This window comes from Polypterus senegalus, chromosome 10 (assembly GCF_016835505.1).
Source record: "Polypterus senegalus isolate Bchr_013 chromosome 10, ASM1683550v1, whole genome shotgun sequence".
Classification (NCBI taxonomy): Eukaryota; Metazoa; Chordata; class Cladistia; order Polypteriformes; family Polypteridae; genus Polypterus; species Polypterus senegalus.
Window position 1 is genome coordinate 140,440,873 of NC_053163.1, and position 144,179 is coordinate 140,585,051.

General features: G+C 40.7%; 1 protein-coding gene across 8 annotated transcripts; it reads left to right on the plus strand.

The window, feature by feature from the left end:
* Positions 1–24,981: 24,981 nt before the first annotated feature.
* mier2 (mesoderm induction early response 1, family member 2) lies at positions 24,982–86,932 on the plus strand. Of its 8 annotated transcripts, none has more exons than XR_005635377.1 (13): positions 24,982–25,047; positions 59,843–59,982; positions 60,177–60,302; positions 60,397–60,520; positions 68,433–68,527; positions 71,946–72,015; positions 74,213–74,364; positions 74,435–74,516; positions 74,624–74,718; positions 75,694–75,821; positions 76,036–76,172; positions 84,673–86,619; positions 86,712–86,932. XR_005635377.1 is itself a non-coding variant. In XM_039766875.1 (13 exons), exons 2-12 carry the CDS (start codon positions 59,851–59,853, stop codon positions 76,652–76,654), a joined length of 1,224 nt encoding a protein of 407 aa, XP_039622809.1. In that variant the 5' UTR covers positions 24,982–25,047; positions 59,843–59,850; the 3' UTR covers positions 76,655–76,692; positions 84,673–84,755. The 8 variants fall into 8 exon arrangements, 5 of the variants coding, with proteins under 5 accessions (XP_039622809.1, XP_039622811.1, XP_039622810.1 ...); XR_005635378.1 differs by having other exon boundaries at positions 84,673–86,422; positions 86,508–86,932; XR_005635379.1 differs by having other exon boundaries at positions 84,673–85,679; positions 86,256–86,932.
* The last annotated feature ends 57,247 nt before the right edge of the window (positions 86,933–144,179 follow it).

Sequence of the window (144,179 nt, forward strand, 5' to 3'; positions counted from 1 at the left end):
GTTTAATTAAATACTTGGAAGGAAAGTGAGGAGAAAAAAGTGAAGGATTGAGTATTGCTCATCCATTTTAGACTTCAGATCATTTGGAAGATATCCTTAGAAAGGAAAAAAATCTAGGATATACGAATGACCTGACATGGCAGAGTTAAAGCACTAGCAAGCCATGAAATTGAATTATTGGGGAGCATTATTTTCTAATTAAGTCAATGGGTTGGAGCAAAAACCTGGAGCCACTTTGGCCCTCCAGGACTTTGATTGAGGACCCCTGGTCTAGAAGATGCAAATCTTGGTTTTGGTGGAGATGTTGGTTGTCTTCCACAGGCACCACTTGAGGGAAGCAAATGTAGAGGTTGCGTGGCCAATTTGGCTGTGGACCTCTGCTTTACATGCTACTTTTTTCTCTTATACCAACAAGCCCAGGTGCTTGAATTCTTGAAGGTGCTCAATTTGGGCAACGTTGAGTTGAACAACAGTTGGTGATCTGGATATCCACGACTGCATTCAATGGTGGATTGGTAGGCATAATCCCCTTGTGCTCTCCCTGACGGAAACCGAGATCCGTTTCTCTTCAACGTTGTTGAATATTAGATTAGATTAGATTAGATAGAACTTTATTTCCTCCCAGGGTGAAATCTGGCATTTTTACAAAAGTTCTTTAAATAAATAGATTAATAAATATGCACACACACACTATGGTCTAAACACACACCAGAATGAATGGAAAAGGAAGAAAATAAAAAAGAAATAAAACATCTGACTTGGCAGTCCCAGTCCCAGTGAGGCACTATATAGGTGTATAGCTGTTGGTATAAATGAGGCCCCATAGCGTTTCTGTACACACCTTTGCTGAATGACTCATTGGCTGAAAGTCCTGAGTGGTGTTGTGTCAGAGAGAGGATGGGTAGCATTGTTCACAATGGCACTCAGTTTTGTTTTCATTTTTTCCTTCGCTGCGACCTCCAGGGCACCAAAGTGTGTCCAATAACTGAGCCAGCCCTTTTGATTAGCTTGTTGTTTCTGAGAGCCTCTCTTGACGTGATGTTACAAGCCCAGAACACCACAATGTAGAAAATCGCCCTGGTCTTCATAGAGAGAAGATGTGAAGGGTGTCAATTCCCATTGACTCCTAATGAAGTAGAACCTCTTCAGCACTTTCTTATAGTTCCTATGTGCTCCAAGGTCAGTCCAACCTATCATTAATGCGGACTCCCAAGTACTTGTAGGAGTGGACCCACCTGTACATCCTGTCTTTGAATAGACACCGGACACAGAGGCTCTTAAGTGTGGCAAATATCAACAACTAGTTCTTTGGTTTTGCAGATGTTAAGATGAAGAAATTCTTTCTGCACTAAGAAACAAAAGTTCTCCCCCTGACTCCTCTCCTCTGTCTCATCCCCTTAATCAATAAACCCCATAAGTGCAGAGACATCTGAGAATTTCTGCAGGTGACGTGACCTGCTGTTATATTTACAGTCAGAGGTGTACAGAGTGAAGAGAAAAGGAGACAGGACTGTTCCTTGTGGTGCTCCAGATGCATATCCCAGACATAGTTCTGGAGTCACAAACTGCGGTCTGTCCGACAAGTAGTCTGTTATCAGGACACCATAGGCTCATCCATCTCCATATCTCTGAGTTCACCCTTTAACAGGGAAGGCTGGGTGATATTGAATGCACTGGAGAAATCAAAAAACATAACCCTCACAGTGCTGGCAGTTTTGTCCAGGTGAGAATAAGCTTTGTGGAGTAGATAGATAATTGCATCCTGCACTCCAATCTTTGTCTGATAGACAAACTGCAGTGGATCCAGGTGATCTACCACAGGAGGATCCATACAGTCCAGGTCACTGCTCCGTAATCATTCGCCTGCAGTCTTTTGGAACAAGAACATTGTAGGAGGTGAAATTGCAAAATGACCCTGCAACTTTGAAATTCACAATAGACTACTCAACTTGCAAGCAGTTTGGGTGAAGGACCAGGATGAAGAAGGCAGAGATATCGAATTGTTCTGGGAGTGGAGCATTTGTATTTTAATGGTGAACCACTTATCACTGATGTACAGCTGGGAAAATAAGTATTGAATGCATCAACGTTTTGCTCAGTAAATATATTTCTAATGGGGTCACTGACATGAAATTTTCACCAGATGTCAGTAACAACCCAAGTAATCCATAGATACAAAGAAATCAAAACAAATAGATCCATAAATTAAGTTATGCAAAACTTGCCAGACTTAAACATGTTCTAAAGTGCTGGTGGTATGGTTACTTTTGGCTCTGACTCTTACCTTTGACTAAATGTTTTGATCCTTAACACACTAACATTTTTGACTCTGCCATTTACACCTTGACAGCACAATCGCAAGCTGGTTCAACAAACATGACAGTTGCTTCAATGACAGGCACAGTCCTTAGATCCCAGATCAAAAGGAGTACCTTTGGGATGAGGTGGAATGAGAGTCTGCTGCAAAACAAATCTGCTGGAACTGTTTAATGCTAATCATTTTTTCATGGACCCGAATGCCTGAGGAATCTTTCCAGCATCTTCTTGAATCCTTCAAGGGACTGTTCAGGAGGCATCTGATACCCAGTGCAATACTAGACAGTAGTACATAATAAAGTGGCCAAAAGTGTAAGCAAAAGTTGAAAGACACGATTAAAATTCTTTGAAATGCCAACAAAGTACACACACACTTCTGTTATGAAATCAGCCGGTCCCTATAAACGCCATAATATGTTTTGATGGAAATTCTTTTGCTTTGTCTTGTGGCAGGGCATCAGTATACTGGCTGGATGAACCTCCACAATGGCCCGATTCCAACAGGTGTTACGGTAAGTGGGTAGAGATTTTGAGCAGCATCAGTTATTGTTTTGAGTGCAATGGCAGTAATGAGAACAGAACAGTAGGAAGCACTGAAATCATGTAAATAGTTTGTACAGGTGGTACACAATGTGAGGAGGCCCTTGCTTGTGCAATCTGTACAAGTGATGCCACATTGATACCATTTTTTAAGGCAGGAAATTACTTTTATTCAGTTTCAGAAGGTACTGATAACATGTAAGGCTTTTTAAACACAATAATGTTCTTTTTGAGTGGTTCAAAGTCTCTTCTATTTTAGAAAGTCCATCCATCCATTATCCAACCCTCTATATCCTAACTACAGGGTCACGGGGGTCTGCTGGAGCCAATCCCTGCCAACACAGGGCGCAAGGCAGGAAACAAGCCCTGGGCAGGACGCCAGCCCACCGCTGATTTTAAAAAGTCTAATTCCTTCTCTCTACAAGCTTGGTTCTACTTGATGCACATAGTGGTCTTAACAGCATTATAGGCCCCCGGTCAAAGCAGTGCACTGGGGCCCATACCTACATAGCCACTCACAGGATTAAAAATGTAAATGATATAATGGAATGATATAATTCAACATACAGTATATTTATTGTATTGGTATTTCCAACAAAATATATGTTTAAACATTAAAAAACCTGCTGTACAGCAAAGATTAATCAACACAAACGTTTGAACAATATAACATGAGCCTTGAAATGCACAAGCATTTCGTCATATAAATGATACTTAATTGGTAAACCATACAGCATGTGGTCCCTATGCTCGTGGGACCCTCAGGCAACTGCCCAGCTTGCCCATGCGTTAAGTGTAGTGGACCCTTTAATAGGCAGAGTTCCTCTTTTGGTTGCAGACAAATGCAAAAACTTTTCACTTCTGGCAGCTCCTTTTAAAGGCCGGAAGGGGAGGACCTGGACATGCGTTGTGCTGACCTCATGGGCCGTGTCCTCTCAGTTGTGGTCTTGACACTCCTGGGCATGGCCTGATTGCACCATATATAGGGGTGGGCAAAAGTAGGTTTACAGTCGTTCATATGTGGTGAGAAGTCAAGCAAAATGACATCTTTTATTGGCTAACTAGAAGGATTACAATATGCAAGCTTTCGAGGCAACTCGGGACCCTTCTTCAGGCAAGACATTTTGCTTAACTTCTCACTACATCCATAATGGCTAACATGGTATAACACCCTAGTACTACAGTTGTTCATATGGAAAAAGATATGCATGCAGGTTATGATTATTACAATAGCTTTATCAACTAGTTCAAAAGAGCACGTTCATTGAACAAGCTAACGTAACGTATTTGCAAGTGACGAACTTGAATGTGAGCTAGTTTCTGTTTTATGTGAGATTCTGGATCTGGTTTAGGTCCAGATTAAACATTTTGCCTTACCTTGTAATGTAGGAGTGGAGCCAAATCCGAATGCGGTATTCACCTAAGCACAAATAGTGGATTTTTTACGAATATTTAATTTGTACAAATTTTTTGCCATTTATTTTTATTCGAAAAAAAAAACGTCAAATCAAACAGGCACTGTCTGTGTCTGCATGCTGGTGTTTGAGCTGACACGAACACGCGGTAAAGCTCTGTGTTCGCTTTTAGGGAAACATTGTACTATGCAAGGCCACTTTATATTTTCCCCACTAGACTTGAAATATGTGATGTGAATTTTGACCGGCAGCGTAATCGGTTAGTTCACCTACATGCTGGTTCCACAGTCACCATTTGTGTCACACGGTTGGAAATTTATATGTATACTTACATCTATTTAATTTCTTTTTTGACCGGGAGGATATTAGGATATATGGTTATACGTGTTTGTTGCTGAGTATAACTCAATAAATGTATGTATTTAAATAAAAAAAGTCTTCATAATTATTGTATTTTATTCAAGAACACTGTAATAGCCTAATATAAGGCATGCAAAATTGAAAAAAGTAAACTCATGGGTCATTTATTCTCATGAACTAGTTCAAAATTGAAATGGTAAACTATGAACGTGAATTTATTTATTTTAATCTGTATGATCTGAACTTTGAGCTAGTTCTTGTGAGGTGTGAACTTGCACAACACTGAGCTTTATTAACTTAAAAGAATCCCTCTTCTCACACAGTTCAAAATTAGAAATAATTGAGATGTTACTAAAGAGACTTTAATTTAAGGATATGTGTTTACATTTTGGTCACACCATAAAGAAATGACAATACTTTTTATGCGTGGTTCCCCCATTCCCTTTTGATGGCTTCTGCAGGTTGTATAAACAAATGACTGATGTCCAACTCCATGTCTTTATTCCAGATTTGAGCCCCAGACTGGCACGGCTGAGTCATTCCAAAGAGCTGAACAGAAGCTTCAAAAATGACAGGTAGGACTTTAATCGAAGACTCCTCTGACTAGGAGTGGCCAATTCCACTGCTCTGGTGTGCACTCACTAGGAGCAGAAGGAATTTGTAGCAGAATAACTTGGTTAAACCGGATATTCTATATCTTTTGTCCACTTTTTTTTGGCATGTATCCCAGACCTTCTCCCATATGGGTGGTCAGCGAATCTGCGTTGAAAGCTGTGGCTAGTAACCGAGTGATTCAACTTGCCGAGGCTAAGCCTCCTAGTAGAGAATGGTTACCAGACCGGTCTGTCTATTCTGAGGTAAGTTTAATTTCATCTGTCCATTTCATCCATCTAATGGTGCACAGTTCACCAGTAGAAACAAGACACCGGTAGAAATGTGTCAACTGACAAATATATAATTTTCCCGTGGTTTAGTACATCAAGAAGATTCCTTTTTTACTTGCAAAATAGACACGTGTGGTGCGAGGTTGGTGTTCCATTACCTTCTAACAGGACACAACATATGGAAGTTCAACTGTGGAGATGGAAAAAGTTGGTGAAGAATGGGATTTCTTTGAAAAAATGGAACGACAAATGTAATGTGTTGCTTGACAATTCATGAGATGACTTTTACAAGAAACAAATACTGTATATGCTCGCAGATAAGTTCACCTGCAGATAAGTCGGCCTTGATTTTACCATCTAATTTCTGGTATTTTATAATGTCAGTCATATAAGTCGAATGGGGAAAACTCTTGCTATTGGTCCAAGAGATTATGATATGCTAACACCCACCTGAGAGAGTAACCATGGAGCACACAGACTTTTTTTTGCTCTGTATTGTGCCTATGTGACCACCGAACTATTCCATACACCTTTATCGTAAGAGCATCCCTTATCTACAATGGAACGTTTGATCAGAAGAAAATATGAAGCTGGTTTTAAGTTAAAAGACATTGAAGTGGCGAAAGAAATTGGTAACTGCGACATAATTTGACGTGTTTGAGAAACTGATGCAAAATTGGAGGAAGCAAGAAAATGTAAAAAAAAAAATGTATGTGTCATATTTTTTAACAGGCGTATAAGTCAGGGTCTGATTTTATGATCAATTTTTTCAGGTTTCAAGACCTGACTTATACGTGAGTATATATGGTTGTTTGATAAATGCTTTAATGAAATGCTGGCGCATATACTGAATCACACACAACAGGACATACTTCATGTTCCTACCCAGTTGTGAATATCCTTCAGGCAACTATACAATAATACGAGAAAAATATGACATACAATCACTCATATTTTTTCAGTGCATACGCTAATCTGAAAAGTAATGGTGCTTCAATAATTTCAGTTAGCTAAACTAAAGTATAGAAACTCGCCTGCAATTACATTGCCGTTTTTCACACTTGTAATACAAAGAATACCACCAACATCAATCTGACATGGAGAAAGGAGAACACACAAGGTGGCATATATTGGATGGAGCAACCTACATGTAAAAAAAGCATAGAGGTGGCTCACTGGCAGCGTTTCTGCAGACCCGATGATGTATGCAAGGGTGAGAAGTTCAAATTGCCTCTAAAAGTTCTAAAATAACTTTGATGTCTCCAAAAGGAATGAAAACCACAACAAACACCTTTGGTTTGCAAATACAAAACCAAAATAATTCTTATAAACCAAAACTAATTATTCAGAAATTGAAAGGTGAAACAAAATGCTCCAAAAGGAAAAAATGAGGCAAAATAAGTTGTCTAACCAGCAATCCAACGCTATCAAGTCCCAATACACAAATCCAATGAAGAATCCATAAACCAGAGTAGAATAAATTAAAAACAAAAAAACAGAGCGTCAAACAAGCTTTGACCTAAATAGCCAGAGGGAGGGCTCAGTAGTGGTGAGGTCAAGGTGGCCCGACCTCCTAGGGATCCACAAACAAAAAACATGGAACAAAAGTAGGTGTTAAGTGACAGTACCTGAATATCAACATAAGAGAAATTATGTGAAAATATAATACATAACAACTCAGAAACAATAAAATGCATAAAAACGTGCAATACCCAAACAGTAACAGGCACCAATAAGAAAGGCCCAGGTGAAACAATGGGCTAAAGAAAGAGTTAAGGGTTGAACCCCAGACAATCTGTGGCAGGCACCTGCCATTGTTGAAAAGCTGGGGCTTTATTAATAGCCGCCAGGTTGAATGCGAGTGGATCTGGACAGGAAACAGTTGGTATAAATCTATGATTTTTGGGTGTAAATTTGTCATTTTTATGTCTTTTCACAGGTGAGTGAGCAAGCAAAGCACTCGGTGCCCAGTGCACGAGTCCGGCAGCTGGCACAGCCAAAGATGAGGAAAGACCCGGAACAGCAGCCATCCCAAATGGATGGCAGCAGTTTCATCTCAGAGGCAACTTTAAAGGCAGTGGCTTCACCACGGGTTGAAGTTTTAGCAAGTAATAATTTGTTTGACAATGATTCCTTATTCTTCTGAGTAACATGTGCCCTCCTTGTGCCTTTTCCTATAAACCTTGTAGTAAGAGCCTCTGTGTGTGTCTGGAGGGGAGAGGGTTTGCTTTCAAGGTTCCTCTGGCCTACAGTGATGGGTTTCTTTCTTGCAGATCCAAAGGAAGAGCACCACTCTTTTCATCATGACCGACCTGTGATCTGGAAAGTGCCTGAAGCTTCACAGTGCATAGCAGTTACTGAGCACACCCTTAAACTCGCCACTCCTAAAGTTCGAAGAGCTTTGTTTGAAGGATACGATCCATATCACATATCTGAGGCTGCTAAGCGGGCCACTTCCTCGGCCAGAGTCACAGAACTTAGCACCCCATTGCCACGGAAGACACGGTCCAAGAAAGTCTAGGAGGAACAGAGAGTTTAGACCAGGAGTGTCAAACTCCAGTCCTGGAAGGCTGCAGTGGCTGCAGGTTTTCATTTTAACCATCTTTTTCATTAGTGACCAATTTCTGCTGCTAATTAACTTCTTTTGCTTTAGTTTTAATTAACTCCGGCCTCTTAGTTGTTTCGTTTTCCTTAATTAGCAGCCAGACAATAATGAGAAACAAAACGAGCCGCCACATGACCAGCTAACCACATTATCTGAATATAAAGAAAGGTGAAGGTCTTAGTAAGGTTGACCTCTCAGGTCACCAAAACATCTGTGAGGGTGTTCTTTAGAAAAAACAGAAAATCAACAGTTTTGGAAATGTCTGCTGTGGCAGAATGAGAGCAGCAACAAGCCATGGAATTAAATAATGGGTTTAATTAACAACAAGAATTGGCTACTCATTAGGAAATTGGTTGGAGTGAAATTGGTTGGAGTTGGAAGCCACAATTTAGATGGTCATCTCTTGACATCTCATTTCTGTTTGGATGCCATTTTGTGAAGAAAAGAATCAATTCAGAGGACTGAATCCTTAAAAAATGGGTTATTAAAATGATGGGACAAGAATTTACTTATCATTGGTCACTGATTAGGAAAAGGGTTAGAAAGAAAACTTGCAACCACTGCGGCCCTAAAACCTGGAGTTTGACGCCGCTGGTTTAGACATTGTCAGAAGATGGCAGACTTATTCCACTGTTGCTCAAACTGCCTTACCAGAACCAGAGAAGCAATTCCTAATGACCTGCTTTTCAGACTCTTGCCTAAGTTGGAAAATGAATGGCTGTTTATAGTCTCTTAAGATAATCTAGTTACAGGCTGCAAAATCAAAGCAGAGCATATAACAGAATCTAAATTGTTTCTGTTCTGTTTCAACTATTCATCTCTGGGCTGGAGCAGACAATATTCAATTATGAAATATGTATTTTTCATTTACCTCTGAATGTAACATTTTACACCAAACTGAGCTATGCTGGGCTGAAAAGCCATGTAATTGGATAATGAGATTTCAGTTAATTATTTCAGTTTATTAAGTGAGATTCATAATATGTAACTTGTGTTTTATTTTAGGATTAATTAGATTTAGCTTTTAATTGAATAAACTGTGTCCAAGACTTATAGCTACTGTATATTACAGCGGTCATAAGGGAAAACATTCATTGTGTGTTTTTAAGCAGGAGTTTAGTGTAAAGAACCTGACAGGCATAATGTCAGTGAGGAGACAAGAGCAGCTGCAGAGAATGACATCCCACATGAGACAGACAAGATGAACTTACAAAGGTTTTGAGGTAAAAGATATCGTCGACCAATTTCGAGAGTTTTTAAAAAAGGTCCATTATCTGTTCGTCTTTTAAACCACCAGCTAAAAAAATTTACCAGAATAACAATTTGTTGAAGAGAGGGTTAAATTCTAGGATGCATTAAAACCAGACAAAAACTCTGAGAAATATGTAAATCACACCTTAAGAACATGTGTTACAATCTATTCTAATGTGTATGTTTAAACTCCGATAAACTAACTAGAGTGTATATGCTTGTAAGAAGATGTGAAATAGGGCCTTCTAGGGGCCTTGTTCTTTAACTTGTAAGTCATAATTAGCTCAAAATAAATTCAGGTTAACAGAAGAGCAAGACCAAGGGAAATTCTCAATCATCTGATTTTCGACTGATATCACTTACAGTACTAACAACAGCCATCAAGACAAGATATAAAAGAAAGCTTCTCTATTTGCATAATGTAGATGCCATATAGCTTTTGGAAGAGGCAGACGACATATGGCTTTTGAAATGGAGGGAAGACACAGATTTTAATATGACAAAGCAGCGTTGGTGTGGGAGAGAGAGGGTGCTGGGCAGTTTTGAAGCCACACCGAAAGAGTATACTCTCTGAAGACGACAGAACAGCATCATCTACAAAATAAAAATGCACCCAGGAGATTAAAGCTGCGCCATGGTGGTGAATACTTTACTTGGATTAAGAATGGACTCTTTAAATTACATGGAAACCTCTTTGTTAGTTATACTGAAGTAATGCTTGCTGTATGGACATTGATCTGAACCATTCAGTTCTTCTTCTTTTGATTTCTAGTATTTAATGACTGGTTTCTCTCTAAATAAACATATGTAATGATTAAACTAAACTTTGAACATCACATTACTGAAACTTGCCTTTTTTATTAACATCATCTGCCCCAGTGTGCTTGTTTGTGTGACTTGTTATTTGTTTAGCTCTTTGCAAGGCAGCAACCAGAAAACCAAATAAAGGTAACATGGCAGGAGCACATCCTGGTCTCTGTTAGGAGTAACTGAGCAGCCCTTTCGGGAGTAACAATGAGATAGTCAGCCTCTGGCCCCTGCTAAGGAACTGAAGCTGAGGAAGCCAGCCTCAGCCATATTGCTAATGTGGTTGATTTGTACAGCCCTTTCAAAAGTAATTATTTTGGACGTCCGAGCAGGAGTGCAGCTCTTGGCCTTTGCTAAGGTAGTTTGTTATATGTAGTCTGTTATACCTTCATTGTTATCACTCTTTAATTTAATATTGTTCTTTATCAGTATGCTGCTGCTGGAGTAAGTGAATTTCCCCTTGGGATTAATAAAGTATCTATCTATCTATCTATCTATCTATCTATCTATCTATCTATCTATCTATCTATCTATTGTGACAGATTAGGGTTTTCTCGCACCCTTGCACCCTCAGACACCACGTCAGACACCAGATAAAAATCCAATAATTATTTATTATAATAATAATTGTGCACAAAGCACCACCTCTCCACAATTCTCCAATAACAATAAACCAATCCTCCACTCCCAGACGCTTAGCCACCCTGCCTCCCAACTCAGCTCATTGCCTGGGAGTTCCCACAGTCCTTTTATATTCCCTGACCCGGAAGTGTTCCCAATCCAACAGTCCATAAGTCCTTATTCCTTCCGGGTCAGGGTAAACCATTCTTTTCTCACCCCGGAAGCCCGTCGCTCTTCCTATGACGATACTTCCTGGTCATAGGGCACAAAGAATTCTTCAGTCCTCCCTGCAGCTCCTCTCGTGGCCCCATGGCATCCAGCAGGGCGGTGCATAAAAACTCCATTGTCCATGATGCCCTGCTGGTCTTCTGGGGACCTCCATGCTGCAAGGAGGGCTCCACCTGGCGGCTTGGGGGTATTGGCCGGGATAAACAGCCGGCCATCCTCCACACTATCTATCTATCTATCTATCTATCTATCTATCTATCTATCTATCTATCTATCTATCTATCTATCTATCTATCTATCTAATGTGTAGCTCTTTCAGGGGTAGCGAATCGGGCATCCTGACAGGAGTGCAATTCATGAGCATAGCAACCTCAGGCCCTTGCTAAGGTGTTGACCTTCAGGTTTGCTGCTTCAGTCCTTGTTGAGACGTATTGATGCTGAGGTAGCCAGCCTCAACCATTACCGCCTGTGATAAGAATGAGTGATAAGTGAATGTCACACAGGTAAGTATTGTGGGGTATACATATAAATCAAGGCTGATAATTTAGGCATTTCCAATCGGGGCCATCCTAATGTATGGGCACTGGCCTGGAGCCCCAGGGGCACAGGGGCCCACAATGTTTCTGATGCCTATGTATGTTTCTGTTTCACTATTGTGAATGCCAATGCAGACCCAGACAGGCCGGAGACAGGTGTTGCGCCCACGACACGGTTTATTTACAGTCATGTGCACAGTTTTTCAACACACAACACAATGCTCACAGCCCATCACAGTCCCTTCTTGCCGCCAGTCCTTCCGCCTCCACTCCTCTTCAGGCTTTGTCCTCTTCCTCCCGACTCTGGCCGTAGATTCGCTCCCTTTATAGGGCACCAAGAAGGACTCCAGGTACCCAACAAGCTTCTTCCGGCAGCACTTCCAGGTGTGGCAAAAAGTGCTGCCAAATAGGGTCCTGCAATAGTCCATGTGCCCCCTGGCGGTGACCACGGGCCCCAGTACGGTTGCGCTTCCATGCTCAAGACCTGTGGCCCCAATGGAAACCAAAGGAGCTGCCCTATGTCGGCCCAGGGGAGAAACTGTACTGAAAATACTCTTATCTCCCGGTCTTTCCATGGTCCGGGCGTCCTGGCCAGTTAAGGGCCCTGGCAGTCCGCCACACTATCAAAACAGGGGCCCAAGTGCACTACTTTGCCCGGGGGTCTATGATGCCATTAAGACAGCCCTGATTCCAATATTAAGTTGTCCACCATTATAAAAAATACCTTCAAGGTTAAAGTACCTTTCGTGAACACATCTAAATTATTCTTATATTCTTAACACATGGACTCCAACAGAAAAATAATTAATCTAGGGTCTATCCCTCTTAATAGAAGCCTATTAAAAGTACTCCCCTGCTTTTTGATATGTATTGTAGGTGCAGAATTCTTCAGTTAATCTTTTCTTTCAGCGCTCGTCTCAATTTTTTTCTCCAGCATATTATCAAAAAAGAAAAAATAAATTATTTGTTCGGTATACATATAGAGATGCACCTTTGATGGGCTTCTTGCCCCTCATGAATTCATGTTATTTTTTTCAGTACCTTTAGACAGCAGTGGAAATCCCAGCTGTGGATGTTTGTCTTCCACAGAGAATTTGTTTAGTCTTTTTTATTCTTGGCTCCAGTAGGACAAAACCCTAGGGAAGACCCTTCAGATGGTCTGACTTAAGTCTGCTTTAGCAACTGGTCTCACCTGGGCGCATAGTATAAACGCTTGGTAGGTGTTAATGACTGGCAATTACCTCTTTGCCCTTGTACTATGGTATGCAAGAGTTCTGTGATTTTCCTTTTTGTTTTTGAGATGTTCTTCCATTTGGATGTTTAATTTCACCTCTCTTTTCTGAAAGCACTAAGAAACAGACTGTTATTTCGATCTCAAGCATGTTTTTCAGCTTCTCTTTTGGTTTACAGGCTGAAATAAAGCTTATGTTGCTTTCCCTTACCTACTGCTGTGGCATCTCCCCATTTGTCTGCTTTCCAGGATCTGCATTCTGACATTGTCGCCAATGATAGCTGAACGTGACACGAAACTGGCAAGAATGGAGAAGAGAAAGATCAGTGGTATATATAGTATAACGGAGTGGGAGGAACACAAATGTCGAACTGACAAAAAGCCATGACAATATTTGGTGTGCTGAGGAGTAACAGACTAAGGTGGTTCAGGAATGTGAGCAAGAAGCAGTGAATAATTAGGTACTGATGAGAAAAACTAATGAATTTGTGAATGGAGGTGATGCCACCTGATATGAGAAGCACAGGTCCCACCCCCATAGGATGCCCAGGACCACCAACAGTGGAGGGAAAATATTTGAGGGGCAACCTGGGTACACCAAGAAAATGATGATGACAATGGAGACGATGCCTACCATGCATGAAGGGGCATTTCCCCACACTTTACAACTATCGCTTGGTTTCTTGAAGGTGGAAGTCAGTGTTGGAAGCAACAAACCATCAATGAAGTTCAAGTTTTATTGTCAGAAGACAGGAGAATTTACACTTGCATGCTTGACCAACATGTAACACATTATCACACTAGTCCAGTGGTTCCCAATCTCGGTTCTGGGGACCCACTGTAGCTGCAGGTTTTTCTTCCAACCAGACTCACAATCGGTGATAATAATCGATAACAACTGACCTCATTTAATTAGCTGGTCTTTATTTACTCTTCTCTTATTCTGCATTCAGAACAACACAACAGTATTGTTTTTACATTTATAAGACATTTAGAAACATTTCTATTTTTTCTAAACCTATAAATGTTTAACTATCTTTTGTTGTTTCCCTTTAATTTTCCATTTTTCCTATGTAGTTTGCTCCCTTCATTTAACCCTAATAGTGACAATTAACAGCCAGTATAGCAGACACCAAGGATGATGAAATCGGCAACAACAGACTCAATAAAATAACCAGAACACCCGGAAAAGCAGAATGAAAATTAGGCTGAAAATACTGTTAATGGCTTAAAAGAACTATCTCTACTACCTCATATAACTGCTTATTACATTTTAATAAAAATCTACCAAACTTAGTTTGAATTTTCTAAAGTGATTCCAAAACACTGCGGTGGGCTGGCACCCTGCCCGGGGTTTGTTTCTTGCCTTGCACCCTGTGTTGGCTGGGACTGGCCTCAGCAGAACCCCGTGACCCTGTAGTTATGATATAGTGGGTTGGATAATGGATGGATGGATGGATTCCAAAAATCAGAAACTGGAAAATATCATCTCATTTAATTGGGCTAAGAGTCCAATGAACAAAATCCTGCAGCCACAAGGGGTCCCCAGGTCCGAGTTTGGGAACCACTGCTGTAGTCAGATGTGAACATTACCTTAAAGTCCCCAACTCTGGTCCTGGAGGGCCGCAGTGGCTGCAGGTTTTCATTCTAACCCTTTTCCTAATTAGTGACCTGTTTTTGCTGCTAATTAACTTCTTCTGAAATAATTGTAATTGACTTGTTCTTGAAGACTCAGACCCCTCAATTGTTTCTTTTTCCTTAATTGGCAGCCAAAAATAATGAGAGATAAAATTAACCAAAACATGACCAGCAAACTGTGACCATCATACAATATCTGAAAATAAAGAAAGATGGAGGTCTCAGGAATGTTGATTTGCTCAGGTCCCCAAAACATTTTAACAGAGCTGCTCTTAGAAAAGAGAAAATCAACAATTTTGGAAATGTCTGCTATTGCACAATGAGAGCAGCAACAAGCCTTGGAATTAAAGAACGGGTTTAACTAACGGCAAGGATTAGAGCCTAATTAAGGAATTGGTTGGAGTGAAATTGGTTGGAGTTTGGGGCCCTGACTTAGTTATTCTGTTCTCTCACTTCACATTTCATTTCTGTTTGGGTGCCATTTAAGGAATGAAATAAAACAAATCAGAGGAACAATGAAAAAATTCAGGGAAACAAATCTTCAAAAACAAATCAATTCAAATTAATTCAAAAGAAGTTAAACAGGTCACTAATTAAGAAAAGGGTTAGAATGAAAACCTGCAGCCACTGCGACCCTCCAGGCCTGGAGTTTAAGAACCCTGCTTTAAAGCATAAGTTCAGTATTTTTCAACTGGAAATAATTTCTTCACAAACATTGCACATATACATTTGCCATGTAAAGTTGTGTTCTAAGCTTAAGAGTTTTCTGTATATATTTAAACATATGTTGCCTGTGCCGGCGTTTCATAATAGAGGCCATGGGGCATAAAGCACTACTAGAAAATAAAAGCCTAAAAACTTACTGAATACATCCACTTTGAAGCAGCAAAAATTCTATTCCATATTTCTGATATACAGGCATTATATATAATGCAAGAAGATATCTATCCAGCTTAGACTTTTTATTTGTCTTATTCCATCCCTCATGTGGCTGCAGTGTAAGTAATGCTGCATAGCAACAGAATGACTTGGGTGGGGTCAGGTGCAAATGGCATCAGAAAGGGGAAACAGCAGTGCAAACCAGACGCTGTCCTGATAATAAGGTGTCAGACTATAAACCACAAGGGTGTAGATTAGCTTTTACACCTGCCCTACAGCCTTACAAATCTGGAAAGAACTGCACTACATGGAAAAGACTCATTAGCTGCTTTGGATAAAAGAACTTATAATGTATTCTGAATGTACTTAGAGCACTTCACCTTCTGTACACTTTATTGTGCTGTAGATTTCATTTTAAATAGATAACTTTGCCATTTTTACCCCTGAATCGATACTCAATAACATGTTTAAGAAAGGTTTGCAGATTTATTAAAAATAAAAAAAATGAAATCTCTCATTCCTAACCATTCAGACTCTTTGCCATGACACTCCAAATCGTGGTCAGGAGCATTCTGCTAGCTTTCACTGTCCTGAGCTTAATTGGAGTCCACCTTTGGAAAACTGGACATCATTTAGAAAGGAACACGTGAATCTGTATATACATCCATTGATCCATTATCCAGCCTGCTATATCCTAACTACAGGGTTAAGGTCCATAATTTACACTGCATGTCAGAACAAAAACGAAGCCATGAAGTCCTTGGAATTTTTTGTACTGTAGACATGGACAATCAAACTGAAGTGAGACATAAGTCAGGGACAGGGGCAAAAAACTCTCTCTAAGGCTACGAGTGTTCCCAGCCTCCCACAGTCACTTCATTAATTGTGAAATGGAAGAAGTCTGAAACCACCAGGACTCTTCTTAGAGTTGGTTGGTTGGCCAAACTGGGCAAGAAAGGCCTTGATCAGGGAGGTGACCAAGAACTCAATGGTCACTCTGAGTTTCACAAGTCCCCTGTTGAGATTGGTGAACTTGTCAGAAGGATCACAATCACCTAAGCACTCCATCAATCCACTCTTGAGTAAAAGGCATATGACAGTTTACAATATTCTAAGAGATTGAGAGAAAAGATTACCCGGTCTGATGAGATAAAACTTGAACTCTTTGGGTAGAACTCTATGCTCCTCGTCTGGTATAATCCAAGCACTGTTCAACACCTGGCTAATATCATCCCTAAGGTGAAGCGTGATGGTGGCAGCATCATGCTGTGGTGTGCTTCTGAGCAGCAGGGGAAGGGAGACCGGTCAGAACTGAAGGGAGTATGAATACAGCCTTTAAAGGAAATCTGTTCCAGAGGGCACACAACTTTAGACTGGGGTGATGGTTCACCTTTCAGCATGACAATAACCTGAAGCAAACAGACAAGACAATGATGGAGTGGTTTCAGGACAAGTCTCTGAGTGTCCTTGAGTGGCCCAGTTAAAGCCCAGATTTTAGCCCCATAGAATATCTGTGGAGAGACCTGAAGATGGCAACTTATATAGACGTTTCCCATTCAATCTAATGGAGCCTGAGAGGATTTGTCAGGGATCAAGAATGGGATCAATTGCTCAAATCCAGGTGTGCAATGTTTGTAGAGACTTACCCAAGAAGTAGCTGTAAATGCTGCCAAAGGGGATTCAACAAAGTAGTGAATTATTGGTCTGAATACTTGTATAAATGAGAGATTTCAGTTTTTGATTTTTAATAAACTACTTTTGGACAACATGTTTCCATCCATCCATCCCACTATATCCTAACACAGGGTCACGGGTGTCTGCTGGAGCCAATCACAGCCAACACATCCTGGGAAAGGCACCAGCCCACACACACAACACCCACACTAGGAACAATTTAGGATCGCCAGTGCACCTAACCTGCATGTCTTTGGACTGTGGGAGGAAACCCACGCAGGCATGAGGAGAACATGCAGACTCCACGCAGGGAGGACCCAGGAAGCGAACCCAGATCTCCTAACTGTGAGGCAAGCAGCACTACCACTGCGCCACCATGCCGACCCGGACAACATGCTTTCACTTTATAATTATGTTTTACTAAGTGCAGGTTAATAGGCCAAAATGACAAATGTATTGATTTAAAAACACATCAATGACACAATAAAGTGTGCACAAAGTGAAGGGGTCTGAATACTTTCCGAATTCACTGTGAATGTAAACATTCACAATCACAATCACCAGAAATGGTTTACACGTTATTGAAATGCTCATACTCAACTCAAACCCAGAATAATTCCAAAGAAGTCAAAGTCTTAAACAAAATGTATTTATTAACAAATAAACAAGAGGAATGTATAAACAAATAGAAAATCAAGTTAACAATAATCCAGACAAAATAATAAATTCTTAATGCCTCCCTGGGCCTTTCTAAAATGGGTCCTCTGTCCCTGACTATTTATTGGATGGCTTGTCCTCTTGACCACATTTCCAGAAGTGCGAGTCATAAGTAAGCTTTAAAAAGGCAGGTGGGGGTCTGCTTTTTAAAGGGGGTCCAGTCAGTCCTGTCCAGTGCCAAGTTTGCTGACTCATAACATCCTCAAGGAAAAATAGCTCACTTCTATTACTTTATGTCCCTCATGCTGTTCTTGTAGATGTGTTAATGCCCCCCCAAACATGTAAGCCCCAGGTAATGTGCACGTTATTACACTGACATGGCAACTCCTGCTGCTATGGCCAGGGTTTGTACTACCAGAGCCTTGTGTAGCCCTTCCCATGCCACATGCCACCCCCAAAATGTCTGCTATTCTCACCCTGTCCAGGCACTTGGCTATAATATCTTTTGGATATTAAATGGAAACAGAATAAAGAAACTCATCCAATAATTTTATTCATAAGAAACACCAGTATCAAGTGTACATAGCACATTTACTAACATATTTTAACTGAAGCACTGGCCAAATATATAACAAACAATTTTTAACTTAGCTTGCAATTAGTAAATTAATTGAGTGGCGTACTGTATTATGCTTTTAATGCTTGGCTCAGCAGCAGAGTGACTGCAACTGTATCTTCAAGAATCTGTTAACCTGGGTTTGGATCCTGTGCCTGGTCATTTTCTGTGTGGTGTTAGCATATTCTCCTCATATATGCACGAGTCTTCCTCTGAGTACTGTTTATCATCCCACATCCCCAACATGTACAGCAGGGGTGCCCAACTTGAATCCTGGAGGTACAGGTTTTCATTCTAACCATTGTCTTAATTTAAAAATCAGTTTTTGCTGCTAATTTACTTCATTTACTTGATTTGCTATTTAAGACTCAGATTCTTTAAATCGGGGTAAACAACGTCAGTCCGCATTGGCTGCAGGTTTTTGCTCCAATCCAATTGTGCCACTAGAAGTCATTTATTGCTCATGAAGTGACATTGTTCTGCTTAATTTTATATTTTGAACCCTTCATTGTGGCAGCACGATGGCACAGTGGTAGTGCTGCTGCATCGCAGTAAGGAGAGCTGAGTTCGCTTCCCATGTCCTCCCTGTGTGGAATTTGCATGATCTCCCCGTGTCTGCTCCGGTTTCCTCCCACAGTCCAAAGACATGCAGGTTTGGTGCATTGGCGATCCTAAATTGTCCGTGGGGTGGCGCCCTGCCTGGGACTGGTTCCTGCCTTGCACCCTGTGATTGGCTCCAGCAGTCCCCCTGACCCTGTGTTAGGATATAGCATGTTGGACAATGACTGACTGACCCTTCATTGCTTATTTTAGTCTTAAACAGCTGCATTTACTGGTTTTAACTGCTTCTTATTAGCAATGAGCTGTGTAAGCCCATGCTGTAAAAAGCCTGGGGTCCTGGAAACTATTGAAATCGGAAGAACAAAAATTTAAATGTAGAGATGTCAGGTAATTGAAAGGAACTACTCTGGGCATCTCCCTTCTAGGAGGTTTCGTTTTGCTGATGTGCTTGCATCACTTGTGTATTAGCGGAGGGAGGAAAAGTAAAAAGGGGTACCATTTAGCTGATGTGCTTGCTTCATTTGTATATTAGCCGCTAAGTGAGTTTCTGTTTCCTCGGAGGTGGAGCCCTTATCTCAATTCCACTTCTCACTTCCGGGCCAGACAGACACACACACTTCCACGCGTAGACGTTTATATATAAGATAAGAGGCAAATGACAACGGTACCAGCGGTTCCTCTATCTAGCTTATGTCCATTTACCCCTGTGCGTATTCATCATGCACTATTTGATTTAATAAAATATTCAGGAGGAAACTGAAGAGAAACTAGAGAACTGAAAATGACTCATCTGTTTTAGGCTTCAACTCATTTGGAATGAAATCATGAGAAAGGAAAATATCTACAATTTAAGAATGACCTGACATTGCGGAGTTAAATCACTAACAAGTCATGATATTAAATCAAGCCTGTAATTAGCAAGGATTGTTCCTAATTAAGCAACTGGGTCAGAACAAAAACCTGCAGCCACTGCAACCCTCCAGGACCCCTTGATGTACAGGTGACGTGTCTGGCAGTCTAAATTAGCCCCCATGAGAGTCTCAGTTAACCCTGCAATGGTCTGGTGCCCAGTCACAGGCTGTTTCCTGCTTTGCACGCAGGCTTCAAACCCCTACAACTTTGAATTGGTATAATCATGTCTGAAAATGTTATTTTTTATTTGCTATTAAAAATAAGTTGGAGATTAAACAGCTCCTGTCTGAGTAAGTACTTCATATGAAATACAATGACCTTGGAAAGGCAGCAGTTAAGAAAGCACAACAGCTGCCCATCCAACCAACAGTATTATCTGTAAAACAAAAAAGGCAAATATACAACCAACAGGTGGTTGAGATAGAAAATATAACTGTAATAGGAAGAATGGACATGTACAGAGGAATGGTCAAGTCGTTATAGAGATATTTATTTGTACAACTGGACTGCAAGCAGATGAAATGACTTGCTCAGGTAATTAAGAGCAGAAAAGGCTAGAATTTCAACTTTTGGGTTTATGGCTTCTGGCCTCATAGATCAGCCACTACACCCTAATACTAACACAACATATACACAATTCAAAACTGTATTGTGATGTGAAGCGCACCCCTAGAATGGCAACCACGAGGCTGTTCACATACAAGTCAACTGAGCATTATACTGTATTGAACAACACAATAACTCACACTTGGATGAAACTGGTAGAAAAGTGGCTGACTCAGTAACAAACAGCAAAGTGTCTGACACCAACACCCACAATCACCTGAAACAGAGAGTATAGACACCAATGTATGCTTTCAGCACTGGTACATTGAGCTTATAAGATTTATTTCAAGGCTGGGCTGTCGGATCTAAGAAGAGCACAAATAAAAATATACAACAAAATAAATAACCTGGTATCCTGACAATATACAAATATTCAGACATTCATGTGCTAAACCTTGTCAGATACAGACACGCACACACACTATTGTGCACCTTAGCATTACGAATTTAAACAAACATACCCTGAAAGCAATCAGCTAGCATTGTAGTCCCACACAAACAGTTATTTACTGACCCCCAAAGGTCATGCAAAAAGACAATTTCCCATCGGGGTTAATAAAGTATATCATCATCATCATCATCTAGGACCTATGAAGACTTACGCGTGCTGCGATTTCAAACACATACAGACTTTGACATATGTCCATGGTAGAGCGATGGGCGCTGAGCAGGCTCCTGTCAATCATGGACAATCCACTGCATCCACTAAACAGTATAATCTCCAGACAGAGGAGCAGCTTCAGCAACAAACTGCTGTCACCGTCCTGCTCCACTGACAGACTGAGGAGATCATTCCTCCTTCACACTATTCGACTCTTCAATTCCACCCAGGGGGGTAAACGTTAACATTATACAAAGGTATTGTCTGTTATACCTGCATTTTTATCACTCTTTAATTCAATATTGTTTTTGTATCAGTATGCTGCTGCTGGAGTATGTGAATTTCCCCTTGGGATTAATAAAGTATCATCTATCTATCTATCTATCTATCTATCTATCTATCTATCTATCTATCTATCTATCTATCTATCTATCTATCTATCTATCTGTTATATATTACCTATCTATCTATCTATCTATCTATCTATCTATCTATCTATCTATCTATCTATCTATCTATCTATCTATCTATCTATCTATGTTCCCTACAGTGGCTTTATAAATGAAAGGAGGCTTGCTCTCTGTGCACAAGTAGCCATGCCAACTTGTGTAGAACTGGCACAGCACATTTATTAAGTCTCACCCATAGAATACAAATATAAACATGGTATTCCAGGTCAGAGTTCCACTCACACTGGCACACCAATCCTATGCAGACTTAGCACACTGCATTGTACAGCATTATCTTTACTATATACTTGCTTGACAGTGTTATTCAAAGTGACTCACAAGATCAGAATATACTGTAACTGGAATACATGACTTGGAAGGACAAGCATCTCAGCAGCACACAACAACAATTGGGGGTGATTGGCAGAGTTCCCAACTCCTGCTTGAAATTTGCCATAGGGCATTTAGCGGACTTTGAGAGCAAGAAGAAAAAGATATTTTAGTTTGATGAGGCAAAAATGTACCTCTTTCAGTAGAACTCCAAGTTCTATGTCTGCCGAAAACCAGGAACTACTCAATACCCGCCTAGTACCATCTCTATGGTGAAGTGTGGTGGTGGCAACATCATGCTATGGGGGTTCTTCTCGGCAATAGGACAGGTAGACTTTCAGAATTGAGGGAAGGATGAATGCAGCCAAATACAGAGAGGTCCTTCAAGAATACCTGCTCCAGAGTGTACTAAACCGCTGACTGGAATGATTGTTCACTTTTTAGCACGATAATGACCCGAAGCATACAGACTTAAACCCCACAGAGCATATGCAGAGAGATCTGAGGATGGCAGTTTACGCACGCTTCACAAATAACCTAACAGAGCTTGAGAAGATCTACCAGGAAAAATAGGATAAACTGCCCCAATCCAGGTGTTCATAGCTTGTAGAGACTTAAACCAGTGGTTCTCAACCTGCGGGGTGGCCCCCCTAGGGGGGCGCGAAATAACAAAAAGGGGGGAATGAAGATGTGAAAAAAAGAAAACAAGAATCAAAAATATGAAAAAAACATCTGTTGAAACCAAAACAAATTAACTTAAACTACATTCTGATGCTAGAACAATAAATATAGAGTTAGATAAATGTCGATAAAAGTTAAGTAGGTATAATAAAATATGCATCTACATTTCAAAAAAATGTTGGGGGCTTGATTAAAACTGTTATAAAAACTCAGGTCACAAATACTTAAAGGTTGAGAAACGCTGACTTAACCCATCAAGACTCGAAGCTAGGATTGCTGCCAAAGGAACTTTTACAAAGAACTGAATTAAGGATCTGGATTCTTCTATGTGAGAGATTTCAGGTTTTGATTTTTAATAAACTTGCAAACCTCTCTGAAAAATTAGATTAGATAAACTTTATTAATCCCAAGGGGAAATTCATGTTTTCACTTTGTCATTATGGAATATTGAGTGTTGATTGATGGGTAAAAATGTCAAATTTATCTATTTAAAAATAAATCTACAACACAATAAAGTGCAGAAAGTGATGGGGTCTATTTACTTTCTGATTTTACTATAAATACACATACATATATAATTTGTATAGCGTGGCCTTTTAAACTTTATGCTCGCATTGCATATACTGCTAGAGCAACCCTGGGAAGATTTAAACAGATATTTAAAGACATGCCAGGTCAGTATTAAAACATTAAGCAGGCCTATCCACGGTTTACCAGTAGATATGGCTTTCCCTTTGAAAAAGTACAGACTTATAGGCAAACCAGAAGCAATCTTCCGTACTCACTGCCATTAATGGTATTATGAGTTAGAAGGTAGCTATAGACCTACCTATAGCTCATAATCTGGCATTTAAATTCTATGCACATTTTCACACATACAAATTGGCACACAAACCTGCACACAGGTTGCCCATAACCCACAATTATTTTATACAGCATTCTTTCTACACTTTCGACACTAAATGGCAGTCCACTTATTCAAAAATACCTTTTGCTTGCATACTGTAGCTCCCCTGGGTCCAGACATGAGAGGGACACACTCCTCAGGTGGCTGAGACCTGTATGAGGGGGTGGAACCACCTAGTGAAGTAGTCATAAAAGCAGCTCCATACACATTTGGGCAGTGCAGACACAGCACAAAGACAGCACTTTGGACTTGTCTCCCATCTAATAGAGTTCATCAGCCCTTATGCACTAACTGCCAGAGAATTTTGGATTGGACCCTGGCTTTGGGTCAGTTCATGGAACTAAGGCAAAGAGTGATATATGGATTGCCTCTCCCCCCATAGGAGTGTGGTGTGGTGGAGTTAGGCAGTTGGGAATGCATAGAGTCATATAAAGCACTAGAGTAGTGTGGCAAAAGCAGCCAAAGAAGAAGCCAAAGGGGCTAAAGTGGCTAATTCCATTCATCATCTTCTCAAGTCCCGACCCCCCATACTTTACACTGGTGACAGTGGTTGGGAGAAGAACACAAGACTGAGAACTATTCTAGCACTAATACTGTCACATCCCTTGATCATGCTCACAAGCAGGGCACACCAATTCACCTCAAACACCTTGAATGCCTTGAACAGATGTAGTTTGTGTTACCTCCAGAACAAGGGTTTTGAAATGAGGGTAGTCCAGCATCTCTAGAAATAGATATGAGAGGGAGACGCTCCTCAACTTGCCGAGATATACTGGAGTGGCTAGAACCACCTGGAGAAGTCGGCATAAAAGCAGCTCTGCATTTGGAGGGTGGGGTTTGTGTCCGGGGTAGTCAGACACAACACTTACAAGACTCTTTGGACACATCTCCCAGATGCTAGAATCCATCAGCCCTGATATGTAACTGTATCCATTAGCCCTGATGTGTAACTGCCATAGAGTCTTGCATGTGGACCCTGGCCTTGGTTCAGCTCACAGTCGGAAGAAAGAGTGGCATACAGGCTGCCTCTGCTCCTGGATGAGCAGGGAGATGCAGAGACTGATTGGTGTTAAGGAAGCGGCCACAGAATAAGCCAAAGGAACTTTTTTTAAGCCAGTCACAGCAATCTGAGTAAAACGGCTAATTCTCTTCATCTGTCTCCTGTACTCCCGGATCGTTACATTCCTTTATTTTATTTATTTTTCTCAATAATCGGACCATGCATGCAGGTTACAGGATTTACTCAGGGTAATCTAGTGAGTCAGCTATGAACTGAACCAGCAACCACAGTGTTGTCCAGTGCTGCACAAAATGTATTTTTGAATTTCAGAACTTTTACAGTATGCAGCAAATATATATCTTACAAAATGCACCTACACTAGCATCTTGAATCCACGCTCACTTCACATTAAGTGTAGTGCCCGTACGTTAGCCGGACCTGCTCGGCGGAGCGACGGCCCGTAAAACCAGCATGGTCAGCGCGACCACCTAGGCAGAAGAGGCTCCCACATCCCCCCAGTTCACATGAGATGAGGCACGTGCCGGTCAGAGTGAACGAGACGCCTAGGCGGCTCCCTAGCTACCTGCCGCATGCACCTCCTCCGCGCCTGCGCGCTATTGGCCAGCTGCCACGCCCCGATCATTATACTATCAGTTATCAACCAATAAACCACAGCGCCTATTGTATCACTGGGCTGCATCCGGGCACTTCTCTTAGCCTGCGCAGAAACGGAATGGCGGAGGTGAGTGAGCCGAGAGGTAGGGGACGAACATATCGCGGCAAAACACTAACGGGAGCAGAGTGTTTCAGCTGGCACGACTAGTCGCGCTCGGCAGACTCTTTCTCACAGTGCCGTGGCTCCGAGAGTTTCGTGCTGGTGGATGGGAGTAGTGAGAGGCGCCGAAGGAGCCCGGGAAGGAGAGGGGGGAGGTGGCAGGCTCTTCTTCCATCGCAATCGCTCCGCTTTGCCACATAGTGCGCTATAGGCAGTAGCGGCCAGCTGTGCATAACTGCACAATAGTGTCCCAGGTGCGCTGCCCTGCCCCCTCTTAACGGTCCTCGGGGCTCAATGCGACTACAGGGGTGCCGAATTCAACTGCAGACGTGTTGTCGGCGATATACACCCCAGTACAGTTCGGCGCCCTCACTACTTACTGCTTAGCGTATGTTCATCGAGAACCCAAATAACTTGTTCAACTTGCGCCCTTTTCTTTGCTTCGATGTTTACAGTTCAATTTACATTGCTGGGAAAGTAATCTGGAGTCTCTCTGCAAACTTTGATCATACGTACTAAAGAAATGTCCCCAGCGGTTGCGACTTGAATCCGTCTTTAGCCCCATAATGACCCTTGCCGTTATTATATGCAGCATTTAGCACTGAAGTTTCGTCCTCGGTACCTATTTTTTTCACTACAATTTTACTAAGTGTTTGTCTTGAAAGCCCGTTGGAAATCTCACATAAAAGTGATATTCATACAACTAATGTATATTGTTTAATCGCAAGTTCAAGTTGACTGTATATAATCACTTTAGATGTAATGAAAACCAAGGTGGATGGGAAGCGTTTTCGTGTTAGCACTGCTGCTCTTTGCAGGATTGTTACTAGGATGAAATGTGGATCCATATGTTTGACTAAACAGGATAGATCTACATTAAAGGACAAAGTGAATTGACTCAGAACATTTAGAATTAATCATGCAGTTTTAAAACTTCGACAAACACAGTTGTTAGAGCACAGAATTTTAAATAATGTCTTGAGAGGCGGGTTTTTCAGTTCTTTTTGAACATTAGAGAGGGATTTGATTGTTTTCATCACAATTTCAAGGTTGTCTCATATGAACATTGAAAGTTAAGCGGACAAAACCTCTGGTGGTGGTATAAGATTTATATCTTTCTGACATCTGCTGCTGCTTTAGTTTTTAGGTTGGTTTTTTTTTTGTTGTTTTGATTTTTGCATTGTTACCCCATTTAGTTTGTAGAGGTGGCAGAGAAAATTTTTTAACTCGTGTTTTTGCGGAGAAAGGACAACGTTTCTAATAGGATGGGACCCAATACTTTAGAACAGTCTAAACCAGAACAGGACATTCAGTCCAACAAAGCTCACCAGTCCTATCCACTTTATTGTTCTTTATTAACTTTCACATCTTGACTTATGTTAATTTAAGTCCTACTGTCTACTACACTTCTTGGTAGCCTTGTCTTCTTGTCAATAGTTCTCTGTGTAAAGAAAAATCTTCTTTTAACTTTTGTACAAAGTTTACCCTTAGCAAGTTTCAAACTATGTCCCTGTGTTCTTGATGAACTCATTTTTAAAATATCAGTCTTGATCCACTGTACTTATTCCCTTCATAATTTTAAACACTTCAGTCGTGTCAACTCTTAATCTTGTTTTGCTTAAACTTAAAAGGCTCAGTACTTTTAATCTTTCTTCATAATTTATTCCCTGTATCGCAGGAATCTGCTTTGTTGCACTTCTCTGGACTTTTTTTTTTTTTTTTTAGCACTGCTGTGTCCTTTTTGTATCCTGGAGACCAAAACTGTACATAGTACTCCACATGAGGCCTCACAAATGCATTATAGATTTTGAGCATAACCGCCTTGGACTTGTACTGTATAACCTAACATTCTGGTAGCATTCTTGAGTCCTCTACAACTCCTAAATCTTCCTCATAAGGTGTACTTTCATTTTTTTTTTTTTTTTAAATACATCCCATTGTAAATGACAACAGCAGACAATTAATAAGTGGACATTTTTCATAAAAAAAAAAAAACTAATCATGTCCAACAATCCACATGTCCAGTGCTCACAATGTTCCGATTGCTTGTAAATGTGACTAAAATATTGTTCAACAAATAACTCTGGAAAAATGATAGTAACACACAAACAGGAAGGTCCTTCACACTTTTGAAATGAAGATCTGCCTCTCCTCTTCATTTGTCAAGAGTCCTGTTTTCAATTGAAAGCCTGTACATGTTTATTTGTTAGCCAGCAATGGTCACTGTTGATTTCCATCCTATCAGAAAATTTTCTTTTCTGCACAAAATCCTGCGATTAAAAGTTTTCTCAGTCACCACTAATAACTACATGTGCTATATAAATATATAATATATATTTTAAATGCAAGGGAGACAGAAAAAAAAGTTTAATTTAGGTATATTTAAACTTTTTTTTTTTTTTTTAAACCGTTTTTCCAGACATAATTGGTACAGTACCATTTCTGAGCAAAGTCACCTGAACACTGCACTTAGGATAAATGGGAGTAACTTGCAGACCATAGTATTATTTGTTAATTTTTTTTTTAATTTTGTGGGTTTTTGAAGATACAGCAAGAAAAAAACAGAGAAAATGAATAGTTCAATAGAAAACTGTGAGGTAGTATAATTTAAGATTGTTTTCATCTTATTTTATTAGGTATGTCTTGAGGGTCCAAAAGCAAGTAATGATAGCGTTTCTCACTGTGTATTTATTTGTTCAGAGGTTTCAGTAACCTTTCATTTGATTGTCCCACTAAGGATACATTTTGTGCTTATTTCATCAACTACTATAGTATTACATGGTGGAAGACGATGTTTGTAGCAGTGCACGAGTATGTTGTGTATATCCGTTCATTCCTGAGACCTTTTAAAGGACTGCAAGTTACTGACGCACCACAGAAGAGTCTCTACATACAGTATATTGTTACAAAAGAGGACCTCATCCTATTTGGCCATTTGGCTTTCCATGTTACAAGGCATGATCTTTCCATGACAAGTCATTTTCAGATTTTTTTTTTTTTTTGTTTTGTTCATCGTAATCATGGTATATATTTATCATATGAAATTGTGTTTTAAAGTTGTTTTTTTTTTGTTTGTTTTTTATAAATTAAAAAAATTATGTAACCTGTTTTGTTTTAAATTGGGTTGAGGTCCAAATGTGAAAACAAAAGCCTTAAAACGTACCAAGTAATTCTATTTTTTTTAAGCCTTGAGTGTCATCAAGTATTGATCTTCATCTTGAGATTACACATTTATTGCAAAACAGCTTGTCAATGTCATTGTGGGAAGGGTTAAAAAAAAAAAAGCAATTTTTATGAGGTTTAAGCATTTTAAAAGTAAACTCGCAGTGTACTTGACTTCATTGATCATCTACCTCCATGGCAATCTTTCAGCCTCGGGGTGTAGTTTCACCAAGAAAAGTCTTCTTCAAGCATTATTATTCATGTTGTTAAATGTTGATGCCCTGATGTGAATTTTTGTCTCAATTCTTTAGAAAACTAGGCAATAATCACTGGGAAAATGACACCCTTATGATAACTCACAATTATTCAATATGTGTGATTAAAAAATAATATATTTAAAATTGCTGTAAATCACAACTAAGAACTATGTTCTTATGTTCTGGGCTTAATCGACAGTCTACCGGAGAGAAACTGTAAAGCTTACTAATCATGTTTACTCACTCAAAAACGTTGTCCTTGGTTCTTTTATTGCCATATCCTCGGCAGGAGCCACACAGTATGTGCTATAACATTCAATAATTAGTTTGTGGTGCTTCAGTTTTTTTCATTGTGGTTTGGCTCTATCACAATCTGCCTTTTCCCATTTCCTCAATATATTAGGTGGTGTGTTTTTTTTATTTTGTGTGCATGCGGCATCCCACAAAGTGCCTAATACTTGGTGTTTGACACTTACCGACTTGCAGGTGGCCTTGACTCCTTCAAAAACCTGTGACATTTTGTAAAAAAAAAAAAAAAATCCAACACAGTGTAGTCAGTTCAGATTTATTTTTATGTGTACAAAGTACAATGAACATTTTGTGTATGTGTCACAAATGTACACCACGTGGTCACTAAATATGAATTTCACTCTGTATGCTATGGAAAAATAACACACAGTGTAACAGGTGAACAGCAGGCACAATTTAGAAAAAAAAAATCCTCAATGTTTGTGTGTACATGTGGTGTTAAACCTCTTTGTCTTTATGTGATTCAGTTAGTTTGCCGGCATTGCCTATAAAAAAAAAAATGATTTGAGTACACGTGTACTAGTAACAGCAGATGCATATTAAAAGCGGTTGATTTCAGGATGTAATGACAGCTTTGTCTCTACATTCGACATTGCGCACACTTTTGTGCAAAGAACCATTTGTTACAGGCCATAGCAGAATATAATCATTGAAAAAACAGAACTGCAGAGACAAATGTAGGTTAATATGCAGCATAAAGCTATGGAAAATTATTTGGAGGTGCCACTGTGGGGGGAAAAAAATCAAATATCCAACCATAATGGCTACTGTGAGCAGACAAGTAAATAGGAAATGTATCTACCTTTAAGAAAATAGAAACAATAATCTGATAAAATTATTATTTCCAGTTTCTTTTTATTATCACAAGCATACCCTAGAAATGTGGAAGTCAATTTTTCTTAAATCGAAACCTTTGCTGCTACAAGTTGGACATTTTTGGAAAGATTGATTTATGTTTTTACATTTGAACCCTGGCCACCTTCATTTTAAAAGAGCAGGGTAGTTATAAAAATTTTAAAAAGCTTTAGCATGTACTTTTATGTGGCAAATTAATATATACTATTTAAAAAAACAGCTTTTACTGGAAGAAATGCCAAACTTACCGTTTAAAATAGAAAGAGAGACAGGATTGTATGTGAAAAGTGATTCGGCTGCCAAAGGTTCTATAAACCATTACCCCTTTTATGAATTTCCTGGTGGTGTTTGAATCAGTCCCTCATTTACAGACAAATTTCAGTATTTTTCAGGTCAGTTATTTTTTTATAATTTTTTTTTCTTTCTTTACATACTGTGCTTGATCTTGTGGTTTTAAATTAGAGTCCATGGGGCACTGGTCCTTCAGTCCCGTTGACCGGTTTTGTTTAAATATATTTTGAAATGCGTCATGCTATTTCATACTGACAGAGATGAAGTCCTGATCAAAGATTAAACTTTTAATAAAGACTATTTTTTTCTTTTCTAAAATCAAATCTGTGGTTTTGTTAAAGTAAACATTGAAGACCCACATCTGCAGTGTTTTATTTTAAGATAGTTAATCAAAATATGCCCAATATTGTTGTGTTCAAAAGCATGAAGGTCAAATGATCTGCACTTCTCCCAAAAAAGTATTAAAAACGAAAAAAATAAAGCTAGTTAAGCTGTTATCAAATCCAAAATCTACTACATCAGATACTACCCAATATCAGTTTTTTTTTTTTTGCATAATGAACAGTTATGAAAGGGAATGTTGTACCGTGTTAGCCACTATGGATGTAGTGAGAAGTCAAGCAAAATGACACATTTTATTGGCTAGCTATAATGATTACACGATGCAGGTTTTTGAGTTAACTCGGGCCCTTTCTTCAGGCAAGGTGTAATTAAAACATTTTTTTACATCATGTCTGAAGACGGGACCTGAGTTACCTAGAAAGCTTGCATATTGTAATCTTTTTAGTTTGCCAACTAAAGGTGTCGGTTTGCTTGATTTCCCATTACAAAGTGAATGGGTGAAGACTTTTTTTAGCACTAAAGTTGACTTTTTTTTGTGGGGGGAAAAAAGTATGCAAAACATTAAGTGAAATGATGCATCTAATAAAGACACTTCATTGTTAGTTTATATTTAACTGTTAAAATGGCATAATATGATAACATAGGTCTGAAGAAAACTGACATGCCACACTATGGTGCAGATTAAACTGCAGTCCACAATGGCCTTCTATTGAACTTGTTTTTGACTGTAACGATCACAATAAGAAAGGTTGAACTATCTTGATTTTTTATTGGTAGAATATTAAATCTTTTCACACAGTATATTGAATGGCTGTTTTGCCTTCTAGTTTAAAGAAGGATGCAATTGCTGCTACATGGATTCAGATCATGTGCCCAATTGATGTCCATATTGTAGTTCTCTCCTCTGCTGGGTGGATGGATTTTCTCTTTGTCCTTTAGATTTCTTCCACATCCCAAAGATTTGCATGTTATGTTAATTAACAGTTCCAAATTTGCCTTATAGGTAGGGTAGTGTTGAAGTGGTACTCAAATTTTTGAGTTCACAACAATCCTGTCCAGTTCTGTGGAGTTAGTACACAAAATCTCTAATACCTTAACTGTCTCCAAGATTTCTTTTTGTAATTTAAACCAAACTATTGCGGTACCCCAGAATGTTTATTGTTTTTAAGTAGAAATTTGACACTTTTTTTTTTTTTAATTTATCATTAAATTGATTTAAAATTAGCACCAAGGTAGTATTTAGTGTGTATAATGGACATTACTGATTGAAATGACTGACTGGTTTTGAATGGTAGGCCCAATGTAGTAGTGGAATCTAAGTTTGGCTCCTGCTTTGTGTTGGATGCTGACAGGATAAGTTCCAGTCGTCCTGAAGCTCTGAAGATTAAATAGGTCTAAGAATGTTCTGTTATGTGTATTTATAGTTGACTAAGTAGATGAGTCAAAAAAAATAATGAAAGCCAGATTTCTCTGTACATTAATTCTGTTATTCATCTGTTTTGTTGTAGGACTTATTTATTATGTTGGGAGGATGGGAATAATCTGAATTATTTCTAGGAAAAAAGACACAATTGTGGTAGCATATTAGTACCCTGCATGTTAATCAAGTCATTTTCAGACTGGTTTGAGATGTCGCTGTTGTCTCCAAAGAACACTGCACTCGCATTAGTAGAGGCTCAAAATAAACATCCTCAACAGTCTTTATAACTTGGCCCTATTTTTTTTTTTTTTTTGCGTACTAGCAGGCAGTCAACTTTTAACTACTAGTAGTACTATGCATTATTTATCCTAAAGTAGCATTCCTGAAGATGCCAATGTAGGAGTGTCAAGTGCACTGCTTGTTTGGCTGTTTTTTTTCCCTATATAACTGTATTCACAAAAGGTGTACACACTCAAACGTTTTCACTTTTTTGACTTCAATATCATGAAAAGTAGAAATATTTAAAGCTAAATTACTGATGTGTAATTGAAACCATCCATTTGTGCATTATCTAAACCACTTATTGAGTTCAGGGTTATCAAAAATATATGGCTGTTCAAGCAAGGAGGGGACAAACCAAAATCAATCACATCTGTAGGTGGTGGTCTAAGACTGTTTAATGAATGTTTCTCAATAGCCTGTCAAGTTGTCTTCAATTAGGTGGTGTACTGGAAGGTGGGAAGAAGATAATTCACTCACTACCAGTGTACACAAGTAATTAAGAAGGATAATCGGATGTTGACACCACATACTATATAACCGAAGTACAAGTCAAAGAAGGCTATTTTGAGGCTGTTGAGTCTTCTGGTGAGACCTCATCTAGGATACTGTGTGCAGTTTTGGTCTTTGGTGCAATAGGGCTAAAGCATGTTCAGATAATAGTAGAGAGACTGATTTCAGATGTATGGATTGTGATCTGTAAGAATGGTAAATGGCCTGTATTTGATATAGCGCCTAACTAGAGTTCAAGAACCCCCCTAGGCGCTTTACAACACAACAGTCATTCACCCATTCACACACACATTCATACGCTGGTGATGATAAGCTACTATGTAGCCACAGCTGCCCTGGGGCACACTGACAGAAGTGAGGCTGCCGAAAAGAAAAGACAGAAAAAGCTAAATTATGCCAGTTAATTAGTAACATGACAGAAGTGTTTAGAAACATGAGAATGAGTATGACAAGTAAAATGTTTTATAAGAACCATTGGGCTCTAAATTTTTAAAGGTAAATTTCACACTAGGGTTCAAACGTTTTCTTCACACAGAGAACACTACATTCATTGAATAAATTACCAAGAAAGTGAAGCAGATATTGGTACTTTAGGCACCTTTTTCATGACAAGATGATATCTTTAAAAAGTTACCTGGACAATTCTGGTTTATCACTGTTGGGCTGGATGACATGTACTCATCAAAATTTTAGCCTTTTTGTGAGCATACAAACCAGTTTTCCTCATGCAGAACAACGTTTCAAAATTGATATTCTGGAGCCATACAACACAATATCAGCAATTAGGCAAAACCGACATAATATTTGCATAAATACAAAAAATGTCATTTGTTGAAAATCCAACAGCCATCTAAGCCTTCAGTAAAGAGATAGTTGTTGGGGTTGGGAGAGAGTCTTACAGTAATACTATTTTGTATACATTTGTTCTCACCTTTCCATTTCACCCCCTGAGCCAACTGAATTTTTTTTTTTCAATCTTGTACTTCTACTGTCAGGCAAAATGTACTGAATCTGGTAATAAGTTAAAAGCAAAAAAAAAAATATTTCTTTAAAAAACTATATTGAGAACATCCACACAAATAGTATTATCCAGCACTTTGAGTGCCCTTCACTAGCACAAACTACAGCACATGATAAGGTAGTTTGGAAAACAGGGAAAGTTAGATTGTTAGAAAGATGTATTATCGAGTGCCACGATGTGAGCGATTGTGTTTTTGTTAAAAAAAACCACAAAACAATGTATCATTTGAAAATAAAACTACTGCAATATATTTCATATCAATTTAATCCAGCAACAGGAACCTAAAACACTAGCAATGATGGGCCGAGTTAGCAAGACAACGTCAAACAGAGAAAAATGGCAGAAAGCACTGCTGTAGATCTGTGGTGTTTGAGGAAATTAACTTTGACTTAGTGCTAACAAATCATTTTATATAGCACTTTAAACACGTATTGTCAAAAAGCAGCTTTAAAAAAAATTATGTATGTAAAAAAGAACAAATGCTATATATAGCATACAGCGTGTCGGCGTTGTAACTACCAGTGAGAGCTGCAGCTGGTTAATCATGCTTTATAACCAGATATAATAACTTTATAACTAGCTGCCTGTGTACTTTGTGAAATGGTTGTGCAATATGTTTGAGCAGTTTAATTCCCTAGTTTTCATGTAGGTTTCTTCCCTGTCTGTCCTCTGACTGGCTTTGAATCTCTGCCTAGATTATGACTTTTCTAACAGATTACGATTTGGATTTGTCAGTTCTGAGTAAACAGTGTACAAGGGCGCCCTGTTTCCTTCCTGTTATTTCAGTTACCAGTTAGTTTTTGGTTGTTACTGATTTTTTTTTTTTTTGTTTTGTTTTGTTTTGTGTTTGTTTTATTACAGTTTCAAATAAGTTGGTTGTGTATACGGATATATTCTCAATGCTTGAAGTTGCTCACTGCTGTTCAGTCATTGCTGCTTTGTGTAGCGAGCATGGTCAGTGACATCGTCAAAATGAAGTCGCTCCGATCCCTCTAGGCTCAGTTGAAAAATGCAGGCATTGTGACTAAAGGCCGCCTCGTGCTTAGCAACAATGGCTGAAATGGAGGCAGAAGTAGTTTGTGTTTGTGATGATTTAGTGCCTAAAAAAGGTACAAATGTAACTTCTGTTGTTTGGGAATGGTTTGGCTTTAGACAGAATGCTACAGACCAAAAGACTGTTCTATACAAACTTTGCAAGAGAGAAGTAGGAACGAAAACCAGCAACATGTCAAACCCATTCAATCATTTGAAAACAAAACCCATTACAAAGTAAGAAGAATGTAATAATCTTTGCAAAGCGTCTGCCCAAAACACAACAAAGCATACTTCCGCAAAACAAACCACACTGACCACAACATTCTCTCATTGCATACTATATCAAAAGAGAACTCCAAATGGCAGTAAATAACAGCTGCCGTATCGTACGACATTGCAAAAGATATGGTTCCTATTGCTACTGTTAAAAAAACATGGATTTCAGAAACCACTGGGAGCGATCCCATGTATGACCTTCCCAGTCAGAAATGCTTTGCCGAAGAAGTACCTGTATGATGAGGTGAAGGAGAAAGTTTTGAATCGGCTTCAAAACATAAGTCACTTTTCCACCACATCCAATCTGTGGACTCTTTTTGCTAAGTGTAAGGGACGGCCGCTAGTTTATCCCGGCCAGGACACCCCAGTAATGGAAGGATGGGGGAAGGCGGCTTATCAAGGACACTGCCTCCCCAGGATGATAGATGGCAGCTTCCCTGGACTGCAGCTGTGCCCTGTATGCCCACAGGGCATTATGGAACTTGGAGCTCTAAAACAAAGCCCTGCCGGGTACCATGGGTGCAACCAGAAGACACTGCAGGGAGACTGGGTATTCCCTACTATTTACATAGCCCAGAAGTACTTCAAAGTCACGGGGACGGAAGCACAGAAGTATTTCCGGACTGAAGAAATTACAAGTTCTCCATCTGACCTGGAAGTGCTGACTAGTTGCGTGGATGGTAGGACAGAAGCACCTCTGGGTCAAGGACTATATAAAGGAGCCTGAGTCGGGCAGGGGTGGACAATGCTTGCTTGGAGGTGTGGATGAGAGCGAATATTGTGTTTATTATTGAGCATTGTGTTTATGGTGGCTGTGGTTATTTGGAGGCACTGTGCAGGAAAAAAATAATTAAAAAATATCTTCTTGGTGCTTTTACCCTGTGTCCTGTGTATGTGTCTGTTGGGTTTAAGGGGCAACAGCGATCCCTAGCGTCCACACAAGCAACCATACATGAGCCTAATGGTCCATTTTCTTGAGAACTGGGAGGTGAAGTGCATCTGTCTTCAGATGCATTATGTGTCAGATTACCATACCGGAGAAACGATTGCGCTTGGGCTCAGACATGTGTTTAAAGCATGGAAATTAGATGATGTGCATCAAGTTTGTATTACCACAGACATCGCTGCTGATGAGATTAAAGCCCTTGATCTAAACAAATGAAAGAGATTACAGTTCTTTGGTCTCCAGGTAAATCTAGTAATTGGTAAGGAGTTTGCGTGTGAAGTTACTTGAATGCTTGTTCTTGCCACGGTTTATTTATTTACAAAACATAGCTTAAAAAATTTTGCAATACAGTAAAACCTTGGATTACGAGTAACTTGGTCTGTGAGTATTTTGCAAGACAAGCTAAAATTGTTAATAAATTTTAACTTGATAAACGAGCGAGGTCTTGCAATACGAGTAGTACGTGTACGCTTTGTCTGCTGAGCATCACGTGATCACAACTGAGCTGATGGTGGCTCTCTCTCTCTCTCTCTCTCTCTCTCTGCAGGATTGTGAGTAATCGTCTCCCATGCTCGGTCTCAGTTGGCATGCCTCACTAATAGTCAACATCTGTACTAGCGTATACTGTTTACTATAGCATTGTGACCACGTGTGAGTCCCTGTCTTGCACCCCAAAACGCGAAACCGAGTCTCTGTACTTTAGCAACACCAGCTTTATTCGGCTTGAAACAGGAACAGCTTGGTTATTTATTGTAGCGGGATCTGCCACTCTCCTATACACAGACACAGCAGTCAGGCAGGATCATGGCCAGGTTAGTGGCCAAGTAATACTGTGCCCTGCACATTTTTAATGTTCCTTGTATCACCCACCCATGACAGGCGCTTATAGCATGTCCGTGACCTTTTTAGATTCGTTTTTACAGCGAACTGCTCTAACACTGGGAGCCTGCAGTTGCTTCGGGACACTCTTCCGCATGTCATCCTGTTGGGTGGAATCCCAAAAGAGTTTAGAAACCTTACAGTGCCTAAAGCATTTTATATTGTGTCCAAGTGTAGTGACTCTTCATGCAAAATCAACTGTCATTGAATAGGTTCCTTGTTAAAGTCGCAAAAAAAGAAGATTTCAATGCGCCAACAGATAACGGTGATTCCGTTAGTTAGAGTGAAAGTCGTCCTACACAATAACCCTCCTCTCTCTTGTCTCCCTCACACAAGCCATGATTCTTTTCACAGATAAAGTTCAGGTTGATTTGTTTTATGTATTTTTACTTTAGATTTTGTATTAATCATTTTAATATGAATAGTTTTGGGTTGTGGAACGAATCATCTGAGTTTCCATTATTTCTTATGGGGAAATTTGCTTTGATAAACGAGTGCTTTGGATTACAAGCACGTTTCCAGAATGGATAATGCTTGCAATCTAAGGTTCCACTGTATGCTCTTTTTAAGTTTATTTCATGGTAAATCTACTAAAGTAGTTAAAGCACCTACTCCTACACTACCTAAGTACAGTTGGGGGAAAAATATCCTTTATTAATTTTTATGTGCATTTCTTGTGATGTGTGTGTTTTTGTTTAGGGCTATGCTATTATAAAGTAAATCCTATAAATGTATTACTGTGCAATTAGATCCAAATAATTAAATATAAAAAAAATAACTGCATGACTTCTTTTTGAGTAAAATTTGATAGGAGAAAATATTGATGCATATCGTATATTGACATTTGGTCCAAAAATATTTTGATTTGAATTTTGAGTCCTATTGTCCAGCCCTATGCATACTGTGTGATGTTGCGTTTAAGGTGTGGTGTATTCATTGCCTCTAGATCGCATTGTTCTGCTGTCACTAGTCCATGAGACTTGTGAGTTAAGAGTTTTCATTATATTTCATATTGTCACAGGAGGCTGGGGGTCAGACCCAGACGAGATGCCTGGAATGACCGGGAGGTGGTCTATATGTCCCCCGGGCCACAAGGGGGGGACCACGGATAAGGAGCAAGGAGGCTCAAGCCCAGTGGAGCCCGTGGCCACCGCCAGGAGGCACCCCAAGCGTCATGAAGCCCGGGAGATTGGCACTTCCGCCATACCTGGGAATGTGAGGGGGGGAAGATCCTCCCAGCGAGACCCGGAGAGCTTCCGGGTACAAGGGCAACACTTCCGCCACACTAGGAACTGCTGCCGGAAGACTGCCATCAGGCACCTGGGGCCTCATGCATAGTGCTGTGCGTAGAATTCACACTATAACGTGACATAAGCACAAAAGCTGAAATGTGCTTATGCATAAAAAATTCCAGATGCAGGAATCTGCGTTCTTCCGCTACATAAATACCGGTCAGCGTGAAAAGTAACGCTTGTGCACGCGTCTGCTGTCCCGGCCCAACTCCTCCCAAAATTACGCCTCTTTGAATATGCACATCAATATAAATAGCCATTAAGATCCACCTTCTTTGAAAAGACACTGGGAAACTCACGGGGAACAATATAAAAATTTCAGCGAATGCCAAGTGTAGGCAAGGAACAACATACTATTTGTTGGTTTAAACAGTGGTATAATCAACAAAAGGAAGTCGATCGAGTAACATAGCGTGTCGGAGAAACTCGAAAGCTCACGTTCACAAACTCGCACAGTGCCCGAAGTTGTCAGATATCAAAGTCGCCGTGAAAAGGTGATTCATAGCCCACCGTATGAGTGTCATATGAATGCTTATTAGGGTACAGAGGAAAAAAAATAGGCACACAGTGAGAAAAAAGCACGAAATGTCAACTTTTAATTTCGAAATTTCCACTTTAATCGTAGTTTATTTTGTCATTAAAGTAGAACATCCATAAACTTCATCTTACAATTGTTTAATAGTTTCTCAAAAGTTAAATGCTTTGTTTTGTAATTGATCTTCTGTGTGCTTTATGTGTGTGAATCACTACACGCTTCTTAACACTAGAATTACCAGAGCCTACGAAAAAACTCGTAAATCCATCCCACCTTAAATCGCTTCTTAAAACCGTTCTCACCTCTCCGCCAGCGTCTTTTGTTAATCTAAATGTGCTGATAAAAGAAAAGCTGCAAGTAGCCGGCTATTCCATCCCCCCACCGACTTAGAATGTGCACAAACTTCTCCCAGCTCATGCCTTGATTGATTTTCTGGGAGTGAAGTGGAGTTTTAGAGTGGAAATAATAGATCGTTGTTTGGAACACACGCATTTCATGTCTGTTCCGTTTCTACAGTAATCTGTGTAAACACATTGTTAAAACAGAAACGCTTTTTAAATTCTAGTAGTAGATGACAAATTGTAGGCATAAACTATATAATGTATAAAGCCTCCGGCCTGGGGCCTCATGTATAAACGGTGCGTACGCACAGAAACGTTGCGTAAGAACTTTTCCACGTTCAAATCGCGATGTGTAAAACCTACATTTGGCGTAAATCTACGGACTTTTCCACGGTAACTCATACCTTGTCGTACGCAAGTTCTCCGCTCGGTTTTGCAGATTGGCAGCACCCAGCGTCAAAGCAGTGCTACTGTTCCTGTGTGGTTACATCTTATTTTCCTGACGCGGCTTTATAAATACACCGAAACTAACCGCATATTGTTTATTAGTGTAATGCATCTGATTGTAATTAACTTGTAACAATATAATGGTAGAGGGAACAGCCATAGTATTCCAAATACCATAGCTGCTTTAGCGTTGTTACTCTCACTTCTTCTTCTTCTTCTTCTTTCAGCTCCTCTTGTTAGGAGTTGCCACAGCGGATCATCTTTTCAATATTTCTCTCACTGCACCACTCAGAGTATTTATATCACTGTATCTGAGTGTGAATCACAGCAGCAGCTGATCGGAAAGGGAATTATCGGTATACAGCTTCAAGGACACGCTGTCTCACCCACTGCAAAATGTTTTAAAGCCTTTCCTGTACAGACCTTGCGGTTCAGAAACAGAAACGATATCATTTATAAGGTGAAATTCAGCAAAATATGTTTATTAAATTATACAGATAAAACTTTAACTTCATTTAAATAATCTATATTCTTCACTGGGAGTGTCGTTAAGGATAGAATAATTAAACATGTACTACGAAGATATTTCAATGTTCTTTAAACGTTTTGAAGAATCGGCGCTAAGCTTACAGATGGCTTAACGTCTATTACAGAGCTGATTGTATGGCGATCGGTTACTTGGGGAAAGAAAAGCACTGACTGCAGTGACAGCTACGCCAATATATATTGAATATAAAACAGAAAGAGAAAATAACACCGCTAAAAACACAGCACAAATTTCGCAAAAGTTAAATGCTTGTGTCATGAGCATGAGGCGGCTATGCAGTGTCCGCAACGGACGTAGCCATCCACTGTGCATAAGCTACCTTACTGACGGGCGGGAAGGAGCCACCGATTCTTCCTCTGCCCAGTGCCACCACAAGCCTAGAGCCGCCCCTGATTGTACTGCTGCAATAAATTATTTCATCGAAGTGAAACACATGTTTAATAACGTGCTTTAACTCCTATCATCATGAAAATATCACATATACATCTCAGTATTTTAGTTATTTAGAGAACTGTAATATTACGAATGTAATTGATTCTGTGTCCAGTTGGAGGAAGAGAGACGATTTAAAAGCAAGTAGTGATTCACACACACAGAGCACATAGAAGATCAAATACAAAACAAAGCATTTAACGTGCTACTTTAATTACGATGTGATTTGAGAAACTGGTTAATTAAACGATTTTAAGATGAAGTTTATGATGTTCTACTTTAATGACAAAATAAACTACGTGATTAAAGTGGAAATGTCGAGATTGAAGTTGACATTTCGTGCTTTTTCCTCACTGTGTGCCTTTTTTCTCTGTACCCTAATAAGCTTTCATATGACACTCAGACAGTGGGCTTACAACTCGGCTTTTCACGGCGACTTTGATATGTGACTTCTTTTTTTCCGCACTGTGCGATTTGTGAATGTGAGCTTTCAAGTTTCTCCAACACGCTATGTCACTTGATCAACTTCCTTTTGTTGATTATACCACGGTTTATTTGAACAAATAGTATGTTTTTCATTTGCCTCCACTTGGTATTCGCTGAAATTCTTATATTTTCCCCCGTGCTTTTCCCTTTTCACAGAAGGCTGCGCTTAAGGGCGATTTATATTGATTTGCATATTCAAATAGGCGTAATTCTGGGAGGATTTGGGGCGTTACATAATGTGCATGCACGAGCGTTAGTTTTCACGCTGATCGGGATTTATGTAGCGGAAGAACATGGAAGTTGGAGTACGCACAGATTCCTGCATCTGGATTTTTCTGTGCGTAAACACATTTCGGCTTTTGTGCTTACGCCATGTTATAGTGCGAGTTCTACGCACGGCGTTATACATGAGGCCCCAGGTCTTAGGTATTATGGGGCCCTAGGCAAAAGGGGGGTCCAGGGGCGGAGCCCCCCTGGAAGCTCTGCAAAATGCGTGAAAATTACACTCTCTCTGTGGGGGGCCTCAGCCTGGGCCTTCATTGCTCTTTATACTGCAACTACCACTGTTACCAGCACCAACTCTCACAAAATTGAGCAAAGCTCCTCTCTGAGACGCAATGAAAGCATCAGTATCGGCTTTTTTCTTTCGCTTAGCTGCTCCAGATTCGTATTTACGCTTCGAGGACATACTGACAGACAGGGGTTTCCTTAGTTCTCGCAACTCAGATTGAGGTTCTGCCTTCCCGCTCCCGTGCCACCTGCTGCCACTGATGAGGTGGAAGGATTTATGAGATCTTAACTTCTTCTTTCTTCTTCGACGAATGATGATGAGGGCTGATTCACTGATGTGAACTTTCGACCCATAGAGATCTTGACTCAAACTGCTCCGCTTTTATAGACAGCCGCCCACGCGGACACACCCCCGCTGGCCCATGTGATTTAAACATGCGAGGGGCGGGCTGGGGGCCCCCCAGATGCCGGGGCCCTAGGCGGTCGCCTACTTCGCCTATGCCTAAGGCCGGGCCTGGAAGCCTGAAGTCCAAATATCAAAAGAAATATAAGGTAAGGTAAGGTACAAATCTAACACAATTGTGCTTTTATTCAAAAAATATAACTGCAGAAACAAAAAGCCGCCTTAACATGCGACATTGACACTTGTTTATAATGACTGCCTCTGTGGCGCAATAGACTCGGCTGCCGACTGGGAATCAAAAGGTCGTGAGTTCGATCCTGCACCTCTCCATTTTGAGAAGTAAACAGCTCTTAGTCTTACTATTTTAGAATAAAAACATACATTTGATTTCAGTCTGTAACAGCCAGTGTAATTTATGATACTTGTAAAGGTTAGCTTTGTTTGTTTTGTTTTTTTTTTTTAGTCAGTTTTATTATCTCGGCCCCGTTCACGAGCCCAAACACACCCCACCCCAGCATCTGATACTGCTGTTTTCACATAGACACGCTGTAACAGAGGTAAACTCAGCTCCCTTCTACATCGGAGCAAAAATGCACATACCATTGCTTGCATACTAAAGTGTCACCAGGCACTTTTCGTGGCATTACACACATTTTTGCGCATGCCCTCTGCACATTACTTGTGACTTTAGGCTTTAGGAAGTAAGTAAATAAATAAAGGTAAATCGTGTCATAAAATGATTTCTTCAAAACGTCACATATTTGTCTCTTTCATTTTTTAAAATGTGCATTGATCACCGCCAGCATGTTGTAACATACAGCTTCTGGCCACCTGTATGTTCTTGCGTGCACTGAATAAGAGACAAATATACAGTCTGACTGAGAGAATCAGAATGAAAAAAAGCAAACATTTATAAATGCCATACTTTTACAGCTGATCGGACGCTGTTTGTTTTCAAATAATATTGCATTTGTGCGATGATGTTTTCACATACAGTCGGATGCAAAAGTTTGGGCAACCTTGTTAATAGTCATTATATTCCTGTATAAATCGTTGGTTGTTACGATAAAAAATGTCAGGTAAATATATCATATAGGAGACACTCACAGTGATAGTTTCCCTCCTCCTTTAATTTTCTCTGAAGAGTAGCAACATGGGGGTCACAAAACAACTCTCAAATGACCTGAAGACAAAGATTGTTCACCATCATAGTTTAAGGGAAGGATACAGAAAGCTGTCCTAGAGATTTAAGCTGCCTGTTTCCACAGTTAGGAACATATTGAGGAAATGGAAGACCACAGGCTCAGTTCAAGTTAAGGCTCGAAGTGGCAGACCAAGAAAGATTTCGGATAGACAGAAGCGACGAATGGTGAGAACAGTCAACCCACAGACCAGCACCAAAGACCTACAACATCATCTTGCAGCAGATGGAGTCACTGTGCATCGTTCAACCATTCGGCGCACTTTAAACAAGGAGATGCTGTATGCGAGAGTGATGCAGAGGAAGCCTTTTCTCCGCCCACAGCACAAACGGAGCCGCTTGAGGTATGCTTAAGCACATTTGGACAAGCCTGCTTCATTTTGGAATACGGTGCTGTGGACTGATGAAACTAAAATTGAGTTATTTGGGCATAACAAGGGGCGTTATGCATGGAGGAAAAAGAACACAGCATTTCAAGAAAAACAGCTGCTACCTACAGTAAAATATGGTGGTGGTTCAATCATGCTGTGGGGCTTTGTGGCCAGTGCAGGGACTGGGAATCTTGTCAAAGTTGAGGGACACATGGATTCCACTCAGTATCAGCAGATTCTGGAGACCAATGTCCAGGAATCAGTGACAAAACTAAAGCTGCGCCGGGGCTGGATCTTTCAACAAGACAACGACCCGAAACACTGCTCAAAATCCACTAAGGCATTCATGCATAGGAACAAGTACAACGTTCTGGAATGACCATCTCAGTCCCCAGACCTGAACATAATTGAAAATCTGTGGTGTGAGTTAAAGAGAACTGTCAATGCTCGGAAGCCATCAAACCTGAATGAACTAGAGATGTTTTGTAAAGAGGAATGGTCCAAAATACCTTCAACCACAATCCAGACTGTCATTGGAACCTACAGGAAGCGTTTAGAGGCTGTAATTTCTGCAAAAGGCGGATCTACTAAATATTGATTTGCACACTTTCTGTAAATCCAATAAACTTCATTTAACTTCTCAAATATCACTGTTTGTGTTTCCTATATGATATATTTAACTGACATTTATCGTAACAACCAACGATTTATACAGGAAAATGACTATTAACAAGGTTGCCCAAACTTTTGCATCCCACTGTATATTGTCTCTTTCTTTCAGGTGTGTAATAGAAACCACAGCATAGAGAGAAATGCAATATTATTTGAAAACGAACAGCGTTATTTATTTGGCACAGACCTGCTCAAAAAATACATGTGTAATGCCACCAAAAGTGCATGCAGACATGTCCGTGCCAAATAAATAACATTCAACGTTTTGAAGAAATCATTTTATGACACGATTTACCTTTTATTTATTTATTTATTTACTTACTTCCTAAAGTCACAAGTAGTGTGCAGAGGGCATGCTCAAAACTGTGTGTAATGCCACGAAAACTGCCTGCTGACACTTTTTAGTATGCAAGCAATGGTATGTGCATTCTTGCTCCGATGTAGAAGGGAGCTGAGTTTACCTCTGTTACAGCGCGTCTATGTGAAAAGATGCGGGGGTGTGGTGTGTTTGGGCTCGTGAATGCGGCTGAGATAATAAAACTGACTAAAAAAAAAAAAACAAAGCTAACCTTTACAAGTATTATAAATTACACCGGCTGTTACAGACTGAAATCAAATTCATGTTTTTATTCTAAAATAGTAAGACTAAGAGCAGTTTACTTCTCAAAACGGAGTGGTGCAGGATCGAACTCGCAACCTTTTGATTCCCAGTCGGTGGCTGATTCTATTGCGCTGCGGAGGCAGTCATAATAAACGAGTGTCAATGTCGCATGTTAAGGCTTAAAGTCCATTACATTCATAATATTACAACTCTCTGAATAATTAAAATACTGAGATGTATACGTGATATCATTTTCGTGATGATAGGAGTTAAGTCATGTTATTAAACATGGGAACACAGTGGTGCAGTAATTGTTCATGTCTCAGATGCTTGCTGCGCCATGCACGACCTTCGATGAAATGCTTTAGTACACAAGTACTGTCTCTTTCAAATGTGCTAACCCCCAATTCCTGTCCTTACTTTTCTTTCTCCAACTATCCAATTGCCACACAATCAGCTCTGTAATAGACGTTAAGCCATCTGAAAGCTTAGAATGCAGATTCTTCAAAACTTTTAAGGAACATAAAAAATATCTTCGTAGTTGCTGTTTTAATTATTCTATACATCTATCCTTTCAGTGTCCTGGCAGTCCCAGTAAGAATACAGCGCGAGGCAGGAACAATCCGTGAACTGAGCGCAAGCTAATAGCTAGTGCTGCGGTGTCCTGGCATGTTTAATTATTGACAATATAGATTATTTAAATGAAGTTAAAGTTTTATCTGTGTAATAAACATATTTTGCTGCATTTCCTCTTAAAAATATCATCCTCGTATGTAAATATGCGCTTTATGAAGTGCCTCAGGTTGTGCAATATTGTAACTGTAGTGCAAGTTTACAGTGAAGTAATTCTACATATATGTAGAAACGGTTCTACCACTTGATTGAGTGCGTTTATAGTTCTTGGGATGAAACTCTTTCTGAACCACAAGGTCCTTACAGGAAAGGCTTTGAAACTTTTGCCGTGTGAAAGCAGTTCAATAGACAGCATGGCTGAGGCAGCGTGTGCCTGATGCTGTATACCGATTTAATTCTCTTTCTCAGCTTCTGTAGATCTTTGATTCCCCACTCAGATAAGTGATATAAATACTCTGAGTGGTGCATTGAGAGTAATATGGATAAAGATGATGCGCTGTGGCAACCCCTAACTGGAGCAGCTGAAAGAAGGTTCAGTGAGAGTAACAACGCTAAAGCAGCTATTGCATTTAGAATAGTTTGACCATTCCGTGGACCATTATATTGTTACAAGTTAATTACAATCAGATGCATTAAACTAATAAACAATATACGGTTAATTTGAGTGTATTTATAAACCCACGTCAGGGATGTTGATCTAAAAAGAAAGGGTAACCACACAGGAACAGTAGCACTGGTTTGACGCTGGGTGCCGCCAGTCTACAAAACCGAGCACAGAACTTGCGTACGACAGGGTATGAGTTACCGTGGAAATGTGCGTGGCTTTACGCCAAGTTTAGGTTTTATACATCACGATTTGAATGTGGAAACGTTCATACACAACATTTCTTTGCGTATGTACCGTTTATACATGAGGCCCCGGAGCACCTCCGGGTGGGAATAAAAGGGGCCGTCTCACTACAATCATGGAGCTATAGTCTTGAGCAGGACGAAGCTCCCATGAGGAGAGGAAAGTTGGCCCACGGACATTTGGAAGAGAGACCCGTGGAGAGGATGATTGGTGCTGGGGGCACTGTGTGCTGTGTGGGACTTGTTTATTGCTTACACATATATGTATATATGTATATGTATATATATGTATATATATGTATATATATATATATATATATGTATATATATATATATATATATATATATATATATATATATATATATATATATATATATATATATATATATATATATATATATATATATATATATATATATATATATATATATATATATATATATATAAAATATAATATACACACACACACAGTCTTTGGGGTGCGAGCAACTGTTGCTGGGGGTGGCAGAATCCATCAAGGAAGAAAAATGAAAAACATTATTTGTACAAAATCTTTATCCATTCCTAAATAATTAAATGGGCAGGCTATTTCGTATCAGTGCAATACACTGTTTGTTAAAACGTATGACTCCCGCTCTTACGTGCAAGTCTGCGTGGATATTATGAACTATCGTATCTGTTCAAGTTCTATTTAAATTTTAAATAGAAGGAATTTTTATTTAGTCGACAGAAATATCTTTGGTAGGAATGTAAGTTAAATGTAGGCATCATTGCATAAATTTTTCTTCACCATACAAATGTAAAGAGTAAATTCCCCTTACATTCCAACCAAAGATATTTGTGTCGACTAAATCAGGGTGTCAAACTCAATTGCACAGGGGGCCAAAATCCAAAACACACTTTAGGTCGCGGGCCGACCAAGATAAACATTTATTGAACACACTAAAACTAAACTTTTTTAAAACTTTAAAACTTAACTTTTTTGAACATAAATATGAATAAAAACAGATAGGAATATTATTCTGGAATAAATCAACTCAAACCTTAAATAACTTTGCTCTCCATAAAAATATATCCTGTCTAAATTATACAAGTTAGAAATAAAGTAAACGTTAAAAGAACAAACATTCAAATTTCTTTACTCTTATGTAATTTTATATAAAAAATAAACTTAAATTTTAAATATCCCAAAAGATTTTGCTCTCCATAAAAATATATCCTGTCAAAATTATACAAATTCAAATATGAACATGGTGCATAACAAAACCTGGAAATATAAATAAAATTTGTTCTTTTCAGCAATAACAAATCAAATCATTCAGTTGTCTTTGCTCATATGTCATTTTATCAGAGCTGGACGCCTGGCATCTTTTTTTGGCAACAAGTTCGTTTATGTTTGGTGTGAGGTTCTGTGTTGTGGAGATTCTCAGGATGGACTGCAGGTGCTCATCAGTGAGGCGACTCCTGTGTGCTGTTTTGTTAGTCTTCATCACTGAGAAGAGCTTCTCACACAGATATGTGCTACCAAACATGCACAAGGTTCGAGCCGCATGTAGACGGAGCTGGAGCATTTTTGCGGGAATGGAGTGAATAAACTGTGCGGGCCTGCAGTATCATACTTTGCCTTCAGTGTGCCATTACACTGCAGCTCAATCACCTCCATCTGAATCTGCACAGGTGCAGTTTCCACATCGACGGCAAATGGGTTGCGAAACAACTCAAAATTCTTTTTTTGTTCTTCAAAGTCACCAAAGCGCCGCGAACTCAGTGCAGTGCGCTCAGTTTATCAGCAAAGTGCGTATTTGGGAACACCGTTGTGCCGACTTGGTTCAACATTACTTGGCAACAGGGAAAGTGGGGCAAGTTGCACTGGTGCATTTGTGTCTCCCATAAAAGTAGCTTCACTTGAAATCACTTTGTGATTTTGCACGGGTAAAACGTCTGCTGAAGTGTCAGATTCTTCTTTAACTCTTCTGCTTTCTGTATCTTGTGCATTGCATTCAGGTCTTTCAGGTTATCTTGATGTTTTGTCTCATAGTGCCGTCTTAGATTAAATTCTGTAATTACAGCCACATTAGCTCCACAAATGAGACACGCGGGTTTACCGGCAATGTCAGTAAACATATACTCAGCCTCCCATCGGTTTTTAAAGGCTCTATGTTCAGATTCACCTTTTCTCTTCGGCATCGTCTGGGCTAGCTTCGCAATAACTTGCAGCATCATAAGCTAGACTTGATTAACGTGGTAAGTGTTCGGCAAGGCAGCTGAAGCGCTGCATTATGGGATCTGTAGTTTATTGTGTTACCAGCGCTTCATATCCCCAGGCCATTAATAACAATAATACAGTATATAAAGTGATCTCGCGGGCCAGATATAATTACACGCTGGGCCGGATGTGGCCCATGGGCCTTGAGTTTGACACATATGGACTAAATAGAACTTGAAAAGATATATTTTTTGAATGTGATCGCGCAATTCAGATCGAGTTGACGCGCACTACAGTACATCGAGCCGCGTGCTATTGTGGTTTTGCCTGCGTGCCTCAATAAGTCACCCTCCCCTCGCTCTTACTTTTTTACCGTTCATCTAATGAATACACTGAATATGGCTTTACCAAAAGAATCATTAATAGCGAATAAAGTATCCATTATTCATAAAGCTTCAATTGGTGATCTGTCTTTCTGTGTTAACCGCATATGTTTTCATACGTCCCAAACCAAGGTAATGCGAAGGTAAAATGAATCGAGAAGCGCGCAACACAGAGTGACAGCAACACTCCTCACTCACAACAGTGACAAAACAATTACTTTGACAATCATGTTACGTTATTTTCAAAATGTTTCCTTTTCTTTTTCATTACTTCTTTAACACACTACTTCTCCGCTGTGAAGCGCGGGTATTCTGCTAGTGTGTGTATATATGTATATGTATGTGTGTATACATATCTATATCTATAAATAAATAAATACATACATACAGTAATCCCTCCACGATCGTGGGGGTTGCGTTCCTGAACCCCCTGCGATAGATGAAAATCCGTGAAGAAAAAACCATATGTTTGTATAGCTATTTTTATATATTTTAAGCCCTTATAAACTCTCCCAGCCTGTTAACATTATTAGAGCCCTCTAGACATGAAATAACACCCTTTAGTCAAAAGTTTAAACTGTGCTCCATGACAAGACAGAGATGACAGTTCTTTCTCACAATTAAAAGAATGCAAATATATCTTCTTTTCAAAGGAGTGTCTGCATCAGGAGCAGAGAATTTCAGAGAGAGCGAGCGCTCGCAAAGAAAAGCAAACAATCAAAAAATCAATACGTGTGGTTTTAAGTTTGCTGAAGCACCGCAATAAAGCGGCATTTTTTAGAGGAGCGTCAATATCTTATAAGCAAACCGCCTCTGTGCAAACGGCACCTCTGCTCACACCCCCTCCGTCTGGCGCAGAAAATGTCAGAGAGGGTAAGATAGAGGCAGAGACAAGCACACAATCAAGCACCGCGCGGGAAGCATATCTTATAGCATTGAGGAGTTTTAGTTAATATGTAATACGTGCTCTGATTGGGTTGCTTCTAAGCCATCCGCCAATAGCGTCCCTTGTATGAAATCAACTGGGCAAACAAACTGAGGAAGCATGTACCCTAAATTTAAAATACCCATTGTCCGCAGAAATCCGCGAACCAGCGAAAAATCCGTGAAATATATTTAGATATGCTTACATTTTAAATCCGCAATAAAGTCGAAGCGAGATACAGCGAGGGATTACTGATATATATATGAGACAATGTATTTGAGTTTGAAGAGTTTTTACAGTGCAGCTCAATAGTGATCCCCTTGCAATATGATTTAACTCCACTTCTGTCAGAGACAAAACAAGGTTGCGTCTAAGTGTGCTACTCTGTTATAGATCTGTCTAAACACAATTCTAACTTTAGTTTATCCAACAGGTGCTTCTGTTGAGTTTTTGAACTCGAGCATATGGACACTTGAAACTCTGAATTCTTTTTTTTTTTGTTTTGGAAAATATAAGCAGTTGTTACTGCTTAGAGTTTGTGTTTTGGTTACTGCAACGAAAGAATTATAATTGGTCCCAACCTCTCACTGTCTGTATGATCATGAGTGAACTGAGAAACCAGTCTGCTTCAGGCCAGATTGGGGAGCATGCATTGGTACAGCATGTTGCCACACCCACAATAAGATGAAACAGCTCAGCATGCTGGTTGGCAGCCCCCCAGGCAGACTCGTGGTCCAGTCCCATCCTCTGGTAATGACCATGTATCTGCCGCAGGCAAGTGTTACGTGGGTGTCCCCTTGTCCTGGTCAGACCCTCAGGTACTCAACAATGAGGATCCTACAAGCCAGACCACCCTTGGGGAATTGTGCCACATGACTGTAGTGCCGTAAGTGATGTTCCTTCACAGTACGGGTAATGTGCCTCATTCAGAACTCTGTGAGCAACCGCTCATTTGACACAAAGTCAAACCAGCACTACCGAAGGATTCTCCGAAAAGACACAGTACCGAAGGACTCCAGTCTACATCTCTGGTCACTGGATATCGTCCATTTCTCGCGACCATATAACATAACAGGAAGCACTTGGACCTTCATCCTTTTGTAGAGATATTGGGAGCACCACACTCCCCTTTCCATGGACATCATGCCCTTCCATGCTCTCCCAATTCATCTACTGGCTTCATGTGAAGAGTCTCTAGAGACATGAATGTCACTGCTGAGAGAAGTAAACCTCTCAACAAACTGTGTGCAGTCTCATTAGAAACGGCCTGTTCTTGGAGTCTGGCCAGGTCCAACCTCATTCTCCTAGAAGGTGGAAGCCTACTAGACCTAAACTGGATCTTCAGAGTAGCAACAACAAGTCTGTAGTCCGAATTCACAAACTGGGCACTTCTGTAGACCCTGCAGTTCTGTAGGATCCTCCGGCATCTGCCCATAAGGATGTGATCGATCTCCTTCACTGCACCACCAGTATTGGAGTAACAAGTCCAAGGAATCGACTCAGGGTGCTGGAACCAGGATCCAGTGATCTGCGGCCCCTGACCTTTTGCCAAGTCAAGGAACATGGAGTCACTTTCACCACAGTCACACAGACCGACACTATCCTTATAGTCAACCCTGTCAATGCCAGTTAATACAATGAAGTCGCCCATGACCAGTGGAGTGTTACCTCATGGGAAACCATCGACCACCGAGCACAGTTACAAATAAAATGTCTCCCTCACCAAGACATCATTCATTCTGGTCAGAGCCTATACCAAGACAACAAACAAGGCACCAGGAGAGTGACTTAATCTGAGTCTCAGAATACAGTGGTGTGAAAAACTATTTGCCCCCTTCCTGATTTCTTATTCTTTTGCATGTCTGTCACACAAAATGTTTCTGATCATCAAACACATTTAACCATTAGTCAAATATAACACAAGTAAACACAAAATGCAGTTTTAAATGATGGTTTTATTATTTAGGAGAAAAAAATCCAAACCTACATGGCCCTGTGTGAAAAAGTAATTGCCCCCTTGTTAAAAAATAACCTAACTGTGGTGTATCACACCCGAGTTCAATTTCCATAGCCACCCCCAGGCCTTATTACTGCCACACCTGTTTCAATCAAGAAATCACTGAAATAGGAGCTGCCTGACACAGAGAAGTAGACCAAAAGCACCTCAAAAGCTAGACATCATGCCAAGATCCAAAGAAATTCAGGAACAAATGAGAACAGAAGTAATTGAGATCTATCAGTCTGGTAAAGGTTATAAAGCCATTTCTAAAGCTTTGGGACTCCAGCGAACCACAGTGAGAGCCATTATCCACAAATGGCAAAAACATGGAACAGTGGTGAACTTTCCCAGGAGTGGCTGGCACACCAAAATTACCCCAAGAGCGCAGAGACGACTCATCTGAGAGGTCACAAAAGACCCCAGGACAACGTCTAAAGAACTGCAGGCCTCACTTGCCTCAATTAAGGTCAGTGTTCACAACTCCACCATAAGAAAGAGACTGGGCAAAAACGGCCTGCATAGCAGATTTCCAAGACGCAAACCACTGTTAAGCAAAAAGAACATTAGGGCTCGTCTCAATTTTGCTAAGAAACATCTCAATGATTGCTACGACTTTTGGGAAAATACCTTGTGGACTGATGAGACAAAAGTTGAACTTTTTGGAAGGTAAATGTCCCGTTACATCTGGCGTTAAAGGAACACAGCATTTCAGAAAAAGAACATCATACCAACAGTAAAATATGGTGGTGGTAGTGTGATGGTCTAGGGTTGTTTTGCTGCTTCAGGACCTGGAAGGCTTGCTGTGATAGATGGAACCATGAATTCTACTGTCTACCAAAAAATCCTGAAGGAGAATGTCCGGCCATCTGTTCATCAACTCAAGCTGAAGCGATCTTGGGTGCTGCAACAGGACAATGACCCAAAACACACCAGCAAATCCACCTCTGAATGGCTGAAGAAAAACAAAATGAAGACTTTGGAGTGGCCTAGTCAAAGTCCTGACCTGAATCCAATTGAGATGCTATAGCATGACCTTAAAAAGGTGGTTCATGCTAGAAAACCCTCAAATAAAGCTGAATTACAACAATTCTGCACAGATGAGTGGGCCAAAATATCGCAAACGCTTGATTGCAGTTATTGCTACTAAGGGTGGCCCAACCAGTTATTAGGTTCAGGGGGCAATTACTTTTTCACACAGGGCCATGTAGGTTTGGATTTTTTTTTCTCCCTAAATAATAAAAACCATCATTTAAAATCTGCATTTTGTGTTTACTTGTGTTATATTTGACTAATTGTTAAATGTGTTTGATGATCAGAAACATTTTGTGTGACAAATGTGCAAAAGAATAAGAAATCAGGAAGGGGGCAAATAGTTTTTCACACCACTGTATACTCATTAATAGGAGTGACATCAGACACCATCGAAATAACTGATCTTCCATAGCAACAGCTATTCCCCCGAGTATGACAGCCATCAGAGCGACCAGACCAACAAGGGATGTACCCACCTGATGAGATCTGTACAGTCACAGGTCTGCGAAGCTTGGAGAGTGCCGCCACTGAGATGTGGAGTTTACAAAGCTCCTCCGACAGCAGAGGAAGATGATCTTCATGCCATAGGGATGAGACATTCCATGTGCCTTCCCAAATGGATCGCCTCGAATTTGGACCTAAGCGCTGCCATGCAGCGGCCATTGCTTCCACACTGGTTCTGACCCCCAACATTGGCTCTCTGGTGATTTTGACTCTTCTGTGGATGAAGCTTCTTAGGGCATTCCCCTATCCCCTTCATAATGCGAGCAGCCTTCCAGTGACCAGCTGCAGCAGAGCTACTACTGCAGAAAGAGAAGAAAGGAGTCCTGTCTGCCATTTCAGCACTGCATGAAGTTTTTACGATGGCTGGAGTACCAGTCCTGCTACCAGCTCCCAAGTTTTCCCTGCAAGTTCGAGGAGCACTTGCAGGGCCAGATGCAGTTTAACGGCATACCCAGGACCCAGTCTTTTACTCCCATTGTTTAAATGGGGGAAAAAGTGGATGGGAACCCTGAATACCATATTCTAATTTATTTTGTGTTAGGTCAGCTTGGTTAAAGATCAAACATAAAAAATGGCATATACTCAGACATGAGTATTGGTTAAGAGTTGTGTCAGATTGCATCTAGGTAAAACCAATGGAGAAAGTCCTGATGCTTCACCAAAAAATCATATCTCTATCCTCCTTGTCTGTTTTTAGTATGGGAGTAAACTTTGGCCTTTTATTTTATTTTTTATTTTTTTTTGCACAAATAGGTGTGAACCAATATGCAAATTCTGACCAGAAAATTAAAATTGATCCTTTTGTGTATCATCTGCCTTTACTAATTTATTCTTTTCTGCATTTTGTTATATACAAACTGCAATCGGATTAATGGCAGTGTTCGTATGTGTCCTGGAAAGTCATGAAAAATGAACAAGGCAAAATCCAATAGTGAAAGGTCCTTGAAATTCTTAAGAATATGTGAATAGTACATAAAAGTCATGGAAAATACTAAAGTGAATTCCAGTAATCCACAATCCATGAAATAAACATCCACTGTTTTCCCATGAAAACAGGTACGTCTTGCATTAATAACACATTTACTGACCTTGGACATTAATATCACCTAGAGTTGTGTTCTGTGTGCAAGCACGTGGGCAAGCTGGTATAGCTAGGTACGAGCAGTAGCGGTTAGCCTGCACATCGAATTGCCAGTGATAAGTTACCATTAAGTGTTAAATAGCTTTAGCAGGGTAGATTACATTGTGCATATTAGATTTGTCACTCTGATTTATTGAACCGTTAAAATGCCAGGAAAGTGCACATTTAACTTGAAATTGTTGGAAAATGACAATAATAAACATTTGGCTTCAACGAGACAAATTTAAATAGGCCTATGGCTGGGTGCTGCTTCTGTCTGTAGAACTTTGTAGAACTTTGACATGGGGATATTGGCGAGTCCGCTTAGAAAAGCCATGTTTAAGGAAGTAAACATTGTGAACTGAATTAGAGCAGGGAAGCCATTAATTTTTTAGTTTTATTTTTGTATTTTGTTTTTTGCTTTGACGTTTTGTGGGGCTGTCATCACATTTGGCTGCAGCATCCATGAGCTCCTCGAGTGCCAGAGGATTAGCCAGCAATCGGGCTTGTGTTTTCATATGTGACTAAAAGTGAATATCTGAAATCCTCTGGGTGTTCTGTGTGGTGGACAAGCATTATTCATAAGCGTCATAGTGTAGACTTGGGTAAACTTTTCAGAAAATGTTTGCTGATGACAGTAAGATTATAGTCCTATATTGCGTGTGGACACCCTTCCCAAGGTTTCACCCACAAAAGTTTGCTACAAAAAATATGCCAGGTTTTTTTTTTTTTTTTTAATGAACATTTATTTGCTTTATCTGGTCACTATCATCCCAACACAAAGTTTTAGTCATTTTTTTATGTGAGCTTTAAAGTGTGTTTGTAAACAGTGCTCGAAAAACTCATGCCTTTTTCATTATTTCTTTTTATCTTTTGCTTACGCACAACTAAACATTGACGCAAGCCAGCTCAGTGCACTTCTCATATATAATAGAACATTCATTTTCTATAAAATATCATCTATGGTTTTTAAAATGTTGCGGCCGTACATAAAATTGCAAAAATTGCATGCATTATTACTCTGGGTGAATATTGTGAGCTTCAGTATTTGTTTTAGTAAGCATGTTTGAGTTCATATATCTTCTTATAAGATTTATGTAATTTTGCTGTGGATATTCAGAACCAGAGTGTAAAGTGGTCCTGGATTCTTATACTGGTTGGTACTGGAAGAGTCCTGGAATTTGAAATGTATGGAAGTGTGATAATCCTATGATGCATTAAATAAGTATAGACTTGTTAAATTAGCTAAACCTTGTCTTTTTTTTGGTTATCCTAAATAATTTAATTTAATAGAATTACTATACACTTTAATTAATGTGCTGTAAATGGAAACGTGGTGTAAATGAGCTGTTCAGTAATGTGTTTTGCATTCAGTCTGTCCTTTTACTGAATGCAGTAGTATTTTCAGATAATAATTGACTCCACAGATAAAGCAGCAGTAGGCAGGCATGCAGATAACTAAGGTGTCTTCCCTTTTAGATTTGTGGTAGACACTGTACTTTTTAAAATAGTGTTGTTCTTTTAAATGACTAAAGTACTGTAATTATTTATTTAATATACTAGCTGTCCCTCACAGCTCCGCCTGCGTAGTAGTGAAACAGGAAAATTTTTAAAAATCGATAACCTCGTATCGCTAGCTAAGCGGAGGAAAGGTATGCTCCAAAACATGGCGACAGGTAGACCGACTTGAACGGAGGCTGGTGCGTGAGTGAGGAGGGCCCCACATAATTTGCAATACGAGTAGTACGTATACACTTTGTCTGCTGAGCTTCATGTGATCACAACTGAGCTGATGGTTCTTTCTTTCTTTCTCTCTCTCTCTCTCTCACTCACTGCAGGATTGTGGGTAATCATCTCCCATTCTCGATCTCCGTCGGCGTTCCTCACTCGTATAGTCAACATCCGTACGAGCATATACTGTTTACTATATAGCATTGTGACCACGTGTGTGTTGTAACATGCAAGTCTCTTTCTTGCTCCCCAAAAGACGAAGCTGAGTTTTTCAGTACTTTAGCAACACCAAGTTTATTCCGCTTGAAACAGGAAGAGCACGGTTATTTATTGTAGCGGGGATCTGCCACTCTCCTATACACAGACACAGCAGTCAAGCAGGGTCATGGCCAGGTTAGTGGCCAAGTAGTACTGTGTCCTGCGCATTATAATGTTACTTGTATCACCCATCCATGGCAGGCGCTTATAGCATGTCCGTAATCTTTTCAGATTTGCTTTTACGGCGAACTGCTACAACGCTGAGAGCCTGCAGTCGCTTCGGGACACACTTCCACGTGTCGTTCCCGTTGGGTGGAATCCCAGAAAGAGTTTAGAAACCTTACAGTGCGTAAAAGCATTTTATATTGTGTCCAAGCATAGTGACTCTTCATGCAAAAGCAACTGTCATTGAATAGGTTCCTTGTTAGTCGCAAAAAAAGAAGATTCCAATGAGCCAACAGATAACAGTGATTCCGTTAGTTAGAGTGAAAAAGTCGTCCTACACAATAACCCTCCTCTCTTTTGTCTCCCTCACACCAGCCATGATTCTTTTCAAAGGCAAAGTGCAGGTTGATTTGTTTTATGTATTTTTACTTTAGATTTTGTATTAATAATTTTTATATGAATAGTTTTGGGTTGTGGAACGACCCAAAATATGAACAATCACGAGTTTCCATTATTTCTTAAGGGAAATTCACTTTGATATATGAGTGCTTTGAATTAAAAGCACGTTTCTGGAATGAATTATGCTCGCAAGCCAAGGTTCCATTGTACTTAATGTCGTATCTGGCTATTTTGATAATCCAGTTAACTTCATAGTTAGTTTGAGCACCGAGAATATCAAGTTAGCTGGAGTTGACTGTATATACAGTACAGATGTTTTTACTCTAACCAAATAGTATGCAGGACCTGTTCTACTGTTTCGTCATTGCCAGCATTCATGACAAAAAATGACAGCACAACTGACATTTCAGCCAGCATTTGTTTGATGTTCAGTGAACAGTGTTCTACATGGTATTTCCTCAAGTTAGTCTGTCATATCAAATGTTCCAAACATTGTTTTACATGCAGAATTTGTTTGTTTTGTGTGTGTGTGTGTGTGTTTGTTTTTGGGTGATACTGATGTGATGCCGGATTTACCCTGCCTAACTTATTCATTTATATATACAAACTCAGTGGTGACCCTATTAGCAGCACCTTACTAGAAGATGATAGGGTCCTTTTGAACTGATTTGTTTGAGGCATGAATTCAGAGTCTTGGAAACATCCGTCAGGGATTTTGTTCCTTGCTGACTTAAAGCATCATGTAGTTCCTGTTGGTTTGTTTACCCTACATTCATGCCTATATATACAAATTCATGTTATAAGTACCCTGCTGTATGTCTGACAGTGCTACATATTTCCAGCTACCAAAAGGCAATTATAACTTGTAGTTGTCCTAATGCCCACAGCATTCCAAAATGCCACACACCGTTTTCTCTCAGTGGGTTACACAAGAAAGCATATATAGATGTTATTACATTGCTTCAGTTACCCCATTGGTGTTAGGACAGTTTTGTGGTGTTGATTGTAAGGGAATGGCTACAAACTCTAGCAGTTACCCCACTGTGGTTTATAAAAGCAAACGCATTAAAGGGAATTTTGTGTTTGGGGTAAAAAGCTTACTACTTAATATATTGTTTGCTACGCTTATTTATGCAGAGTGTCCACTTTGATGCTCTTTTGAAGTATCCACTCCAGGAGGAAATTTTGCTGCTGCACTGAATTCTTCACAAGACATGTTTTTTCTGTTAAACCTATTTAATCAAGTTAAGGGTCACAAAGAGGCCAGAGCCTATCCCATCGGTATCTGGTGCTGGGAATTGTAAGGCGCACTTGCTGCCAAACACACTGTTTACCTGTGATGGTGGTTTATTGTGCTCCTGTGTGTACTGCCAGTTATAGATGGTGAAACTTGCACATTAAAACACAAAATCAATGGAAAGGGGTGGCAGTGGCTGCGTTGTATTCATCCACGCCAAAACTAGTTTGCTTCATTCCTAAGTGGAAATGAAAGTAACTAGATAAAAATGAATTTATTTGAAAAGAAAAAAAATGGGGATTTTATGTGCTTGTTAAGACTGAGACCCACCTGTCCAATATTGTGGTCAAGATTTTCAAAGGAAGCTATCAAAATAAAGATTATTACATTATTAAAACAAATCCTAAGCATCCTTGAATCTGATTATAACTCCGAGTTACAGAATTCAGCTGATGAAATTCAAGATGGTTATCATGGCTCCAGATTCTTCAGGTTGTTGTATGAAGAGCCTTTATAGAAAAGTGTCAAGAAACAAGCCCTTGCTTTATATTAAAAAAAAAAACTGCAAAATATTTACAGAATGTGAGAGAATTTTATAGATCTGTGGTGGAATGTCTTCTGCTCTGAGTAGACTAAAGTTGTTATGTTGTTGTCTTGAATACTAAAGGCTAAATGAAGCACTCTAAACCATGTTATGAAGATGTGTTTAGGTGACAGAGACTGAGCTTCTGGTCAGAATTAATAGAAATGTGAATGCAGCACCGCATTAAAACATCCAGGGTCAGAACTTGTGCCAGAGAGCAGCAGGCCAGTAATCCAAAACAAAAAGCTGAAACTGCTTCCTTGGTCAAAATAGGGATAGAAAAATAGATGTCCTCGTGTGGCTCTGTCGGAGTCATTACCTTAATATCATATGTGACGGGACTTCGAAACTGATATCCATCAGAGTTCACTTGGCTAACCTGACATACTGTAGCCAAAGTGCTTTTGCAAGGATGAATGCACAAAAGTTTCTTCTTTATGATATTCTACATTACATTAAAGGAGACTTCCTCAAAAAAACTACTGGCTACAAGTACTAACACACAGGGAGAGGTGAATTAATTTATCTATTTATTAGTGTTCTGTCAGCAGAGCATTTAAGCATTCTGATAACTTCATTACATATCAGTGTAGTGTGTGTGTGTATAGATATAGATATATATATATATATATATATATATATATATATATATATATAAATAAAGGATATAGATGGCATGCTGGTAAAACAGATTTTATAAAGCCCATGCCGTTAGAAAAAATTTGTTTGGTATACTAAATCAACTGGTATCACCCACTCCTAGTTAACAATAATGAAACACTATAATAGCAGTTACTAAGGATGGAAGAAACTTAACTGACTAGCTGTGTCATATAATATGTGTCTAATATGTCAACTTTACTGTGGCAGATCATGTGGCCCTCTTACCCTAGTAATGGTACTAACCGTATGGCAAGCGTCCAGACCTAGGTTCCATTTTTGTGAGCACTCGCTCTACCAATCAGTTTGTGTTACCTGTTGAGAGGTGCTGACCTTGTTCTCTTTGGTGCATTTTGCACATTTGTTTGATATACTGTATATTTTTACATCAGTGCAGTTCTATATTAATTGAGATTACCATCTGGTAATTAGCTAAACTGTCTTTTGCAGATCATAATCTTGTTGTACACAAAAACAGCTATTGCTGCATTGATTTAGAAGTTACCAAGAGTCAGGTCGCAGTTGATCAGTACTTGGTGGTAGGTGATCTGAGGCATCAACTACATTGACTTCTTACAGTAACTGGCAATTTCTAAGGCAAATGATGGGGAAAACGACTTATTTTTTTATCCCTCCCCCATCTTTTCTTTTCAGCTGGCTTAATGGGCTCGGGGGAACATCGACTAAATTTAGCCGAGATTCTGTCCCAGAGGTATGATGTCCAGGAGCAATCGGAAAATATTCATGGAGTGTACAAGAACTTAGAGCCTGAGAAGAACATCCACTGCTCACAGGTAGAGTAGAAAAACGGAGTTCTGCCATGTTACAGGAATAGCTCTAAGAAAATGACTTAAGACACTGGTTTGTATCCTGCTCTTCTTTCTTCCAAAACCCACCCCACCTCTAAATTCTCAAACTGGATCTTTTTAACTAGCAAGTCAAGGCACTCTGGTAAAGAGTGACTGTCCACCTTTTATTTAATGTCCAGGAGAGCGAGATGCCACTTGAAGAGCTGCTGGCACTCTATGGTTATGAAGTGTCTGATCCCATCCCAGAACACAACAACGAGGACACTGTGCTTCCTCACAGCCTGCCCGACATGACACTGGATAAGGTAAAGAATGTCTTTAGGCCAGCAAATTGCAGTTCTGCCGACTACTGCTAGCTTTAACACCTCCTTATTGTCTTCTCTGTTCAACTTTCCTTAGGAACAGATTGCAAAAGATTTACTTTCCGGTGAAGAAGAGGAGGAGACGCAGTCCTCTGCTGATGACCTGACTCCATCCGTCACATCACATGATGCATCAGACTTGTTTACACATCCTTTAAGATGTGAGTAAATATGAAGATGACAAGGGGAAGGACTTCCTGCACATAGATATGTAAAATCGGTTGAATTCTTGGAATGAAGCTACCCACTGGTTTGAGTGACAACAACTAGATGTTTTGGCTTCATTTGCATCTGTTTTTTTTTCCATTGTTGGATATTAAGGCTCTAAATTAAACATTTTATGTACAGTATTGTGTAGTAAAAAGCAGTTGCAAATACAGTTCAGACGTATTCATGCCATTTGAGCAATTCCCAATTTTAGTGAATAACATCCTATACTGAATTTCTTTTCTATGTAATATTTATGTGGTATTTTCTCATAAATCTCAAGATTTAAAAACAACTGCATTTGTATTCAATCACCACACTTTTTAAAATATTTTCCTACACAAAATTTGTAGTATTGGTTCAGGAGTGTTTTTTGTTTGTTCCAAGCTAACATACTCTGGGTTTAGCCAGATGGTGCTTGTTCACTTCAGTATTTAAATGATGTCACAGATTCTCAATTATATTTAAAGCAGGGCCCTAACAAAGGCTATCGTAGGACATTCATCTTTTTTGGTCTTGAGCCACTCCAAAGTTACTTTGCACTTGGAATCATCATCTTACTGAAAGATGAACCATCACCCAAGCTTCATTTACTAGACTGAAAAGGTTTCTTATAGTAGTGCTTATATTTTCTGCCATCCACTTTTCCTTCTATTTTGAACAAGATGCTCAGTTCCTGTTCATGAAAAGAAACCAGATGGCATCAAACAGCCATGGCCATATATCAATGTGGATGTGGCATTTTTTGAGGTTTGGGCTGCGTTGCATTTGCACCACAAATATCTTTTTGTTATTTAGCCAGAAAGTTCTCTTGTGGTCTCATATGACCAGAAAAACTTTTTCTTGTATCACAACCTTGTCTCAACTCGGTCTCAACTAGTGAACATTGAAGCTCTTTCAATGTGATTGCTAGCATCTCTGTGGTTTCATGTATAGAGAGTTTGCGGGACAGCCTTGTGTGGTCAGTGTATTAAGATGTATGATGTCTCCTCCGCTTCTTATTAATTGATCCAAAAGTGCCAACTGGGACATCCAAATACTCTGTTTGTATCCTTTTCCTATGTTGTTCATGTTTACTTTTAACTATGACTTCTTTAGAATGCTCTGTAGTGTTTATTTTCACCACTGTCCTTTAGAACCACAAGCTACATGATGAGCCCATATTTTGACCTGAAATGATACCTAATATATCTCGATAGTTCCTTTATAGATTGAAAATCAGTTATATAGACGTGTATATTCACACTTTCCATACAATGTTCAAAAACTGGTATATTTTATCACAAAAATATTTATTATGAAATCTTATAGAGGGAACCAAATTCAGTTTTTCAAAATATAACTTTTTATAGTTCGCCATACCTCAAAGAAACAATCTGCTCAGAATTCATGTTTTACATCTCTATTACACATGATATGTTTACTGGATTTTTTTTTTATTTTTTTGTAATTGTTCCATACAAATCAATCAATTTTTATAAAAAGTAGGATTGAGAACGAGTCGACCCCCACCCCTGAGAGAAAAAGCATGGCCAACGGAGTAAAACTTAAGGCTTGTAAATATACCTAAATTGATAAGTTTGATAAGCCAATAGAAATGAATGGAGAAGAAAAAGAAATGCAGAAAGAATTGCTTCCTCGGTGCTTTAAGAGCTTATTCTAAAATATTACTGATTAGATCCTGCCATGTTTTAAAAAAAAAAAAAAAATATGTACAGATCCTCTAACTGAGTATTTGATTTTTTCCAATTTCAAATCGTATAAAGCATTTGTTTCCCACTGACTTAAAAGAGGAGAGTTAGGATTCTTCCAGTTTAGCAAAATAAGTCTGCGTGCCAAAATTGTAGTGAATGCAGTCACAGTTTGTTTGTCCTTCTCCACTTTAAACCCATCTGGAAGAACCCCAAACACAGCTTTTAATGGGTTAGGAGGGATTGTGAGACCAAGGCTGTCTGAAAAGTAATTAAAGATTTTGGTCCAGAATAATGTTAATTTGGTGCAGGACCAAAACATGTGACCCAGTGAGGCTGGGACTTGATTGCAGTGTTTGCAAGTTGGATCCTGCCCTGGAAACATTTTGGCGAGACAGATGTGCTTGATTATATAATTTTGAGTTGAATTATTGTATGCTTTGTGCATATGGAGCTCGAGTGAATTCTCTGCATTGCTACTTTACCACGCCCACCAACTCCAAGACCATTGGATACGACGACAACTCGCAGAGCCACGGCCACCAACTCGGGCGCGATGACACAGAAAGAACGGCGTCATTTATATTCGTCTGTCGTAGAGGCCTCATGTACCTCCAAGCCACCTTGACTGTTCATAGAGGCATGTTTCTCGTGGAGGTGAGTCGCCATATGCAGAGTGTAAAACAGTTTGCGAGGGGTATCCCATGGGATCCTTAAAACAATCCTTTACAACTGAGGTTAAAACACAATGAAGTAAGCAGTCTTTAAAAACCGAGTTTTCAGTTACGACGCACGACTGCTTGCACCATAGCAAACTGTTTTACACGCTACATACATTAATTCGCATCCGCGACAAACATGCGTCGTCTTCACTCACGGACAATTTATATGTTGCTCTCTCCAGAGTTCCATCTTTTCATTCACTTTCTGTTGTATCCTCAAACCCTCCCTTTCTAGACAACTGTGTCTTTCCAAAAGTGTTCAACCATCAATAAATAATTATGCGAAGTTTGTTATGCCGCGGGTTCACTATTGTGTTGTATTTTTCCCTCTCCAGAGTTCCATCTTTTCATTCACTTACTGTTGTATTCTCACACCAACCTGTTTTAGACATCCGTGTCTTTCCAGAAGTGTTTAGCATTCAATAAATAATTATGCATGAGATTGAGCATGTGTCTACCCGGCGTGGGTAAACCGTTGAACCCCATTCAGGCTGCAAACCGTGGAATTCCCATTAAGTGCGACTCATACGCTCCCACTGGTTGCGTCCCTACCCTTTGTGCACACCCCCCTCCCACCTCGCTACTACTGTGGTCGAGTGTCTTGGTGGATTATATTTAGAAAAGCAACCAACGACTCAAGTGACGAGTTGGAGGTGGGCACATGAGCGGGTAGTACATACTGAACAAGAATTTAGCAGACTAGCATGACGGAGGGAGTTGAATGGACGTCCTTCTCCCCTACTCCCGTTCCACACTCTGCGCCGTGCACCCCCATCCCTCCGTCTGGCAAGAGAAGGCGATTGCGGTCCGCCAGTTTTCAGTCACGGACGATTGTGTGTTGGTTCGTTCCGTGCATTGTTACAATGTTGCTTTTCTTGCTGATTTATTACATTACCGATTTTTCAAATGTTAATTTTCTCCCTGTGCTTAAAAATCATTACAAAACCAGCCTGATTATGCAGCGTATGGTAAGCCGCGGGTTGGCTAGTTTTATATATTGCAGAGATGGTGTCTGAGTCCTTGAAGTTGAGCAATATTTTTTCCAGCATGGACGAGGGTGCAAGATGAGGAAAATCGGGCAGGTTCTGTTTAACAAAGTTCCTAATTTGAAGATAGTGAAAGAAATGTGTAGCTGGAATGTTCAATTTGGAATGTAATTGTTCAAAGATTGCAAAGATGTTGTCTATATAAAGATCTCTAAGCAAGTTAATCACAGATTTTTTCTAGATATTAAAAACTGCATATGTTTGCAAAGGTTGAAAGAGGTGGTTCTCTTGCAGAGGTGCCACAGATAAAAGTTTCTCCATCTTGAAATGCTTTCTACATTGGTTCCATATTCTAAATGAGTGAAGCACAATTGGGTTATCAGTATATTGCCAATTAACTTTCATTTATTGGGGCACAGAGCAGGGAAAATAAAGAAGTAGTGCAGGATTTTACTCTGTTGTGGACCAGGCCTGTGTATGTTCTTCTATTTGTGTCCAGGTTTTTATAGCTTGTATGTTTGCTGCCCAGTAATAAAACTGAAAGTTAGGTAGAGCCATGCCATCTTCTGCCTTCGGCCTTTGTAGGGTCGCTCTTTGGATACGTGGATGTTTTGAGTTCCAAATAAATGAGGTTATTGTTGAATCTAATTGCTTAAAAAAATATTTATTGATGTATATTGGAATGTTTTGAAATAAAAAAGAAGTTTAGGAAGAATATTCATCTTAACCGTGTTAATTCTTCCAGCTAGAGTGAGATGAAGGATTGACCATCTATGTAAGTCTTGCTTAATTTTTTTCCATGCAGACAGCGAAATTTTGTTGATAAATAGCTTTATGTTTACTTGTGATGTTTACCCCGAGGTATTTAAACTGTTTTGCAATGACAAAAGGTAGGGTGTCTAATCTAATATTATATGCTTGAGAGTTCACTGGAAAGAGTACACTTTTATTCAGATTAATTCTGAGACTAGAGATCTTTTGAAATTCTGTGAGTGCTGTTAAGACTGCAGGCACAGAATTTTGTGGGTCTGATATATACAGTACCATATCATCTGCATATAGAGAAATTTTCTGTTCTAGTCCTTCTCTGATAATCCCCTTTATCTGATCTGTATTACGACAGTGAACCTCCAGTGGCGTAGCTAGGAGGGGACGGTCCATCCTGGGCGGCACCTATTTGGGGGCGGCATTATTGGCCAAAAGGCTCCGTACAATTCGTGTGTAAGCAGCAGGGTTCGGAAAAATATCACTCATGAAGGAAAATGGTCAAATTCTCTTTTTTTTAACCACAAATGCTTGAAAAGTAGATAAAGAAGATAAACAACTAATTTAGAATTTATAATTTAATTTCGTTATTAATCCGAATGTGTTCTTGCTCTGTGCAGAAAACATCACCACCAATCACTTGTACCCTACTTTGGTTCTGGTTTTCGTAGCGTAATTATATTAAACTAATAATTAGAACATGGCTTATCAGTGTGTCTATACTATATTCTTGTCTAGTTGATGCTTATAAATATATATATAAAAAATGATTGCTGTTTCTTCATATATGAATACATCTATGCAAAATTTATCTTAATTTTTCTCTATACGTCATTTTAATTTTCTATTTAAATAGTTTAACGTATTCAGATATGTTGCAGGGCGGCCTTGTCTGGTACCACGTTCTAGTTTTAAAGTAGTCTGAACAGATGTTGTTGATACAAATTGAAGGTTCTGGATTGGTATACAGTAGTTTGATCCATGTACAAATGTTCGGGCCAAACCTAAATTTCTCCAATGTAGTAAAAAGGTATTTCCATTCAATCATGTCAAATGCTTTTTCTGCATCCAATGATAATATTTCTGGGGCGTTTGACTTAGTTGGTGAGTATATTACATTAAACAGGCGTCGAAGATTGGAAGATACTGTTTACTGGATTTTACAATTAAACTGTGAAATTCCCAACAGTTTTTTTTTTTCTCTCTTTTAAATTGCTTGCTTCATAATTTCAGTATCACTAACTGTATATCGTAATTGTGCATCTACAACTAATTCAAAGCAAGGTAATCTTTACTTTATTGCTATTTACTTTGCTAATAGCTTGTATGAAGCCTTAGGGTTGCGTGCTGTAGTAGGTATTTGCCAGCATAAGTATTATCATATTTGTGTCACCCATGTGTTTTGCAATTTATTGTGCCGGATGATCCATCTACATTAGTATAATTTTGTTCATTTGACTGTCTTATGTAGACGTCTTAAAATGAACTACACCCAGCCTTATGAATCAACCAATGGTTAAATTTCAATTAAAAACAATCAAATTGACTGACAGACATTCACATATACATTAGAATGGAGTAACCTGAATGAGCAAGGTGTTGTACATTATTTAAAATGTTACGTCAAGTCTTGAAATTCAGCATGGGATTGCAGGTACACATTTATTTGGCAAGCAATCTCTCTTGCTTGTTGCAATAATACTCAGCCTTTTTATATCACTCTTTAAATTACTTTTTGTTAAGCTTGCATGTATAGGGATGTTGCCTAAGTGTCACAGTTACTCTTCACCTGCACAGGCAGCAGCATAGTTTGGCAGTAAGCTTGATCAGTGGAGCTGCATAAACGTGAAATCAAGTAAAAGTACTAAACATCTTGATACTATGCCCACCCCAAATATCAAAGTGAACATTTTATATATTGTCCACCCCAAGTTAACTTTAACTTTTTTTTTTTTTGGCTTATGGTGCATTGTATGTAACACTTGCAAATTATGCAGTGACGCTCCTCCACTTAAAAGTACCTTCTGTGTATGGAAAGTGACATGATCAAAGAGAAAAGTGGAATTGGCACACTTCAAATGCTTGTAATACATCTATGAAACCCATACAGAATTACTAATGATAACTTAAAGAAGTTAAACACACTCGTTACTTTAGAATTCTGCAACCCAATCCAGCTGAAAAAAAGGTGTGTAGTCATTATCCATCCATATTTTGTACAAGTTTTGTCATGGTCAATCTGTTTTTCTGTCACAAAAGGAATTGCTGAAAGGACTAAATGTTGCATTGTAATGATTTTTAAGTATTCCCTCCTTTTTTTTTTTTAAATCTGATATGAACTTTAAGTACAACTTATAAATTCTACTTCTAAGTAATTTAAAAAAAAAAAAAAGCTGAATTTTAAATGAAACACAAAGTGTAGGGTATATTTTAAAAAAGAAAATAAAGCATCTTGTGTTAGGTAGATTAAGTTTATGGAGTTGCCCAATTTGATAAGTTTGCAAAACGAGGCGCCTGTAGTCAAAGAATAAAATAAAGGATTTTTTTTTTTCCCATGCCAGATTCAGCAAATGTATAACTAAAGTAAACTTAATTTGTTATTACACCTTTTTGTTTTAGCAATTGTGTGTCAAGCCATCAGCCTCCAAATGACACATTAGATGAGGTCCCCAAGTGTGTTTTTCAGGACAGTGAAAATTCTCTTTAAAATGGCAATTTTCATTTTTTTTCCCCTATTTTTAATAAGAATAGAAACCAACTTTTGTTTGCTGCAATTAATTTTTAAAGGTTTCCCAACAGAAAATATGGGATCTCAGGTTCAAGAGCTAAATAAAACAGGATCAGGGGCATAATACTTTTAGGGCATTGAACAAGGCTTTAGAATGTGTTGTTAGTACCCCCCGTTAACCAAAAAGGAGACCAATACACTAGAAAAATCTGTCCAAATTAACAAATATTGTATGGTGTAGATCAATACTTGACCATTATCTTGACTTGGAAAAATGGATGTATTTGGTAAGTGCAGGCAACTTTTTTTTTTTTTTTTAATTTATTGAAAACGCTGAACTTTAGAACACAATTTTGTATGGCAAATGCATTTTTACCAGGTTTGTGAAGAATTAACTTAGACTTGAAAAATACCTTCCTTATTCTTTGTAACACTGATTATATAAAAATAATAGTCTTTGATGACAGGACAGTCAAAGTCCTTTTCAGGCTGAATTCACAGGTAGCAATATGGGGACAGAAAATATTGAGCCATGCTGAAAGATGCAACAGGGAAGGGAGTGTTTTAATGATGGCCAAAGAAACATTTCCTAGTCAATACTATAGCACAGGACTACAGAAAGCAATGTTTTGCAACAGATCTTACTATTATTTATAATAGTGGTTAAAATTCATGTAACTCGCACCTAATGAAATGGCCTAACAAATGTTGAAGTCTGACAATAACAAACCAGCCACCCATCCATTTAACCTTTTGACATATTGATGTCAAAACTCGTCTTAACATACCCAGAATATACTGCAAGTACCCTCACGAAGCATTAATTGGGGATGTATGCCTAAAGATCTGGTGATCCTACTCTATACAACATATATATTGTCTAAAACAATTCTTCCTGTGTTAAGAGCCTATCATCTCCTCTTTTTTTGTTTTTTTTGTTTACATTAATAATGGTGGTACTTTGTTTTAAACAGCAAACTCAATTGCAGATGATGATAAGGAAACCTCCTCTAACTCCTCAGAGGACGACTCCGAAGATGATTCTATTTTTTCCAGTGATGGCAGAAAGGTAACTCACAATGGGAGGGTGAATTATTACACACATTTCTATAGCTAAGTTTACGAGGAGGCAACAGTCATGAGCACTGCTTAAACAGCAGGAGGAGGCCAAAACAACCAACAAAAATGTATGTCCTCCTCTCTTCAACAGGTATAGTTAGGGGTTATTGCCTCATAGTAGCAGCAGTAGTAGTAGTAGGTTACCTTTTTGTTTAAAGACACTTTACCAGCTAGGTACCATCTTTCTGAATCTTGCTTTTACCATTGCCACCCCATAGCCTTTCACTGTTTGTTCTGATGGTCCTAAGGGTGGCTGTTCCAGTGTACCTTCCCTTGTTTCTCTTGTACTTTAACACTTTCAGGCTCCTTCTAAATCCAGACATAAGTGTTAGGTAAATTCCATCACACTTTCCCACCCCTTTTTTAGTATGACTTCTCATCATAGTTTTATATACTGTACATGCAAGATCACATAGTAATCTGTATTCTCAAGAGCGACATATTAGAGGTCCAATTTCTCCGCCCTTTGTCTATGATGCCAAACTATTTAAACTTTGAAGATGGGCTCAAGAACTCTTTTTAATGAGCACTTTTTTTCTAACAGATTGCAATTCTAACTCCCTAAACGTCAGCCAGATCAGCCTTGTGGTAGCTTTAAGTACTTAATGTTTCTTATTTCACCAATGTGTAGTTGTATCTAATATTTTTACTTTCTATATTTAAAACATTGTCTTTAATTACAAGAAGCTTTGAGTACCACATATCTGCCCAAGAATGAATTGTATCCAGGTTTCTGTATAAGTGTCTTTGACTTAAGGGTATCCATGATTTCACCTAGATTAGTCAATCCTTCATTTTCTAACCCAGTTACACGTGCGCACACACCCACACACACACACACACCAGCCACACACGGGGGCCAATTTAGTATTGCCAGTCCACCTAAGTTGCATGTCTTTGGACTTTGACTGCAAATTTGATCCACGTCTTAGTTATTTTGTATCAAGATCATTTATATCTATTGCAATGGTCCTTGAGGGATCCATTTTTTACATTCAACTAATTTAGAAACTTTTCTCGCACTTTAGCCTTTTTTATTTTATTTTTATTAAGGTAATTTTGCAACCATCTACACAGTAAGCCTTATTCTCCCACTTTTTATTTTGATCACTACTTGCAAATGAGATACTTTATCAAAAGCTTTCGGAAATTTGAGATAAATATTTTACACAACATTTATCATCAATTTTGATATTTAATCAAACATCTCCCTGACTAAATCCAAGTTAAATATTTCTTAATATAAAGTTTTAATTGTTTTCACAATCTTTCCCTAAATTTTCATTAATTTACCCATGATGTGTACTGCTCAGTCTTCAGAAATCTATTATTCAATCATTCCTGAAAAATAGTTATGCATTTTTTTTTCCCCCCAAAAAAAAAAACACGTAAAAAGTGTTGCATTTTTTTTTTTGGCATGAAGAATTACATTTTTATTAAACATCACAAGTATAATAATGATACAAATAATAGCAATAGAAATGAACAGTAATAATAATACTACTAATCATGCCAAGACAATATATAATCTCAAAATGAGTCCTTTGTGTTGTAAATCTTAAAGCATGGTGAAAGACACAATTCGGCAACCCAGTTGGGACAATAATAGCATGTTTCCTTTTGGGTTTTCTTTCCAGATTTATCAGTTTTTGAATAGCACGCTACACAGGTACAAGTTAAATTCTTTTTTTTTCCTCCCCCTCCTAATGCCCCCCTGATTGGAGGTATATAATCAATAAAATGTCCATCAATAAGGGTCTCTTTTGCGAAAGTGTGGACAGATGGATGTGCGGCAATGATTTGTTCTATAATCTGGTGTGTAAAGTTTGCATGAGATACAGTTTCACTAGCTTTTTGTTTATATAAGACGTATAAGATGAGTGCATTCCAAATACACTGTTCCACCAGATGATGAAATCTCTTTTTGTAGTATTTCTTTTGTTGCCCTCGTATAACGGGATAGAAAGTCAATTCTTGATCAGAACGCCTATCGTGCTATTGTAGCTGACCACAGCACAAGGCTTTATAACCTGCTTGTACAGTGGCTGTAGCTTCATTATGTGCAGTGCTAAGAAGACAAACCTCTTTCTTGTCTTTCTGTTTCAGTGTTACCACTTTACCCTTTTGCCAAGCTACTAGCATACCTCACTGTAATTTAGTTCTGCCAAAGTCTTCAAGCATGCCACGACGGTTGGTACACACTTTCCATTTTCATCAGTCTTTCTTTGCAGCAAGATGTCAGATAGCTCTGGCAAAGTATAGAAATTGGCCATGGTTACACAATAACCTTGATCCAGCACCGATGATCTAGCAACCGTACTGATCATATTTCAAATCAAGCATTGTCCCTTTCCCCCTGTACAGAACCAAATGTATCCTGTTTTAGATTCACAAAGCTCGTAAAACTTAATGCTAAATCTTGCTTTTTGTTGCAATGTACTGTATCCGTGACAGTCTGCCCTTTATAATACCATGAGACTTTCATCGATGCTGACATCACAGTCCAGAATGTAAACGCTCCAAAATTCTGCTACAGTGGCCTGGTATCTCCCAAATTTTCTTCAGTTTCGGTGCTGAGTGGGTATTCTCATCAAAGTCTTCATTGTTGGTAAAGTGCAGATATTTCATAATAAGTGAAAACATACGCTCAGATGCAATTTCTCCATTGAGAGCACATTTACAGCCAGAGTGATTCTTGATTCTGCACTCCGTGCAGTTGCCGGAGTGATACTCGGGACTAACGCTAAGGAGGCTATGGTTGAGGTGTTTTTTACATTTCATTTATGTTTACAGTAAGATCACCAATTTACCATAGTACAAAAACAATTGCCTGGTACAGAGATTTATTGGATTTCATTTTGTAAATCCTAGTAGCATCTCCTTCACGTGTCCAAAGTAACTGAGTTTTTCCCTTAATATTTATAGCTTCTGAGAAAACTACAAGTGAAAACCTGAAAAAATAGAGAGCATCTAATATGGATATTTTAGTTCATCCTTATTTTTCCTAATACACTTCACTTATTTCACAATCTATTACTGCTAAAATAGTGAAACACCTCCTTGTTGTCAACTTTTGCATTATTCAGTGTTCCTCTCTGACTGCCTTTTGACATTGCTGATACTTTTTTCAGCCATTTCTGTAATGTACTGTTACACCCTATATTTAGTGCTTCAGTTATTTGTCTTGGACATATTGCACACTACTTTTTTATTCTTTCTGTTAATTTCCTAGCTCCTTGTATATCTACTGAGGAGTTCTTTTAAATAATTCTTTTAAATTTCCTTATGCTTCTAAATCTTGGGTAATGCTTGGCCTGCTCTGTGTGTAATTAATGTTTTGCTTTATTTGTTCTTCCTCTATTTTGCAGGATATTATGGTAGGGCCACAATATCAGGCATTGATACCCCCATTAAATCGGCACCGGTACCAGGAGAGAGGTTAGTCTTGAATATCAAGTCCATAGAACTCTCTGTGCGCATGCATGGTTGGCCTTCACTTCACTGGATCTTTATATTGTGAAAAAAATGAACTGCTTGGAATTCTGGAAGTTAATATCATGGTAGCAGGAGATTTTTTGTCTTTTTTTTTTTTTTAATACTGTCAATAATGGCATGCATGTCATCATTAGTCTGTGGCAGTCCAAAGTCATACTTTGTTCTTGCAGTATTTACAAGGTTTGGTCCATCTATCCATCCATTATCCAACCTGCTATATCCTAACTACAGGGTCACGGGGAGGGGGGGTTCTGCTGGAGCCAATCCCAGCCAATATAGGGTGCAAGGCAGGAAACAAACCCCAGGCAGGGTGCCAGCCCACCGCAGGGCACACACCAAACACAAACACTAGGGACAATAGAGGATCATCAATGCACCTAACCTGCATGTCTTTGGACTGTGGGGGAAACCAGAGCAGGTTTGGTCTACCTATACTGGAAATAAAATGTTTTTACTAGTATCTGTCAGCCACTACCATTCACTAAGTATCCAAGTGATTTTGGCTCTATATTGAATTTCAGTGGATCACATGGTGTCATTGGCTGACTGTGGGCCTGCTGCATGCAAGAATTAAATGCACCATGTGGTGTATGACAGGTAAATGCAAATGTATTGCCTATGATTTGCAAGAAGCCTACCTTTAAAGACTGTGAGTTTGATTAGAAAACATTATAGATGAATGCTCTCCGGACACATGCTCAGTCTGCTGTATTACTTTTGATATTTCATTCTCTTCTCCTTGTTTACCATTATTCCACTATGTACCACAATGCAAAAGATCAAGCACTTTATTCAACACAGTTGAATTAATTTTAAGGGTAAATCTAGGCTGTATTGTAAGCTGGCACGAAAATGTGTTTGCCAAGTTAATATCAATTATACGTAAAACACCTTCTTGTCCACATGACTAAAAAGTCACCTTTTTTTTTTTTTATTAATATGTAGCAGCATTTTGGTCACACTCGCAGACTGTTTTAAGTCTGAATGCTTCCAAAGCTCTCAGCCAGTGTTTTTGATTCAGCTCGCTACTTGTACATCAGGTCTGTTCTTGCGCCAGTATTACATGACAGAACATATTGCAAGTTAAAGTGAAATATAATGATGAACTGTCTCAATGTATGACTGAAAAATCTGTTTGGCTAGAATAGAACAAGTGAACCTGTAAGGCAATAAAGAGTAGATCTTTTATTATTATCTGTTGTAGGTCAGATCAGGATTGATCCATATCTCCCTAAAACCACCAAAGTAATCTGGCCAAAGTATGTAATGGTCTTCTACACTTATCATTGCCAACTACCCTTTACCAGGTATATCATTCAGCAATGAAACTACAAGAAACCGTTGTTTATGCTTTATTCACAAGTAAATTAAAATGGAAATTCTAAGCCTGCTTTCAATTTATGGTGCCCTTCTCCTCAGACTGCTTCTCTGTGTTACATGAATTGTCATATACAAAACGAGTACACATATTGCAAATACAAGATTATAATCTGAGAATGTTTATTGCAAAAAAGCATTAATAAAATAAGTGGTACTCTCTCACAGGTCCAAGGGCACTGGTGTGACTCCCAGCTGATAGTCACTAAGAAAACCGAAGCAAATACAAGAATGTGCAAAATTCACAGAGCGCTTTGCTTTCCTCCGATGCACAAAGTGTCTGTGTGTGTTTTGTAGTGAATTAGCAACTCAAACTTCAAAGTAAGGTGGTCTTGCATTGCAGGTTTATGCCCTGTAATGGGCACATGTTGCACCCAAAGCTAGTTTCCACTTTGTTTTGGATGCTGCAAAGATATTAAAAATTGCTTTGGAAAATGATAAATGTTTTGCTAATTGGCTATTGATTAGTGTGCATATGGAAAAGAAAACGAATATAAAGTGTATTTCTGCCCTGAAAAAATTAGCTTAGAAACGTTAGTATTATTAGTAAATGTTTGATTCACATGTGTTGCTGAGGTTGCAATTTGTGCATAATAAATGTATTTTAGTAAACGTGCATATTTTGATTATGACTGTACTAGTAGTTTCCACCTACTGGCTGACCATAAAAAGTGATGTAATGGTCAGTTGGCACTACACTCATTAACCTGTTTTCACTGGTCCCACGCTGCCTACTTTTCTACTACTGTTCTTCTGCCAACAGCATGTGAAAATGAGGATCAGCTCCTCTGGGATCCACATGTCCTTCCTGAGAAGGAAGTTGAGCAGTTCCTTCTACGAGTTGAGAAACGTGGCCGTGAAGAGGCAAACTGGGAGATGTTGCCTGATGGGGCGCTGGTCAGGGATAACGAGCAGGTTAGAAACCCTCTTCGTCTTCTGGACTTCCTTAATTTTTATGTTTTCTGACATTATAATTTTATTGCAGGGGCTATATGAGCTAGTGAAATGCAGCTTCAATGTAGAGGAAGCACTTCGAAGATTAAGGTTCAATGTAAAAGTAATCAGAGGTGAGACTATGCCCCAACCCCACCTATGCTCTAGAGTCCACAAATAATCATTTATTTTCTGAGGGGGAAAAATGTAGATGTCTTAGCCACGTTTTCTCTGCCTGTAGATGAGCTCTGTGCCTGGAGTGAGGAAGAATGTCGGAACTTTGAGCATGGCTATCGGGTGCATGGAAAGAATTTCCACCTCATACAGGCTAACAAAGTAGGTAACCCTGTGTGAGAGCAAGTGAGTGATTGTTCAGTTTTTCTGTACATTTGGCTAAATGTTTTCACAACGGTTGAGTGGATATAAACCAGAAAGGGAACGCATTTTTATCATCACATTTTACATTATTTTGTTTGTCTGATTGATTTATTGTAAAGGTTTAAAGTAAAGCTTGTTTCTGACGCTATTAAAATGCACTTTTGGGTCACTGTTCCAGTTCTGTGTGGTATTTGTCTACTGTTGAGTCTGTTTCTTTCCCATAGCCTGAATATTTAGTTAATTGGTTAGTGTATAGCTTATAAACATTATTTTTGGTAATAGTGTTCTTTAAGTTTAAAGGTAGACCATTTTGGAGGTTGAAATATATACGAGCTGTTCAGGCTCTCCTCGTAAGATTAAAACTTCTTGTCTTCATTCCCACCAAACCACAAGACTTCTGTACTGAAAGGTCCTCCCATGTTGAACTTAATTACAAATTTCCCTGTAACTCTGAACAAAAGCATCTGCAATAGCTTTTGTAGCCACAAGCTACTGTTGTGACCGCTGTCAAGCTAGACATGTACTATTTAATCTGTCCATTTTTCTGATTATTTGATTACGTTCTCCGCAGTGGTTCAGGACCCACTCAACACTACTTTTTTCAGGGACTCTGATTCAATTCCCAATGTCTGTGAGTGGGTTTCTGGTGGTATTTGATTGTACTGTAATGTACCAAAGATGTGTATGCTAGATTAATTGATCTGTATGCAAGTATAGATATGTGTGCAAACTGAGGCCCGAACTCCTATGGAATGAGGATTGATAAACCTCGGATTTCTTTGTATTAGTGCCCTTCATTGATGAATATAAATGTAAAGCATTATCTAAAACACATTCATATAAAATTCACCATTTTAATCTGCATCTTCTGCTTTCTTTTCCCTACCCTTCATTGCCTTTCTACTACCACCCAATCCCATTACATTCTTACAGGTTCGTACACGATCTGTGGGTGAATGTGTGGAGTATTACTACATGTGGAAAAAGTCTGACCGACATGATTATTTCACACAACAAAGCAAATTTGGCAGAAGAAAATACAGCCTTCCACCTGGAGCGATGTAAGCGTTCAAGTTTCTGGCTATATTCACTTAACCTCCAAAAAATCCACTTGTGTTGTTTCAGCTCAGTTACAGTAAATAAGGGTTCAGATTCCTAAGTTACAGGTCTTTAATTGTTTACTATTGCTGATCTAATGATTTCCTGTTATGTGTGAGGGTATTTTCACACCACTGTGCATGTGTCTCCTTCCTTTTTCTCAACTTTCTTCTCCAGGGACTATGTTGACCAGGATATAGACAGTGGCGATGTCGATAGTGCTAGTCATGCTCAAAGCTCACCGGCCCTTCAATCAACCACTAGTGCCCAAGACTCCCAGTTTGACCAGGATGCCCTTGATCTGGAGGGCACAGGTAAGCGCTGCCTCACCCTCTTAATCACCTGCATTGGCTCACGTTTGTCTGTGGTTAGGTTTTAGAAGCATGACTCACACTTTGTCTGTTACACTTACGCTTCCTCACATAATTAATATGGATTGCACCCCATTGCACGCTTGCGCCCTGTCTTTTTCACTCACCCATTTTCTACAACCACTGAATGCTGCAGAGGCCTATTCTAAATGTCTGCCTTTGCATATGTTTTTGTAATATAATCCTTATCTGCAGAGAATGCAGTATCTTCTGCGGCACTGTCACTGTAGACTTGATTTCATTTTCACTATTTTTGTTCTGTTTTGTTTGTTTGGTTCTTTGTTTTTTTGGTGCTTTTTGTTCTTGTATGTTTTGTTTATGATTATTTCTTTATCCAACCAGAAGAAGATTCCCTGAAATACACCTCTTACTCTCAAGGGCGCCCCAGCAGGAGACAGCATGTGCACATTCATTTAAAACCGTGATTTCACATCAAACAACAATAATACTGAGGTGCATGCAGGTACAATCAAAAAAAATGTTTTGGTTTATGCAAAATCTAGGGAGTTCACAAGTGGGTAACTTGTGAGACAAGGTCTTTCCAAATTGCATGCATCACAGACTCTCTACAGGGTTCTTTTAGAGTGAAAAGTTTGATTAGCAAACGCAAAGTGTACAAAATGTTTTGTGGGGCTCCCTATTTATCTAAAAGAGTTTTTCTTATGTTCCGTGCGTACTACATTTTGCATTTTGTCCTTTAATAAAGAGCTCGAGGCGTCTTAATCAGCAGAATAATTGCAAATGTTTTCAAATGTTCTGTACTACTTGGACATCTTGTTCCAATCTGTATTTTCTTTGCAAATTAACTTGTTCAAGAAGTAAAGACAAAGTTCTATGTTGCCAGATAGTGTAAAGTCATAAAATTAAATCTGCTAGTTGTGCAAGTATTCAACTGCCAGCCTCCCTTGCTCCACTACCAACACATAGGCTCCCCTGGCCCACCCACCCTTCCACCATTAATGTATGGTTAAGATGTTGTTGGTGAAACAACAGTTTTAAGTATTTTGTGACTGGTGTCCACCAACTCTGTATGCTGATTTGTGGTCTTTTTTTTTTTGACCATTCCTATTCGCCTCACTTGTAGACCATCACTTTTTAAAATAGTGCCACTGATTCCTTTTGGGGTTAGAGGCAGGATTATGGCTAGCCTACTCCAGGCCATTCACCCTTCTACTTCTTACACACTTGAGTACTGTTTTGGTTCTGTGCTCAAGATTCTTGTCCTACTGAAAAGTGACTTTTTTTACCCAAACTTTATTTTTTAGCAGACTGGAATAAGCTCCTTTTTTTGTTGTTTTCTCGTAATGTGCTGTGTCCATTTTTATTTAATCTGCGACCAATTTCATAGTCCTGCTGAACAGAAACTTCCCTGTAGCTTGATGCTGTAGTCTCAGTATTTGCATGTTTTAGGGTGGAAGCAATATGTGCCACACGTTATTCTTTTAAATGTTTGGCCACAAAGCTCAATTATTTTCTCTTGTTTGACAGCCAGACTTTCTGATACAACTTTGCTGCTTGCTGGCAAGCACCAAATATTTTTTTTGTATTATTGTTATTATTGGATAAATGATTTGGTTCCGTTCTCTAGTAAAGACCAGTGTTTCCAGAGTCTTTCTGGCTAAAGTTGACTGCTGTGCTTTTACTTCATTTCTTCACTCTTCAGTAAGCTATGGAACTTTGCTGCAAATTTTTTAGGATGTTAGAATGTTGGTCTCTTCTTGGCTTCCCTAAAAATTCTCATGTTATTGCAGATGTTTTTCCCAGCTTTGATAATGTCTGTGAATTCCAATGCGGCTTTCATTTTTGATTTTTGTATTACAGTGCTCAGAAAAGATCTAAAAAACTTGATTCATGCTTTTTCTGATCTTCATCACACAATCGTGGAATTCTTTAGAATTTTCTTTAGTTCTCTTTTTAATACTGTCCTTTGATTATCATAGCATTTACTGACACAATTAGTATTAAACAATAAATTAACAAAGATGGGTGGGGTGTTGGGAATAAAGTCCTTGCATGGGTGTGTGTACAGTATACATGGAGTTTCTTACTGTGGACTTTAAGTCCATGTTCAGACTGTTTGTAATTTCTGAATGAGCACATGGATTATTATTTTCATTTTTTTTTTTTATTTTTATTTAATCACTTGTTGGACTGCTAGGTTTTGATCGACTATTTTAGAGTGAGGTCTGCACAAACCTTTTCATTGATTCCAATTACTACTGCCTACTTTATTCATGTATTTTAGCTTCACTTTATCCTGTTCACATTTTTCCAAACATGGAGACAAGATCAAAGAGAATACTGTGCAGAACAAATGTATTTGTGAAATGGAATAGTAGCCATTGAAGTCCTTCAGTTCACGTAAGGAATTCATCCCTAATTGTAATTTCTTAACTATAATTGGGGCACAAACTCAAAATCAGCCTGGTTTTCCAAATATGTAAGATCTGTATTTACAGTGTTTGAGTTGGTAGGAAAAAAGACAAATTCTTAAATAGGGATGCAATAATACCGATATTGGTATCTGGTTTGGTCCAATACAGTGCTCATATACTTGTACTTGTAAAAATGCACTTATGCCTATAACTGATACTACTAACACATACACACATGGTTATGTGAATGTTAAGGAGCAAAAATGTTTGTGCGGAAGTTCTTTGACTTTAACAAGGAAAACCGATAGCCTATAGTGGAGTGTAAACTGTGCTCTACTAAATGATCAAGAGAAGGTACAGAAACAAGTTAATATACGCAAATAACCTAATTAGACATCCCAATAATAAACATAAGAATGAGCACGGCAAACTTGCCACCGACAGCGTGCAGTATAAGTCAATGTTGCGGCAGACTTTAGCAAGGAGAGAACAGAAAATAACAGAAGCTCTTGCCCCAGTATATTGTTCCTGATGATCAACCACTGTTGGTTGTTCACAATGTGGGATTTTGGCGCCTCCTGAACATGTTGGAACCCAAGTACAACATTCCAAGTTGTACCCAGATTAGACGTCATCTTACCAAGGATGCTCAAGTTTCGTTAGAAAAAAAAAAAAGCATGTCAGCAACTTGTTGGGCAACAGCACTCACTTTCACATTTGGAGTAATAGTGTTTGTCCAATGTCTGTCATCAGCTTAACTGCACAGTGAATAGATGAGAATTTTGCTCTCCAACAGGTTATACTGCATGCAAAGTAGTTTCAAGGCCCCCATACAGACCAAGCATCAGTGGATGCATTTCAGGAAATTTGTTATGTGCACATTGTGGTCCACAACAATGCAAAAAATATAATAAAAGGCATTGATGATGCTGGAGTCTCGCGCTTTTCTTGTTTCCTCGAACACTCTGGCTGGCAGGGGCAGAGGGCATTTTTGCACAGCAGAGTGTTGCAGATGCTGTGACAGTCGGGCATAAAATAGTTGGGTATTTTAAACAATCTGCCTTAGCATAGTCCCATTTAGTGGAATTCAGCATCAACATTTTACTCAATCCAAGGTATACCCATTTCATAGACTTAAGTTAAAGGCAGCATGTGTGGACTTTTTGTAAGTCATATATAGTTTCCCATTTAAAAATAGAATAGATGCTGAGATGGCTTACTCAGAATTCTAAAATAAAAAAAAAAAAATCCATCACTACTTAAACAGTGCTAAATATTTTTCACATGTTTTATTCATTTGGAAACAACTCCTTGTCTTCTAAGCTTTTATTAATTGCGAGTGTTTCAGACACAATAAACACCCATTTGTCACTTTGTTTTAATCAAGAGTTACTTAAAGTACATATTTATTTTACCTGATCATATTAAACATAAATACATTTGCTTTTTATAGACATGAAGAGTGTGTTTCTTTGCAAAACATGGTACCTAATGCATCTGTTTTCTGATGGAATAGAATCTGTTCTGTGCTACATCATTGCATCATAATGTGAGGCATTATTGTTGTACTACTTACTGTAACACTGCACACGAGCACTGAACATAAATCTTACATTTTGGTTTTATTGGTGTGTGTGTGTCTGCATCAATATTGACGACTCTACGTTCAAATTGATCATTTTACTGGAGCAATGCTATTTTTGTTTTTGTCTAAGAAAGGTCACACATTGCTTTGCCAGTTCATCAATAAATAAAATTGTTCAATGGAATATATCTCATTTTCAGGCATATATAGAAATACAGATGCATGGATAGACTAGTCAGATGTTCTTTTGAAACTGCATGTGTTAGCAAAAGATTTTCACAAATTTGTGTCCTGACTCCTTACTTTGACTTTGTAAATAATTTGAAGAATTTATTATGAAACTTCTCTGGGATGCCTAACTTAAGGATTTTTTTTATTAATTAATTGCCAAAATTTCTAAAAATAAATATGTAGGATTTTGGAAAAATCTCTCAATTACATAAAATGTGTAAGTATCAAAAATTGTGTATTGATTGGGCATAAAACTGGCATGCATAGCAGCAGAAAAATAAATGTTTCCTGTCATCAATATAAGGCTCAGTTCTTTTCAAACATCAGTACAGCCAAAGAGGTCAAAGAGTTGGTTTTGCTAGAGCTGCAGGAATTGTGTGATCTAGAGGCAGCTAGATAGGATTATGCCTTCTGTAAGTCCCTGGAAGGACCAGCCGAGTAGTAGTTTGGAGTGTATGTTTAATGAGATTGTAGATGAACATGCAGCAGCATCAATGGCTGGAGCTGTGTTACAGTACCTTTTGCCATACAGTTGGAATCGTACCTGGGAGAGATCAGTTTCTCATTTAACTTTTAGACAGTTAACAAAGTACAGTTCTTCTTTTTATCTGTGATGTCAAGGAAATGCCTTTCAGCCCCATGCAGTAGTGTAGACAGTGAGGGATTATTAAGTGCACTGTAACATATTGTTAATGAAACCAGAAACAAGCTTAGAACAGAGATGCTTCTGTTCATCAAAAGAAATCTGCTGCTTTTAAAAATGGTGTTGAAATGTTTTATGCAGTGTACCCTACTTTGAGTTAAGTTGTTCAATTTTGAATTATTTTATTTCAAATTATGAATCTACCTTTTGATGTTAGCAGTGAAGTTGATGGACCTAATAAGGAAATATTTTCAAGCCTTCAGTCTCACTAGAATGGCATCCTTATCAGAAAATACTAAAAAAAAAAAAAGTATCGGTAGTCAAAAAATGGTATCAATGCATCCCTAATCTCTTAACATTTTTTCACCTTAGCACAGAAGAAGCTATCAGAGCACTGTTTAATAAAGTTTGATTTCTCCCTGTTAAACCTTCTTGAGATTTATTGTCACTCCTTACTGCTCCCTGTTGTGTTCAGTTTGTGTCTATGAAAAATTTAATTACCGCATTATTTTCAAACCCACTTAAGCTAATTCAGGATCATGTTCAGTAGGACAAGGCAGCATTTCGTTATATGGCCCTTTCTCCCACTGTCGCAAGCACACACACTTAATCAACTTAAAAGTGTAAAAAAAAAAAAAAAAACAATTAGAAACAAAAACATAAAAGTGAAATACACAGGCTTTATGGCATACTGTTAGAGCCCAGTCACATGTCAGTGTTATCTTCATAGGGGAAATTTAGAGCTTTCAGAATTCAAAGATGTAGTATCTGCTGCAAGATAACTTTTTTTTCCTTAGATCTCTCTTACAGCATGCGGGTTTGTATTAACATGCTCAGTGAAACTACATTCATTTAAATGTAGCAACTTTTAAAAAATGTAAAGAGTCTAAATTGTTTTTGCAAGCTTATGATTGGTCAAAGCTTCACCTACTCCTGGTAGTGTAAAGAATGATCTCCCAAGGAGAGTTTTGGCTGGGGGAGGGAGGGGGGTGTTCTCCTTTATTTAGGAGAAAGATAATAGATGAAAAATGAAGTTTCTTCTCACATGACCATTTCCCTGATGATTAGTTTATTCTCAATACCCATATATTTTCTATGATGATATTGCACGTCAAGTATAATTTGTAGGCAGGTGTTATTAGTTACACTTGTGAATAAAACCTCCCTAAACCTTCAGGAATACCAGATTCCCCTTTTTGTTTGTTTGATGTTTTTTTTTTTTTTTTTTTTTTTTCAAGCTAGATTTTGCTGCATTTTGCTCTCTTTAATGTGATTTTACATGATTACATTATTTCTCCGTACATCCATTTTCTGAACCTGCTTATTTCAATGCAGGTTTGTGGTACTGTTATTTTTGTAAAGAGTATTGATTGTACATTATAGAAAAAAATGTTTCTAAATGATGCCCAGATTGCACTTCTCATTCCATTTCCTTCACCCCACCTTTTCCAGTTTCTTCCTTGCAAGCTGGTATTTTGTATTCTATTACTGAGCATGTGGGTTCTGAACATGAAGTACCATAATATTGTGCATACCTAGCCACATCCACCATGATCCTCCCCAATACACAGTTTTCTAGTGTTATAAGATGAACTCTAAAAAGAACACTTTTTTGTTATAAGAAAATATCTACATAAATGGATTTAAATAAGATTGGATTTTTAACTAAAAAATATTCCAGCTTTTTTTCCAACCAGCATTTTTTTTTTCTAGTGCAAAGCTCCTGTCAGCAGTTAAGTTGTTCTGTGTTATCATTAACTGTGTCCACCTCCAAAATATTTAAATAAGTTTATTTACTGAAAAAAAAAAACACAATGGAAATTAATAGTAATTTAGGAACAAAAGTTAACAGTTAACAGAATAATTAAAAATCCACACCCAGTCTGGACCTTGCCTGCATGGTTGGCCTGATCTGTTGGATTGGGTTGTTCACCTGCTTACTGGTGTGTGCTTCAGGTCCCCCTTGCTCACATCTTCTGCCTTTCCCCTTACTGCCAGTAAATCTGTTCCCCAACACTAGACTAACCAAAAGGAACTTTTAAGCCACTGCCAGATTTCCACTCCAAGGGTTAGGAGTGGTCTGTGGAACACCTGGAGCCATTCTACAAGAGCTCTCCAAGCAGTGTCTTGCTTCCCCGTATTCATGAAACCCAGCTCTCGTTTAAAGAGCCATGCAGCCACCCCTATAAATATACGTCATAGTACTTCCTTGCGGTGGTACTTCATTTATGCTGGTGTGGCCACAAGGTTCCGATACCAGTGCACTACTAGGACTTCTTAAGGCCTGGTTTCTGTCCAGTGCAGACTAAAATCCATTTGTATGCTGTGTCCTCTGCTGCAAATGTGTCTGTCCTTCTCTCCAAATGTCAGTAAAAGGAATCTTTGTGAGTCTGGTACAAGTTTACTTACATATGTTAATAAAATAATGGAGTTCTTAATTCTGCAGTGATCTGGTATAATGCAATATAAACTTCACTGTTTCTTTGAGTGAAGTGGATCAAGTACAGGGCTCAACCCAGTTGCTGTTACAATTGGTGGAATTCCTTTGGCAGCAGGCTGGCACTGTTACATTGATTTGAAAATATGGGAGCTGTTGCGTAAAGAGATGGTTCCCGTTTTTATTAACTGAAACAGGCAGATATCTTATTCGCACAATAGATTATTTTGTTAAATACACACTTGAAAACTGTCCCCAAAATTTCTGCAGATTGTACTTTTTTTATTTTAATTTTGTCCACTTTCTTCATTTTTCATAAAAAATATAATATTCCAACTTAATTTTAAAATTTACTGTTTCTTATTGTTGCAGTGTTATTCTGTAAGCTCAATTGTTTAAAAGTTTTATACAAAGAAAATCCTCATTTAATCACATCTTCACTTTGAAATACATTTATGTAATGTTTAGTCAGTTATTTCATGCTATAATATGACATTGCAAAATAAGGTTTCAACCTTGTGGAGTTATATATGACTGCTGCCTTACATCTGTTTTGAATGCCTTTTGTCTGTTCCTCACCACACAGTTACTTTCGGTGCTCCTGTTCTGTTGTTCGTCATACTGGTCAGCCACAGTTCAGGTCACCCCTCAGCATTTTTATTTGGTTGAAGTATCGGGTTTGTCTTAATTATTTCAAAACATTCTTTGGTAGATAGACATACCCATTTTAGGACAATTTAGAGTTACCAGTTGGCTTAGTAGTGGGGAGTGTGTAAGGAAGCCAAAATGGCCTTCGTGGCCAGTGGGTTGAATAAGCGGACTCCACACATGTGTAGGATTTGAACTGTGTAGTTGTGAGTCAGCAGCACTAACCCCTGGGCTACCAATGCGTCATAGTATGTGGGAAGTCCAGCCAGTTTCTAAAATGCATATGCGGACTTATGCCTGTTATTGTATGTTTAAATCTTGAATATTAATTATACTATAGAAATCGAACAGGAATAAAATAGAAGTGAAAGGTGGTGTTCTCATTAAAGTGAAGGCACAGAGGCAAACAGGGAGGAAGGTGGTTAAGTCAAATGGGGAGTCTTTTAGGGTGCAGGATATAAGAGGTGATGCCTTTCTATGCCTAAAGCTTGCTCTTCTTTTTCCTTTTGTGTTTCTGTCTGCAGATGTGGAAAGCAGAGAAAGTTTGAGCTTCAGCATCGGGAACAATGTTGATGCCAGCAACCCTGAATTTAATTTTGGCCAGATTTCTCCATCAGCATCTGGTGGCAGCTGCCTGTACAGCGGCTCCGTGCCAAGTTTCCACCTCGAGGGGAGCCTACCTTTAGCAGCCATTGCTGGGGTGATGGGCCAACGGTTCACCTGCCAGGAAATGGTTTTTATGAGCTGCAGCTGGACCCCTTTTTAAGGAGCAAGCAAGATGTTTCCAGTAGCATGGGTCCAAACATGCTAAAGGTTGGACTGACACTTCCGAAGAATTTCAGTGATGAACTGTCCATTACTCCCACAGCTGGTGTGGGGGGTGGTGACACCAGCATGTTGCCAGAATTAGCTGCTCCTGTGCCACCAGCCTCAGCACAGATGTCTGTTTCAGTGACGGCTGACTTTGGAACCATAAGTGTTAGCAGTTTCCTCAGTACTCATGCCATGCGATCGCCAAACACGATGCAGCAGTCTTGAATCTTTTGTCTTAACGAAAACCTTCTGCTTCTCTGTCTCTTTCTTTCTTGCCGTTTTAATCTCTTCCTGTGTAAAAATGTACAAGGACAAAAAGAAGAAATGACCTGCTGTAACAGTTTGCCATTGCTTACCCTGGTATTTTACAGGGCACAGAAGAGATCATTGGTTTGATTACCCTAGGTTTTAAAAACAAAAAAAATCAAGCGTGGATACCAAGAACACGATCTTCATCACAGGCCAATCACTGCTTAAAATCCCACAAGCTAGACTGTAAGGTGACAATAGAGATGCACTTCAAGCTGGAGCATGGGGTGCAAAAGATGGCCAAATATGCTCAGAGCAAGCAAGCAAGAGAGTAACGATGGTTGTGGTAAGCAGTTGATGTCCAAGAGCCAAACTTGCAGATTTGAGCTCTGCTGGGTAGGTTGTGTTCAATTGTAAAGGAGATTTGGGGTCCTGTAACTGGCTGGCCTGGCACCTTTTCATTTAACAGGTAGGTGGATGATGTGCAGTAGGCCTCAAATCCTATGAATTCTGTTAAATGTTCTGTGTAGTTATGTGTGTGTTTAATTTAAAGAACCTTCTAATTATTTTAAGTTTACAACTTTTCACTGTGTGAACTCACAGTGGGGGTGGGGGGGATGTGTGAAAAAAATGATTTCTCTGATTAGAAATTTGGAAAAGTTGCTGACTTCAACCACTTCTACCCCAACGGATATGACTGCAGAAAACCCGTGTTGTCTTTGTATGTTTTTATTTGAACAACATGCAGCCTGAAAACCTGAACATTCACATTTTGGAAGGTCCACCAGCAGGGTGGGCTAGTCGGACAATAGCATTAGGACAGATGAAGCTTCTGTTGTGTCACGTCTGGAGAAAACATGAACCCCAAAGATGTTTGTTTATGGGTTTTGTGAATTGTAAAAGAATTAACCGATTCCTTTTTCTAATTATGTGGAAGAGACAACTTCTTAAATGTCATACTTAGGAGGGCAAGGGGTGAGAACGATTCTATTTATTTTTCATATTAAAAGATTTAAGTAATTTAATGGATTTGTTTTCCTTCAAGATATAATCTGAGAGCCGGCCGACTCGTCCTGACAGCATGAATGACGTATGTCTGCAACTGTTCACTTGAGACTTGACAGCTTTAAAAAGTAGAGTGGCTGCTCCAGGAAGGCCAGATCATACCGTCATTGGCACTGGGTGGGACACCAAAGATTAATAGGGAGAAAGGTGGGCTTGCTTATAGCTTGTTGCTCTTGTTTGCTTTTATTCCTTCTCTTAAAAAGCTCATGTTTTATATTTTCATTTACCATAGAGGGGCCAAGTTCTAGACCAGTGCAGGGGAGCATCCCACCCCTGCCCAAATGATACCAGCGAGCACTCGACTGCCTAGTCCCATTTGCCCTCACGTCTTCTCAGTGTTTACAGTGTGTATTTTATTTACTGAACTGTTACAAAAATAGAATGGCCATTGGCAACGTTTTCTATTTATTACAGGTTTTTTTTTTTTTTTTTAAAGGGAAGAATTTTACGAGGGCGATGAACTTAAAAATTGCACGCTGTCTTTTTGCTTACGATTCAAGAGGAGCGTGTTGTATTCTGTATTTTCTGACAACCTCTTCATGGTCATTTCACTCCTTGTTGGTTTTGGTGCATATTGAGCCAATCTGGGACACTGGACTTGTCTCAAGCATTGCACTTCTTCTCATGGACAATAAACTTGTGACTCTTTGTACTCTTCTCTGTGGGTGTGTTCTTAATATGATGCAGACTGTGATTGGCTGGTAAGCTGCACGCAGGGGTTGCATGCAAATCATTTTATATTGTAACAGTTGTTTGAGGGTTTTTTTTTCCTTCTCTGTCTGCCATTTGCACCTCATGATTGCAGCAGCTGAAGCGTTTTTCTTTTTATTGTCAAATTGTATTTGTTCCAAATCTTATGTACTACAGGAAAGGTTATATAGCAGTGAAACATAAGTTTCAGTAAAACAAAGCCACGTGAAGTCATACATTGATCACAGAAGCCATATTAAAAGGACCGCCCTCATCCGGAACAGAGAGCTATGTAATAATAAAAGCGGGCCGTCTTGCAACGTTGTATTAATTAAAACCATTGGAGGGCAGTTGGGAGACAAAATCAGGCGAGATTGTGTTGGTTTGGACATGTGAGAGATGCTGTTTATATTGGGTAAAGGATGGTAAGGAAAGAGGAAAGTATGAGAAGGTTTATGGATGTGCTGAGAGAAGACATGCAGGTGATGGGTGTGACAGAGCAAGATGACGAGGAAGGGAAGAGATGGAAGATCATCATCCACTGTGGTGTCCCCTAACTGGAGGAGCCGAAAGAAGTAGTTTAGTGAAATTATTTTGGAATAACATTAAAGAAATTGTGACAAACTCAAAAGAAACTGCACACTTCCATGCAAGGAGAATTTGATGGGGTTTTTTTTTCTAGTTTCGGGCAATATTAAATATTTTACTGTTGACTTATGAAAGATGCATTCAGATTCCACCACTACAGCAGAATTAGTTGACGTGTATGAAGGCAATTAGTCAAGTGTTTTATGTTGGCTGCAGGTTTTTGTCCCATCCAGCTTCTGTTTTCCATAGGACTCCTAGCCCAATTAAGTGACTTATTATTTCCCAGTTTCATTGTTTTGTAGTCAATGTAGAAATTACAAAACTAAGCTTGGTAAGATTTTTATTAAAATGTACTTGTATGGGGAATATGTAAACTGCTCCAAAAAAATTAAAGGAACACGCTGAAAACGCATCAGATCTTGATGCTGGCTATCTCTACTGATATGGTAATGTGTTAGGAATGATGCCACGTCGTTTGATTGAAATGAAATTGATCAACCTACAGAGGGCTGAATTCAAAGACACCCCAAAAAATTAATGCAGTATGCGAGTCAATTTTGCTGAAATTTCATTGCAGCAACTTCAAATCGTACTGAGTGGTCTGTATGGCCCCCACGTGCTTGTATGCATGCCTGACAATATTGGGGGTGGGGGGGGTTGCATGCTCTTTATCAGACGACTGATGGTGTCCTGGGGATCTCCTCCCAGATCTGGACCAGGGCAACACTGAGCTCCTGGACAGTCTGAGGTGCAACCTGGGGTCGGATGGACCGAAACATAATGTCACATCCAGAGGTGTTCTGTTGGATTGAGGTCAGGCGAGTGAGCGTGGCGGACAGTCAATGGTATCAATTCCTTCATCCTCCAGGAACTGCCTGCATACTCTCACCACAGGAGGCTGGGCATTGCCATGCAGCAGGAGGAACCCAGGACTCACTGCACCTGCATAGGGTCTGACAATGGGTCCAAGGATTTCATCCTGATACCTAATGGCAGTCAAGGTCCCATTGTCTAGCCTGTAGAGGTCTGTGCGTCCCTCCATGGATATGCCTCCCCAGATACACCATCACTGACCCACCACCAAACCTGTCACACTGAACGATGTTACTTTCCCCACGGCTTCTCCAGACCCTTTCACGTCTGTCACGTGCTCAGGGTGAATCTGCTGTCATCTGTGAAAAGCACAGGGTGCTAGTGGTGGACCTGCCAATTCTGGTATTCTATGGCAAATGCCAATCGAGCTCCACAGGGCCTACTGGAGCCCTCAGGCCACCCTCATGAAGTCTGTTTCTGATTGTTTGGTCAGAGACATTCACACCAATGGCCTGCTGGATGTCATTTTGCAGACTCTGGCTGTGCTCATCCTGTTCCTCCTTGCCCAAAAGAGCAGATACCAGTCAGTCCTGCTAATGGGTTAAAGACCTTGTATGGCCCTGTCCAGCTCTCCTAGAGTAACTGCCTGTCTCCTGGAATCTCCTCCATGACCTTAAGACTGTGCTTGGAGACACAGCAAACCTTCTGGCAATGGCATGTATTGATGTGCCATCTTGGAGAAGTTGGACTACCTGTGCCAGCACTGTAGGGTCCAGGTAAGGCATCATGCTATCAGTAGTGACAGTGACCGTAGCCAAATGCAAAACTTGTAAAAAAAAAACAGATGAAGAGGAAAAAATGTCAATGGTCTCCCTCTACCTGTTAAACCATTCATTCCTGTTTTGGGGGTCGTCTCATTGTTACCCCTCTAGTGCACCAAAGCAGCTGAAACTGATGAACAAGCCCCTCTGCTACTTAACTGACCAGATCAACAGCCCACAAGTTTCATTGACTTGATGCTGTACTCAGTGTTCCTTTAATTTTTTTGAGAAGTATCTATTTTTTTTTTATCTGTAACTTGTTGATATTATTTTCATCCTGATTTTCATTTCCACGTCTCTGCCACTCGCGTTGTGAAGAGGGTGGCTGAACGCACCCCAAGGAGATGCAGTCACTCCTCTGAAACCCCCTCTTAAACGGTGATACAATGGGGAAAAAAATACAGTTTGTTTTTGTTTTTTTACCTCCTCTTTGCTTGTTCAGCTGCTGGTTTGCTGGCATTTTGTCCACTAATCTGCACTCAATAACCCATATTTTTAATAAATCTAAATGATTTAGATAGGAATGTAAGTAACAAGCTGGTTAAGTTTGCAGATGATACCAAGATAGGTGGATTAGCAGATAATTTGGAATCCGTTATATCATCACAGAAGGACACGGATAGCATACAGGCTTGGGCAGATTTGTGGCAGATGAAATTTAATGTCAGTAAATGTAAAGAATTACACATAGGAAGTAAAAAGGTGAGGTCTGAATACACAATGGGCAGTCGGAAAATCGAGAGTCCACCTTATGAGAAGAATTTAGGAGTCATGGTGGACTATCAACTTCCAGACAGTGTTCAGAAGCCATTAAGAAGGCTAACAGAATGTCCGGTTATATAGCGCCTTGATGTGTGGAGTACAAGTCACAGGAGGTTCTCCTCAACCTTTATAACACACTGGTGAGGCCTCATCTGGAGTCCTGTGTGCAGTTTTGGTCTCCAGGCTACAAAAAGGACATAGCAGCACAAGAAAAGGTCCAGAGAAGAGCAGCAGGGCTGATTCAGGGCTACAGGGGATGAGTTAGGAGGAAAGATAAAAAGAGCTGAGCCTTTATAGTTTAAGTAAAAGAAGATGAAGAGGTGACCTGACTGAAGTGCTTAAATTTATGAAGGGAATGAGTCCAGTGGATCGAGACGGTGACTTTAAAATGAGTTCATCAAGAACATGTGGACACAGTTGGAAACTGGTTAAGGGTAAATTTCACACAAACATTAGGAAGGTTTTTCTTTACATAAAGAACGGTAGAAACTTGGAATAAGCGACCAAGTAGTGTGGTAAACAGTTAGACCTTCAAAACTCCACTTGATGTTATTTTGGAAGAAATAAGTGGATAGGACTGGCGAGCATTGATTAGCTGAATGGCCTGTTCACGTCTAGAGGGTTCTAATGTTCTAATAACGATAAACTGAAAACATGTTTGGAAATTTATTAAAACTCAAAAACTGAAATCTCTCATTCTTCTAAGTGTTCAGACCTTTAATTCAGTATTTTGGAGAAGCCGCTTTGGCAGCAACTACAGCATTAATTCTTCTTGGGTCTCTGGAACCTTTGCACATTTGGATTCAGGACAGTTGATCCCATTCTTCCTGGCAGATCTTCTCAAGCTCTATTAGAATGGATAGGCAGTGTTGGTAAGCGGCCATCATCAGGGCTCTCCATAGATGTGCCAAGGAGTTTAAGTCTGGTCCACTCAAGGTCATGACAGAGCCTTGTCCTGAAGTGACACCAGCGTTGTCTTTGCTATATACTATGGGTCATTAACATGAAAAAGATTACATTCATCCTTCCCTCAGTTCTGTCTGGTCTTCCTGTCCCTGCGTCCCCATTACGTGATGCTGCCACCTCCGTGCTTCACCATAGGAATGGCATTGGCCAGGTGATGAGCAGTTCCTGGTCTAAACCAGACATAGTGCTTGGAGGTCTGCCCAAAGAGATCCATTTGAGGCTTGTCAGACTTGAGAATATTTTTCCTCAGTCCTTTAAATGCAGTCATACGTATGTCTTCAACTTGGGTTCTCCCATCTAACTATCCTACCATGAGCGCCTGATTGATTACGGGTGGTGCGGAGATGCATGTCCTTTCAAAAGATTCTGCCATCTTCTGAAGCTCTGGTAGAGTGAGTCTTTGGTTCCTGGTCACCTCCCTGATTGAGGCTCTTCCTACCTTGTTTCTCAGTTTGGCTGAGTAAACACTTAAAAAGAACAAAGGATTTCCCTGACAAAGCAATCCAATCCAAATGGGTCCTAAATTTGAAATCCAATAGAAAACCCCAAACAACAGAAGGATTATTAATACAATTATTTGCAATTCTCCACCACAGTCACACCTGAGAGTATCACTCCCTTCTTTTTCTGTTGGCTGCTCCTGTTAGTGGTTGCCACCGTGGATCATCTTCTTCCATATCTTTCTGTCCTCGTCATCTTGCTGTTACACCATCACCTGCATGTCCTCTCTCACCACATCCATAAACCTCCTCTTAGGCCTTCCTCTGCTCCTTTAGCCAGGCAGCTCTATCCTTAGCACCCTTCTCTCAGTATACCCAGCATCTCTCCTCTGCACATGTCCAAACCAACCAAACCGGGGTGCGTCCCTTGGCAGATTGTTTTAATGCGGTGCTCCCTTTTCATAAAGAGATATTGAACAAGCTTCCTCCTGCCTGATTTATAGGTGATTTCTGGTTAAATAAGAGGTTCTTAGTCAAAGATAAATGTCATTTTATTTTTATCTACCACAGCTGTCCAGACCCCGAATCTTCAAAGCAGCCCCACATCCCAATGCTCCCTCCACTGGGATGACATTTTCATGTTGGTGCACGGTGCCCCTTTCATGCCATATGGACTTCTGCATGTTCTTCTTACAGTTTTATCAGCCCAAAAAACATGTCAAGATGGTCTTTGGTAAACTTTGGATGTGTTGTGATGTTTATTTAGAGGGAAGTGACTTCAAAATACCCGGACAATTCTGAAATTAAGAAACCCATCATAATGTGAAACGTGCCTCTTCTGAATTTGACTTCTGGATCTTAGGATTCCTCATCTGCTTCTGCGTCAGATCCGTCAGACTTAGTCTTTAGCAACGCCATGCTTATTTGAACACTGCAGGGATTTCCATTTCATTTGCCGGCAGTAAGTCGAGCCCGTTTCCAGTGAGAGTTGGACTCCGCCAGGGCTGCCCTTTGTCACCGATTCTGTTCATAACCTTTAGGGATTTCTAGGCGCAGCCAGGGTGTTTAGGGGGTTTGGTGGACTCAGGATTGGGTCACTGCTTTTTGCAGATGATGTTGTCCTGTTTGCTTCATCAGGCCGTGATCTTCAGCTCTCTCTGGATCGGTTCGCAGCTGAGTGTGAAGCGGCTGGGATGATAATCAGCACCTCCAAATCCAAGACCATGGTCATCAGCCGGAAAAGGGTGGAGTGCCCTCTCAGGGTTGGGGGAGAGATCCTGCCCCAAGTGTAGGAGTTCAAGTATCTCAGGGTCTTGTTCACGAGTGAGGGAAGAATGGACCGTGAGATCGACAGGCGGATCGATGCGGCATCTGCAGTGATGCGGGCTCTGCATCGGTCTGTCGTGGAGGTGAAAAAGGAGCTGAGCCATAAGGCAAAGCTCTCAATTTACCAGTCGACCTACGCTCTTACCCTTTCCTATGGTCATGAGCTATGGGTAGTGACCGAAAGAACGAGATCGCGAATACAAGCGGCTGAAACGAGTTTCCTCCGCAGGGTGTCTGGGCTTTCCCTTAAAGATAGGGTGAGAAGCTCAGTCATCTGGGAGGGGCTCAGAGTAGAGCCGCTGCTCCCCCTATCGAGAGGAGTCAGATAAGGTGGCTCGGGCATCTGATAAGGATGCTTCCTGGACGCCTTCCTGGTGAGGTGTTTCAGGCACGTCCAACTGGGAGGAGACCCCTGGGAAGACCCAGGACATGCTGGAGGGACTATGTGTCGCGGCTGGCCTGGGAACGCCTTGGGATTCCCCCGTAAGAGCTAGAAGAAGTGGCCGGGGAGAGGAAAGTCTGGGCATCTCTGCTCAAGCTGCTGCCTCCGCGACCCGACCTCGGATAAGCAGAAGAGGATGGATGAATGGATGGATGGATTGCCGCAGCTTTAGCCTCCAACTGGTAGGGGCCCCGACAGGTGTCATGTTTGCTTCCCCCTGGCAGTGGCTTTGCTAGAAAGGGCCCGCTCACTCACTCACATTGTGTCAGTTTAGAATCACCAATTAACTAAAGACACACATGCCCCATAACGACGAGGACTGAGTAGAGAAATGCACCCAGATGCAGCCGGGCCAAGTGATGTGCCCCCATACTGCCCAGGGGACAACACCCAGACCTTTAAATTGCATTTACTTGCAACAAGAAACAAACCAGATTAGTTCCACCAGGATGGAGGTCCTGGTATTCTAAATCATCATACAGCTGCAATATAAAGTAACGCCACAGGAGGGCAGCAAGAGAAAGAAGTTGAGGTCACCAAAAGCAGGACCACACAAGTGCTCGGAATTTAGGAAGAAGCGTAAAGGGCCACGTCACGTCTGTCGTGTCTGTCATTTTCTCTACTGTGTCTTGGCTTCCAAACATTTTTTGTGTATAGTTTAGAGGATTTTGAAGATCACTGAATCTGATGCTTAGATAGATAAGAAAGGCGCAATATATAATAGATAAATAGAAATGACACTATATAATAGATAGATAGATAGATAGATAGATAGATAGATAGATAGATAGATAGAAATGACACTATATAGATAGATAGATAGATAGATAGATAGATAGATAGATAGATAGATAGAAATGACACTATATAATAGATAGATAGATAGATAGATAGATAGATAGATAGATAGATAGATAGATAGATAGATAGATAGATAGATAGAAATGACACTATATATGCACAAAACAAATTCTTGTATCATGAAACTGTCCGTGAACTGACACCTGCCTGCCTCCCTCATTATTAATTATTAATGTCTCGTCTGTACTTCATGTGAACATACAGGGAGCCTGCAGAAACTTAAATGAAGTGGAATGATTTTTTTTTGGTCAGAACATCTGGCAGCTGTCATGTGTACCCCCCTGGCTTCGGTTCAAATTCATGTTTTGTTCATTTTTGATTTGTGTCCATTATATTAATGTTGGTTTTGTTGATTATGCCCATTAGTGTTTATTTTTGATTTTAATAATAATAATTTGTTACATTTATCCATCCATCTATTATCCAACCCACTATATCCTAACTACAGGGTCACATGGTTCTGCTGGAGCCAATCCCAGCCAACACAGGGCACAAGTCTGGAACAAACCCCTGGGCAGGGCGGCAACCCACCACAGGACACACCAAGCATACACAAGGGACAATTTAGACTCGCCAATGCACCTAACCTGCATGTCTTTGGACTGTGGGAGGAAACCCACGCAGACACGGGGAGAACATGCAAACTCCACGCAGAGAGGACCTGGGAAGTGAACCCAGGTCTTCTAACTGCAAGGCAGCAGCCCTACCCACTGTGCCACTGTGCCGCCCTCTGTTACATTTACTGTATTTAGTGCTTTTCTCACTACTCAAAGCGCTTTACACAGCGAGTGGAGAGTCACTTCACTCACCACTAATGTGCAACATCCACCTGAATCACATGATGGTAGCCATTTTTGCGTCATGAGCTATTAGGTGAAGTGGTTAGAGAGAGAGCTAGCCAATCAGAGACAGGGAATGATTAAGGGGTCAGAACATCTAGGCAGTGGTTGGTAATTTAGTCAGGACTTTGGGATGCACTCTACTCTGTACAAATAGCCACTGCGGCCTCTTGACACCCGTGGCCTACACTGATGGTGCCGTGGCACTGCGGGCCAAACTCCATGTATTCCTTCTTCTTGATGCTAAGCCACATACCACTGGCATCCAAGTGAGTCTTCCACTGCTGTGTTAGCCGCTCCAGATCTTCACAGTCTTCATTCGTAAGGAATATGTCGTCGGCATAGAGGATCAACCATGGGTGTGGTGTTTGGAGATCAGAGGTTATCTTTGGTTACGACCAGTAATTGTTCTAAATGGAAAAAGCCAAAGAGGGGGCAGACGAGCGCAGTTACAGAAGGACAGGCTGCCTAAAGTTTATATCCTGTTTCCCTCATGTGGGGCAAGCACCCCAGGCCTGTTACTTGATAAGGGGGTCTCGTTTCCCCACCATCTGTAAACCAAATAACGGCATTAACACAACACGGGGTGTTTAATTAAACAAATTCAAAAAACAAAACAACAACAACAACAACAACATTTATTTCTATAGCACATTTTCATACAAACAGTAGCTCAAAGTGCTTTACATATTAAAGAATAGAAAAATGAAAGACACAATTATAAAACAAAATAAATCAACATTAACATCGAAACAAAACATAATTAACAAATGAAAAACACTCAAGCAACAATTAAGACAATGTGGAAATGAAATAAAGAAAAAGCAACAAGACATAAACCTGGGGTGCGCCCTTCATGAATTGCTGCCAGTCCATAATTTCAAGTTTTGTCCAATAAAATAACCTTTTCAAGATCATTCAACACTTGTCTGGCCTACAGGTGTACGCTTATCGTGTGTATTGTGTTGAAAATGTCTGGAAACAATGAAGACGTCATCCACAACGTTTAGGTCATCAGCTGTTCTATGCCAGAGCCACCTGACACTGCGTGTGTTTTGGGAAGGGTGCGTCTGCAGCTTCCTAGGACAGCCTCAGAGGGGCAGGTCCACCGCCACAGCACAGGGATGGTGCGTTTACAAGTCCCAGTTTTTAACTGTCACCGTCATCCCTAACCCTCCCCATATCCTGCGCTTCACACTTGATAAGCACATTGAGTTTGTTTGTGTGTTTGACATCAAAACCTCAGCAGCACCCAAGCTGCCAGCTAAAAGCTCCGCCCCTCAGCTGCCACCGAAAACCACTGTCTTTCACAACAGTTGGTGACGGCACGCTGTTAAGCCACAAGTAAGGAGATCCCTGCTGACCTTACACTCAATTTCAGAGCCAGCAGACGCCACCTGTGTCTGTCCTCGGTGTGAACGTCGCACGGCACAGATGATGCACTTTACTTTGCAAAGAGAGCCTCACTCCTGTCTAATGTGAATTTTGCACTGAACTCCACATCTTCCGTTCTCAGTGGAGATGCTGCGCTGGTCTGCACTCGCCATTCAGTCTAAACGAGGAGCTCTGATCCCACTTGGAATATTTTACTTGGCTGCACCCTCAATGTGCTGGTTATACACGAACACCAGACAGGAAAACCTCTCTCATTTCCACTCTGTTTTTTTTTTGAATATGCACTGTGATGCCAAGGAGATTAATGCTCTAAACAGAGCAAATATGCCATGATATCTCCCTACATACAGTCATATGACAAAGTTTGGGAACCCCTCTTAATTCTTTGGATTTTTGTTTGTCATTGGCTGAGCTTTCAAAGTAGCAGCTTCCTTTTAATATATGACACTAGCCGAAGCGGTTTAAGAATAGGAACAGAAAACGGTGAGAAAGGAATTCAGTACAACAAAGGCTTAGGAAACCACCGTCGCAGTATAACGAAAATAGCAAGGAGCGAAACCAATGCCAATGATCGAGAGAGTACCTTCCTGTAGCAGGCTACGGAAAACATAGACATACAGTATATAGATAGACACCGCATTCACTGTGTTGCCCAGTCGACATGATAAGTCAGCGCGTCGCCATATTGCGAGTGGTAAAAGTGCCATTTAAACTAATACAGGTAGACGTGGAAACCGGATTTTCTGATGAAAAAAACAATAACGTTTTAAACAGTATCGTTTATATACAACAGATTTTGGCGAATCATTTACAGAGCATCACTTTTTCCACATTTTGTTATGTTACAGCCTTATTCCAAAATGGATTAAATTCATTTTTTTTCCTCTGAATTCTACACACAACACCCCATAATGACAATGTGAAAAAAGTTTACTTCAAATTTTTGCAAATTTATTAAAAATAAAAAATTGAGAAGTCACATGTACTTAAGTATTCACAGCCTTTGCCATGAAGCTCCAAATTGAGCTCAGGTGTATCCTATCTCTGATCATCCTTGAGATGTTTCTGCAGCTTAATTGGAGTCAACCTGTGGTACATTCAGTTGATTGGACATGATTTGGAAAGGCACACACCTGTCTATATAAGGTGCCACAGTTGACAGTTCATGTCAGATCACAAACCAAGCATGAAGTCAAAGGAATTGTCTGTAGACCTCCAAGACAGGATTGTCTCGAGGCACAAATCTGGGGAAGTTCACAGAAAAAAATTCTGCTGCTTTGAAGGTCCCAATGAGCACAGTGGCCTCCATCATCCATAAGTGGAAGAAGTTTGAAACCACCAGGACTCTTCCTAGAGCTGGCCGGCCATCTAAACTGAGCGATCGGAGGAGAAGGGCCTTAGTCAGGGAGGTGAACAAGAACCCGATGGTCACTCTGTCAGAGCTCCAGAGGTCCTCTGTGGAGAGAGGAGAACCTTCCAGAAGGACAACCATCTCTGCAGCAATCCACCAATCAGGCCTGTATGGTAGAGTGGCCAGACGGAAGCCACTCCTTAGTAAAGGCACATGGCAGCCCGCCTGGAGTTTGCCAAAAGGCACCTGAAGGACTCTCAGACCATGAGAAACAAAATTCTCTGGTCTGATGAGACAAAGATTGAACTCTTTGGTGTGAATGCCAGGCGTCACATTTGGAGGAAACCAGGCACCGCTCATCACCAGGCCAATACCATCCCTACAGTGAAGCATGGTGGTGGCAGCATCATGCTGTGGGGATGTTTTTCAGCGGCAGGAACTGGGAGACTAGTCAGGATAAAGGGAAAGATGACTGCAGCAATGTACAGAGACATCCTGGATGAAAACCTGCTCCAGAGCGCTCTTGACCTCAGACTGGGGCGACGGTTCATCTTTCAGCAGGACAACGACCCTAAGCACACAGCCAAGATATCAAAGGAGTGGCTTCAGGACAACTCTGTGAATGTCCTCGAGTGGCCCAGCCAGAGCCCAGACTTGAATCTGATTGAACATCTCTGGAGAGATCTTACAATGGCTGTGCACCGACACTTCCCATCCAACCTGATGGAGCTTGAGAGGTGCTGCAAAGAGGAATGGGCGAAACTGGCCAAGGATAGGTGTGCCAAGCTTGTGGCATCATATTCAAAAAGACTTGAGACTGTAATTGCTGCCAAAGGTGCATCGACAAAGTATTGAGCAAAGGCTGTGAATACTTATGTACATGTGATTTCAGTTTTTTATTTTTAATAAATTTGCAAAAACCTCAAGTAAACTTTTTTAACATTGTCATTATGGGGTGTTGTGTGTAGAATTCTGAGGAAAAAAATGAATTTAATCCATTTTGGAATAAGACTGTCACATAACAAAATGTGGAAAAAGTGATATGCTGTGAATACTTTCCGGATGCACTTTACATGCAATTATTTATATCCATTTATACACTCATTGCGTGCGTATCCCATGGTCTTAGAGTTGGTGGGCGGGGCTCTGCGAGTTGGCAATCGTGGCTCTGTCTTGCGTTCAGTGTAGAATCAACGTGGCTCAGAGGTGCATGTGGAATTTTGCACAGACGAAAGGGACTGAGGCTATGTTTGGTGAGTTGTTGCGTGCCTCGAGAGCGACGCTGGACTCGGGAGGATGGTTACAGTTGGCGTGCGTATCCCATGACGCGGTAGGAGGGTTAGAGTTGGTGGGCGGGGCTCTGTCTTGATTGCGCTCAGTGTCTTGCATGCCCTTTGTGAATTATATATATATACAGTATATATATATATATATATATATGCCTTATGGGAACAGTAGTATTTTAACAGTGACATTAAGTTTATTGGATTAACAGAAAATATGCAATTTGCATCATAACAAAATTAGAGAGGTGCATAAATCTGGGCACCCCAACAGAGATATGACATCAGTACTTAGTTGAGCCTCCTTTTGTTAATCTAACAGCCTCTAGATGCTGTCCTCCTATAGCCTTTGATGAGTGTCTGGATTCTGGATGGAGGTATTTCTGACCATTCTTCATACAAAATCTCTCCAGTTCAGTTCAATTTGATGGCTGCTGAGTATGGACAGCCTGCTTCAAACCATCACATAGATTTTCGATGATATTCAAGTCAGGGAACTGTGACGGCCATTCCAGAACATTGTACTTCTCCCTCTGCATGAATACCTTTGTTGATTTCCAACTGTGTTTTGTGTCCTTCTCTTGTTTGAATATCCAGCCCCTGCGTAACTTCAACTTTGTGACTGATGCTTGAACATTATCCTGAAAAATGTGTTGATATTGGGTTGAATTCATCCGACCCTTGACTTTAACAAGGGCCCCAGTCCCTGAACTGGCCACACAGCCCCACACCATGATGGAACCTCCACCAAATTTGACAGTAAGTAGCAGGTGTTTTTCTTGGAATGCGATGTTCTTCTTCCGCCATGCAAAGCGCGTTTTGTTCTGACCAAATAACTCAATTTTTGTCTCATTAGTCAAAAGCACTTTGTTCCAAAATGAATCTGACTTGTCTAAATGAGCATTTGTATACAACAAGCGACTCTGTTTGTGGTGTGAGTACAGAAAGGGCTTCTTTCTCATCACCCTGCCTACAGATGTTCTTTGTGCAAATTACGCTGAATTGTAGAACGATGTACAGATACACCATCTGCAGCGAGATGTTCTTGCAGGTCTTTGGAGGTGATCTGTGGGTTGTCTGTAACAATTCTCGCAATCCTGCGCATATGACACTCCTGTATTTTTCTTGGCCCGCCAGACCTGCTGGGTTTAACAGCAACTGTGCCTGTGGCCTTCCATTTCCTGATTCCATTCCTTACAGTTGAAACTGACAGTTTAATCCTCTGAGATAGCTTTTTGTAGCCTTCACCTAAACCATGAGACTCAACAATCTTTGTTTTCAGATCTTTTGAGAGTTGCTTTGAGGATCCCATGCTGTCTGTCACTCTTCAGAGGAGAGTCAAAGGGAAGCACAATTTGTAATTGACCACCTTACATACCTTACTCATGATTGGACACACCTGTCTATGAAGTTCAAGGTTTAATGAGCTCATCTGACCAATTTAGTGCTACAAGTCATCAGTGTTGAGCAGTGACAGGCATTCAAATCAGCAAAATTACAAGGGGACCCAAACTTTGCGCAGCTAGTTTTTCACATTTGATTTTATTTCATACAACTAAATACTCCTGCACTAAAAGTCTTTGTTCGGAAAACACCCCAGTACTGAGATGTTCCTAGGAAATGAAAGACATACCACTATATCTTTTTTGTTGAAAGGAGAGTCAATTATTATGCAGACTGAGAGGGGTTCCCAAACTTTTTCATATGACTGTACATTTTAAACAACAAACAATATTTATTTCTATAGCACGTTTTTCATACAAATGATGTAGCTCAAAGTGCTTTACAAGATGAAGAAAGTAAAAAGAAAAATACAAAAATAAAATTAGGCAATACTAAGTAACAAAGAATAAAGTATGGTCCAATGGCCAGGAGGACAAATAAAAGAAAAAAAATCTCCAGATGGCTGGTGAAAAATCAAAATCTGCAGGGGTGCCAAGGCCATGAGACCACCCAGCCCCCACTGGGCATTCAACCTAACATCAGTGATCTCAATCAGTCCTCATGGTCATCAGGCTTCACGTTGAAGAATTAGATGATGATGGTCATGTGGACCTCTGGCTTATGTAGATACCACATGGGGCTGGATGGACATCCCGGCCAGGAAAGGCAGAAGACCCGGAAGGAAGAGATGGATGTACAGCCCCTATAGAGACAGAGAGATCACTAGGAAACTGTTATTCCCCCAGCACGCTAGATGGCAGCAGTCCTGGATATCCTCACCCAGTGGGAAGCCAGCAGGGCAATGCCGGGAAATGTAGTCTGGCAGGGCAGCCCTGCTGGGGTCACGGGGTGCCGCAAGAGGGCATTCCAGGGAAACAAGCTCCCTACTCAAATAATGGATTTCCGTGTGACCCGGAAGTACTTCCATCGGGCAATCACCCTGACACCGGAAGTAATCCCGGGTCTGTATTAAAACAGACCACACTCCCTTATTCAGGCGAGTCGGAGCTGGGAGGTACAATACAATACAATACAGTTTATTTTTGTATAGCCCAAAATCACACAGGAAGTGCCGCAATGGGCTTTAACAGGCCCTGCCTTTTGACAGCCCCCCAGCCTTGACTCTCTGAGAAGACAAGGAAAAACTCCCAATTAAAGCCTTGTAGGGAAAAATGGAAGAAACTTTGGGAAAGGCAGTTCAAAGAGAGACCCCTTTCCAGGTAGGTTGGGCGTGCAGTGGGTGTCAAAAGTAGGGGGTCAATACAATACAATATACAGAACAGAACAATTCCTTAAGACAGCATAATAATAAAAATTTTAGAAGTACGGTTTAACAGTAGATGATATGACATAATTAGGTTTGGATATTTTAGAGTCCTGGAGACCTCATCCATCTAGCTGCCTCCCCATTTGGCCATGCCACGGCTGAAACGTTGTTCATGAAAGGACCCCTCTTTCCCATGATTCCTGTGATCCTCCATCAGGGATGACTTTACCATAGGCAGGCAAACAACTTGGCAGGTGGGCGTGGCACCAATGGCCACATTTGGGTACCGAGAAAAGAAACAGAATAGGTGAGGGTTAGTATTCAAATATAATTATCATGTTACTTATGTTTTAGTGCTAATGACTAACAACAGAGATGCAGTCTGTACAGTTAATCAGCAGCTCTAGTCAGGATATGCTAAACTGAAGTAGTGAGTCTTCAGCCAGGATTTAAAGGCTGAGACTGAAGGGGCATCTCTTATGGAAGCAGGAAGACCATTCCACAGTTTAGGGGCCCTGTAACTAAAAGCTCGACCTCCCACTGTTATTTTATTAATCCTTGGAATCCTAAGCAGACCGGCATCTTGAGATCTTAATGTGCTCAGGTTTGTAAGTCATGATAAGTTCAGACAAGTAAGCCGGACCTTGGCCATTTAATGCTTTATATGTTAAAAGGAGGATTTTGAAATCTGCCCTGAACTTAACTGGGAGCCAGTGTAAAGATTTAAGAACTGGGGTTATGTGTTCATATTTTCTTGTTCTTGTAATAATTCTTGCAGCAGCATTTTGGATTAACTGGAGGCTGTATAGAGAACAGTTTGAACAGCCAGTGAACACCTCATTGCAGTAGTCAATCCTACTAGAGATAAATGCATGAATTAATTTCTCACAATCCTGTTTATTTAGAAAGCCTTAATTTCCTAACATTTTTAAGATGGAAAAAACATGTTTTGGACGACTTTGTAATATGCGCTTTAAATGACATGCTAGAGTCAAAGATAACTTCTAGATTGCGGGCTGATTCAGTAAAATTAATTGGGATTCCAACTGAGTTAAATGATGACAAAATATTGCTGTGATCAGCGTCATTCCCTCCAACAATTAACATCTCTGTTTTATCTGTATTTAAAGACAAGTAGTTCTCATTCATCCATTCCTTTAATTCACTAACACAACTAATTAAAGACAACATCGGAGAAACTTCATTTGATTTAAATGAAAGGTATAACTGGGTGTCATCTGCATACGAGTGAAAATTAACATTATGTTTCCTAATGAGAGATCCCAGTGGAAGCATGTAAAGTGAAAACAGTAAAGGTCCCAGTACTGAGCCCTGTGGGACACCATATTGAACAGGTAGAGAGGAAACAATCAACTGGAGGAGGGCAGTGCGGTGGTGAGGGAATATATTGTGGAGAGAGAAAGACCAGTGCTTTGTGCGTATTTGTAATACTTGTGGAGGTATTTTAAAATATAACCTTTGTTAATTTTGTATTTTGGTGATCGTGTTGGGGTTTATCACACCTTCAATCCATCAATGTAAGGACGGCACGGTACCCTGATCGGGTGGTGGTGGTGCAGATCGCTACCACTGAAAACCGGAAAGAGAACAGCAAAGAAAGTAGGGGTTAGTATGGATTTTGGAGCCATGATAATAATGATAATTCAGTGCATATACAGAATATCAGGATTACACTAAAATGAAGCTATGAGAAAGCCATGTTAACATAATGTTTTTAGTAGTTTTTAAAATGCTCCACCATATCAGCCTGGCGAATTTCTATCGGTAAGCTCTTCCAGATTTTAGATGCATAACAGCAGAAGGCCGCCTCACCACTTCTTTTAAGTTTAGCTCTTGGAATTCTAAGCAGACCCCCAATTTAAGTCCTAAGGTTACAATTTGGAGTGTAAGGTGAAAGACATTCTGAAATACAAGATGGAGCAGATTATTGAATGCTTTATAAACCATAAGCAGGATTTTAAAGTCAATTCTAAATGACACAGATAACCAGTGTAGTGCCATCAAAACTGGAGAGATGTGTTCCTAAAAGTTAATTCAACACAATCATAAGGATATCACAAGGATAGACACATCCAGCAATCTGCAGATGACTCTGTCACTGTGAGTCTTCTACAAAATAAGGAAGACGGCCATGGGCCTACGTTCAATGAGTTTATACAATGGTGTGATCGCTCTAATTTACAGCTTAATATTTCCAAGACAAAAGATATGGTTGTGGATTTCAGGGGTTCTCCACCAACCACTGTCTTATCCTTAATTAAAGGGGAGGCAGTGGGGATGATAGAGCAATACAAAAATCTGGGAGCAATCACTGATACCAAACTAAACTTTGATCTTAACAGTGCAAATCTGTAAAAAAAAAAAAAGCAGTCACGACTTTTCTTTTTTAGGAAACTCAACTCTTTTAAAGTGGACAAAACCACAATGACTCCGTTATTGAATCCATTGTTACATTTGCGTTCATCTGTTGGTCTGGCAACTTCAGCAAACGAATTGTCACCAGAATAACAAGAAGACATCAAAAAAGGTTTGGGGCAGCCACTCGAAAATATTCTGCCCTGGCTGCAAAAGGGTTGTTTAGATGAGTTGTATTCAGGTTTGAGTCCAGAACAGAACTGATTTGAGAGTGTGAATATGGTGGCTTTAAAGGCCGGGACAGGAAGTGACGCCATCAATAGCGCCAGAACCAGAGGTGACGACTCCTTAAAGGACAGAAGTGATGTCATCAATAGCGCCAGAACCGGAGGTGACGACTTCTTAAAGGATGGAAGTGACATCATCCAAAGCTCCAGAACCAGGGGTGACGATTTCTTAAAGGACAAAAGTGACATCATTAATCGCGCCGGAACCATGCAGGAATTCCCGTGAAGGGTCTGCAGAGGATTGAGAGAGAAAATCAGTGAAGCTCGCCACCCCCTGGTCTGGCGTGGTACTACTATTATTCAGGCCCTTTAGCTGCCTCCCAATTGCATGTGTGTGACAGAATATAAATAATCTTTAAAACATTTTTAAAATTTGCAATAAAATTATTGGTTCACACATTGAAATGTATCACAAACAGGTTAGAAGGAAAGCCAACTCAGTTCTGTCAGATAGTAGCCATCCTCTTTTCTCTATTTTCCAGTTTTTGCCATCAGGCTACAGATTTAGGTTTCCAAAGATAAAGAGCAACAGGTTTAAGAATTCTTTTTTTTTGTAGAGCTATAAGCATTTTAAATTCTGCTATTTGTAGGGATGCTGCTAAATGTTAAATTCTACCTTATTATTTTGTGTACTGTTGAAAGTGATTATTATTCTTTGTATTGATCCTGAGTGTGTGTGTTTATGCTTATCCATTGGATCTCCGTAACAATGTCTTTTGTTCTTTTGTACTTTCCTGCTGCAAATAAATTCCCCTCTGGGATGATAAAGTCTACCTAACCCTAACCTACCCTAACAATCAAACTCTGGTAATTGTGTTATACGCTTTACATCTGGTGTGAAAGCTGCACTTTATACCAGATGTCATTTTAGCAGGAAGCCTGGCTCTCCATTCGTAGTGTAAGAACTGGAGTAGGCCGCTCTCTCGAAGTTGGCCTGAATATTAAAATCATATCACATTATACGGCTTTTCCAGCAATTTTCAGTCGTAGCCTTCATTTATATAATCGACAGCACACTTCAGTGAAAACCAGTCATGTAATCCGACAGACACTCTTAAAATATCGAGGTGTCAGAGCAGTTCTTCAATGTGGTGCCACAGGGGAACCAAAAGATACCCATCCACATGAAGGTTCCAGAAAGAACCTTTACATATTTAGGTCTGTAAGATAAGCATGAATAAATGACAGATTTAGATAGATAGATAGATAGATAGATAGATAGATAGATAGATAGATAGATAGATAGGAAAGACACTATATGATAGATAGATAGATAGATAGATAGATAGATAGATAGATAGATAGATAGATAGATAGATAGATAGGAAAGACACTATATGATAGATAGATAGATAGATAGATAGATAGATAGATAGATAGATAGATAGATAGATAGATAGGAAAGACACTATATGATAGATAGATAGATAGATAGATAGATAGATAGATAGATAGATAGATAGATAGATATTTTATTAATCCCAAGGGGAAATGCACATAATCCAGCAGCAGTATACTGATACAAAAAACAATCTTAAATTAAAGAGTAATAAAAATGCATGTAAAAACAGACAATAACTTTGAATAATGTTAATGTTTACTCCCCCGGGTGGAACTGAAGAGTCGCATAGTGTGGCGGAGGAACGATCTCCTCAGTCTGGTATCATGGTATCATATGCTGGTATCAGCAGGAGGATGGTTGGGGGATGCAGTACTCCGAGGTGAGAGTGGGTTACTGTGATCAAACCTGTTAAAGAAGTTGTTCATTTGGCCACGTGGCGCGTTTCCTCAAGGGTGATCCACCTCTTTAGACCTCATTGTTGGGGACCCGAGTGGCTGCACCAGGCCAAGGGGTCGCACCACATAACATCTGACTGCGGCAGATAGAGGGTCATTTCCGGAAGGTGGGACTGGACCGCGTGTCTGCCTGGGGGGTTGCCAACCCGATGTGTTTCGTTGTGTAGTGTACCAGTGCATGCTCCCCAGCTTGACTTGACTTGACTCTTAGGAGTGTACCCAGCAAGTCACTCCAACTAGACTGCGACTCGCTCTGATAAAACCAAGCAGATTTGACTTGTCTTTAGTCATGTGATGGCTGTGTGTGCATGAGAGCCGACAACCAATCAATGCAGAAGCTCATATGATATGTAAAACAAGTAACATCAGACATAACAGAATAAAAAAAAAGGGAGAAAAGGGGCTGGTTCTGTCAGACAGCATGCGATTGGCTGCCCCAAAAAGAGGTGAGCACAACTGTGCAGGAAGGTTGGCACAGAGTTGGTAAAATTGATGGCCGTGTCAAATTTAAGTCATGTCAACAGACCTAGTCCAGCGATGGAGATCAGCAACTGCGTTTGGCAATTCAGACATACCCAACGACTAGAAGTCGCATAATCTGGCATTGGTGTTACTGATCTTGTCAGACATAAACGCTTAGCAAGCTTCATCTGCTCTCAGTGCTCACTCTGATCCCAGTGGAGTGAACCTCTAGTGATCAGAATGAAATGTGTCTTTGAAAAATTGATCAGGAAATGAAAATGAGGTTTGAAGAGAGAATCAAAAGAATAGTCAAGGAGAAATCCAGAGGTTAAATCCATAAGTCAAACTGAGCTAAAAACAGAGGCCTTGGGTTGGACAAACAGAAAAACAGAAGTCCTGATCTGCCCTACAATTTTAATGTTTTCCCTGTCCCTTCCTTTGTGTCTTAATAAGGGGTTTGGAGACCATTGAATCCACTGGTCATGTTTAGTTTGAGTTTCAAGCTGTTTTTAACAATGTTTAAAAAAATAATAATAATTAGTTTCCTGCGACTCCCGTTTCTGTTCCTGTTTCCAGTTGCTAGGGGGCATGCAGTATGAACAGACAGAAAAACTTCAGACAAGAACAGGCCATTCAGGCCAACAGAGCTCATCAGTTCTATCCACTTCCTTCTTCCAAAACAACAACATCCAGTCATGATTTGAATGTCCCTCAAGTTCTACTGTCCACCACATGACTTGGTGACTTATTCCATGGGTTTATGATTGCCTGCGTAAAGAAAATTTTTGTGCAATATTTACCCTTAACAAGTTTCCCATGGTATGTTGACTCATTTTAAAGTCACCGTGTCAATCCACTGGACTAATTCCCTTCATAATTTTAAACATTTCATTTATGTCTCCGCTTCACCTTCTTTTGTTTAAACTGAAAAGGCTCAGCTCTTTTAATCAGCCCTGTCGCTCTTCTCTGGACTTTTTCTAGCAGCACCGTGTCATTTTAATAGCCTGGAGACCAAAACTGCACCCAGCAGCCTGGACACAGACAGGCAGGCACAGATGGTTTACACCCAGGCACATGTTTATTCATTTCGACTATTTACAGATGCCACGCACAGCCCAGTGCCCCTGAACCAATCACCCTTAGTCCAGGGCTCTTTCTTCAATGCCTCTCCTTCTGACTGCCTCCACTCCTCTCCTCCAGGCTTCGTCCTCTTCCACCACTCCAGCTATCAAATGGAGGGAGGCAGCGCCTTTTATGTTCACCCAGACGTGCTCCAGGTGCCACCCGATGAACTTCCACCTGCACTTCCGCCATACCAGCACTCCGGGTGTCCCTGGTTTTCCTTCCGCCAGCACTTCCAGGCATCCGGGCGCCCCCTGGCAGAGACCACAGGCCCCTATAGGATTGAGCTTCCATGCTCTGTTCCCGTGGTCCCCATACCAATCCCTCTTCTGGTCCTTCCAGACATCCCAGCTGGGTACCGCCCCCGGCCACAAAAAATATATATATATACACTGCTCAAAAGAATTAAAGGAACACTTTAAAGAAACACATTAGATACATCAGATCTCAATATGAAGTTGGATATCTATACAAATAACGACAGGGCAATGTCTTAGGAACAAAAAGGATGCCAAGTCTTTTAATGGAAATAAAAGTTTTCTGCCTACAGAGGGCTCAATTGTGTAGACACCCTAAAATCAGAGTGAAATGAAGATGTGGCAGGCTACTCCATTTTTTCAAAAACTTAATTTCTGCTACTCAAAATGCTTTTCAGTATCTTGTGTGGCCCCCACGGGCTTGTATGCATGCTTGACAACGTAGGGGCATGCTCCTAATGAGATGACGGATGGTGTCTTGTGGCATTTCCTCCCAGATCTGTATGAGGGCATCCCTGAGCTGTTGTACAGTCTGAGGAGCAACCTGGCGGCGCCTAATGGACCGAAACATAATGTCCCATAGATGTTCTATTGGGTTTAAGTCAGGGGATCGTGAAGGCCATTCAATTGTTTCAATTCCTTCATCCTCCAGGTACTGCCTGCATACTCTTGGCACATGTGGCCGGGCATTGTCGTGCATTAGGAGGAAACCAGGACCTACTGCACCAGCGTAGGGTCTGACAATGGGTCCAAGGATTTCATCCTGATACCTAATGGCAGTCAAGATGCCGTTGTCTAGCCTGTAGAGGTCTGTGAGTCGCTCCATGGATATGCCTCCAAGATCATCACTGACCCACCACCAAACCAGTCATGCTAAACGATGTTACAGGCAGCATAATATTCTCCACGGCTTCTCCTGACACTTTCACGTCTTTCACATATACTCAGGGTGAACCTGCTCTCATCTGTGAAAAGCACAGGACGCCAGTGGTGGACCTGCCAATTCTGGTATTCTATGGCAAATGCCAATTGAGCTCCCGGTGCTGTGCAGTGAGCACAGGGCGCAGTAGACATTTGGGCCCTCAGGCAACCCTCATGGAGTCTGTTTCTGATTGTTTGGTCAGAGACATTCACACCAGTGGCCTGCTGGAGGTCATTTTGTAGGGCTCTGGCAGTGCTCATCCTGTTCCTTCTTTATATATATATATATATATATATATATATATATATATATATATATATATATATACTGCTCAAAAGAATTAAAGGAACACTTTTTAATCAGAGTATAGCAGAAAGTCAATGAAACTTATGGGATATTAATCTGGTCAGTTAAGTAGCAGAGGGGTTGTTAATCAGTTTCAGCTGCTGTGGTGTTAATGAAATTAACAACAGATGCACTAGAGGGGCAACAATGAGATGACCCCAAAACAGGAATGGTTTAACAGGTGGAGGCCACTGACATTTTTCCCTCCTCATCTTTTCTGACTGTTTCTTCACTAGTTTTGCATTTGGCTACAGTCAGTGTCACTACTGGTAGCATGAGGCCATACCTGGACCCTACAGAGGTTGCACAGGTAGTCCAACTTCTCCAGGATGGCACATCAATACGTGTCATTGCCAGAAGGTTTGCTGTGTCTCCCTGCACAGTCTCAAGGGCATGGAGGAGATTCTAGGAGACAAGCAGTTACTCTAGGAGAGCTGGAGAGGGCCATAGAAGGTCCATAACCCATCAGCAGGACCAGTATCTGCTCCTTTGGGCAAGGAGGAACAGGATGAGCACTGCCAGAGCCCTACAAAATGACCTCCAGCAGGCCACTGGTGTGAATGTCTCTGACCAAACAACCAGAAAGACTTCATGAGGGTGACCCAAGGGCCCCATGTCCTCTAATGGGCCCTGAGCTCACTGCCCAGCAGCATGCAGCTCGATTGGCATTCGCCATAGAATACCAGAATTGGCAGATGCACCACTGGTGCCCTGTGCTTTTACAGATGAGAGCAGGTTCACCCTGAGCACGTGACAGAAGTGAAAGGGTCTGGAGAAGCCATGGAGAACATTATGCTGCCTGTAACATCATTCAGCATGAGCAGTTTGGTGGTGGGTTAATGATTGTCTGGGGAGGCATATCCATGGAGGGGCACACAGACCGCTACAGGCTTGACAAAGGCACCTTGGCTGCCATTAGGTATCAGGATGAAATCCTTGGACCCATTGTCAGACCCTATGCTGGTACAGTGGCTCCTGGTGCACGACAATTCCTGGCCTCATGTGGTGAGAGTATGCAGGCAGTTCCTGGAGGATGAAGGAATTGATACCATTGACTGGCCACCACACTTTCCTGACCTAAATCCAATAGAACACCTCTGGGACATTATGTTTTGGTCCATCCAATGCCACCAGGTTGCACCTCAGACTGTCCAGGAGCTCAGTGATGCCCTGGTCCAGATCTGGGAGGAGATCCCCACAACACCATCTGTCATCTCATTAGAAGCATGCACCGATGTTGTCAGGCATGTATACAAGAACACAGGGGCCATACAAACTACTGCGCACAATTTTGAGTTGCTGCAATTAAATTTTGGCAAAATGGACTAGCCTGCCACATCATTTTTTCACTCTGATTTGTGGGGCGTCTTTGAATTCAGGGCTCTGTAGGTCGATCATCTTCATTTCCATCAAACGATGTGGCATCCTTTCGCTCCTAACACATTACCCAGTCTATATCAGTATAGATATCCAGGAGGATTTCTTTTTCCCATTGAGATCTGATGTGTTTTCAAAGTGTTCCTTGAATTTTTGAGCAGTTTATATATATATATATATATATATATATATATATATATATATATATATATATATATATATATATATAATATTTCAAGGCATTCGTAGTCTGAATCACAATCTGATTGTATGGGTGGTTACCTACCAGGTAACGCTTGTGGTTGGTCAGCAAGTCGGCTAATGTCCGCCACGGTGCCCTCTTTCAGTTGCAAGAAGCAGATCATAGAGTGGTTGAAATAGTTTTACTGTCAAATAAGTATGCAACACGTGTTACGCCTGATCAGCCCAAAATTAGGGCGAAACACGTGTCACGTACTCTTTGCATTATTTGACAGTAAAAATATATATATATATATATTATATAATCCTAAACCTAAAAGTGCAACGATTTTCTGCAACATTCTTATGTCACGTTTTTTATTATGCTTTAAATCTGTCTTATTTTAAAACCTACATATCTATGTTTGGTATCATTCTTTGCAGCATTTATCGAACTTTAATGTGATGTTGTTAGATTTTCAGATTCTTATTCCGTTTTTAAATTATAAACAGCAAAATATCAAGAACACACATCCCGCAAGACGAGACTTTGTGCCAAGAGATTTAACCACACTTGGGGCTGGAAATAAAAGACAAAGAGTAGGACAGCTGCTGTGCAGGCTTTTAAATGTTCAAAGTGTCGTACAGGATGCAGATCACACGGCACGGCAGCAGCTGATTGAGCAAAGAGGAGGTAAAAAAAACTATTTGCTTGTCATTGTATCACCGTTTAAGAGGGGGTTTCAGAGGAGCGACTGTGTCTCCTTGGGGTGCATTCAGCCCCCCTCTTCACAACGTGAGCAGTAGAGACACGAAGTGGCTGAAGATTAGCGTAGTAACGTAATATTCTGTTAGCCATCTTAATGGCTTCTGAACACTGCCTGAAGTCACCGACATGACCATATTATTGCTGGCTCTGCTCAAAGACATTTCACCCAAGATTGTGGATTCTCTCAAACCAACAGCATTTGTTCTTTTGCTGTGTTTTAACTTTTCTTGATACAAAATTTACCCCATTCATTGACTACAATATAAAATTTATGATTTTTTCTCTGGTTACATGCTCCGTTATTGGTGTACAAATTCCCCGCACTCATTCCTGATTGTGATTTTTGCAAAGTTATATTTTACAAATGCCAATCTTGACTAGTTTGCCAACTTACGCCGACCGAAGACTCTCTCTCTCCCCAACGACTTACTCCAACTGAAAGAGACAAACCCTTCACTCTCAATATTAATATTTTATTATTCTCTCAGTCTCGAGATGAAGCGAACAAAAGAGAAATATGCTACTTTTAGAAAAAATGTAAGAGAAGTATTAAAAAAAGAATGAAGGGGCATTATTGAAATAATTCAATCGTAATTAATAATTAATAATGTAGTTCACATTTTCATCATTTTCATTTTTTGTTTGATAAGTATTATGATTTACTTTAAGTGGGGTGGGGTGGCAAGCTCAAAGATCACCCCGGGCGACAAAAACTCTAGCTACGTCACTGTGGTAGAGAGAAGGAAAGAGCTATAAGATGAATAAAGAAATAAAAGATAAAAAAAATAACAATAATACATCCAGTGCCAAATAAAAGAAAATAACAGTCCTATGTTAGGCAAACATCAAAGATTTCATGTGCAATAACACTTCAAAAATGTCTCCTTCTTCCAGCTGCTCCCATGAGGGGTTGCCACAGCGGATCATCATCTTCCATATCTTTCTGTCCTCTACATCTTGCTCTGTTACACCCATCACCTGCATGCCTTCTCTCACCACATCCATAAACCTTCTCTTAGGCTTTCCTCTTTTTCTCTTACCTGGCAGCTCTATCTTTAACATCCTTCTCCCAATATACTCAGCATCTCTCCTCTGCACATGTCCAAACCAACACAATCTCGCCTCTCTGACTTTGTCTCCCAACCGTCCAACCTGCGCTGACCCTCTAATGTCCTCATTTCTAATGCTGTCCACCATCCTCCTCACACCAAATGCAAATCTTAGCATCTTTAATTCTGCCACCTCCAGCTCTGTCTCCTGCTTTCTGGTCACTGCCACCGTCTCCAACACTTTAAAAACAAAGTACAAAAAGAATAAATTAAATAAAAGTGAAAATCAAGGCAGTTGGTTTCTTTTCTCAATTTCTTTCCAGGAAGCAGCTCAATGAAAAGAGATTTTAAAAGAGAGAAAAAAAATAAACAAATAAAAACTTTACGCTAAAAGAAAAATAATCTACCCATTTAAGCTCATCACTGGACTCCAAAGTTCTGCTTCCACTTGACGGGTTTCTCAGAGGTCTCCACTCCAGCCACCACATGATCGTCTCTCTGTCACGTTAATCACAAGGCTACTAGACATTTAGTGAAATGAAGTTTATTAAATACTTTGCACATTCAAAATGTTAGAATATCCATGTTAGACTTTTTTGAAACGTAGAATTGACATAAGAAAGTAGCCATTACAATAATTATTAACGTTAAATGAGGCTGAAAAGCCTTAACAAAGCAATTGCCATATTTTTTACTTCACAAACTTGTTAAAGTCATATAATAATTCAGTAAGTCAGTGCGTACAAAAGCTATAAATGATGGTATCCTTCTGGAGAGTCTCATCTTGTATATGTAAAATGTAGTGAGTATAATAAGTTAATAATATAGTGTTCGTCTGAGTTAAAAACATAGAAGTGTGTAGGATCTTTCAAGTGGTATATCTTTACTAGTCCTTTTATTCAAGTCTATAAAATGGTCCAAGCAAAAGGAAGTAATAAATACACAATCTATATAATTCACTAAGGCAAGACAACCATGCAAAGCAGAGGCGTGGATTCACTAAGCTGCCGACAAGTGAGAGACCTATGGCGCACGCAGGAAAGAGCCACGCCCACCAACTCCAAGACCATTGGATATGACGAAAACTCGCAGGGCCACGCCCACCAACTCGGACGCGATGACACAGAAAAAATGGCGTCATTTATACTCGTCTGTCGTAGAGGCTAATGCAGTGCAGGTCAGGGTAATGTCATGTGCATGTCATGCACCTCCGAGCTACGTTGACTGTTCATAGAGTCGTGTTTCTCGCGGAGGTGAATCGCCATATGCAGCGTGTGAAACGGTTTGCGAGGGGTATCCCATGGGATCCTCAAAACAATCCTTTACAACTGAGGTTAAAACACAATGAAGTAAGCAGTCTTTAAAAACCTAATTTTCGGTTACAACGCACGACCGCGTGCACCATAGCAAGCTGTTTTACACACTACATACAGCAATTCGCATCTGCGACAAACATGCGTCTTCTTAGATGCTTCTGCACTTTGTTCACACCCCCCTCCCATCTCGCTACTACCGTGGTCGGGTGTCTTGGTGCATTATATATAGAAAGGCAGCCAAAACCACACAGAGCAATGAAAAGTCAGTCACAGGTACATCTGGACTGTGTAAAGACGGCGACTCAAGTGACGAGTTGAAGGTGGGCACATGAGCGGGCAGTGCATACTGAACGAGAAATCAGCAGACTAGCATGACGGACGGAGCTGAATCGACGTCATTCTCCCGTTCCAGACTCCGCACCGTGCGCCCCCATCCCTCCGTCTGGCAGGAGAAGGCGCGAGGACGGTGCACCAGTTTTCAGTGACGGACGATTGTATGTTGGTTCATTCCGTGCATTGTTACAATGTTTCTTTTCTTGCTGATTTATTACATTACCGATTTTTCAAATGTTAATTTTCTCCCTGTGCTTAAAAATTATTAAAAAACCGGCCTGATTATGCGGCGTGCGGGTTGGCTAGTAAAGAAATAAATATTACAGTACTAGACTTAAGTACAATAGCACGCCTCCTAGTGTATGTAGCGCCGTTTTATATTCTCGCGGGATTTATCCATCCAATCCCAGTGGACACCTCTGAAATCCTCGCCAATGCGAGCGCACGCCCTCCCTCAGTCTGAAAGACGATTCTTGTACGGAATTCGGATTCGCACACGTGTACATGCAAACACGTGAACTAATCCCGCGTTCAAGCAACTCTCCCGAGTCCCTCATTCTCCTAACACCTTCTGTGGATTCGCAACTCACACGCGGCTGTTTCCTCACCCAGCCGGTAACCAAACTGGCACATTTGTCTCCACAACTACGAGGCAAAGTCGGCACAACGGCACCTCCTCTTTCGGGCAGGCGTGCAGCTCGGACCCCGCATGACTTCCGTCAGCGTGGCTCCTCCCAGAGCGCGTCTTTATGCCGCTAACTTACTACATTTCTTACTAAAACTGCATTTCTTCGCAAACGAGCAGCTACGTTCATAAAATGGTTTAAGAAGAAAAAAGTAAATCGATGAATGGTTAAACTAAATGAAGTCCTGTGTTAACAGCAGATTACCTATGTAAATGCAAAGCACATTTAATTTAGGTTGGATTACATGGCTGCCTGCAGGTACCACGTAGCGAAGCCCACCCCCACTATCAGACACTCCCACCGTCACTCAAACACTTGACAGGTCACTTCGGTTGGTTCTTTGGCAGACGATTGCCGCTTGACCAGTGTAGTGATGTTCTACCGGATGACTGACAGTTGCTGGGCTTTCTGTTTTTGTATTTCATTGTGATTTACCTGCTTCCTTCCGTGTTGTAGCTCGAGGTAGTCGGCTCCCATCCTAGAGGTCTGCAGTGCTGCTGTGTTTTGTTTTAACCTTTTTCTTTAATTCAAACCCGTTTATTTAATAATACAGTAAAGCTATTTTATAGTTTAATTTATGTTAATGCTTTATGTTAATTGCTGCCTATTTTCTTAACCAGTCATCAGTTAATAGTGAAGTGCAAACGACAAAGGAGCCACCAGCCCCCCAGCTGATGTGCTTCCATTTTAACCTGTGTATGTAAATCAGAAAATATGTCCATCCATCCATTATCCAAACATTATCATCCTAACTACAGGGTCACAGGGCCTGCCGGAGCCAATCCCAGCCAGCCCTGGGCACAAGGCAGGAAACAAACCCCGGCCAGGGTGCCAGCCCACCACAGGGTGCACACACACAATTTAGAATCTCCAATGCACCAAACCTGCATGTCTTTGGACTGTGGGAGGAAACCGGAGTACCCAGAGGAAACTCAGGAAGTATGTGTGTTAATAAAATGTTTTGAAATGAACAAGAAGGACCACAAAGTATATAAATACAATTAAAAAAAAAAAAAAGTACAGTTTTTGTCATGGAAGAACGAAAGCACTAATAAGCCATATAATTAAATAACAAGTTTCATTATTTGCCAGGCCTGGCTTCTAATTGTGAAACTAGTTGGAATGAAAACCTGTAGCCCCTGCAGACCTCCTGGACTGTAACTGAGTACCCCTGCTGAAGGAAATAATGAGCCTGCTTATCAAGGAGACGTCCATCACCCTGTTGCCATCTTCAAGTTCTGCCACCCTCTGATATTGTGATCCCACATCCTGTTGCTCAAAGTGACATTTTCTTACTATCAGTGGCAGTCATTCTTGACAGAATTGTGGTTGCCATGTAGTTGGAACACATGCGTTCATATTTGTCTTTTGCTAATCTCAAAATACTATAACAGTCTGTACCATTTTCTAAGCTTGCTTAATCCTGAGCCGGGTCACAGGGGGCTGGAGCCTATTCCTGCATTAAAGGGCACATACACTAGGGACAATTTAGACTTGCCAATGCACCTAACCTGCAGGCGTCAGGAGTCGTTGGACAAAAAAAAAAACAAAGTGATTTCACAGTGTTCATAAGTATACTTAGAAAAATATTTTAGAAACCAGTTGTTATACTTAACAAGAATGGCAATCACTTTCTGTTCCCTCTGATCTTTGGAAGGGTGAAAAATCATGGAGGGTGGGAGCGTCCTGGGAAAGTTTTCATTTAATGAAATCAAATATATTTGTACTAAAATTAACCAGTTTATTAAAACTAAAATTGACATTTAATTGTTATATCATTTAAGTCCAAAATGTCTTTGAGTTGCTGTACTCATAAGTAAAAAATGTATCGGAGTGCAAAGGTTTAAATGAAGTAAATTGGAAATAAAAAAGTCATGTTAGGAATCATAATTGAACTTACTTTTAACACTGAATTGCCCTAATGGGATTCACATAAGCCACACTGACTGCTGGCACTGTGGAGTGGAGAACACTGACTCCTGGCACTGTCAGTAGGCACCACTACTTCAAGTTTAAATATGTCACCATGGCAACTTGTTGGCGTGCACGCTTTACCTCAAGTTTAGTTGACAGGTTGTATTGTTTGGGCGCCACCTACTGACTCTGGGGAGCCGCTGGGTTTGACTCTGGGGCGTAAGGCGCTGTGCGCGTGTGCTTTCGGCACGGCTTGCTTCTGGCCTCTGGCATCCGTGCATACAACCTTCAGTTAGTAATATAGATACAGATAATAACCAGTTTAGATAAAATCATAGGAAATACCAGTCCAAAAAGGCAGGAACTGACCTGACTAGCTAGCCTGAGGGAATACAGGTGGGCTGAGATCAAAAGCCATTAACAGGCCGGCAACAAGGCTACCCTGGAGTGGAACGGATAGGACGAGTTTATGAGCCTGTGGAAGGGGAGGTTTGTTTATAAAAATATAAGAGTGGGCTGAAATGGTGGCTGAACCTACTTGAGCTGAGTCATGCATAAATAGTGATGCAGTGGGGAGTTGGCCAGTCCCATTGGTCTGGAGGTACATCAAGGAAGTCCTACGAACATGAAAACAGGGTTAAAAACAGTCTGTCTCTAATTTTGTGTCATTTTCCATCCTTAGGAGACCATCTCTTTTGGGGGCCGTACCATATTCAGACTGGTCATACTGTCTGTTTCTGCTACTGCATCCAAGGGCCATGGCAGACCTTCTCTCACAGAGCCAGACATCTTGTATATAAACGTCTACGCATGGAAGTGTGTGTGTCTGTCTGTCCAGCCCGGAAGTGACAGGTGGAGTTAGGATAAGGGCTCCACCTCCTAAGAAACAGAAACTCACTTAGCTGCTAATACACAAGCGAAGCGAGCACGTTGGCAAAACGAAACCTCTGAAGAAAGACAAAATCACTTAGTCACTAATACACAAGAGAAGCAAGCATGTCAGCAAAACGAAACCTCCAAGGAGAGAGATGCCCAGAGTAGTTCTTTCAATTACCCGACATCTCTACATTTCTTTTTTTTTTTTTCTGATGATTTCAATAGTTTCTAGGAATTCGGGCTTTTTACAGCACGGGCTTACACAGCTGGTATAGTGCAGTAGAACCTCGGTTCACGACCATAATTCGTTCCAAAACTCTGGTCGTAAACCGAAGTAATTTCCCCCATAGGATTGTATGTAAATACAATTAATCTGTTCCAGACCATACGAACTGTATGTAAATATTTTTTTTTTAAAGTTTTTAAGCACAAATATAGTTAATTAAACCATAGAATGCACAGCGTAATAGTAAAATAAATGTAAAAACATTCAATAACACTGAGAAAACCTTAAACAACAGAGAAACCTAACACTGCAATAGTTTGCGCTATAGCGCTACCAACCGCTGGCTATAAGCACTTTTTTAATGAGTTTTAAGCACAGGGAAAAAAAATGAACATTTGAAAAACTCCGTAATTTAATAAACCACCAAGAAAAATAACACTGCAACAATGCACGCTACGAACCGATCGCTGGAAACAGAAGTGAAAACAAAATCAAGCCCAGTGCATTCTTTAACTTTTTGGTCGTAAACAGAGTTGTACGTGTACCGAGACGTTCGTGAACCGAGGTTCCACTGTATATGCATCTGGAGAAAACCATGAGGGAGTTTTGCTTAAAACTCGGTGGGAACAATTAGATGACTCACATTTCTAAACCATCCCAGCACCTCATGAAGGTGGCACTCAAACTAGGGGCAGTGATTTTGAACTGCAAAGAGAAGAGTTGTTCTCGTTAAGCTGACAGCAAGCTTCGGTGTACGATGAACTCTGTACAGTCACACGGTCTCCAATTAAGCATATAAACGTGTGTCGCATGTACAGAGAGCACTTGGAATGTATTAAAAATAAACTTGACCTGTTCCAAGGGAAAAAAACCTTTCTATAATATTAAATTATTATACATTGGCATTTGAATCCATCAATGGACTAGTGGTAAAAGTGAACGATACATTGTTGCAGGTGTTGTATGTATCATTCATTTACAATAATCGTAGCAAAGTCAATGTGGGGTTAAAATAATTCATAAAAATGTGAATTGCAAGATGTGTGTTCAGCATTAACTATGTGTGACATCCCATCAAATGAGGTGGGCAGCACTGTCATTACTTATCAATAGCACCTGATGACCCCGATTCTATTGATTCACTAACACAATGTCTGACTAGTATCTCAGAATGGATGAATAGTAATTTTCTCAAGTTAAATAAAGAGAAAACTGAAATTTTAGTGATCAGCAATAATGGATACAATGAGGCTATTAGAAATAAACTGGATACATTAGGATTAAAAGTCAAGACGGAGGTAAACAGTTTAGGGGTAACTGTTGACTGTAATCTGAATTTTAAATCACATATTAATCAGATCATTAGGACAGCATTTTTTCACTTAAGAAACATAAGTAAAGTTAGACCTCTTATATCACTGAAAGATGCTGAGAAATTAGTTCACTCGTTTGTTTTCAGTCGACTAGATTACTGTAACGCACTCCTCTCAGGATTACCCAAAAAAGATATAAATCACTTGCAACGAGTGCAGAATGGAGCTGCTAGAATCCTAACTAGAAAAAGAAAATCTGAACACATCACACCAGTCTTAGCGTCACTACACTGGTTACCTGTGTCATTCAGGATTGACTTTAAAATTCTGCTTATGGTTTATAAAGCCTTAAATAATCTCGCCCCATTTTATATATTGGAATGTCTGACATCTTATATTCCAAATCGTAACTTTAGATCCTCAGATGAGTGTCTCCTTAGAATTCCAAGAACAAAACTTAAAAGAAGTGGTGAGGCGGGCGGCCTTCTGCTGCTATGCACCTAAAATCTGGAATAGCCTGCCAATAGGAATTCGCCAGGCTGATGCAGTAGAGCACATTAAAACACTGCTGAAAACACATTACTTTAACATGGCCTTTTTATAACTTCATCTTAATCTTAATTTAACTTAATCCTGATACTCTGTATGTTCAATTTCCTCAAAATAACTATTCATGGTGGCTCTAAAATCCATACTGACCCCTATTCTCTTTTCTGTTTCTTTTTCTGGTTTCTTTGTGGTGGCTACTCAAAGCTTCATGATGCTCCAACAATGATGGACGGATTAAAAGGCAAAAGTCTACGTGACCATCATCATCATCAAGTCCTTCCATGAGAACCCTAAACACAAAGAGAACTGTTTCATTTATGTTAGGTAGAATGCCCAGAGGGGACTGGGTGGTCTCATGGTCTGGAATCCCTACAGATTTTATTTTTTCTCCAGCCGTCTGGAGTTTTTTTGTTTTTTCTGTCCCCCCTGGCCATTGAACCTTACTCTTATTCGATGTTAATGTTGATTTATTTTGTTTTATAATTATGTCTTTCATTTTTCTATTCTTTAATATGTAACGCACTTTGAGCTACTGTTTGTATGAAAATGTGCTCTATAAATAAATGTTGTTGTTGTTGTTGTTATTAAGAGACCCACAGGCGTTGCAGATTTCGGTACTCTGATTCAACAAATGTGCCTACCAACACCAGTAGAAGTACGCAGGGTCCTGTACAACACCCACCTTCTGACTGCACATGCAAACAAATAACCAAAGTAAGCTAACATTACTCTCTAATTGGAACTGCAGACATGCCCTGTCAGAATTTAGACACAGCATTTTAACACATAGTACAGAGCAGGGACCCCCAAACTCCAGTCCTAGAGGACTACAGTGGCTGCAGGTTTTCATTCTAACCCTTTTCTTAATTAGTGACCTGTTTTTGCTGTTAACTAACTTCTTTTGAATTAATTTGAATTGACTTGCTCTTGAAGACTCCAACCCCTTAATTGTTTCTTTTTCCTTAATTAGTGGCCAAACAATAATGAGATACAAAATAAGCCCAGCAAATCGTGTACATCATACAATATTTGAAAATAAAGGAAGATGAAGGTCTCAGGAAGGTTGATCTGCTCAGGTCCACAAAACATTTTAGCGGTGTTCTTAGAAAAGAGAAAATCAGCAATTTCAGTTATGTATGTCATTGCACAATGAGAGCAGCAACAAGCCATGGAATGTAAGAACGGGATTAATTAACAACAAGGATCAGAGCCTAATTAAGGAATTGGTTGGAGTCTGAGGCCCTCACTTAGTTGGTCTTCTGTTGTCTCATACACTTCATATTTCATTTCTGTTTGGGTGCCATTTAACTCTTTCACCCGGGGAAGACCCAGGACACGCTGGAGGGACTATGTCTCCCGGCTGGCCTGGGAACGCCTTGGGATTCTCCCGGAAGAGCTGGAAGAAGTGGCTGGGGAGAGGGAAGTCTGGGCCTCTCTGCTTAAGCTGCTGCCCCCGCGACCCGACCTCGGATAAGCGGAAGAGAATGGATGGATGGATGGATTAACTCTTTCAGGGCTGATGTAGACTTCTGTCAAAAGGAGCAGTCGACAATAGTAATCAACTGTAAACTGTGACAAAACCAACCGTTATGTTTTAGTTGGAGTATTGTTACTAGAAGGAAAGTTAGCTTCATTGGTTTTGACCGAGATTTCCTGCTCTCGTGTGAGTAGCAAGGCACAAACAATGACAAAAATGGCCCTGACACCTGACGAGAGATCAATGCGGACGCATAAAGCAGACCTTGTTTTGCCTATTCTCTTTGAACTGGACTATGACTTGTCAGACTCCGATTTGGACACAAGCGATCAAAGACAAATGTGAGGTTCCAGCTTCAGCTAATTGGTCCCCAGCTATTCATGGTGCTGAACAGGTTCAAGGAGTTGACACGCCTATGGCGCTGTTTGCCTGGGAGGACTGTCATTTAACAATGATAAGAGGTAGAAACCAGATTGCAATGCACTGCCATAGTGACCACTGCTGCTGCTGTTCCAGCCACGCAAAGACAGCCTGGCAGCAACCTTGCCACGCATTCTTGGAAAACTGGCAGCCACACCATGCAACAACAGATGTTTTATATTGATTTCTGTGTGAAGGCATTGCTTTTCAGAAAACTATGTTTTTTGGAAAAAATATTCAGCTCTCAGAGAGTTAAGGAAAGAAATTAAGTAAATAAGAGGAACGATCAGGGGAACAAATCGTTGAAAAGCAAGTCAAATTAATTCAAAAGAAGTTAATTAGCAACAAAAACAGGTCACTAAATAAGAAAAGGCTTAGAATGAAAACCTGCAGCCGCTGTGGTCTTCCAGGACCGGAGTTGGTGACCCCTGGTATAGGGTATGTCTAGACCACAATGCTTAACTCTTTTAGGGCTGATTTTTTTTTTTTTTGTTTGTTTCTTTTCTCACAGGGCTGAACATTTTTCTGAAAACTCACTTTTTTTCTAAAAGGAACACAAAGCACATCAATCCATTTTTTGACAAACGTCACTGTCTTGCGTGTTGTATAAGCCTGCTTATTATTTGATTTCACATGCGTACCACATACATGTCCTGCAAAGTATGATGACGCTCAAAGCAGCCCATTGCATGCACTGCTTACAATACGAGTTGCACTGGTGCCTCCTTTTCAATGGTCTGTTGCTTCACACAACACAGTCAGGTTTGTACTTTTTGCCCTCATATGTTGCAGGAAAGTAGCGCTCAGTCGGCCTGTCTGGCACTGCTCTTTGTGATGGCCTTCCTCACTTTGCAAAAAGTACTGCAACATACTCTGCCAGCAAAGTCGTCGACCACCTTCTTTTGGAAATCTGCTGCAGTCGTGGTGCTGTCACTATTTGTCAATGCAGCCTCACGCATACGATGGCACACAGGTGCGTCAGATGTGCGAATGCACTCAGCTGGCAGCCAATCTCCTGCTCGATCTCCCGATCACCTTCAAGAAAATCCGAGTCCGACTCAGCGATAATGCACAAAACATCGTCTGCTCAGTATTTTGCTTTCTGCACTCTCATGAGATGTTGATGCCTTCTTGCCTTTGTTTAAATTTCGTAACTCGTCGGGATGTAAACACGTAGGGTTTAGATGCAGAACCAACGAGTCTAACACTCCTCCAAGCAAAGAGGGCCTACCTTTAATGTAGCGGTGAGTTTTGTTACTGTTTACATCTGATTATCGGCCTCTACCACTGGATGCTGACTTTTGCCGACATGAGCCCTCAACCCCTCCTGTCGACAAAAGTCAACATCTGCCCTAAAAGTCTTAACTTGCTGCTATTATGCCATATAGTGGTGCAGTAAGTCAAAATGACAAATATCATAGCAGACAGAAGCATGTCTCAAACGCATGGAACCAAGAAGCTGCAGTTTTGTGCGTGTCTCTCTATTCTGTCTCTGCGCTCATTAGGATATACAAATTAATCATTAAGATTCGGTTTACTTCTGTTACTAAGCTTATAAAATGACAACATCAATTTTAAAGTTTTTATTTTCTCTCAGAGTCAAGTCTTCTCTTCAGTTTCATTTGCCCTCTTCCTGAAACCCCAGCAGTTTAAGGTGTATGGACTGGAGGAACAGAAGGCGGGTGTTTTAGGAATTAGTCCCTTGGGCGTAGCCTTTACAGCAGCGGATTGCATCACTTTTCACTACAGACTTTTTAATAAGTTGTCCCCAGATGAGTTTTCTCATTTGAGAAACTATGGCAGACCAGATTGGATTACACCGAGACAGTGAGCCACCTGGTAGTATAAGCATGATGAACTTATTATCCAGGTTGTATTAATATTTCACCAACACTTACATTTGTACTCTACTTATATTTTGGGCATATTATGTATAGTACATGAATAATAGCGTAACTTCCTCTCCTGCCTGATATGGCACATTTCCTGGGGTTATAAATCTATACTAATAAAAGGCAAAGCCCTCACTGACCGACTGACTGACTGACTGACTGACTGACACTCACTCACTGACTCATCACGAATTCCCCAACTTCCCGTGTAGGTAGAAGGCAGAAATTTGGCAGGCTCATTCCTTACAGCTTACTTACAAAAGTTAAGCAGGTTTCATTTCGAAATTCTACACGTAATGGTCATAACGGTCGATAACGGTTGACAACGTCCGCCATGTTGAACTTTCTTATTTATGGCCCCATCTTCACGAAATTTGGTAGGTGGCTTCCCTGTGCTAACCGAAACCGATGTACGTACTTATTTCGATGGTATGACACCACTGTCGGCCGCCATATTGAACTTTCCAATGTCACTAATTTTCCAACTTCCCGTGTAGGTAGAAGGCTGACCCCATCTTCACGAAATTTGGTAGGTGGCTTCCCTGCGCTAACTAAAATCAATATACATACTTATTTTGGTGGTATGATGGCTCTGTTGGCCGCCATATTGAATTTTCCAAACGTCACTAACCGTGTAGGTAGAAGGCTGAAATGTGGCAGGCACATTCCTTACAGCTTACTTACAAAAGCTAAGCAGGTTTCATTTCGAAATTCTACGCGTAACAGTCATAATGGTCAACAATGTCCTCCATATTGAACTTTCTTATTTATGGCCCCATCTTCACGAAATCTGGTAGACGGCTTCCCTGCGCTAACCAAAACCAATGTATGTACTTATTTTGGTGGTATGACGCCACTGTCAGCCGCCATATTGGACTTTCCAACGTCACTAATTCTCCAACTTCCCGTGTAGGTAGAAGGCTGAAATTTGGTACTTATTTCGGTGGTATGATGCCACTGTCGGCCGCCATATTGAACTTTTCAACAGTCTTTGTTACTTATGGGCCCATCTTCAAGAAATTTGATACGCGGGTTCCCAGCGCTAACTGAATTCTACTTACGTACATATATACGTCCATAGCCTGCAGCTCGGTCACCGTGTGAGGTGGCGTTGGGTCCCCCATCCAAACGCCTCCCACATTGTTGGCTGCCTGCCTATATAAGGCCGTCCGTCGCTCCGGTCTCTACATTCCCTCCTTGCTTCGCCACAGAATTCATGTCTCCCTACAGATAACTACAGCCTTTTTATTTAATCCACGGCTTCTCTGCTGTTTTATTGTTCATTTATTATGATTATAGTTATTGTGTAGGTATTTTAGACTTACTTTACATTGTTCAGGTACCCATTTCCATTATCATTCCAACCGTACCCGCATTAACATGTCTATCGAGGTGATCACCATTGATCAAAGAACTGTCACTTACTGAGTGGTTTCCATGCCTGGAGATGGCACGTACCTTTTCCATTCTCTTTGTTACATATTGCACGGCCATATCAGGCTCACTCTTGATATCCGGAGGAACATTGTGTCTTATGTATTGAATGACTGGGACAGGTTCAAGGTGTGGACTGATGACGGTACAGGAGATGATTATACTACACAGGAGCACTAGAAGAGTGAAATGCTTAAGCCCTTCACCTATGCATCTGCATGTGAGTTGATGGCTGCCGCTGAATTGTTCGGTTGTCGCTTTCAAGTGTACCGAAATGGCCAAATATTTTACACCTTTTGACAACCGCCAATGCCTCTTAAACATCTTAGACATCTTAAACATCTTAGATTCACAGGTGACGATTTCAGTAGTGGACACTTTGATGTTTATGAATGTTTAAACTCTCAAAAGCTGGATGTGAAGTTATCGATGAAACCGGTTGTATGCTTACAACTCTTGACAGATGCCGAATGTCACTTCAACACAAGTCCTACAAATACTGTCGTAATTGAAACAAACCATGAAACTCAAACCGATTATGACAGCAGCAATCCAAGCTGTGAGATTTGAAACAAGATTACTGTTCACATGGCCAACTGTACATTGCATGCTCAAGAGTAAGCTCAGCGCACAGCTTGGTCATATTACAACCGGAGGGCTGAACTAACAACGTGGCATACAAAGAGATCTTTAACAAATAATTATTGGTATATTTTCCTTTTAGTTTAAAAAGATTTAAATTTCTTCTTAATAAAACTTTCAAGGCAGTACTTTGCCGCTGCGAAGCGCGGGTATTTTGCTAGTGTAAAATAAAAGCGTTGATCAGGCTGGTAAGAATAAACTTACACAGGCTATAAATGTCTTTTGGGGCATTCTGTTCAGGTCCACACGATAAAAAAAAGTATTGGGGAGAACAGAGTCACCATAGGACCGTACTATGACAAGACTGTGACTAATGTGTTCTGTTAGGCTGTTATGTAATGATAAGTTCAGGCTGGTAAAGTGGGCCCTGTATACTGTGAGGAAGTCCAATAAAGAGGAAGAACCTGCAGTCAGCGCCATTGTTTAACGTCGACACTGTAACAGTACCATTCTTGTACATGTTAGCGCTCCCATGTCATAACAAGAACTGTTAGATCCTAATGGTTCATTGTGCTTATTTTAATTTTTGTTTTTAATTAGATTTTGTCTTTTCTATTTTTGATTACTATGGCATTACTAATCACTGGGTGGAGGGGAGGGGGTGTGGTAAAGGTGGGTAAACATATGCTGGCCTTTGGAGTGCCACTGGGGTGATTAACCACATCTGCTTTATGATTGTCCCATGTTGGATAATTTTGGTGCCCCCAAGTCTGCCCTGACCGCTACAACACAGCTCCAAGCTTTTCTAGATTCCCACAGAAAACGGTTTATTTTTCCTGGTCCTAAGAAAATGCCAGCTGTAGAAGCCCTCAGCAGGAAGCCATACAGGAAGCTCTTCAGAGTGGACAGCGACCACTGACCTTTTCCAGTCTTTTGAAGGGAAGTGTAATCCATTCCTGGAAGGGGGGAAATGGCTCTTGGCTCAGTTACCAAATACGAGAGATCAAACCTAAAATTCCAAAACACGGGGGACCAATCAGAAAAAAATAGCCTAACGCTGTCCCCATCTTGGCTACGACACCGAGAGTTCAGCACAATGGACATCTGCTCGCTGTGTCGTCACCAGACGATGAGTTCACTGGAGGAAGAGGATACTTCAAGGAAGAATCTCTGTCATGGCCAAATAGGAAGGTGTTTACTAAACTGGGGGGATCGTTGGGTTAGTTTTAACCAGTTTCGACCAGCTCTTCTAAGGTAATAATAATGTCAGCTCGAGTTTGCACAGGTACTGCACCACCTTTGATTTTTCACATTTTGGAATCTGCAGCTCCTTCACACAATCATGTGGTCATCTTTGACAGACCTCATTTTAATAAGTAGCACTTCCACCCCATTGGTCTTGGACCCCATCTCAATTTTAAGTTGTAACATTTTCTGTGTGAAGTTCCTCCTGTGCTCACAGCCAATGATGCCCTCAAGTCGAATAGCAAGTCCGATTAATTGTAAGCTAGACAGGCACGTGTGTGTGTGTGTGTGTGTGTGTGTGTGTGTGTGCCCTTACATGCACTGGCATCCTGCCTACAGGCTCAGTATGACACTAGAGAGGAAAATGGGAAATTAAAAATGGATGGAGGTGTGTGTATCAGTTTGCAAATATCCAGGATTGGTTCCTGCCATGCTTCCAGTGCTATTGAGAAAGAATGGTCTCCTGGTAACTCTAACATGGTACAAGAGCATTTATGATAGATGAATACATGTATGAATAAGGCAAAGGGGCCAGTCCATCAAAGGGCACAGTCACACCCAAACAAGGTCAATGTTACTTGCTTGCTTACTTAGGCCTACTACTCCACTTGGGGCATACGCCATCAACAAGGCCCCACCAGACATCACAATCCTGAGCTTTTCTTTCCAACAGACTCCAGGTGTGACCCATCCTTGGAGTGTCAGATTCTACGTCTCTGTGTCAGGTGTTTTTGCTTGCCTTGCGATTTCCATTTCAGAGTTTGTCTGGAAATTTCTGATGGTGGCTTCTGTGGAGTGTGGCTGATCCAACCCTAGTGTCTTCTGAGAATTTCCATTTCAGTGGGCTGTTGGTTTGTCTTCAGCCAAAGGTTGGTGTTACTGATTTGTGTTAGGTCAGTAAATGTGGATGAATCTTCTGAGACAAGTGTTGATAAAGGTCTTTAGTTTCTTTGTAGCTGATGTAGTTGTCCTCCATGTTTCTGATCCATAGAGCAATACTAATTTGACATGCCTTTGATCTGAAGTGATAATTCCTTTGAGCTCCAGATATTTTTTAACTGAATCTTCCTGTTTTTACATCTGCATTTGTTCATCCCAGTCTTTCTACGACAATGCCCAGGCATGTAACGGCTTCTACTTCCTCCAATCCTTCCCTTTCCATTGTCTGTTGGTCTGCACTGACTGTTGGCTTTCAAGATTTTGGTCATCCTTTTGTTGATGGGCAGACCCAACTTGTGCCAAGGTGGTTGACACATTGTCTTCTTTAGCTTCTGTTGGTGGGTGTGTGAGAAAAGTGCCAGTTCATTGGCGAACTAAGTCCATTGGATTCCTGTCCTGTTTGTGATGTCAAGGTCTTCATAATCCAGTCTATGGAAGATAAAAAGAGAAACGGGCAACATAGGCATCCTTGATGAACATCAGCTTTAACCTCAAAAGGCTCAGTACGTTTTCCTCCTTGGACTGTTTCATAGGCTATTCCTTCATATGTCTTTCAGATGATGTTCACCAGTTTGGTCAGTAGTCCATAGTGATGGAGAATATTCTAGTGGTTAACTCTATCCAGATTTTCAAAAGCCCTTTCAAAGTCAATAAAATTTATGCAAAGAATTCCATTCTTGGGGCATTTTAAAAAATAATTTGTAAGGTCATTTCTTTGTGAATACCAGCTTGTTGGTCTTGTACTTCGGCATCGGCTTGATTCTTCATTCTGTTCAGTAACATCCATGGCAGGGAAAGTCTTCACTAGAATAAGAGCACAATCCCTCTACAGTTTCCCCAATTGCTGAGGTCACATTTCTTTGCGATTTAAATCTAGTGTCATTCTTTACATTTATATTTACTGTATTTGCTTGGCAGACGCTTTTATCCAAGGTGACTTACAAAAGAGGTCAACATAATCGAGTAACATTAGGCTAAGGCCTGTTTGTTCAGCAAGTGTAATAGGATGAGTAACAAAAGTTGAGTGCCACAAGTGAAAAAATGAAATAACTCATACAATTACAATCATAAATTACAGTACAATCAATAAAACAATTAAACAAATTAACCAAGAATATAAAGTATCACAGAGCAAAGCCTTTTTCAGTCAATTCGGCAGATTTCCACAAAACAGGTGGGTCTTCATTTGCTTCTTGAATACAATGAGTGAGTGCAGTTCGGATGGAGGTGGGCAGCCCATTCCACCAATTAGGGACTTCACAGGAAAAGAGTCTGGATTGAGACTTGATAGCACACAGAGGCGGCATCATCAGATGCTGTCTCCTGGCAGACCTGAGTGGGCGAGACTCACCAGTTTCTCCATATTCATAGGTGCTGACCCACTGACTACTCTGTAGGAAGGCATCAGGGATTTGAACTTAATGTGACAGGGAGCCAATGTATCGACCTGAAAAGAGGGGTGACGTGCCCATCTCGGCTGGATAATTACAAGACGGGCCACTGATGGCACTTGATCCTTGTCCAAGATCTTCTGAAAAACTGGATGGAGCATCTCTACTGTGGTAATCATTTCCACCTTTAATGTGTCTGCTGGGATGCCATCTGGGCCTGCTGCATTGTCATTACACACCTGACCAATTGCTTTCTGAATGTCTGCTTTAGTTGCTGCTCTGCAGGGCTATCAGAGGTCCCGAGCTTGTCGTTGTATGTCAGGTGAGTTTGGAGGCGCTGTTCTGTTGTAAAAGTCCCCTGAAATGTTCCATCCACCTTTGTTTTTTGTTGATTGGGATTGATTCCCTTTCCTAGTCATTCACTGGTCTATCTGCTTTGCAGAACTTTCCAGACAGTTCCCTAGTTGTACCACACGGTTCTTTCATATTTTCTATACCTTGTTGCCTCTTCTGCCTCTGCTGCCCGGTTTTCAACATGAATCCTCTTGTCTGCTCAATTCACTCTTGCTTCTTCCTGTTCTACTATTATTTACTATTGCCTTCATTGATTTCCTTTCATGTATTTTCTTGAACATACCTGGAGTTTTCCATTCTTTGTGTTCATGCTGTCTGATACCTAATGTTTCCCGACATGTTGCTGTTATTGTCTCCTTTATCTTCTTCTAAGTGCTGTCCACTGGAGTCTGACGGTCTGGTACTTGTTGCTCAGTGTCATGCAGTATTCCTCTTGAATTCTCTTGAGTTCCTCAGGAAACCAGTGTTGAACCTGAAGGGTTGTCCTGCATTTTCTTTACAGTCTTTCTTCTGCTTCTGCTTCACTTTGCCCACCAGCAGGTGATGGTCAGATGCCATGTCTGCTCCTTGTTTCACTCTCACATCTTGAAGAGACCTTCCAAATATTTTCAATAAATAAATATGGTCAATTTTGATCTCAGTTGAGTGGTGACACCCATGTTGCTTTAATGTGTGTTTTTGTGAGGGAGTGTATTATCGTGGTATTTCCCTCTACTTTACCCTTTACCTGTTTTCTCGTCAAGTTCGTTATTGGGTTGGTCTACTGTTGCACTTTAAGATGAACACACACATGCGTAGCTATACGCATACACAGACCCTAACCACAACTGTGCCCCATGAATGACACACACACACGCTGATTAACCCTTAGCACTTTAAACCACACAAGTGCTATAGGAATAACAGCCTGTCATTCAGCACTTCAAGAGACTTACTTATTAACGGCACAAACAACATACGATGTTTTAGTGATATCTCAGACCTAAATATTACTTTTGGTCTACAAGAATACATTTAAACATACAAAGACTCGGGACTCTTGACTATAGGCCATTTATGAGCCAAGAATACCTTCTTCTCTCGTACTGTCCCTTCTATTGAGTAGCGCCCTCACTCTCAGCCTTATAAATCTCGCAGCACAGATATAATGGCAAAACTCCGGCTGTCACCAGGTGCTCAAAGAAATCTAACTTATTACTTCAATCACTCTAGACATTAAGACAAAGCATGGGAAGTTAAAATCAGCATGGTATTTATTACAAGAATAATAATAATACCACAAGAACAAAGAATACTAGAAAATAGGTACTGATAGGAAAGTCTGAATATATATAGTGTGGTACATGGCCGGCCATTCATCCCGGCCAATACGCCCAGGCCGCCAGATGGAGCCCTCCTTGCAGCATAGAGGTGCCCTGAATGCCAGCAGGGAATTATGGACAATGGACTTTTAATGCACAGCCCTGCTGGATACCATGGGGACTGCCAGGAGTCGCTGCAGGGAGGCCCAGAGACTATTTACCTTACGCCCAGGAAGTACGTCATAGTCACGTGAACAAAGGGAATGATGTGCTTCCTGGGTGAAGAAAAGAAGGATTTTTATCTGACCCGGAAGTGTTCCAGGTCACATGGACAGAGAGGGTGAAACGCTTCTGGGTCAAGGAGTATAAAGGACTGTGGGAAATCCCAGACGGACGAGCTGAGTTGGGAGGCAGGGTGGCTAAGCGTCTGGGAGATTGGAGGATTTGTTTATTGTGTATTTGATTATTGGAGTATTTGGGAGTGGAGGGTGCTTTGTGCACTTATTATTATAATAAATAATAATTATTTGGACTTTTACCTGGTATCTGACGTGTGGTCTGAGGATTCAAGGGATCAAGAAAACCCTAATCTGTCACAATAGTCTTTAGAAAAAGCTTATGAAAAAAGGTAGAGATGACAAGGATGAATGTCCCAGGGAGGTGTTTGATTTAGCAATTGATGTTCATGATGCCTTTCTAACGACCAGTGCCATCTTCATCCATTCCTCTTCTTCTTCTTCTTCTCCTTCTTCTTCTTTGCTTTTTTCTGTCTGACGTTACTTTCAAACCAAGGCATATTTATTATGAAATGTCATGCCTTGGTTTCACAACACATGCACCTGATGGGCTGGCTGTCAAAATGATTGATGAATTAATTCACTGTCTGTTTTCCCAAACAACAGAACCTTTAATGTACTCTGAGGTGTCAGTAGATCTTCCTTTCCCAGGCTGTAAACCAAATTAGCACTAAGCTATGAACAACTGTTATAAAAGTAAGGTGTAAGGGAAGAAAACCTGCTTTGATTTGTCTTAGTTCATCTGTTGTCTTGTCTCGAACAAAACATAATGGAAACCAAAATGTACAGATTTTATACACCATAACAGGGAGTAATGTTCTGCTGATGACCAAGTTATTCCAGGCACTTAGGTCTGCTGGTCTCTTGCTATTTCCAAGCCATGCGTTCCCATCACTTCCTCATATCCGGTGTTGTTGTTTCCAATCTTAGTATTGAAGTCCCCCATCAGGACCATAATGTCCCACTGTGGGCGTTTATCAATGACAGACCACAGCATGTCGTAGAACTGGTCTTTGGTTTATCCTCGCTGTTATTTGTTGGTGTGCAGCACTGGACAATTTGAGATTAATCTGCTAGGTAAAACAGCAACTCTATATTAACCCACCCCAAATGTCTTTCAAATTAGGTTAATATAGATTTGCCATTTTACCTAGCACCAGCGGACGTGCGGTCAGGGGAGACTGTCATCATGAAAGTAAAAAAAACTAATAATGATAACTTAAAATAAATGTGTCCACTGGTCTGTGCTATAAATTTGTTTTATCTATGATTCCAATAATTTTGTTCATTTTTATAGTCAAAATCGCTGAATTTGTGCATTTCCTGTTCAAATACATTGGAGAAATGCGAGATGCGGCAGCGACAAGCCTCACCTCCGACTGCGCACTCTCTCGCACACGGGGTTGATGCATGTGATTGGCGCATGCCTGTCGCTGTCTCTCTGTATGTCTCCAATATAATGTGTGCAGACATGTTTATTATACACCCTGACTTTCCAGCGTCTGGCTAATATCTTTAATAAATGTGTATGACATATTTAGTCTTGCTGATCGGACATAGAACCGCAGTGAAAAGGCACAAGGTGAGGCAGACAGTATCATGCCGCACTGAAGGGGGCACATGTGAGCCAAACAGGTGCTCGTTGCTGCTGCTCTCCTATGCGGAGGCTCTCGGCGCCAATAAGTTATCAATATCAGAAAGTCAAGTGCACTTCAGTTGACTCTTTTTTTTTTTTTGTTCCAACTGACGGACTAGTTGGAAGATTAAGATTTTTAAAACTAAAGGAAAATAAGGAGGACTTTTACAAGAAAATGAGGGAGAAGGATAGGTGCATGAACTTCATTTACAAATAAATGTAAAAGCATTTTAAATTTAAGGTTTTCAATTTTATTAAAAAAAAATGGGATCAGACTAAGTAAAAACAATCCAATATTTAAAAACTAAATTTTGACCTTAAATAAATTATTCTTTTTTTTTTTATTGTTATCCTTCCATTGAACAGTCTGTATGAAAATTGATTAAAGTATCAGAATGAAAAGCTTTTAAAAAAAACCAACAAGATATTTCAGTTAAGGTCAAAATTGAAATCCGTTTTTTTTTTTTTGTACATCACTCTGTGCTTTTATTTGTATTGAATGAGTATGAATTGTAGAATTGCAACAGCAAATTTAGGATGCATGGAGAGTGCCGGGCAAATGCGCTCTCTCCACTCTCTCTCGCCGCTATAAATGTAACGGTCTTTCTTAGCCAAATATTTACCATATGTTCTATCGGGTTTTAATTCTGGGCTTTTTCTGGGCCACTCAAGGAAAGTCAGAGACTTATCTGAATGCCACTCCAGCATCATTTTTGGCTCTATACTTCAGGTCATCATCATGCTAAATTTCGAACCATCAGCCCCAGCCCGATGTCGTGCACTCTGGAGCAGGTTTTTTTTTTTGGCTGTGTTTACCTTCCCTCATTTCTGATCAATCTCCCTATTCCTGCTGCTGAGAAGCGACCCCTTAAGCTTGATGCTGTCCAGACCTAGAGCTTGGAGTTCTGTCCAAAGAATTCAATTTCTGTCTTATCATACCAGAGGATCTATTCCCTCATACTCTCAAAATCCTTTAAACCATCACTTGCCTTTCACTCAAGTGGCTTCCATCTCATAACACCTCATTGATGGAGTGCTTCTGAGATGGTCATTCTTACAACAGGTTCTTCCATCTCAGCAGAGGACTTATGAAGCTCTGCTAGAGTGACCATTGGGTTTCTGGTCACCTCCCTGATCAAGACCCTTCTTCCCAGGTGCTAACAGCCGAGAGTTCTGGTGGTTTCAAACTTATTCCCTTTCACAATAACTGTGGCCACTGTGCTCCTAGGAACACTCAAAGCTTTAAAAAATTGTTTTACCCCCTTTCCCTCATCTATGCCTTGCCATAGTTTGATTACAGCATTCTAGGGACAGCTCCTTGGATTTCATGGTTTGTTTTTTGTGCTAACATGCAGTGTCAATTGTGGACCTCCTGTATATAAGGGTGTGTGGGCCTTTCACTCAATTCAGTTTGGCAGGTGGACTCCAGTCCAGTTCTAGGCTCACCTCGAGGAGAATTAAAGCAAACAGGAGGCACCTGAGCGCAATCAGCAAAGATTCTGAATACTTAGATGGATAGACGTACATATCTGAAAGCATGTTGGCAGTTTGTCATTGTGGGTTATTGAGAATGATCGGCAAAATGGCAAATTTATCCTTTAAAAAATCCAGAATGAAATGTGCAGAAACTGAGGGTGTCTGGATACTTTTCAAATCATGTATGTGTGTATACATTTTTCGACGAGTGCATATGACAGATGGATTAGCGATTCCAAATCAGATTGTAAACTGAGTTTCTACATCTGTTAGGTCTTTCAAGTAAAGGCTGGTGAAACCCATAAGATAAATGCAAGCCGATGTTTAACTGGTGCAACTTTCTAACTCGGTTGCTCACTTCTTGTTTCTATTGCACAATTAAAATTTGTTTGCTTTAACATTTAACATCGTGGGTGGTCTCCTATATCTAAACATTTTGATTGCAAAAGAGCAGAATCCATTAGCGCTCCCGGCCGCCGTAATCAGCCGGCTCGACTGCGCAGATGGTGACGTCATCGGCAGCTCAGCCAGCCCGCGGATCGCCAGGCAGTCGGAAATGTCAGCTCGGTTACCGCATTTTAAACGTGGGTAATTATTCTGGGGATGGGATCATACACTTGAAATGCTCTGGGAACGTGGGAACAAGGGCTTTGCATTCGTGCGCCATCTTTTCTTTATTATTCACACGCAAAGGCAAAGTAAACACGTGAAATGATTCCTGATCCACAGAATGTTATTATAATTAATATATTGTGGGTTTTGTACGGTGGTTTTTAAAATTTAAATAATCGTTACAGCTTAGTTTAGTTAAGTTCGGCTCACTCTCAACCACCATGATCAGGATTTATCCCACTTTGCATTAACCCCGTCCAGAGCAGCAGTTCGCAGACTGCACTAGCAGAAATGGGCACAAGGCAGGCGTCAGTCCAAGGCATGGCATACAGTCACACCCATTCAGAATGGTGCCGATGTCTGTAGATCTTTAAGCGTCTGTTACGTGGCTTTTCCTGTATTCTTCTTTCACCAATGTCTTGGAAGTAACACGATGACGCAGTGATTGGTGATGCTGCCTCATGGACCCTGCGTTTTAGGACGAATCCCACACACGGCCCTTGTACGTTTTCATCGTGGCTGTGTATGTTTTACTAAGGCCACTTCGATTTTAGTTTCACATCCGAAAAACTTGGCAATACCAATTTGGCTCTGCATGTAACTTGGATGTATGAGAGGGACATTGAAGAGAGTCCCAACAACCTTGGAGGGGAGATGTCAATGTCCTCTTCCAGCCACTCCTCCTCCTCCTCCTCCTTCATCTTATCCGTCACATAGTGGTAGTGCTGTTACCTCGTACCAAGGTGACACCGGGGTCAGGGCCGTTCTTAGCAGTTTGGGGACCCTGCGCGGTTCAGAAATGTGCAGGCCCCGGATGGGTCGGGGGCGGTCCCGTGGATTTTGGAAATCTTATGGGGATCTTTCTGAATGAATCCAAAAACGAATTTCTAAAATTAACGTTTGCATTTGGCGAAGTTACGACGGCATGACAATATTATTAGGGATTTAGGTGAAGATTGTAATTTGGATAATAAATTACAATTGTTAATAAGACTAAGAGATGCACTAGACTGGATTTCCTGAAGAATTTAATTGACGCAAGAAATACTTTCCGCACTTTCATCCTGGTGAAATCCTTTATCAGTTCCGAATAATCAAGGGTTTGGCCAACATCTTGCTCAATTGATATTAATGCCAAACCATTCAGTCGATCTTGGGTCATGCGTGACACACGACGTGAGGGACTGGCATAGACGGCTGCAGTGCCAGAGGCCCCAGACCCACAGCCCGACAAAAAAAAAAAATTGTAAATCGGGGGCCTCCACACGGTCGGGCCCCTATGCGGATGCGTAGTTCGCGTATGCCTAAGAACGTCCCTGCTGGGGTTCACAGCCAGGGTTGCCCTGTGTGTTAATTGTTCAATAGAGCGTTTGCATGCGCTTCGATAATCCGATTATTTACAGAAACTTGGTTTCCAAAATGCCGATTAGAGAAATCGGGTTAATGGCTTCTGAGAAACCCGATTAACAGAGGTAGATTTCTCCTCGAATATTTCGATTTTCTGGGTATGTAAACCCATAACCGGATTACCGTTACGGATATTGCAGTCTGCACATGCTCTTTGCGCTCTGTTATCATGCGCACGTCTTTGTTCCACACTCGCTTTTAGCAGGCATGAAGTACAAGCATCCACAAAATAAATTTCCTGCTGCAAATGTTCAAGTGATTGCATTATTTCTTCTGTTTGAAATAATCTGTCTCAATATTTCATAATTCGCCAAATGTGTTTTGATGACTTGAACAGTGTTAAACTCAGTGACGCGATCTGAGAGAGCAGTAGGGGAACACATTAAGAGTAACACGCTTTGCACAGTCCAATTATTTTTTAAAGTAACCAGTAACATGACGCACATCTTTTTGAGGTAAGAATGCCTTATTACTCCAGCAGCACTGGGAGCAAGACGAAAAGCACGCCGGTACACCGGTCCTTTGCTGGGCTCAGTCGCAAAACCAAGAAGAAAAGACAGTGTGGTGGGCACTCCGGTAACAGAAACCGACAAATAAGGCATCAATTTGACTAAACATATTTATAAAACACATGAAAAATATCACAGACACAGTGCTTACTTTCAAATTCGCAGAATCCGATGATGACTTTAACTCCTTTTTTGCACAGTTTAATGACAATGGAACGTTTTTACAAAGGAGAACTCCAGAAGATTTCTTGCGGATTATTAAGAAACCAGGTTTCTGCCTACTGGGTTATTCACCTTAACCCGACCGATTATGTGTGTGCATGTCGTTTGCTCTGTTTTTTTCACTGTAAAAATACATTACATTAACCATACAGTATATTTTCACAGTTAAAAGAAAAACTAATACAACAGATGGTTAAAACATCCATCCATCCATCCATTTCCGAACCCGCTGAATCCGAATACAGGGTCACGGGGGTCTGCTGGAGCCAATCCCAGCCAACACAGGGCACAAGGCAGGAACCAATCCTGGGCAGGGTGCCAACCCACCACAAGACACACACCAAGCACACACTAGGGCCAATTTAGAATCGCCAATCCACCTAGCCTGCATGTCTTTGTATTGTGGGAGGAAACTGGAGCGCCCGGAGGAAACCCATGCAGACACGGGGAGAACATGCAAACTCCACGCAGGGAGGACCCAGGAAGCGAACCCGGGTCTCCTAACTGCGAGGCATGGTTAAAACAATGGGATTAAATAGATAAATACATATACATTTACATTTAAGCAGTGTTTGAATAATTGTTGTATTGCCCTAAACTCATAATGGTACGGAATTCTGAATTTGCATAACATTAGACTATTTGCTTAAGAGAACGCCTCCCTTTGCCTCACACTGCAAATTAATTCTTATAACTCCTATATTATTGCACTGTGAGAAACAAACATTTCATGATGGTTAGCGAAATAACTTTTCAGTGTGTTTTAAATGCTTTTTTTTATTGTCTGATTTATCCATCCATCCATCCTCTTCCGCTTATCCGAGTTTGGGTCGCAGGGGCAGCAGCTTAAGCAGAGATGCCCAGACTTCCCTCTCCCCGGCCACTTCTTCTAGCCCTTTACGGGAGAATCCCAAGGTGTTCCCAGGCCAGCCGGGAGACATAGTCCCTCCAGCGTGTCCTGGGTCTTCCCCGGGGCCTCCTCCCGGTTAGACGTGCCCGGAACACCTCACCAGGGAGGCGTCCAGGAGGCATCCTGATCAGATGCCCGAGCCACCTCATCTGACTCCTCTCGATGCGGAGGAGCAGCGGCTCTACTCTGAGCCCCTCCCGGATGACTGAGCTTCTCACCCTATCTTTAAGGGAAAGCCCAGACACCCTACGGAGGAAACTCATTTCAGCCGCTTGTATTCGCGATCTTGTTCTTTCGGTCACTACCCATAGCTCATGACCATAGGTGAGGGTAGGAGCGTAGATCGACGGGTAAATTGAGAGGTTTGCCTTGCGGCTCAGCTCCTTTTTCACCACGACAGACCGATGCAGAGCCCGCATCACTACGGACGCCGCACCGCTCCCGCATGTCGATCTCATGCTCCATTCTTCCCTCACTCCTAAACAAGACTCCGAGATACTTGAACTCCTCCACGTGGGGCAGGATCTCACTCCCAACCCTGAGAGGGCACTCCACCCTTTTCCGGCTGAGGACCATGCTCTCGGATTTGGAGGTGCTGATTCTCATCCCAGCCGCTTCACACTCAGCTGCGAACCGATCCAGAGAGAGCTGAAGATCACGGCCTGATGAAGCAAACGGGACAACATCATCTGCAAAAAGCAGTGACCCAATCCTGAGTCCACCAAACCGGACCCCTTCAACACCCTGGCTGCGCCTAGAAATTCTGCCCATAAAAGTTATGAACAGAATCCATGACAAAGGGCAGCCCTGGCGGAGTCCAGCTCTCACTGGAAACGGGCTCGACTTACTGCCAGCAATGCGGACCAAGCTCTGACAGCCCTTATCAGGGGTCCGGTACCCCGTACTCTTGGAGTACCCCCCCACAGGATTCCCCGAGGGACACGGTCGAATGCCTTTTCCAAGTCCACAAAGCACATGTAGACTGGTTTGGCAAACTCCCATGCACCCTCCAGGACTCTGCTAAGGGTGTAGAGCTGGTCCACTGTTCCATGACCAGGACGAAAACCACACTGTTCCTCCTGAATCTGAGGTTCGACTATCCGACGGACCCTCCTCTCCAGAACCCCCGAATAGACTTTTCCAGGGAGGCTGAGGAGTGTGATCCCTCTGTAGTTGGAACACACCCTCCAGTCCCCTTTCTTAAAGAGGGGGACCACCACCCCGGTCTGCCAATCCAGAGGCACTGTCCCCGATGTCCATGCAATGTTGCAGAGACGTGTCAACCAAGACAGTCCTACAACATGCAGAGCCTTAAGGAACTCTGGGCGTATCTCATCAACCCCCGGGGCCCTGCCACCAAGGAGTTTTTTGACCACCTCGGTGACCTCAGTCCCAGAAATGGGGGAACCCACCCCAGAGTCCCCAGGCTCTGCTTCCTCATTGGAAGGCATGTTGGTGGGATTGAGGCGGTCTTCGAAGTACTCCCTCCACCGACCCACAACGTCCTGAGTCGAGGTCAGCAGCGCACCATCCCCACCATATACAGAGTTGACACTGCACTGCTTCCCCCTCCTGACACGCCGGACGGTGGACCAGAATCTCCTCAAAGCCGTCCGAAAGTCGTTCTCCATGGCCTCTCCAAACTCCTCCCATGCCCGAGTTTTTGCCTCAGCAACAACCGAAGCCGCGTTCCGCTTGGCCTGCTGGTACCTATCAGCTGCCTCCAGAGACCCACAGGACAAAAAAGTCCAGTAGGACTCCTTCTTCAGCTTGACGGCATCCCTCTCCGCCGGTGTCCACCAACGGGTTCGGGGATTGCCGCCACAACCGCCACAACCGACGACCTTATGGCCATAGCTCCAATCAGCCAGCTCAACAATAGAGGCACGGAACATGGCCCATTCGGACTCAATGTCCCCCACCTCCCTCGGGACGTGCCAAGTGCACATATGAACACCCCTATGCTTGAACATGGTGTTCGTTATGGACAATCCGTGGTGAGCACAGAAGTCCAATAACAAAACACCACTCGGGCTCAGATCGGGGGGGGGCATTCCTCCCAATCATGCCCTTCCAGGTCTCACTGTCATTGCCCACATGAGCATTGAAGTCTCCCAGCAGAACGAGGGAGTCCCCAGAAGGTATGCCCTCTAGCACCCCCTCCAGGGACTCCAAAAAGGGTGGATACCCCAGACTGCTGTTTGGCGCATACGCACAAACAACAGTCAGGACCCGTTCCCCCACCCGAAGGCGGAGGGAGGCCACCCTCTTGTCCTCCAGGGTAAACCCCAACGAACAGGCTCCAAGTTGGGGGGCATGAAGTATGCCCACACCCACTTGGCGCCTCTCACCAGGGGCAACTCCAGAGTGGTAGAGACTCAAGCCCCTCTCAAGGAGATTGCTTCCAGAATCCAAGCTGTGCGTCGAGGTGAGTCCGACTGTATCTAGCCGGAACCTGTCGACCTCGCACACTAGCTCAGGCTCCTTCCCCTTCAGAGAGGTGACATTCCATGTCCCAAGAGCCAGTTTCTGTAGCCGAGGATCAGACTGCCAAGGTCCCCGCCTTCGACCACCACCCAACTCACACTGCACCTGACCTCCTTGGCCCCTCTCATAGGTAGTGAGCCCATGGGAAGGGGGACCCACGTTACCTCTTCGGGCTGTGCCAGGCTGAGCGCCATGGGTGCAGGCCCTGCCACCAGGTGCTCGCCATCAAGCCCCACCTGCAGGCCTGGCTCAAGAGGGGGGCCCCAGTGACCCGTGTCCGGGCGAGGGAAGACGTCGTCCAAAGCTTTGATTCATCATTGGAAGTTTTTTGAACCGCTCTTTGTCTCATCCCTCACCTAGGACCAGTTTGCCTTGGGTGGCTACCAGGGCATAAAGCCCCGGACAACAGAGCTCCTAGGATCACTGGGACACGTAAACCCCTCCACCACAATAAGGTGGCGGTTCAAAGAGGGGTTGTCTGATTTATGCTGCATTAATTTCGATATACTGGGGAAACTGTACATCCTGTATCAGAGAAGGAAAGAGAGCCAAGAAAGAAAAACTAAGATTTTAGTTTTTTGAGTGTTTCATCAATATGTAATAAAAACGAAAGTAGAACATAAAAACGTTTTCTGAAATAAACAATAAAAAAACTGTGTACTGTAAGCAACGTTACCCGATGAGCTGTGCGGTTGTTCTGCCAAACTGGGGTATTTTTGAAAGCGTTGTGCAGAGCAAAATATTGATTTTGGCGGTGGGTGTTTTATTTTTTTGGACTGTTTTTATAGAATATTCTCCAAATCCACCGACATACCTAGTCGGAGCTCCCGATCTCCCTCCCAAAACCCACTGCTTCTCTCCGTTCTTAATATTCCACTTTCCCGCTAGTTGTATTAATATTGCCCATGTGCATGATAGCCTACAGAGAGTACGCGTAATTCGTCGGGCTGTTCCACATTTTTGCAAGACCTGATATCCCTAATAGGTATATTTTCACCGTTAAATTACGACCACGCTTTTGACAGTGCCCCCATAATCTAAAGTCATGCAGGTTGGGTGAATCGGCGCTTTTAAACTGGCCCCTGATTTGTGTCTTGGCCCATTGATGGACTTGCGCTCAGTCCCGGTGTTGTTCCTGCCTTTCGCACGATGAGTACTCGGATTGGCTCCTGCCGTCTCGCGACCCTACGCTGGATAAAACGGTTAACAATATAATTCATCCATCCATTATCCAACCCGCTATATCATAACCACAGAGTCACGGGGGTCTGCTGTAGCCAATCCCAGCCAACACAGGGAGCAAGGCAGGAAACAAACCCCAGGCAGGGCGCCAGCCCACCGCAGTAATAATATAATAATAGATTATTTAAGTAATTATTAAGAAGCGACACAAAGGGAATCCCACATAACAACATTAGTAAGAAAGTCTTTCTTTTAATCATGCCACAGCGCCTCATTTTTATTCTTCGCTTTCGACTTGGGGCGCGCTGTTCAGTCTCCCGTGTCTTATTTCGATGTTAATTTTTCATCCAGTAAAATGAAGTTAATATCTAAAAAGAAGGCAATTAGGCAATTAAATTTCTGGGAATTTATTCCACAACGCAAAACATCATTACAGTATTTAGCAACCTATAATTTACAACATTGCAGCCTTAAGTTTCCAGAGGAAATAAATATTTCTGTAAGTATATCATTAGAGTTCAGGCTGAATGCCAAAATGAACAGCAATTTCGACTTCTTTTTTTTTCGTCCTTATTTCCCAATTGATGGTGACATCTCCATCCCCCGTAAGCAGCTGCCGGCTGGCTACTCCGGTGCTCCCACAAGTCGCTGACCTCCGTCGCCGCTTTTCGGGTATGAGTTTCCCGAATCCTGCGGTTTTCTCGTTTATTTCCTCTCTTTCTGGTTCTTTATTTGGATCCTTGACAGAGTCTCAAGAAATCAAGTCAAGCAATCAGCCAGTCCGTGTCTTCCGTTTGTCCGGGCTGGCGACTTGCCGCCTTGATGACCTCATTTTCAGTCGTCTCCAGGCCACGCCCACACTCTGTGTAAAACTGAAGTTGCCCGAGTCAGCCTTCAGCTTGATGCCACAGAGTCCTAAAACAGCGGTTCATGGATGGCGTTTTATTCTTTAATTGCGTTTTACTGAGTAAAGTGCTCCTCTCTTCATAATGAACTATTTAATTTTGTAAGGGTGCTTTGCATATGAAATTGGTTCTGTGTGCTTTGAAAAGGTGCCTTTTATGTTTGGCAGGCGTAGTGGTTAAGGGTTTGTGTCCTGCTACTGACACTGTCACCCTGAGCAATTCACTTCACCTGCCTGTGCTCCAACTGGGCAAAAAGAACTGTAACCACTTGTATCTCTCAAATGTTTTAAGTTGCTGTCTGCCAGATAATAAGTAATAACAATATTATGAAATCTTAAATGTTTAGGATACTATCAGATCAAGAAAACCTTAATCTGCATTTCTTAAAATCATGAGCCCATTTGAATTGTACAAATCAATTATCATCAATTAATGATCATTTATAGCTCCTATTCTGGAATGTATGGTACGTTCTGGAACCTTGATGGTTCTTTTGGGAAGCAAAAATGGTTCCCCCATGGCACCCCTCTGGCATCTTTATTTTTAAGTGTCCACATGAAGGATCCAGAAAGAACCTTTATTTATTGAGATCTGTAACAGGTCCCCTAAATAAATGATAACAGATTTGTGAAATTCCAGTGGGTTCCTGATTTTGACAGGACTCCTGCTGCACACAACAACGCAGTTCATTGATCTGCTAGTGTCCTGCAACCTGCTATACCAGTGGCTTCCAAACTCCGTCCAGGGACCCCCTGTGGCTGCAGGGTTTTATTCCAACCAACTTCTGCTTTTAATTGGACTTCTAGCCTAATTAAGAGACTTGTTATTTCCCAGGTTCCATGTTTTGAAGTCAATGTAGAAATAACAATACTGCGTTTTCTCATTTTTATATTAAAATGTGCTAAGCAGTTGTAAGGAGATAATGCAGTGTTTTGTTTGGTTCTTTTTTTTGTACATTTTAACAATCACAATGATCTTCATTCTGCCTTTCTGGGTGTTCTGATTATTTAATCCATTCTTTACTAACTACAGGGGGTCCTCGGGTTACAACGTCTCGACATTATTTAGAGGGAAAGAGGGGTGTTCAAGTGCAGGATTATTTTCCAGACCTTGAACTCTTTTTGAGCTCAGCAAAAAATATAAAGCGCAATGCAGCTAATTTAGGGTTGGACCAAAGGAAGACCACCAGGTTAAAAAACGTAATGAGCAGAGTGTGCAAGATCCTTCAAAATAAGTCCTGATGGATACTGCAGTCATGAAAGTGAATCTCTTGGTTTTCTGGTGTGTTTTGTGTTTCTTTTGTGTTGTACCTATGGCTGAGTTACACGTGGGTACCCTAAATGTCAATGGCTGTCGAGATAATTTAAAGAGGACCTTGATCTGTGATTTTTTAAAACAAAAGCACTTTAATGTGAGTTTTCTACAAGAGACCCACTCAGATCCACAGAGTCAGGCTGCCTGGGTGCAGGACTGGGGAGGGACAGGCTTTTTCAGTCATGGCACCAGTGTGAGCGCAGGGGTGGCGGTGCTGATTAGTAAAACCTCCTTGTTAAAAATCACAAAGGTGACTGAGGTTATGGCTGGCAGACTTTTAGTTGTGAAGGCAGAGGAGGGCCCCCACTCGTTGGTTTTTATTAATGTTTATGCCCCCAATAACGGCACTGCCAGGGTGGATTTTTTTGAATTATTAAGGGGGGTTTTGGATGAATTTACAAATAATGAGATCGTCGTGCTGGGGGGGGATTTTAATTGTACAGAAGACTGGTTTATGGATAGAAATGGGG

Bases quoted from the DNA above. Each gene is read 5' to 3' on its own strand.
- mier2 (XM_039766873.1), top strand. From the start codon at position 59,851: ATGGGCTCGGGGGAACATCGACTAAATTTAGCCGAGATTCTGTCCCAG. The intron at 72,016-74,212 runs GTTAGTCTTGAA...TTCTGCCAACAG, and splicing joins GCACCGGTACCAGGAGAGAG to CATGTGAAAATGAGGATCAG. The intron at 75,822-76,035 runs GTAAGCGTTCAA...TTTCTTCTCCAG, and splicing joins AGCCTTCCACCTGGAGCGAT to GGACTATGTTGACCAGGATA.